This window comes from Mauremys mutica, unplaced genomic scaffold, assembly GCF_020497125.1.
Source record: "Mauremys mutica isolate MM-2020 ecotype Southern unplaced genomic scaffold, ASM2049712v1 000000F_np12_subseq_67271636:67468913_obj, whole genome shotgun sequence".
Classification (NCBI taxonomy): domain Eukaryota; kingdom Metazoa; phylum Chordata; order Testudines; family Geoemydidae; genus Mauremys; species Mauremys mutica.
In genome coordinates, this window is record NW_025422792.1 from 578 (window position 1) to 135,396 (window position 134,819).

At 44.2% G+C, this 134,819-nt stretch overlaps 2 protein-coding genes and 1 long non-coding RNA gene across 5 annotated transcripts; 2 read left to right on the top strand and 1 right to left on the bottom strand.

The window, feature by feature from the left end:
- Positions 1 to 462: 462 nt before the first annotated feature.
- Positions 463 to 54,470, bottom strand: LOC123356889 (tripartite motif-containing protein 67-like). Of its 3 annotated transcripts, XM_045000142.1 has the most exons (12): positions 53,592 to 54,470; positions 46,579 to 46,674; positions 40,455 to 40,577; positions 38,980 to 39,090; positions 36,076 to 36,235; positions 25,612 to 25,757; positions 23,790 to 23,928; positions 21,971 to 22,274; positions 10,386 to 10,548; positions 7,015 to 7,050; positions 6,121 to 6,246; positions 463 to 656 (listed from the first exon to the last, which is right to left on the bottom strand). In XM_045000142.1, the coding sequence occupies exons 1-11, from the start codon at positions 54,468 to 54,470 to the stop codon at positions 6,175 to 6,177; spliced, it is 2,229 nt and encodes a 742-aa protein (XP_044856077.1). In that variant the 3' UTR covers positions 463 to 656; positions 6,121 to 6,174. The 3 variants fall into 3 exon arrangements, with proteins under 3 accessions (XP_044856077.1, XP_044856079.1, XP_044856078.1); XM_045000144.1 differs by lacking the exons at positions 463 to 656; positions 6,121 to 6,246 and having other exon boundaries at positions 6,584 to 7,050; positions 36,082 to 36,235; XM_045000143.1 differs by lacking the exons at positions 463 to 656; positions 6,121 to 6,246 and having other exon boundaries at positions 6,584 to 7,050.
- Positions 53,378 to 63,211, top strand: LOC123356891. The gene is made up of 3 exons (XR_006575447.1): positions 53,378 to 53,497; positions 60,060 to 60,207; positions 61,676 to 63,211. It is a non-coding gene; the product is annotated as an uncharacterized LOC123356891 (long non-coding RNA).
- Positions 63,212 to 100,131: 36,920 nt separating this feature from the next.
- LOC123356890 (protein FAM89A-like) lies at positions 100,132 to 109,273 on the top strand. Its single transcript, XM_045000145.1, has 2 exons — positions 100,132 to 100,416; positions 106,724 to 109,273. The coding sequence occupies exons 1-2, from the start codon at positions 100,177 to 100,179 to the stop codon at positions 106,880 to 106,882; spliced, it is 399 nt and encodes a 132-aa protein (XP_044856080.1). The 5' UTR covers positions 100,132 to 100,176; the 3' UTR covers positions 106,883 to 109,273.
- Positions 109,274 to 134,819: the final 25,546 nt, after the last annotated feature.

A 134,819-nucleotide genomic window follows, 5' to 3' on the forward strand; every position in this document is an offset into this window, starting at 1 on the left:
GGCAGTCAGGTCATCTGCTTTCATAGTATTACAATTACTATTATACCCTGCCTGTTTCAGTAATTTATTTGAGAAATTCTGGAGAGTAGGAAACCATTCAAAAGTCTCTCAGCTATAGATTGAACTAAATAACATGTCAGAATACACTTCACAAATGCTCAATGCAAACCATACAAAATATACAGCTGATTGGAGGATTCATTCCCTGCCTTGGAAGTTAATAAGTGTTCTAAACCAGAAAATGAATAATTGTGTGAAGGTGATTTTCCTCAGCTTTCCCCTGCCATTAAATCAGCAGGTTATTCTGCTAACTTTACCAAATTGTTGGTTGCATTGTACGAGTGCAACTTGAACTTTATAACAGCCATTTATCAGTAATAGTAAACCAGACACCATCAATGAATTTGTTGGCAGTGTATTAAGAATTTATTTAAAATCTGTGAAACAGCATAAACTCATAGGTCAGGTTTTCCAAAAAAGATATTAATACACAGTCAGACTTGGACCAAAAGACAAAAAAAGTTTTGCTTCCAATTAAAAAAATACAAACTTTTGCTACAGGTACAAAATTATAAAAAGTTTATTTTTTTCCTCTTGATCTGGTGACGTACATATACAGAAGTGATGTATATTCCACCAGCTCCAATTGATGGAAACTATGGGAAATTATAAAAGTAAAAATGTCATGGTTAGGAAGAAATCAGGAAACAAGTTTTGTCTTTTATTTAACCAGATGTGAACACTGTTATTTTGTTCCTTTGTACTTTTTTTTGCCAACATTTAAATTAATGTCTTTCATGCTTCATATCACAATTGGAGAAAAAACAGCAGTTCTGCCTCATGCATTAATTCTAACATTTCATCACATTGTGTCTCCTCGCTGTGCTTCATTCATTAGTTAGAAAGCTTGATATTTTTATTGACAGCATTTATACAATGGTGTATTGGGTTAACATCATGATTGCTGTATTGAGAGAATGAAGTCCGGGCCCCTAAATGTTCACATACCAATCCACTATATAAACTTGGAAATTCTCCAAGTGGCATGGAATTTAGTTTTGCATCTTATTCTGCTTGGATTTGCTTGCAGTAGCATGAGCTCATTTGACCCAGAAATTCTACTGAACACCCATTTCAGTAAAAAACACATGCATTTTCTTTATTGTGCAAGGATGCAGAAGTCCCGGAACATCTATTCTCTGTGGTTTGCATAGGCTTCTGCACCTAAGAAGTCTGTATGCATTTTAAATGGATTTGTGCTTGAAATTCCCATTCTGTTTCATGTGGACAACCAGCATTACTGATCAGAGGAATCCCAAACAAATGCTGTCAATAAAAATGAGAAACAGCTCATTTCATTTAAAACAAAACAAAAAGACAGAATCTTATTTTCAGGGACCAGTGAGGTCTTTTACATGTGAACATACCATTTTGTAATGTTTGATATATTACTTTAACCTGCTAAAGGACTCACTGAACTTGTAATCTCTCTTCCATCGATGAGCTGGCCAAGATGTTTTATTATTACTCTATAGCAAGGTTAATGCTTTGCTTTGCTATTAAAAAGACCCTGCAAAGGTGGCAAAGCCTGAGATTAGGCCTAACAGTTTCGCTTTGTTAACTATCTGTTTTGGAATGCAGGATTCCAGTACTTTTCAGCATCTTACCTTCTCATGGGACCAGGTCGGCAAAGCAGAGCTGTAGTCTGGTAAACATTCCTAGATCATAATCTCAGACACAGTGCTTTGCATTTGTTGGTGGTGGATTAGCCTTGATTTTATCTCTTTACCTTGTTTATTCAATATTATCCATATTAAAGTAAGAAGGCAAAAAAACTATATATCACATTTCTTCTTGCTCTAGAACATCTAAGAAACTAGGGTATCCAGTGCTCTTTGCCATCTTTATTAATTACACTTTAAAAAAAACAAACAAACAAAACCCCATAACACCTACAGTACAACAACAGATTACCAGCCAAAAACCAACTACAGCAATACATTACAATGTTCTTATTTACAATATGATGGAATATTATGTATATAATAAATTACATTAATACTTTTCCTCTTAAACTCTGATATACGTAATCTCATGAATTTTTTTCCTTCAGTCCAATATAAGTACATTTGTCCTCTATAGCGCTCTTTAATTATATAGGCTATAATGGGAGACGACACTGGTTTCACCTGTCTTTTCTAAATTTAAGAAGCCAAATTGCACTACAAATTCTGGATAAATCACAGCTCTCTTCACTAACATTTACATTTTAAAGATATATATATATAATGTGCTTTTTATGTACCTTTTAAAATGGGCAATAACAAGGGATTGTCTGACAGGCCCAAGGGCAAACTGACCAGGTTGTAGCAGCACCTTGTGTGAGCTTCTTTTGAACTGATCTAATTAAAAGAAGCCAGTAGTGGCTGCATAGGCCTACAACAGTGTGTGGCTCTGACAATGGTGTGTGGCCCTGTAGAGCGGGAACCCACAGAGGTTCTTGGGGTAGTGGAGGGGAGAAGGAGCATGGTCCTGAGGTGAAACTCCTCTCCCGCCACTTTCTACAGCCGCACAAGTTTTCTAATCTGTTTTACTGAACATACTGAGGAAATCTGTAGAGGAAAGAACTAAGAGGAAGGCTTACAAGGGGTAATATTCTGGATCACACAGCGGTGTGATGGAAATTAAGGGACCCTCGTCACTCTCCAAACCGTAGTCTTTTTCTTTCACAGTGGTAGAGACAATCCAAGTGTGTGGATTCAGGAGTCAATGCCTGAATTTTTTAATTTAAACAGAATTTAAGCTCTCAGGGGTCAAGATTTTTTTTTTTTAATCTCTGTAAATCAATTTACCTCTGTCTTGTGGAGTCTGCACCCAGGCAGGCAAACTGTAATAGGTAAGATTTATTCCATGGCCTAAGGCCTTGCTGTCCCTCACCTGGGATAAACTGTCCCAGGGGAGTAGAAGAAACTCCATGAGAGAACTTTTATGCTTGTCCAGCTGGCCAGGAGGCAGAGTTTCACACACACAAGATGCTGGAAGCTCGATCTCCCATGATCCCCAGAGATCTACACAGATCTTAAGGAAGCAAGGGGCATCCCAAATGGATTCCCTTGTCCCTGGTCTACCATCCTGATCCTTCCTGGCCCATCAACAGCCCAACTTCTGCGAGAACCATACTCCCATGGGCTTCCTGCTAAAGAAGGCGTTGGGGGTAGTGGCAACATGAGTTAAATTGTATTCCCCACAGCTCGTGTGAGGAGAAGCTGGAGGAGCCTAGGTAGGTCCCTGAGCCCCTGAAGGCCTGCAGAGCTGCAGCCCCAAGGAGGTGCTTGGGGGAAATGGAAGGGAACGAAGTACACTCCTGAGGTGAGACTGCTCTTCCCTCCTCTTTATACAGACACAGGCTCCCCTCTGTGCACAGATATTGAGAAGAGGAACACAGAGCCTGCAGGGCTTTGTGGATGGAAGGGCCTTGTGTTAGTGATCTGCAGTGGAGTGAATTACTTCCAGCCTGAACAGAGGAGTGAATTGCTTTCATTCCTCATGCAGTGCTGGTCTTAAAGGGACAAATTTTGCCTTCACATATACACGTGAGGTTCCCACTGAAATCCATGGGAGCTCCGCATGTGTATTCAAATGCAGAACTAATCTCATAGTCTAGTTCTAATTATTTTTTCATTACCACTGTTAGACAAGCTACCAAAATGCATGCAGCTTAAGTCATTAAATTGTCTTCATAAGGGCAGCTTGGTCTAGTTTCAAATATAAGTCCTTAAAACACATACGCAACCAAAAATAGACTCACCCTCTGTAGACTTAGTCCAATTAAAATTGACAATGTTAATACAGGATATATATTTCTAATTGCTCCATTCTGCAGTTTCTCTAGGTTGGGAAGGGGACTGCAGTTTAAACTAGTCTGCATCCACTTTTACCAGTGCTGCAATGTGTAGAGAACAGCAATGGAGAGGTCCATGTGTTTCTGCACAAATTTGGAGTGTGCCCCTACCACATATCATTAGCTCTTCGAAACCTGTATCAGCCTGTATTTTTCATTAATAAAAAGAAAAATCAACTTCAACTGCACCCTGAGGAGTGACACACAAGGAATGATACAGAAACACTTATGAAAAGGGGGGAGGGATAGCTCAGTGGTTTGAGCATTGGCCTGCTAAACCCAGGGTTGTGAGTTCAATCCTTGAGGAGGCCACTTAGGAATCTGGGGCAAAAATTGGTCCTGCTAGTGAAGGCAGGGGGTTGGACTCAATGACCTTTCAAGGTCCCTTCCAGTTCTAGGAGATTGGCATATCTCCAATTATTACCTTTAAAAACAAAAACAACATAGATATCAAAAGCAATTCCAAAACCCTTTCAGAATTCACTTTAAACAGCTTGCAGTGGTTGTGGATTGGAAGGATTTAAATTCATGTGAATTTTACTTCACAGATATTCAGCGTAAAGATAAAAGTTCATTCCTTATGTCCTATACAAGCAGTGCTCTTGTTTTTAATAAGAAAAGTAAAAGTGGAGTGCTTTCTTGTATCAAAATTGTCATAGGATATTACGTAGTATAAAAATCCATATGCAACTTAAAACACACCATTCCCATGTGCTGCTCTGTAAAGCTGTACTCAGAGCCAAGGCTACTGTTACAACTTCTATGTTAGTAGAAGACAACTTTACAGTGAGCACACTCAAGAGGAAATTCAGGGTCCTGTAGCATTGTAGCTGAGGTAGGCTTAAAACAGACCCACTGAATTAAAAAATCCTGCACAGGGTCAGATGGTATTTAAAAACAACAGACAAAGAAAACACACAATTGATCTCTGCTAAACTTTTAACAAATTGAAAATTAGTACACCACAGTTATTTCCATGTCTTAAAATGCACTAATAGAACATATCGCAGTCTTGGAGGAAAGCATATCTGCTCTTCCACTTAACAGTTTGAGGATTTTTTTTCCTGTTATGCTTTCTAGTTCAGTTGTGATATAAAAGAAGCTACATTTCTGTCTGTAAGGGGAGGCTGGATAAAACGAATGGGTGGCAATAAGCATCCTGCACAGATGGGTATTGATTGCTTTTGGCTTACTACTTCATTCTGGGTTGCTCTAATATCCCATTTTTCACCCTTTCCCAATGGGTGTTCATTATGATGGCACCTTTCCTGTAACCAGAAGTGCAAGACCCTCTGTCACACTGGAATCTGCCATCACTTGGTATTACCTGTAGTGGGGAATGCACTTAAGCTGGAGATCATATGTGCGCCTGCAGCAATGTGCCTGATTTCCAGCATCCCATCCATGAAGAGCTCCTTGGATAGACCTGTGCCTAAAGTTTTACACAAGGCAGGGAGCTGGAATTTTTGTTTAAAAATTGCTTTTTGGGTATACTGACCACACAACATATTAAAATCTGTGTGCCATATATATTAAGGGCATGGGTGTACACATGTGTATGTGTACAGGGGTGTGTGTAGGAAGCGTGATTCAAAAGGAAATAGTTTAACAATAGTATACAGCAGGCTATGGTACTTCTGTTTATTAGCACTACATTTAGGCTGGATCATGTGGGCAGAGTTCTAGGTGCAGTGTCATGATGCAATCTGTTAGGGTTTGCTACTATAAATTAGCTCAGTTAACCACTCTTCCCTCAGCAAAATACACACATGCACACATTATTTTGTTGAGAGAGAGAAAGAAATTGAGAATCAAAATATTTACTGCTGGCAAAGGTGCTGTCTAGTATTGCCATGGATTGAAACCATCAGTGGCCAATCAGTTGCTTACTTTTGTGGATGCCATTTGACAAGGCTTCTCATTTTCATATGTTTCAGGTGACCACAAAATTCCTGAGTTGCAGGATAAAGTCAAAACCTACAAGATTCTTAGGCCCCAGTTCAGCAAAGCATTTGAGCACATGCTTAAGTGCTTTGCTGGATCAGGGCCTTAATTAGTTCATCCCAGCTGAGTAGAAAATTAAGACCTTTGATCCCAAGAGATGTTGCCTATCCACAGCTCCCAGGGAAGTCAACGGGCACTGCAGATGCTCAGCACCTGTCAGGATCAAGGCTATAAAGTATCACTCCTCTTCCCAACACAGTCTATTTTGTGTATACCATTTTTAAAGAAACATCTGTGATCACTTCACTGGACTCTCCTCTGCTCCCTTTTCAGAAGGTGATTGTTGCTGGTAACTGAAATGAGTTCTCCCATTTGTGAGACCAAAAGCCACTGCAGTCACACTGAAATGAGAAGCACTAAGGTTTATTGAGCAGTTTTTACCCCCACTAGGTATAGACCCTAGTGCTAACTAAAATGAGCACTAATTTTGTATAAAGTACGTAGGGCCTAATCTTGTTGCCATTGAAGTCAGTGGAAGCCTAATTAATAAATGCATTTAAGGCCAGAAGGGACCATTATGATCACATAGTCTGACCTTCTGCATAACACAGGGCAATGAACCTCCCCCAGTAATTTCTGCTTCAAGCCCACAACTTCTGTTTGAACTATAGCATAGCTATTAAAAGATAACCAGTCTTGATTTAAAGAACTCAAGTGATGGAGAATCCATCACCTCCCTAGATAAATTGTTCCAATGGTTAATTGCCTTCACTGTTAATCATCTATTCACAATAATCATGTGAAGCGCAGATCCAATTATAAAAGGGAAAATGTGCTCATTTTAGCTGTCACTGTGTCTGTAGTGTGCTGTATATATGTGCTTTTGTACTAAAATGCAGGAATGCACACCCATTGTAATAAAAAAAACATTCTATAAGCATTCTTGTTACCAATGTAAAATTAAAAATGGATGTGGATTAATATTAATTATCAGATCACACAGTGCTAGTTAGCAATGTTCTGCATAAGTGTTAGTCTAATTTAGGGATGACACTGGTTTTCTACTGACAGCGAATAATGACAAATTGTATTTAGAAAGATTACAAAATCCAGCATAGGGTTAGGCAGCAGGAGCTTAGTTAGTTACTGGGCAGCTTTGGCTGTCTTACACTCTGTGGCACCTCCAGTCCTGTGTGCAGAGTCACCTGTGCAGAAAATAAATAATTGCTTAGTTAAAATACAAATTGGGACATCCTTAGTACAAAGAGTTTGTGAAGGCCAAGAATATGTGGTTAATAGTGAAAAGCTAATGTCACCAGGGGAGGCCCAACATACAAATGATTCTTCCCCTGAGGCCAGGTCTACACTACAAACTTACACTGGTATAACTATGTTGCTCAGGGGTGTGAACAATCCACACCCCTGAGTGGTGCAGTTATACCGACCTAACCCCCAAAGTAGACAGAGCGTCTCCCACCGACATAGCAACTGCCTCTTGCAGAGGTGGATTAACTACGCTGACAGGAGAAGCTCTCCCGTTGGCATAGTAGCGTGGTATCTTCACTAAAGCGATACAGTGGCACAGCTGCACTGGTGAGGCACTGCAGCTTTTTACGTGTAGACCTACCCTGAGTCTAGCTGCCAGGTGTTTGTGACTCTTCCCAAGACTAGCAACCATTTATCAGCCACCGCTGAACCAGCTGCTTCTTGACAGCAGGAAGGGTGACCCCAGAAGGGATGGGTGCCCAAAGGGTTATGAGGCAGGTGGAAAGCAGACTGGGGAGAGGCAGAGTCTGGTAGACCTTTCCCTGCTACCCTGTCAGTGTAGGACAGAGGAGGTTTTACGGCTCTCACCGTAGCCTGACACCGCTGTGATCTACCAGGGTTCTTACAATGGCACCCATCACTGTAGGATCTGAACACCTCCCAGGAGGTCTCTCAAGCTTAAACTCACAAAAGCGTTCTCCCCTGCCCCCTTATCTGCATCTAGTTCCATGGACAGGGCAGAGTGAATGGAGGGCATGTTGTGACAGAAGTGGTGTAGCAGACTGGCTTGGGTGCCTGGGCAATGGGGGAATTGGACTGCAGCATTATAACTACCAGAAAGGCCCTAACTACCAAGCCATGTAACTTCAGTGTCATTTTCCTAGTATCGTGTGTCTGTCTGATCTATTTAGATTATATGATCTGTGGGGGAAGAACTATGGGTCAGATTTTTAAGGAATTTAGGTGCCTAAAGATACAGATAGGTGCCTAGTGGGTTTTTCATGTGGAAAATTGGAGTTAGGCACCTATTGGTATTTTAAAAGGTGCCTATCTGCATCTTGAGGTGCCTAAAAATCTTTGAGACTCTGACCTGTGTCTTTCTGCATGTTAGTATACCACCTAGTACACAGATTCATAGATTCCAAGGCCAGAAGGGACTATTGTGATCATTTAGCCTGCTCTCCTGTAAAACACAGGCCATAGAAGTTCCCCACAATAATTCCTGCTTGAAATAGATCATATCTTTAAAAAAAAATCCAGTGGAACCCCAATCTTGACTGGCGTATTTGGGCACCATTAATAACAAATTATTAAGATGTTAATAATATAATAAGAAGCACACGCAGGGTCATTGTTTTAGTTTGGAATATTTTGAATTATTAATAAAGTCTGGGTGTCTAATCTCTTTGTTAACTTGGTGTGACCAGCTGTAAATGCCTAACTACTTTGCAACATGCCATGCGGAGTGCCCTGCAGAGTTACGTCTGAAAAGCTGTATAATTCTTAGAATTTTGTATTAACTGTATTACAGTCGTGCCTAGAGCCCCTAATCAGGGCTCCACTATACAGGGTGCTCTACTACTCCACTCCACTCACAGAACACCTGCTGGGTGACTGAGTCTATATTTAGGCACTTAGAAAGTGACCCAATTTTCAAAAAAGCTGAGCACCTGCAGCTCCCAATGGGAATTCAACCCATGCCCAGAGTGTAAAGCTGCTGCACAAACCCCAGAAGTTACTACTACCCCTGCCTATGGGCTGGACTAGCAGCCACAGCAGCTCCATGCCAGTTGCGCAGCATCCTGGGGCCAATGGATTCATGTAACCTGGATCTGGAGCCTAACCCCTGCCCCACCCCACTGTAATCTTCCAAGCCTACATATAGCCTGTTCAGAGATCTTTCTTGTGGCACACAGGGCATGCATAAGAACTTCTGTACAGCCAGTGGACTCACAGAATAGCTCCTCTGCAAGGAATAGGTGATGTGCACTAGCTCTTCCCACCACAGGTGAATTTCACCCTGTCTGAACAATCTGCAGTGCTGCCCAGGGCCCACCAGCTCACCACCAGTGGGAGGTCCAGCACATGGAGATCCTGGTGCACCCCACAGGAGGTGTCCATTGGGAAGAAGAAAAGGCTATTGCTCCCCTGTACAAGAAACAGGGCCATTGTGGAAGCAGGATACACAAGGACTGCAGAGGGAACAGCCAACAGAGGCTACCAGTTTCAAGGAACAACGATGAACTGAGAAACTGCTAATAAACAGATGATAAGAATACAGCAGCCAGTCCTTGCCGTTTTTAACTTCAGTTCCCAGACCACTATTAGTGCAACTTCTAAGTCCTTCCTTCCTTCAGTGAACAGTATCTAATATAAATGTAGCTGTAATTGGGCCTGGACTGTTTAGTGGAAATTTATTGCTGTCACGCGACATCCTTGGAATGAAGGACTCTCTACCCTTGGAGAAAAAGAGGAACCAGCTGGGGTTATACCAACATGCAGGCAACCCAAGTCAGAGGAAAGAGACTAATGAGGTGCGGCAGTCTCTCTACCCACACAGGTAGCACAGTTGGTCATTGTGGATTCAGGTTGGGGTAACGTGAACCCTCCAGCCTGTCAGGTGCTGGGGCACATTTAGGATCTGATTCTCAGTTACATTAAAGCCCCATTCTAGCAGTACAAAGGAGCGTTAACCTGGGTTAGCATAAATTACATTTATACCATCAACCTCAGAGAATATATTAGTGTTTCCAAATGTCATGAATTAAAGAGTGCGAATGAACTGCTTGCTGGGTCTTCTCTTTCAAACTAGACATTCTTTGACCTACATTTTCTTAGCTTTATTTAGCACCAGGCTGCTGAAATTGTACTTACTTGCAGCAGTCAATTATATCCAAACATAAGAAGTCTAAGAGTATTTAGATATCAATGCTTTTACTCGAGGCTGGCCTTAGAACATTGCTGCTTCCTGGATGATGGAGCAGCAGAAAAGCACGTGTGTGTGTGTGTGTTTATTTCTAAAGCATCATTTCTCTATATCTGAGATGTGATACAAAAAAGTTAAATCCAACTATTTTCTTTTAAAAAGTGGCACTAGCCCAGATACAATCAGCAAACAAAACTAGGCAAAGTGAAAAATAAATCCATATTTACACCTAACAGTTGCATCTTGATCTCTTCTCTCTGGCAGTCATGCAATAATTTTTGACAGACAGTAGGATTTCTCCTTTGGTTGACATGCTGAATGAGTTAGACTGAACTGAAAAGGATTTACCTGTACATTTCGGTTGAGGCTTAATGCAGGCATGAAGACACCCTCCACATTTTCAAATGCTGAAGGTCCTTGCTGCTGCCCATTTATGTAAAAGGTCAGGCTGTGCTTGTTTAGGTCCAGGAGAACGCCCACAGTGGCACCTTTAGAAACACCCCCTTCTGTCCTAAGAAACAAAGTGACCATATTGTCCATCTTAGAGGAGGCAGATTGTTACATTCCAGCCTCTCTCTATTTCAGACAGTCTTACTGAAGTGAAAGGAAAGTGGAGCAGCATGGTAAAATTAGTATTAGTTGGAGGACATCTGCTAAAGGCCTTTTCTCCGTGTGTAGTTCCCATTTCCCCCTAAAGACAGGCAGCCCTGAGAAATGAGGCTCTATAAGGTCATATCCACCCAGTGGGTACATTTTGGCAGAGCTGAAAAAGCTCAAAGGGCTTGACAGAGAAAGGGGGAGTTAAACTAACAGGATAGAGCAGAGACATTGAGGACAGAAAAGTTATTGTTTGAAACCAGTACTCTTCAGACCTCACATTCTGGAGGGAATATGTTAATATCAATAAAGAACTGATCCTAAGGGCTTTCATTGAAATCCACAGGAATGTTCACATAAGTAAAGGCTGCAGGAACTGACCTAAATGTTAATGTGCATTCGAGGTCTCAGATAGGGCAGCACATTGAACTCTTTATAAGACAGATTATAAGAACAGACAGTAGCTTATAACTGGTGAAATCCCTTTTTGTCTGAACTAAATAGACAACATTAATTCTATTTTAATTTGGTTATCACAGCTAGCAATTGGGATCTACTCTGCTCTAGTCAGAGGCACTGACTTTCTGCTTTCCCCAGGGGTGCTTTACCCCCACTCTGCTCCAGGCCCCACCCCCACTCCATTCCTTCCCCCCAAAGGCTCACCTGCACCCCACCTGTTCCTGCCCCCGCTCTGCCTCCTCCCCGAGTGTGCCCCACCCTCGCTCCTCCACCTACCCTCCCAGGGACTCCTGCACACCACTGAACAGCTGATCACTGGTGGGCGGGAGGCACTGTGGGGAAGGGGAAGGAGTGGATCAGCAGTACCACTGGTGGGTGCTGAGCACCCACTATTTTTTCCCCATAGGTGCTCTAGCCATGGAGCACCCATGGAGTTGGTGCCTGTGGCTCTAGTTGCAGGCCAGGACCTAAAAATTATGTCCAAAAATAACAGACAACTTAGGCTGCCCTCAGCTCGGGGGGGAATGAGCTCAGTTTACTATGAAGTGCATAGATCAGGGGACCTGAGAGTTTGGCACCCAGAAATGGCTTTGTGACATTGTGTGTGATGTGGTACAGAGATGAAAAAGCAAAGTTTGTTTTTATTGATTAACAGCTCTAGGATAAGGTTTTAAAAAATGATTAGTGATTTTGGAGTGTCTCCATTTTTGGGTGTCCCACTGACTTAAAGAGACCTGATTTGCCAGAGGGCATGGTGCCAATGCAGGGGTAGCAGGAGCTGGTTCAAGGTGGAAGTAGACGCTGATTAGGGGTATGCTCCCTCACTGCACTAAGCTGGTGGCTAGAAGTGGGAGCCAGTTCAGGGACTGAGAGTGTTGAGTTATTGGGATAGTAGCTGTTTCAAGTGTTGGGGTTTTGGTGGTGGTGGTGGTGGTGATAATCAGTTGTGTCAGGAGCAGCTGTTGAGAGCTACTGTAGCACCAGAGTCCTACCATGATGAAAGATTCAGCCAACTCTTATATGCAAGAATAATCTGACATTAATGTACTTCTCCTTTAAGGACTAGGCTAGCCCAATATCATACTACATTAAAGAGCATGGAGCTAGAAAACCACTAGATATGTGGATTGGCCCTAGGCGCTGATGCTTTTAATGTCACTGGAATTCTGCAAGGGAATTATAGCCTGACGTGCACAGATTCAGTGTTCATAATATTTTAAAAAATTTACAGCAGAAGAGAAAAAAAACACAATTCACAGAATAAACACAATTTTAATGTAATATTTATCAGAATGTCTAGTGATCAACAATAACGCATGCCAACCTGAAAAATATGATTAGGGCCAAATATGTGGAGCAGGAAATTTTATATTGGTAATAGCTGTTTTAGTTTTGTCCACCAGGTGGCACAACATAGTTTTCTTGAGATTAAACCAGTGGTTTAAAACCTTTTTTCATTTGCAGAACCCTACAAAATTTCAACTGGAGGTGCTGAACCCTTTGGGAATTTTAGATATAGTCTGTGGACCACCAGCAGTCCACGGACCACAGGTTGAAAACCACGGTTCTATGGCAATGGCAACCTTTCTGGACCCCCTAGACATAGCGTGTGGACCTCCAGGAGTTCTGAGACCACAGATTGAAAACCACATGATTAGACCATTGCGTGGCTCAGTCCAGCTCCCCATGAACTCAAAGGGAGTTTTCCTACTGATTTCAGTGGAAATAGGATTGGGCTGATAATGAGAACATGGCACATTCTTTCCCTAATGAAATCTCTTCAGACAATACCAGTATTCCATTCAAAACTCAAGAATTAGTCCCCCCACCTAATCATGAGATCAGTTTTTAAAAAAAAAACACAAAATAATAACTATGGGATTCTTTTTTTTTTTTTTGCCTCCCAATATAATAGTCACTCGGGATTATGTTTTCAAGATTTGCTTTATAACCAGAAGGGCTAGAAACCTACATTTTCTTAAAATGCAAGATGAGATTTTCATAACCTAATTACATGAATCCAGGGTCTTTTAATAAAACCAAACACACACCAAATATTGCAAGACTCATGATAAAAATTGCAAAAACTGGCAACACTGAGATAACAGAGATATTTTTCTGATGGATCATATTTTTCCCCTCTTAGTACTTGATTTGATTATAAATTTTGTCCAGCTTTACATCCTGCAGCATACGGCTGAGTTTTTAAATATACTTTATGTCATCTTTTAAAATGTCACTTAGCAGAAACATTGATCCTCTCCAAGAGCAGAAATGTAAGCTTCACCCTTTTTGATGTTATGATGTTCCTACCAATATAAGAAGTTAATTGATTCTCTGAGTCTAATGAATTGTGTGGTAAACCACTGGTTCTCAAACAGGGGTCAGGGGGGCTGCCAACAAGGGTTGGTGTGGGGCCCTGGGCAGTTGCTACCCACTAACGCTGGTCCTGGCTTTTATATGCAGAAAAACAGTTGTTGGGACACTGGTGGGCTGTGGCGTTTTTATAGCATGCTGTGGCAGTCTCAGAAAGAAAAAGGCGGAGAACCCTTGTGCTAAACAATGACACAGAGCCATAGGTCCCTGCACCGCCACAGACTGAGGGTATGAAAGCCCTGCTTGCAGGCTGGAAATGAGGAGTGTTCCCCCAGTCCATAACTGAACAGAAACCCCTCCCTGAGATCATGATCTATCAAATGGAAAGGGGCAGAGTTGGAGGTATTCCCACTTTCCAGCATTGTCCTCCTCCCACCAAACCCACAGGTCTTGGGCAGGTAAGTTACTAATACTCTGTCAGCATTAATCACTTCCCCGCTGCAATTTGGAACAATTTCTGCAATTTGTTAGCGGGGCAAAGGCAGAGAGGGGATTCTCTAACATCATGGCTGAGGGCTGCAGGGGAGAGGGAGCCACTGTAAAGGCAAAGGGTCTCAGTGCAGATCACCCTGTGTTTCTGGTGGTTCCCACAAAAGCTACACACCACTTGGTGGTCCATTGCTTTTGAGACTAATCTCCCAGTCACTCTAATGATGGAGAATGGTGGGAAAGTGAAAGTTGCATGGACAAACTTTACCAAGGCATTTCCTGACTTCTGAGTGTTTTATTTTGCAGCTTTAACATTTAGGTTTTTTCTGACTGAATGCTTTGGATATAACTTAGAAACCAATTGGCTGAACAGACTCTGAACTCATGTAATTACGGCCTTAAATAATACACACCACAGAACTACCATGCCTTTTCATTAATTAGATCACCATGCCACATCCAAAATGTATCTTGTTAAGCAGCATCCACATACAAAACACAGTTACATAGGTTCTCCCATTGGCATAGTTAATCCACCTCCTCAAGAGGTGGTAGCTAGTTCAGCTAAACCGGGGGTTAGGTCGTCTTAAGTACATCGCTCAGTGGTGTGGCTTTTTCACATCCATGAGTGACATAGATGGGTTGATCTAATTTTTTAGATTAGCTGACAGTTCTAGTGTAATTCCTTTTTATAATTCCATACTTGTTTTAAATATTATATATGAGATAATGCATGTTACATTTTACGTGAAGCCACTTAGTGTCTTAACAATCTGCATGACCACTTAACGGAAACAGCAGCAACTTGTTACAATACTTTAGGCAGCTAAATAAATATTTACTGGATGAGAATCTTTCTTTGTAGAGATAGCCACGAATTTTTCAGCATTTCCATTTAGGTCCCAAATTCTGCCACCCTTACTCACATTGACTCTGGTCCTGTTGGATTATTTAGTCACATGTGTAAAGTTAAGTATGTGTATGAGTGTTTGCAGACTTAGGACCACTGAGTAGTACCTTAATCCATTAGAAATTCCAGAAGGCACTACTGTTTGTGAGTAAAGATGGAGGAATCTGGCCCTCCATGAATAATGCTGTTGTCTCTCAGTGGAGCCTGCCACTTTAGAATATTTCTCAGCAGGGGAATGGCCAAATTGATGATGCAAAATAGGTCTGAAACAATTGGCTGTATCATTAGAAAATGGCAGAAAGTTTCAAAGTTCTTGTAACACAGGTCCTAACATTTTAAAAACACCTTTTAGTTAATGTAAAAATTGGTTTAACAATTAAGTTGGTATTTGTCTTCTAAACCTACCCTACAATAATTTGAATGCTTTCTGATTTCTAATGGCAAGGCTGATTCTTTTCACTCCTACTTTGCTTCTTCAACAGCCTGATAAAAGCCCATTGAAATCAATTAAGAGATGCCTACTGATTTCTGACCCAAGTTCTCAAGATGGGGCTTTTCCCATCTGATGGTTAATTATTCATTTTGAGGATGCTCCAGACACAAACTCTTCTTAGTGATTTTTTTTCTTTGTGATTTGTTGCAGTTGTTGGAATTTTATATACATTGTAATGTATACACTCCTTTATTTGGGAACCATGCCAGGGAACAGCTCCATTGCAATGAACTCCAGTGGCTCTAGCCAATGGACACATGGCATATCTGGTGTGTCTGTGCACCTATTTCCAGTAGTTAACAAATGTGAATTGATATTTGCCAGCCTAAGTTTATTGTACCTCTTTTTCTGTGCTTCTTTTGCTTCATGAAAGACTGATTCCCTGCTCTGCTGCGGCTACTAAAATTAATCAGTCATCTTCTGTTGGTTTTTAAAAAAAATGTTTTAGGGCCCAGTTATGCAAGATGCTGAATCAATGAGAGCTGAGGGTGCTGGCACCTTGCAAAAGGAATTTAGCAATTTCCATGATTAGGACTTTTGACCATGTTTATTTTCAGACTCACTCATTTATCTAACAGCCTAATATATTCCTATAAAATTTGTGAAAGCTGAAACAATTGGTCTCTAGCGATCTATAATTATAATGGCCCCCATTACCATAGTATCTGTAACCCTCACAGTCTTTAATGGCTTTATTAAATATATGATAACTCAGTGGTATATTTCTATTTCCACTGGGGAGTGACAGTTAAGCAGATTCTACTGTTTTTAGAAGACTACTGAAACTAGTGGGTTAACAAAATGACCTACTTGGCTGCAGTGGTTAAAATATAATGCCTAGCACTAATACCATTAAAGTGCATGTATGTTAAAAAATGTGCACTGCACAGTTATGCTCCACTCTAGTGAACACTCCATGAGTCTGTCCCTTTTAAAGATATTCCTGTAACAGCTGGCAATTCACCATCCATGGAAGCTGTTTTTTTCTCCCGTTTAGGCAGAGTGATCAGAAAGCCAAAATGTGTCCATTGTTTGCTGTCCATGGAAAAAAAGCTTTTGCTAAGCTCTTGAGCGGCCAAGCAATACAGAGTGCTTGCCTGTAACAACACTCCAAGGATTGAATCCATGAAATAGGTTTCTAGGACAGTGTCACACAGACTATTTGCCAGCATTTGTTCAGAAAGCATCAGCTATTTCATGGGCCACTAATTTTTTTACTGCTTAAAATTACTTCTGCCCTAAATCCAATCAAGGCACTAAAGGGACAGAGACAAATATCTTTTCATATAATTTATCACATTTTGTTATTTTATTCTATGTTGGTTTAGGGCCTGAGCCAAAACCCACTGAAGTCAATGGAAAAATTTCCACTGACTTCAGTAGACTTTGGCTCAGCCCTTCAATTCTTTTGCCAATCTATGGGTACGTCTACACCACGGGATTATTCTGATTTTACATAAACCGGTTTAGTAAAACAGATTGTATAAAGTTGAGTGCACACGGCCACACTAAGCACATTAATTCGGTGGTGTGCATCCACGGTCCGAGGCTAGCATCGATTTCTGGAGCGTTGCACTGTGGGTAGCTATTCCGTAGCTATCCCATAGTTCCCGCAGTCTCCCCCACCCCTTGGAATTCTGGGTTGAGATCCCAGTGCCTGATGGGGCAAAAATCATTGTCGCGGGTGGTTCTGGGTAAATGTCGTCAGTCATTCCTTCCTCTGGGAAAGCAACGGCAGACAATCATTTCGTGCCCTTTTTCCCTGGATTGCCCTGGCAGACGCCATAGCATGGCGACCATGGAGCCTGTTTTGCCTTTTGTCACTGTCACCGTATGTGTACTAGATGCCGCTGACAGAGGCGATACAGCAGCGCTACACAGCAGCATTCATTTGCTTTTGCATGATAGCAGAGATGGTTATCAGTCGTTCTGTACCGTCTGCTGCCATTGTAAATTGGCAATGAGATGACGGTTATCAGTCCTTCTGTACTGTACTGCTGTCATGGGTGCCCCTGGCTGAGGTCGGCCGGGGGCGCAAAAGACAAAAATGGGAATGACTCCCTGAGTCAATCCCTTCTTTATGGTATCTAAAAATAGAATCAGTCCTGCCTAGAATATGGGGCAAGTGTACTAGAGAACCAGTGTATCAGAGAACCAGAGAGCACAGCCGCTCCATGTCAGATCCCGCAAAAATGATGAGCTGCATGCCATTCACAGGGGGTGCCCCTGCAACAACCCCACCTGTTGCTTCCCTCCTCCCCCAGCCTTCCTGGGCTACCGTTGCAGTGTCCCCCCATTTGTGTGATGAAGTAATAAAGAATGCAGGAATAAGAAACAGTGACTTGTTAGTGAGATAAAATGAGGGGAAGGCAGCCTCCAGCTGCTATGATAGTCCAGACAGGACATTAAGCAGTGTGGGGGAGAGGAGCCCAGCATCCGGCTGCTATGATAGTCCAGGCAGTACAGAATCTTTTCTTTACACATGAAGGGCGGGGGCTGATGGAGCTCAGCCCCCAGTTGCTATGATGAAGACGGTTACCAGCCATTCTGTACCATCTACTGGGAATGACCGGGAGTCATTCCTATTTTTACCCAGGCGCCCCTGGCCGACCTCACCTGAGGCCAGCCAGGAGCACTCACGGGCTGATGACGAGGACGGATACCAGTCCGTCTGCCACCAGGCTGATGATGACGTGGGCTCACAGTCATATTGTACCATCTGCCACGGGGGGGGGGGGGGGGAGGGGATAGGATGCTGCAGTTCACTGCCGCAGCATCGCGTCTACCAGCAGCATTCAGTAGACATAGGGTGACATTTAAAAAAGTCAAGAGACAATTTTTTTCCCTTTTCCTTCGGGGGGGGGGCGGGTAAATTGACGAGCTATGCCCTGAACCACCCCGGACACTGTGTTTGACCCTACAGGCATTGGGAGCTCAGCCAAGAATGCAAATGCTTTTTGGAGACTGCAGGAACTGTGGGATAGCTTGAGTCTTCAGTCTCCTCTCCCTCCCTCCATGAGCGTCCATTTGATGCTTTGGCTTTCCGTTACGCTTGTCACGCAGCACTGTGCTGAGTCCCTGCTGTGGCCTCTGTCTGGAGATTTTTTTTCAAATGCTTTGGCATTTCATCTTCTGTAATGGAGCTCTGATAGAACAGATTTTCTGCCCATACAGCGATCACATCCATACGGTCCATGCTGGAGCTCTTTTTGGATTTGGGACTGCATCGCCACCCGTGCTGATCGGATTTCCACGCTGGGCAAACAGGAAATGATATTCAAAAGTTCGCGGGGCTTTTCCTGTCTACCAGGCCACTGCATCCAAGTTCAGATTGCTGTCCAGAGCGGTCACAGTCGTGCACTGTGGGGTACCGCCCGGAGGCCAATACCGTCGATTTGCAGCCACACTAACCCTAATCCGATATGGTAATACCGATATTAGCGCTACTCCTCTCGTTGGGGAGGAGTACAGAAACTGGTTTAAAGAGCCCTTTATATCGATATAAAGGGCCTCTTAGTGTGGACGGGTGCGGCGTTAAATCGGTTTAACGCTCCTAAAATCGGTTTAAACGCGTAGTGTAGACCAGGCCTATAGTGGCCCAGAAGCCAAGATGGCTTTTTAAAAAATACTTCTTTGTTGTCATGCATGTCATTTGTGATGCTTCCTATAACATGGTGATGGCTGCATTATAAATTAGAACAGAGACAAATATATAGATGATATTCACAGTAGAAATGGTCAAGAGTTTTTTGACAAATCATTTTGTTGGAAAATGATGATTCATCAAAACTGAAACTTTTTGCAGGAAGGTATCTGTTTCAACAAAACTTTCTCATGTCCAAGTTGGAATTAAACCACAGGGAGAATGAATAGTCTAGTGGATAGAACACCTGTGATGTGAGAGACCCAGGCTCAAGTCCCTGCTTCACCTGATTTGTCTCAGGAATTGAATCTACATCTTCCAACATCCCGAGTGAGGGCCCTGGCTACTGGCTATTCTTGGAGGAGGAGGGGGTCCTCTCACCCCCAATTTTTTTTTAAATGTCTAGTATCCATTCCAATGGGTAACAAAATTAAATGTTGAAAATTCAAAATTTTTCACAACAAAATAAAAATTGAGCTCTTGTTTTCTGGCCATCCACAGTTCTGAGAACAGGGTTTGCTGGATAACTTTGCAGCAGTTTTGCTAGGTCATGTTCTGGCAGTGGCCTTTGCTTTAAACATTTTTCAGCAACTGTGGTATATTTTAAAACACAAATACATATTAGAATATAGAGTACGTGCTACAGAAGATATGGAAACCCACTTTAAGGTATTGTGACTATGAGGTAAGTATCCCTTTAATATCTGAAAAAAAGATAATATTATAAACAAGCCTCTTCAAGATCACTGAAAGACTCTCTTAATTATTGGTTTTAAGGAACAAATATTCAAGATAGTGGGGTGAGGAGGGGGAGCGTGGTCCAGTAAATAGGACACTGAACCAGGTTCTATTCCTGGTTCTGCTATAGACCTGATATGTGACCTTGGGCAAGTTACAATCTGTGTGTGTGTCAATTTCCCATACCTGTAAAATAGGGTTAATAATACTTAAGCTTTTCAAAAGCACCAAAGTGCCTTAGGCGCTGCCTACATCCCATTGACACATTTTGGCACCCCTGATTGACTTTCATGACCCCCATATGGGTCATGACCCACTTGCTGAGTAACACTGGTATAGATAGAATGGCCCAAATTCACTCTGCTACATGCTGTTGTAATTTTGTGGGAATAATATGTCAGTTCAGAGAAGGTGGTCCCGGCTGTGTAGCTAGAATATACAGTTAGAAATCAAAGATGTGGACAACCAAATAAAAATAATTAGAAGACTCAAAATAACGTATGATGATGATGATGATGTAAATTACTTTTCTTGGTCTTACAAATGTTGTAACTAAATAAAATTCTAGATAATACTTAGTCCTGCCTTGAATGCAGGGGACTGGACTAGAAGACCTCTCAAGGTCCTTCCAGTTCTTGGATTCTATGGTTCTATGAAAACCAGCATTATCCAGTGATTCAATCAAGTCAAACATCATGACATGAATAGCGAACCCTAATCATGCCACTTGGTTAGAAATATTTCTTGTGATTTCACTGAGCAGTTGTATCTGCAATTTACCCTAACAAAACTTAAATGAAACTATCATAGCACTCCTGAGAGTCACCTGATACTCCTAGACCCAAATTCAATCCTCATGTCACTTTACTGACTTAAATTGTAAATCTTTATAATTGTTATTGTTTGGTTGCTGTAGCGGGGTGGACCCCGCTCCGGCCCAGAGGGGTTTAAAAAGTGGCCTGGCAGGGCTTGAGAAGACAGCCTTTAGCCTGGGCTGATTGGGGAAGTGGCTGCAGGTGAGGCCACGCCCCAAACTGAGCCAAGGGCCTTATAAGAAGGCCAGGGAAGCCAGGAGCCAAAAAGTCTTCCTCTGCATGTAGAGGGAGATGGGCCTAGCTTCTGTGAACTAGAGACCAGATACCTGAGTGAAGCAGGGCTGGGGAAGGCTAAGGAGCTGGGGAGCTCCAGCCTAGAAAGCCCCAGGCTGCGACCTAGCGAAGGGCCAACAGGTACTGGGGGTTGCAGAGGGCAGCCCAGGGGTAGGCCAAGGCAGCAGGTCCAAACCCTCCTTGCCTGTGATGAGTAGGCTGATACTGCAGTCTGCCCCAGGATGTGGGGCTAGACAATGACTGACAGTAGCCATATACTGAGGCAAGGTGGAGATAGAGGGTGGGGGTTCCCTAAGGAGGTGAGACCCTAAGAGAAAGGGGTTACTGCCAGGGGGCAGCACCCCATGTGAAAGGGCACCGGGTCCAGGGAGGGACACGGGGGCCAGAAGACAGGTGGATCACCAGCCTGCAGAGGGCGCTCCGAACGCTGGAACAGAGCTAATTCCCGGAGTCACCAGCAGGAGGCGCCGCGGGGGTGAGTCCAACCTGTTACAGTTGCCCACACTTTTGATTACTAACTCTACACAGCATTCCTCCAAGCCATGCCTCCATTTCTGAAGGCCATATTATTTCCAGGAATTACAGTATTGTGATATTGGCTGTTACACGCTGGCTGATGCTGGGAAAATCTTCCTGACAAAACCAGGGTGCAGAATACATACATGCCGATCTCCACAGTGATAGGAAGGGGAGTTAAGTATTTCAGCCTTGGACTATCTCCAGCCCCCAATTCCCAGATAAGGACCCCCAAATTTTCTCCAGTTTGTGCCTTCAGTCCTAGCAACTTTCCAGTACAACTTCTAGCTGAAGAAGACTGACAGGTTTTGCAAAGAATCCCATTCAATACCTCTATTTAATAAGGCAGATTGGTCACCGTTCATCAGTAAGGCAATCCCTCTTCTGTCCTTGTCCTCAAATCACCCCAGGGAATAGCTTATCACTGGGTTTAATCAGCTTTCAGTACTGTCAGGAAACATCTTCATTTTGAACAAATCACAACTGGTGCTAGCGTTTGCCTAATTGCTATACTGCCTTGTGACCACAAAGAATCCTGAGGAATGTAATGAAATCACCTTTCCCACTGCTTCAATGAAAAAGAATGCAGAATCTTTAAAATATGTTGTACTTAAGAGGGAAAAAAAAATCAAGCCATGAGAAAAGTCCATGATCAGAGCTTACCGACTTGTATGAGAATTGCAATGCATGAACCAGCTGCGGTTGTTGTCAACATACATGGCCCACGCCTTGTCGTCCTTTCCTAGCATCATGTCCTTGACCACATTAATTCTGGCAATTCCAAAAGCCGGATCTGGATGGTTATCATAACGATCCACATGCAGTTCCCAGTAATGTACTCCCTTGGAGAAGGCCGCTGTGCCCAGAACAACACGATCATCATAACTACTACAAGTGGCAGTCTGGTTGTCATTCGATAGGACTATGTCCCGATGGGCCGAAGAGGGGTCGAAGGTGAACCAGGCCACTGTGCAGGAAGAATAAAGGCAGCTCAATAGCAGGAAAGGATGCAATAAAATTTAATTTTGCTTTATTTTAAGTAAATTTCTGCCCTCCTAAATTCCCACCATACTTTCAAGTGGGGAAGATATTCTTTCCTTGTTGTTCTAAACTAGTCTGTTTCACCTCAGAGATGACTGCATTTCAGTCAGAGGAGAAAAGTAAGAATGCTTTATGTTATTTACATAATCAGTAAAATTTGCAATGCATTTTTCAATCTATTTTGGATTAAAGGTGCTGTATAACTGTAAACCAGCCAACGTGTTTTGTCCTATCTGGGCCTGCCTTTTGGGATGTAAGCTCCCTGAAGAAGTGTCTCTGTTTGGGTCTGGTACATTGTTGAGCAAATTACTGCTGCACAAATAAGAGAGAAAAATAATTTGGCTCTGGACTTCCCCAAAGTCTGGGGCAGTTCAGATATGGGATTTGGTTCAGGCCTGTCTCTACTGAATTACTGTTTCATTGTGTGTCCAAGCTCATCATAACTGGGTTTCACTCTATTTTAAAAAAATTCTTTACAGCTAAATATTTTATACTGACATATTTTGACAACACTATATAAATACAGAGCATGATTATGGTATTTGCTTCAGGATTAATTTACAGTATTATTAATCAAGATGAACTTCTTGTGGTGCCCATATGGATGTCAAGTGTAATTAGATGGGAACACAGCATGAATTACCACCCAAGTCTTATCAAACACTCTTGTGAAATTAGTATCAGTAGTGAAGAAAACACTGAAACACCAAAGACAGAGAGAGAGGTGGAGACGAGGAGTGGCATATAGATATTCACAATGTACTCTAGAGCAAACACTATTTTAATTAAACCCAAAGCCTCAACAGGCAAATGCACTTGTATCATTTGAATCCTGGAGAGCTGCCAATAACTAAAACATGCCAAAAGTCTAAAGAGCTGGATTTTATTTTTCTTTTATCATTTTTGAGTATTTGCGGCAGGGGAAAGGGCTGGATTGAGAACCTCAGAGACTGCAGGCTTGATTTTCAATGAGGGCACAACACAGCCGCCGGCTGCATGCAGCTACAGTTGCACAAGTTCTTTCCCAGCACTAAATCCTGTGCATGTACCCAACTGATCCTAACACTGTGTGCAAGTGTTAGACTCCACAAATCTGCACACGCATACTACTGCTGGAAAGTGTGCACATGGAAATCACATGTACGCTCACCAAGGCCAAGGTCTGCTAATGGGGATCTGATATCTTCTATTTATCCACAGAAGGAGCAGCAGGAGTATGGGCATCCCCATCCTGCCCCACTAACGTACATCAGTCCTGTCCTGGAGTCTGCACAGGGCTGAGAGGGAAGCTCAGTCTCTAGGCACATTCAGTCCTGGGGCCCCTTCATGAAGGTTATTAAAACTCATAATGCCAAGTATAGTGGTGGCTGTGATGGAACGTGAATACCTGGCTGCTAGAAACTGGTGCTCTTTATTTTTTAATGATCTAAAACAAACTCACCGTCAGATGTCTGTAAAACAACTGTCTTGCTATAAGGACCAACTCCTGATGAATTAAAAGCTTTGACTCTTGCATTATAGGTACTGTTGAAATGAAGGCCATCAATTGTGCATAGGGTCTCCTTGCCAACATACACTTCCTGAGCATTCAAAAAGACAGGAACAAAGCTCATCACCTTCTTCCCAACAGAAGGTTTCACAGTCAGACTTTTAAACATAAGCTAAAAGTAAATATTGTTCAATGTTTAGGTGAATTTAGAATTTACATTATTATAGTAGGGATACTTACATCCAGTGAGGCTCAACATGGAGAAGAGAAGTCAGGAAAGAAAGGTGGAGGCAGCAAGAGTGAGACAAAGATTAAAAAGGGAAGTCTAAAATGTATAGTTTTGTTATTTCAAGAGGGCAGTCTCAATCCTCCTATGGGTATTGTTAATATACAGCAATGTAGTTTTGGAGCCTAAATCCAAACCACGAATACAGGGGCCGAAGCGGCTTATTTCTGAAGATAAAAAGAGCTTTGTATGTATCATTTGGCTATCCAACAATTAAGGGGGTAGAGGGAATGTGACAAATGGCTGCAAAGATCTGACTGGTACAAACACCAAGCAGGATGAGTCGTCATTTGGGGCACAAAGGGGATTGCCAGGAGTAATGGGATGAAATTATGAAAGAGAAAAATCTAAGCAAAATATAAGTGAGATCTGTCAGGCAATGTAAGAGTCTATAGGAATGAAGAAGAAACCACATTTTTAATTGGAGACTGGATAAAGCATTAGACAATCTCCAATAAGTGAAATTCTTTAATTTTTTGTTTTATTTTTTGGAAATTTTGGGATGTACTGGCCGCCGCTTCCAGCAGCTCCCATTGGCCCAGAGCAGTGAACCACGGCCAGTGGGAGCCGCGATCGGCCGGACCTGCGGACACGGCAGGTAAACAAACCGGCCCAGCCCGACAGGGGCTTTCCCTAAACAAGCGGCGTCCCAAGTTTGAGAAACACTGGACTAGATAATGGTGACAAGGTCCACATCTGAGAGGAAACACTGCAGCCTCCAAGCCAGATGCAGATGATAAAAAGCTGGTTGGGTCACTTCTATAATAGGACTGTTAAGCAGAAGTGGGGCTTGTAGATCACCTCTACATTGCAAAAATTAGTAACTAATGGCACACATATTCTTTCAAAGCGACTCATATAACCTCTGCCATCTACTGCTGCTTCCTCCAGCCCACCATCACCACTTCAGTCTTGTCTGAGTTGAGCTTCAGCCACTCACCCTCTTCTGTGACCATAGAAAGGATTTTGAGAACCTCAGATAAAAGCCAAATTTACCCAGAAAACCGTGAATAATAGAATTGTTCCATGATTACATTTCTTGACCTGAGTCATTGTTTGCTGGGTGAAGCCAACAGTGAAATCTGCAAAGGAACCTCTCCAATTCCTGGGCCATTTATACAATGGGTTCAACCCCAGCATACATTAGAGCAACCTTGGGGCTTCTCTATCCAACTCCAGTTTACTATATCCTGCAAGGGGCTATCAGCCAGCTGAGTACCACAGTAGTACACTGAACTTCCACCTTCCACCCTCACAAGCCCTCTGTCCCAGAGTCTGCAGGAGGGCAGCACAGAAACTGACTACACTAGTTAGAGACACCTCCATGCAAGGGGAATCCTTATCTGGAACGATCCAGCAGCTTTTTGGCCCCATTGCACTGCAGAAGCAGGAATGAATTAGAGAAACTGCCCTTCTACATCCATGTCCTTATGGAAGTTTAACAATAACACAGAGAGAACCCAAATAAATGCTGAATGAAGTCCTCACTCGGAATTGGCCGCCATCTCCATCATCAAGTTCCAAGATATACCCTTCCACTGGATTGTGGGTAAAGGGTGGCATCCTCCAGGCCAGTGTCACACTGTTGTTTCGGGTACAACACTTCTCCAGCTGCAGTAATGGGACTGGTGGCACTGTAATGGGAACTGAGTACAGATTAGTGTAATTCTGTCCTTACCCATCAGACTCTGTTGTCAGCAATATGATGATCCATCACTTCCCTCACCTCCCTTTTAATCCCCCCATTCTGCAAAGTAGCTGAAGTTACTTGGGGATAGAGCTGGTCAGAAAATGTGTTTTCCCCATAGAAAACTTCAATTTTTCAAATTCTATACCAAAAATTGTATCTGAAAACTGAAAAAAATTCAGCTGATACCAAATTATTTAGGACAAAAAAATAAAATTTTGATTTAGAAAATGCTGCCACAGTGCCTCATAGAAATTGTAGTTCAGGCACCACAGACATCCATTCTCCTCAATAGGCCAGACTCCCTGCCAGAATACATCACCCATGATGCACTACAGTCTCCCCTCTTACAGAGGGGAAGTGGTGCATGGGGTGAAGCGGGAGGGTGTCTCATGCTATCGTGCCTCATGGAACTTGTAGTGTGGCCTGGGAGCTCAGTCCATAGAGAAGACTGGAGATATGAAACAATCCAACTTCAACATCCATGAGGCACTGTGGAAGCCTATCCAAATTGAAATATTTCTGTATGGGGTTATTTAGTTTTTCAATGAAAAATTTAAATTTCTCACAGAAAGCAAATTTAACAAAATTTTTTGTGTCGTCAAAACCCCAATTTTTTGTTTAAAAAATGTTTCAGGAGAAACGTAGGGATACTATTAAAGAAAAATTGTTTCATTTGAATCTATTATCTGAATCACTGTGTTCAGGTAGAAAAAGGTGATTTTTACATTACAGGAGTCTGATGTTGGCTTCATCCATTTGGAAACTACAAAAGTAAGGGTGACGTTGTGGATGAGGGTATTGTCGGTACTGGCTGGGCCAGGAAAATGTTACTGTACCATTGACCGGGCTGATATTTTAAAAATAAAAATAAGCAAAGTGGAACATTCAGCCATGTTTCCATGAGGAGGGATCATGTATGTTATCTGTCTATGCCACTAAACTCAATTTACCTCTCTTCTCTAGCATCACAGCATCTTTCTGTTCTCCTTTCACTGGAATTAGTCAGCAAGAATCCTAATTTGGGGTGAATTTCACCCTTGTACAGAAGACTAGTGCAAGGCTTATGCACCACTTAAATCCCAGGGCTTTATTGGAGTATAGTGGCATGGAGGCCTTGGACTGGCCTTCTGCATGGGGCTGAATTTTACTATTAGGGCTAAGTTCTGCAAAGTGCTGGGTGCTTCCTGCAAGATGCTGAGCACTTTCAGCAAAGGGTGGATGTAGCCTCCCGATTCAACAGGTGCACTATACTAAACTGCTGAAGGGGTAGCAACGGCTAGCAGTAGCCCTCTCCGCCCTAGCACCGCTACCCTAATCCTGGCCTGGGAAGGAGGAGAGGCCCAGGGAGGGGTGGGGGATGAAGAACAAGCCTGCCCCTCACTCATATCACAGTGGCAGCTCCGGTCCCGTGGGTCTGGGTCCAGCTCCATACTCTGGGTGTTGTGACCTGGAGCTGGTACTACAGAGCGCAGAAGAATGAGTGTGGCTGACAGCTTTTAAAACAAACTATTAAAGGTGACCCCTCCCCCAAGTTGTGACATTTTTTGCCTCTATGATATTTAAAGAATACTTGGAAGTGTATAATAAATAAAAATCTGCTCGGTTTTTTTTACATTAGAGCTTGGGTCTTGTCTTCCCTGGAAGATGATATGGTAACTGGAGTACTAGTGAAATTGTGATATCACAACAGTCAAGAAACTCAATGCTTTGTAATTAGGAGGTGAAAGGAGTTTTAGTTGGACTGTTTAAAACTTCACAGTTTTTTTTGTTTGTTCTTGTTAACACAGATGTAATGTCAGTGACTAATGAACGAGTTGGAGAAAAGATGTCGTTGTTAAAGAGTCACACTCCTGCCACTTTAGTTAAAATGTGAAGTTCACAATAGATATCCAATGAGACCCCCCTCCCAGATCCCTTCACAAAACAAGAGGAAGATCAGATTCCTGACATTTCTAAGGTTTAAATCTAAGCAAAAAAATCCCAAAAATTTAAAAGAAAGTTTTCAAGTTTTATCCACCATAAAGAAGTGAAAAAAGCCACAAGCCCAATTAAAAAAAAAATCCTTTGACGGTCACCTTTAACCCTTAAAGAAGTAGTAATGCCATCTAGTTTTGCTATGTACTGTTAAATAGGTGAGACACAATTCTCACTCCTCCCTCCCCCTGACCCTTCTGGCCCAGGACACCTAGACTTCAATGTATATAACCCATATATTTTGAGGCAAAGACTTGGGGATCTGCTGTGTTATATGCCAGAAGTGGATGCACTTCAGAATTTGTGAAGTGATCCTTGTGCACCTCCAACCTACCACACATGGACGTTGTGAAACTTAGGGCCATACTATTCTGGAGGACTGCATGGCCACACAGTGGAGCAAGGGAGCGTAAGACCCACAACTTACCTCTCTACCCCTAACTAGGCCCCTGCATGGCCTCCCTGGATTTTGGGTCCAAGCATATAGGAGTAAGCAGTTGCTGCATGCCTGCTGCTAATCTCCTCCTCCCACCCCATGTAGGTAGGTGGGGAGTAAGTAGGAATGGGCAGAGTTTTGGCTCCACTTCCAGCCCTAGATGGCCTGGGTGGAGGGGGCAATGTGCTATGGATAAGAGCCAGTAGCAGATTGCCAGTCTACTGGAGAAAAGGAAGAAGGGGAAGGAATTGTGCCTCTCTGTCTACAAATACATGAAAGGGAGGCGAATTATTTAGGGCAGTACATTGGGCTGTACCTAAGAGCAATAACACACACTTTAAGAAAGGTAAATGTAGGCTAAGTATTTGGGGTGGGGTGGGGGGAGGAAGAGAACACTTAGCTGTTAAATTACAGAACTGTCGCATCGCTTGTGCCGTTTAAAACTATACTGTAGAAAGCACTAAAAAAATGCTGTACAGAACAATGCTGCCTTGGCAAGGAGATGGAGCAGATAACCAAACACGTTTTTTCCATCTCTAAATGCTGGGCTTCTATAAATGATGTAGGCAGGACATCCTTTGGGTACTAGATCAAGACTGTCACTGATGTTTCATGGCAAGTCAGAAGCTTAGCACACACAATTCAACTCATTCCATAGCCCCTCTTGAGCTGGATGTTCAAACAGGCGTGAAAGTAACTTACAGGACTTATCGGTACTGCCGGAGTCCTGAGGGGGGCGTGGTCTCATCCGGAAAAGGCGGGGCCTCAACTGGAAGAGGTGGGGTCTCTCAAGATTTAAAGGCCCTGGGGTACCGGCTGTTGCTGGGAGCCCCAGGGCCTTTAAATCAACCCAGGGCTCCCAGGCAAATTAAAGGGCCCGGGCTTCCAGCCACCGCAGAGCTCTGGGCCCTTTAAATCCCCACTGCAGCTCCAGCGGCGGAAAGCTCCAAGCCCTTTAAATCCTGGCCCCAGCCTGGCTGCCGAAGCTGCGGTGGGATTTAAAGGGCTCTGGGCTCTCCGCAGTGGCAGGGAGCTCCAAGCCCTTTAAATTCCGGCCCCAGCCCAGCCGCCGAAGCTGCGGGTGGGATTTAAAGGTCTCGGAGCTCCCTGGCGCTGCGGGGAGCCCAGAGCCCTTTTAATCCTGGCCGCGGAAGCTGGTGCGGTCTGGCACAGCGTACTGGCTCTTGCCAGCACGCCGTACTGGACCCTACTGGCTTATTTTCACCTGTGTTCAAAGGTTCTATTCTGCTGTTTGTCAACCTGACCAGCGAGCTGTACAATGACCTTTCCCCTAGGCTAGTCAGTAGAGGGATTATATTCAGCAAGACAACAGTCCAGTGAGAGATTCTGTAAACTTTAGGTCCCCCTAAATTAAATAAACAGAGATAAAACTAGGAATGAAGCCACTCCCTTGGATTTTCCAAATACCAAATTATTTCTTTGTGATGAGTCTGAGTTGAGAGAGACTTGTCAAGTTTGGGGTGGAGGGGGAAAGGAGAGACTCCCCATAGGAAGATGTGAGTGGGATGATCATGAGGGCTGGGTAGGGATGACAGGAGGGAGGTATACTCCTGTGGGAGGAGAACCAGACAGGTTGATATTTGGAGCCATCAGGGTGGAAAGAGGTGGTTGGTTTTTAAAGCTGTGTCAGGCTGGCAGAGAAGACCGCAGTGGGTGTGAGTCTTTCTAAAGCAGGGTTAGATATTGGACAGGAGCTACAGCAGAGGCAGTGTGAGTATGGGGGTTATCTCTGGATCACACCACATAGCAAGAAGCGGGTGGAGTTGGTGAAAGGGAATGGGGAAAAGATGGGCCACCACATGCCAAAAGTGATTTTAAGCATTTGTATCTATTCTTCCTTTTGCAACAAACAAACACTAATCCCATCAATATTCCAGCATTCAAGAACAAATCAAACCTGGATTAGATCTCTGTCCATGTCTTTAGTGAAAACAGAGAGAATGTGATGTACAAACACAGCTAGTCATGGAGAAGGGTAAGGATTTCAGACCATGGCAATCAGAAAATATAATGGAAGGAAGAGGATGGAGGTGAAGGAAAGAAATGTGGGCTAAATCAAAATGCCACCAAATATTAGAAACTGTGCATATCTTTCAGTGGATCAACATATCCCCTAGAGTGTTGAGGTATTGCTAACAGGCTAGCAAAGAGTCACTCCTGTCACTCATCGTTACAGTACAGTAACTCCTCACTTAAAGTCGTCCCGCTTTACGTTCTTTCGTTGTTACGTTGCTGCTCAATTAGGGAGCATACTCATTTAAAGTTGTGCAATGCTCCACTCTTATGTTGTTTGGCTGCCTGCTTTCTCCACAGCTGGCAGCCTCCCTACGGCCCCCTCCCCCCAGCGCCTCCCGCCTGCCGGCAGACTCTGCAGATCAGCGCCTTCCCTCTCCTCCCCCCGCCTCCTGCCTGCGGCAATCAGCTGACTTGAGGCGTTTTGGAGGCAGAAGGGAGGGTGGAGGAGCGAGGACTCGGCACACAGGCTCCCCCACCTTCCTGCCGGCAGCCATCAGTTGGTTTGTGGCATTCGGGAGGCAGGGGAGGCGCGCCGAGTCCTTGCTCCTCCCCCCCTCCCTCCTGCCTCCAAAACGCCGCAAGCCAGCTGACTGCCGCCAGCAGGAGGCAGGGGAGGGAGTGGAGGTGCGCCGAGTCCTTGCTTCTCCCACCTCCCTCCTGCCTGGGGCAATCAGCTGGCTTGCTGCGTTCGGGAGGCAGGGGACGGAGGGGGAGCGAGGGGAGGGAGCCTGTGTGCCGAGTCCTCGCTCCTTCCCCCTCCCTCCTGCTTCCAAAACGCCACAAGCCAGCTGATTGCCCCGGCAGAAGGGAGGGGGGAGGAGCGAGGACTTGGCGCGCCTCTCCCCTCCCTCTCCTGCGTGGCAATCAGCTGGCTTGGCATTTAGAAGGGAGGGGAGGGAGAGGGGAGGAGCCAGGACGCAGCGAGCGAAGTAAAGGGGGAGGAGTTGGGGGGGAGAAGAGATGGGTCAAGGGTGAGGGCTTGGGGGAAGGCATGGAGTGGGCAGGCTGAAGGTTGAACCCCCTGCCTCTGGTGCTTGCAGAGTAGGGGAAGCTGCCCTGGAACCTAACCCCCCCTATTTACATTAATTCTTATGGGGAAATTGGATTCACTTAACATCGTCTCACTTAAAGTTGCATTTTTCAGGAACATAACTACAACATTAAGTGAGGAGTTACTGTACCACACTTGTGCTTTCTGTGCAGTAAATCTGCAACTGATTACATTTCTCAATGTTAAAGAAACTCTGCCTGATCATTATTTACTGAGATTAGTTTTGGATCTGAGGCTTATCCTTAGACCACCAGTAAGATATATGCACAAGTCAACACCAGGGCTAATTTAATACAATCTGATCTCATTTTCATTCTGCTTTGTCTAACACAGTGAATCGATGTTTGTTTATGAGCAGGCATTCACCTCCCACTGACCTGTGCAAGCTCAGTGATGTTGAATGAGGCGAGGCCAGAGGTTTGAAAAAAGATTTCAGAAATTCAGACATCAACAAGTGCTGATGACAATATTCCATTCCTCTCGGGTGAAGTTACCCCTCGCAGTTCTCCCCTTCCTCCCTGTCCCACCTCTCAGCTTCCTTATTTCAACATGGACAACTTCCTCCAGTTTCCAATCTTCAGATACCAGGGTGAAAATAAATATATAGGAAAAAACAACTTGCAGTTAAAAGGGTCAGTCTGGAACTTTTTCCCTTGGGACTGTACCCGATCTCCCATTGTGGTTTAGCTCTGAAAGTCATTAAAATGCATTCAGAATCTGCTGTTGCCAGACCAAACAACACAGAGAGTTGGTAGAATTTCCATATGACACCAAAACGGTTGGCAAAGATTTATTGCTATCTGGGGCAATGTGGTGAATGGGACTGGAAAAAGAGGAGCTGGTTTCAGGAGGGGCATATATTTTTGTGAGACTACTGGTTCAGGAATGCAAGCCTAGGGGTTGCTCTGTATTTAACTTATGGATAAATAGCAAAGCCTCAACATGTTATGCTGGCTTCCCAGTTATTTATAAAGCTCTGTTTCTTACCACTTTGGTTTTTGGCTAGTGAAACATGGCCATTTATTTTGAAATAATCCCTTCCATTTCTACATGCAGGACCATCTGGATAGGGGGCACTTCAGATTCTCAATATGTGAATGAGATGATAGTGTAAAGTTGGTTTTAAATGTTTTAGGCACTAAGGAATCAGTGGGGAAGGGAGAGACTTTACAGAAGGAATGAGCGTCCACGTTAGCACCGGCTTGCTGACACAGAAAAGTTTTTTGGGGCAAGCCATCACATACTGGGGCAGGCTGGACATGGACAGATGTCAGGAATACAAAGGTACCTTTCCATCTGGTATGGAATGGAAATGAACTGGGGGAGAAAAGGGTTGAGATCACAAAAATAAAGTCCAGTAAATACCAACATGTCTATACATCAATCACAGGGTGTGGCTGCAACTCAAGTGCACATACCTGAACTAGCTTTAATCTAGCTACCTTGGGACCTGGAGAGCCTGCAGCAGGGTGCATTTCAGTGCTGGCTACCACTGTGAATAATTATCCAGGGTGCAGTGTGGGCTTGTTCAGCCCATGTTGAAGTGCACACTGCACAGATTCACTGCTCAGAACCCGAGGTAGCTAGATTATAGCTAGCTTGGGTATGTCTACTTGAGCTGAGTCACACCCCATGATTGCAGTATAAACATACCCTATACGGTTAAATAGAAATAGGCACACAGCCAAAAATTTCATTCATATATATATATATACACACATACATATACACACACACACACACATATATATATATATATATATGTTTGTGTGTGTGTATATATATATATATATATATATGAATGAAATTTTTGGGGTGTGACTCAGCTCAAGTAGACATAAAATATGTCTCTCTATATGTCAAACAATTCCTATCTTCCTGTGATTGTACATTTATTTAGAACTAGAATACGGCTTGTACTACTTGATCACACAGCATAAGGGGAAGTAAGAGCCTTCCCTATGCCCCTGAAAGGGCTAGCTGGTCCTTGGGTACAGGTCCCAAGGAGAAAGCAGGTGCTACATGCCCACTATTCCCCACCAATGCAGGTGGGCAGAGAGTGGGCACAGCCTTGATTCTACCCTCCAAATGCACAAGCGAGTGGAGGTGACATGGCGTAGAGCAGGAAGGGAGGGAGAGTGATTTTCTGCAGGTTGTAAATTAAAAAATGATGAATGTCTGGAAGCCAAAAATCTAAGGTGTTCCCATCTCAGGTACTCTCTGGGTTGCTTAGCTGTTTGGAATGCATGAGTGGCTTAGTTAAATTCATTATTAGTTGTTCAGGGGGGACTATAAACCACTATTAAATTTAGATTGATTAAAACACCAGTCTAAGTTGACAACTGACTCCTCTGCATATAACACTCAGGCCTGGTCTACACTAAGAAGGGGGTTCGAATTAGGGTACGCAAATTCAGCTACGTGAATAGCGTAGCTGAATTCGAAGTACCCTAATTCGAACAACTCACCCGTCCAGACGCGGCGGGGTCGAACTCCGTGGCTCCCCTGTCGACTCCGCCAACTCCTTCTGCCGAGGTGGAGTACCGGAGTCGACCGCGGTGCTTCCGGAGTTCGAACTATCGCGTCTAGATCAGACGCGATAGTTCGAACTCCAAAAAGTCGAACTCTCCGCGTCGAACCGGCAGGTAAGTGTAGACGTACCCTCAGAAAGACTTTCTCAGTTACATTTTAAATCTCATGCCTTGTGCTCTCGCTTCTATTTTTCTTGCTGTTAAATTTTTAAAGGGGCAATTTACTGATGTTTTTAGAGTGGCTTCATTAATATAACCCATTTATGCTGAGATGCAATCCCCTCTCAAAGAGCTTATTTTGGCCTTTAACTATTTATCTGAATTCAACAATTTCCATTGTTTCTCCAAGGATTTATCTGTCAAATTAGCCACTCTGTTCGCATTTGCTTGCGCATGTTTCAGTTCAGAACTAAGCCTACAAAGAACAGATAAATTATTAGATGAACATGAATCCTCATGTTTATGGATTGCTCTTGTGGAATCAGAGAAAAACAAAATTATTTTCAACCCATCCAATACTTTCTGGTAGACTCTTCCGTGTCTTCCACATGTATCCTTAGGCCTGGATTCAAAGCCTATTGAAGTCCATGGAAACATTCCCACTGATCTTGATGGGCTTTAGATCAGGCCCCTACAAAATGTCTGTCTATCTGTCCATATATCCAGTTTGGATGTGCCTGTGTCCCTGGTATCCAAGCTCCAAGCACAACGTTTAAAATTGCATTACAGTGTTTTTTGCAAATGGCACCTATTCTCTACCAGCTCCTATTTTCAGCCATTTTTAGCTTAACTTCCCGCCCCGGCCTTCCTTTTGTTCTCCCTTCCCTGACCACAGGAAACAAACATCACCAGGCTGCTTTTCTGTCATTGTTATTGAGGGAGGCCTTGTACAAATGATGGGTTTTGCAATTTGTCCTATAGACAGTCAGGCTTGAGCTTATCCTGATCTTTGGTGTTAAGGAATTCCATAGCCAATGACCTTCCATGGTAATTTCTTGCCCATACCTCCAAAAGCTTTTTCTTGGGCTCTGGCAACTTCAGTATCCCCACTGAGCATAACTATCATGGTGGTTCTGCCTTACTGAGGCCTTGTCTTCATTACCACATTAAATCGGCGCCGGTAGCACGTCTGATGAAGATACATTATGCTGATGGGAGAGCGCTCTCTCATTGATGCCACCTAATTACACCACCTCAACAAGAGGCAGAAGCTATGTCGAGTTAAGTTACATTACTCAGGGTAGTGTTTTTTTCATGCCCCTGAGCAACATAACTTACATCGACTTAAGCGGTAGTGTAGACAAGTCCTGAGAGTAAGAAGTGACTCATTTGCCACTGATGATACTCTTGCTGACATGTTGGTAATTAGAGTTGGTTGAAAATTTTTCAGTGAAACTGTTTTCTGTCCAAAAAATGCTGTTTTGTCAAAACCTAAAACGTTTTGTGGAAACTAATCAGTTTTGACAAAAGTTTGAGGGTGGGAGGAAGAGAGAGAGAGCAAGTTCACTCAGAGTAGCCAATAGTGTGGTGGTTAGGGCACACATCTAGGATATAGAAGACTGGGGTTCAAGTCAATGTCCTAATCACTGGGCTATATAGTCAGTCTTGTGCTTTCTCTCCTGTTGAAACTGTTGCACCTTGTATAAGTCATTCAATATCAATTGCTCCAGAGTGATACTGACTATATAGGCCAGTGGGTAGGGCACTGACCCAGTTGTGATTCAGACAGAGCAAGGATTTGAACCTGAGTCTCCCACATCCCAGCCTTTTGGCTCTTCAGGGCTGGCCTCTTGCCCATGTTTTCACAATAAAATTTTGAAACCTCAACATTGTCCATAAAAGGCAACTGTGGTTTTCTACCCAGCCCTATCGGCAACTCATTTTTAATTAACTGTATTAAACTTGTTAATGCTACACAAAGGAGCTAAGTTGTTTTCAAGTTCATATTGACACCAGTGTCTTCACCACCTTCAAAACAGACAGATGGTCTTTGTCTGAAACTTTTATCTTTTCAAATCTTTAACTTCACCTAATTTCACTGTCTGAGCTTGTCTGGGTCACTTGAGGTGAGGTGAAAGCACTCCTTGGTAAATTCATGTTTGATTAAGAGAAGACAAAAATAACTATCCATAAATTGCAACTAGTTTCTCTTTCTCCCCACCTTCCTTCACCTCTCCCTCTACAGTTTCAAAGCAGACATGAAAAAAATAAAAATCAAATCACAAAAGCTCACCCCTACATTTCATCTGAATAAAATCCAGCTGGTGAATTGACTGTAGTAAAGGTTCACTATCCAGAGTCAGGTCAAATTCAGCTGATACTTTTGGTTCCAAGGCTCCTTTGACCCACTGTTCCTGAGACACCTGAACACGTTTGATTAAAGCATCTGAAATCTTAAAAAGAACATTAGGCTTTTAGTGAAACTGCAAATGCAAAAATAGACCAGAATAAGTTAGAAGTGACAGATCTGAATGACTATGCTACATCATACAAAGTGACTGTGAGCCTCATGGCCTAATTGAAGCAGGGCACGTGGTAATTTTGCTGTGAGTTCCATGTGTGTTGCATCTTCCCATGTTGTCTTTTCAAAGCAAATCCCCTGCGAGAGTTGGAAAAGCTAGTTTTCTTTGAAAAGAAGCTTTGTGGAACAGGGCTGGGGATGTATCTTAACTGCTTGAGAGCCACACAGAAAGCGGTGTTTCCTCTCTGATCTGCATGGCAGCTGTCTTGATGTCTCGTTTCATCTCCGTGAATAGAAGGGAAATTTCTGACACTAGAAAGCTTTTTAATTTAGCAAAGTCTAGCAGACAGAAATTGAAGCTAGAACAATTCAAACTGGAAATAAGGTGCCCATTTTTAACAGTGAGGAGAATTAACCATTGGAACAGCTCTCCAAAGGGTGAGGTTGATTCTCCATTAAATTAAGATTGGATGCCACTCTTAAAGCTCTGCTCTAGTTCAACCACAAGCTATTAGGGCTTGATGAATACTGTCAAGGTAAGTATTGACCCCCTTCTGTTGGGTTTGTAATGGTAACCATGAAAAGACCTTATAATTTCCAGAAACAACTTAATAAATCCACATTGAATGGCAAACTAGAGAAAGTCAGAAGAAAGCATGTCAGTATGGAGATTTCATTATAATAGCTGAGCCTAAATGATCAGATAGTAACTCTTTACACTTGGCAAAGGGAGGAAGGATAGCTCAGTGGTTTGAGCATTGGCCTGCTAAACCCAGGGTTATGAGTTCAATCCTTGAGGGGGCCACTTAGGGATCTGGGGCAAAAATTGGTCCTGCTAGTGAAGGCAGGGGCTGGACTCGATGACCTTTTGAGGTCCCTTCCAGTTGTAGGAGATTGGTATATCTCCAATTATTACCTTTATTACCTTAGGAAGAAGACACCTGCTGGTCACCGTGTTTTCTTTTGTAATTGACCCAGGATCATCCCCAAAATCCTTATTCAGCTATTATTTAGTTCTTGCGGAGGCAAAACTCCAATAGGCCAAATCCTGAGACAAGGAAACTGCAGATGTTCAGAACCTCTCAGAGTTTGGCACATAGCTTCAGTGAAGACTGAGTAATATTTAGCTCTATTAAAATACCATGGTAAATGGTAGTTTGGATCAAAGAAACTATTTAGACTTTTCCATGTGTTAATTTGGGGTTAGACTGTGCTATGGACTAATTGCCCATGTGGGGGTACCTGTAACCCCCATCCTTTATATCCCTACATGGGTTATCTGGGAGCAGAAGAGAGAATAAAACTAAGGTTTCTGATACGTGCTTTGGTTTTCCTGTCTCCAGACATTACATCATGTTTCTTTCCCAGAGTCAGGAATAGAACCAAGCATCCTCATCTCCAATATTAACTGCTATCTAGCGAAGAGTTATATAACCCACTGTCAAGGCCACCTTTACAGGCTGGTCCACAGAGAGAACAGTAATTACATCTGTAGTTCAAGCGGTAAAGGTCTGTGCCGAGGATCTAGAACACCAGGGTTCTATCCTGATGATGCCTCAGATTAGGGGACTTTATGGCTGCATGTGACAAGGATTTGATTTCCCAGTTTTCATTTTAAACGGTGGTTTAATTAATTCACACAGTGAGAAAATAATCCTTTAAACCAACTGTTCTTAAACTTTAGCAACCCAAGGACCCCCATTTTGATTTAACAGTTTTCACAAACACCCCCCTCCCGGCCCCCCGAGTCCTCTGCTCAACCCCAGGCCCTGCCCCCACTCCACCCCTTCCCGCAAGGCCCCACTCTCTTCCCAGCCCCGCTCCACCCCTGCCCCTCCTCTTCTCCACCTCTTTCCACCCCCTCCCCTGAGCATTCCCTGTCTCCGCTCCTCCTCCTCCCTTCCAGCACCTCCTGCATGCCGCTGGCTGTTCCCCTGCGTGCAGGAGGCACAGGGAGGGGGGGAGGAGTTGAACAGCGGGGCTGGTGGACCCCCTGGAGTACCTTTGCAGACCATTTGAGAAATGCTGCTTTAAATGAAGTCTCATAATCTAGAAAACATCATCATCTGTAAATTAGGTTTGACATGCAATAAGATAGGTGTTCCATATCTGCATCAAAATTGGCACCCATTTTGCACTCACACACTTGGCAGGTTTGACGCTTGAGAGGTATGGTGCCAGGAAGGGGACATATCAGGAGCAAGCTGGAGGCTTGGAATATCAATGGTATAAGGTCTCTAGGCTGCTCTAACTAACTGACACTAGGACTGGGTTGGTGCAAAAATCAGGAAGCCATAACCAGTTCCCTGATGGTCCCCTACCCCATTCCACTGCAAAGACAGCAGGCTGGGCAAAGGGGAAAATGGATCTTCCATATCCATTCAAATCTTGGCCTCTACTTAAACTACCAACAAGAGTACCAACTATGTTGGAGTTTTTTTGGGTGATGCAGACCCTTGTCTATGGGGAAATGCATAGATGCCACAAAATCATTTCCTATTAGCCACCAAATTGTAATAATTTCTAGGTATTATATTGACAAGGACAGAATGTGAACCTGCAGCTGACAGACTCCATAGCCCATTTCCAAGCCATTAAGCCAAACACTCCACCATAGCAAGTTTTACATTCCTGTATAATCTTTTTGTTTCTTCACAAGAGTAAAAAAGAAAATACCTGTAAAAAACCAGAGGGATCATTTTCTTTGATTACTTCCAGACAGTATTCCATAAGCCCTGTTGACTGACGTAGCTTCAGAGTACAGTGATTTATTTGGTCCCAAACAACCTGCAAATGAAAAGCTCAGAACATTTATGATAATCGTCTCAGCCTTCACTGAATCAAGTAAATTATTTCAGAAGCAGCAGCCGTGAATGGAAGAGAGTGTTAAAGCAATGTTTGTTTTAGCTGTCATATGGGTATTACCCCATCTGCATCAGCTACACTTCTTTGCCCTGTATTGTAAATACTGATAATTAGTTTGGCAAAATGTCATGTACAGGGAATCTCAATTATCAGAGCAGATTAAGTGTTGAATACCCAGGTCTGCTCATGGCTGAAGGAGTTAGGATCAAATGGGTGTAGAATTTGTTCACTGAACATGCAACCATACTTCCATTAAAATTTGAGCTTTTAATAACAAAATAACTTAAACCCAATATATTAAACAGGATAACTATGAGGACTACTGGGCCATCTATATTCTATCATTCCCTTCACAATTTACAGTAGACCCTTGTTCATCCAGAGGAAAAGAATAAGAAAGGCACATCTCTCATTTTTCTGCAATTTTGGACTTGTTTCTGCTCTCATCAGGAGTAAGTCCACTGCAGCCTATGGAGTTATTCAAGGTAAAAATGGTGTAAGTGAGAGGAGAATGAGGCCTTTTAGTGGGACATCACTAATTTAGGAAGTTGTGAGAGCGGGGTTCCCGGAACACCGAGCTGAAGCAGTCTGTCCATTCCCTCTACATTGTGTTAATCAGACAATAGAAAAAAAATCTAAAATATTTGTAATGACCCAGAACTTGTAATATCTTCAAATACAGAGCTATGAGCTGCATGAAATTTCACCACAAAGAACCCTACTGACCACCACTCCAATCAGCCAGTTACATTTTCTCTTTCCTTCCCCTTTCTCTTAAGAAGAGAGTGAAAAAGGATCTCAGGATGTCTCTCATGGACACTTGAGATTCTGAAGGTTTAAAAAAATGGACTAAATCCTGAAATTTTTATTCAGTCCTTTCCCGAACAAGATTGCTTCCACTTGGTCAAAACCAGAGAGGTAATGAGTGCTTGAACTGCCCGTTGATTTCAGTGGGATCAGTTGAGATTACTTAGCACCTGTCAGGATTTGACCCATAAACTTCAATAAGAGTATTGCCTAAAGTTTGAAGCACCAATTCAGCAAGTTACTTAAGCACATGCCTAACTTTAAACACATGAATAATTCCATTGAAGTCATGCTTACGTATCTTGTTAAACTTGGGCCTGAATAAGGACTTCAAGATCTGGTCAATGGGAATTTTAACTGAATAAGGACTTCAGGACTTAGCCTAATGTGCATTAACTCTAGGCTAAAGAGTCACTTCAATAGAAATATTTGTAGCCACACTCTCTGGAATGCTTGCAACTCATAATAGTTGTACTCACCTTTAATTTGTGCTCACGCTCTTTGGTAACTTTTGTGAGCAGTTTTGCCTTTTGACGAGTTAATGCATCAACCAGGGCATCACACTGAGCAACCAGACAAGCTTCATAATCCAACCCATTCTCCTAGAAGAAGGTGACAATCATATTCATCTATGAAAATGATTTTTTTGCAGTAAAAGCTGTTATTTACCCAACCCAATATACATGTTTTACATTTAGAAAATGTTTCCTTTCAAGAGTTTGGCATGTCATGTTTCCTTTGTGATTCCATTACATATTGCACTGTTAACAACTGCTGGCTACAAAATGCCTTAAGGGACACTGTCAAGATGATCATGCTACAAAATTGATTTATTGTAACCCCTTAATATACTAGCATTTTCCAGACAAATGAATGCTTGGGAGTCTCTATGTATTATTAAAATATCGTTCCAAATTCTGCTCTCAGTTACCTCACTGAAACTCCTTTGAAATCAGGGGGGTTGCACCATAGTAACTTGAGCAGAATGGAGTCCACAGACTGATCCCAAGGGGAATAAACCAAGACTAAGTAGAATTCTTGAGATTGTGGTATATTGCCTCAAGATGAAGGCTGAGAGCAATATGCACAATGAAAGGAACAATTTTAACCTGAGCACTTTTTTTTGAGCTTCTTGTAGTTAGTACATGCTTATATCTTCCCTGGAAACATGAATTTGGTTAGCCTTTTAAAAATAATACACTGTAGTTTTAGTCACATGGACCAGCAGAAGGCCTATGCAGCACTTTTGTCAGAGCTTAAGTGGGATTTAAATAGCACTGGGCTTTGGGCTGGTCCTCTGCACACAGCTGAATTTCACTCCCATGGAATTCACAACATAAGACTGGTTTAAATGGAAGTCATCATACAAGCTAAGCAGCTGCTTGAGGAGGGGAAGGAAGCCTTCATGCTCCTGTTTCCAGGAGACACTGGGCTGTCTAACTAGCTTCTCCCCAAACCCCAGTTCAGCACTTAAGCTTTAGTGTGCTTAACTTTAAGCATGTGCTTAAATCCTATTTAAATCAATGTCTCTCTCTGTTTCCCCCTTGGATTATATTTTACTAATCTGATTTGTCCACTTGGCCAAAATTAGATTTATCCTATTGCCTTCCTAAAGGTTGGAGGACAATTCTCTACATTTGATATAGTCACTGATATCCACTTCTAACAAGCTGGCCACTGTGGTAGTCAGTTTTCCCAGGACAAGTATAGCTGGCAAAGTTCTCCATTGTCGTCTTCTTAGAACCCCAATTCAGCAAAGCATTTAAGCATGTGCTTAACTTTAAGCTTAAATCCCACTGAATCAATAGAGAGTCTCAGGGAAGAACTCATCTGTCAACAGATATAAACACTGGTTCACCTCATGTGGGCATTTACACCTGTGTAAAGTGGGTGTGAAATACTACCTGTCTGATGAGGAGAGTTTTACATGCACTTTGCATTAGAGTAAATGACTCCAAAGTGAAAAACAGTGGAAAATTAGGCCCAGTGATGATAGAGAGATAAAGTTACCAAAGGATTTACAGTATTTTTAGACCATTAACCTATCCATTTCTCTGACAAAGTTCTCTTTGAAATCAGTTATTAAAACCACAAATGTTACTTTTCCAGGAATTAATTCCTGAATGCTTTTAGGCTTTAAATATAAATCTATGAATGTGCACAATTTGCTGCCCCAGTATGTATGGGTTATACACAATGCTTTGTTTATGTTAGGGACTACATGTATGTCTCTTTATCGCTGGAAAAAAATCAGTTTTAGAAAAAGATGGTTTGCCAATTTTAGTTCATTGTTCTGGAGCCATTGCCAAGATAAATTAGGTTTAAATAGGCATATTGTCTTAAGATGCAAGTGCCATCTCTTCTACAAAGTATCCCTACTTTGGGATATCAATAAGCATTGGTGCCAAATCCCTCTAGTCTCGATCTTTCCTGTTGACTTGATTCAAGTGACAGAAGGGACATCTAGACAGGAAAAGAAAATGAAATTTAGCTCTATAGTCAATGAGCCCAATTCTCTTCTTTCTTATACCCCTTTTGCACCAATATAACTCCATTGACTTTGACAGTTTCTCCTGATTTACACCAATATTAGAGCAGCATCAAGCCTCTGCTCTCATTTACACTGCCACAAATCAGGAATATCTCTACTGAAGTCATTGGAGTTACCTTACAGTAAAAATAGTGTAAGTGAGAGGAGAATCAGGCTCTGCATAGCTATCCCTTACACATGCACACGTTACTTATGCCCATCTTTTTCCCTTTGTTTCAGCTTTTCTCTTCCCCTCTATTTATTTCAATCTACCTCCGTTTTTAGATTAAATTTTATTACCCTCATCCTCACACCCTAAGCAAGAGGTGGGCAAACTACAGCCCACGGGCCACATCCGGCCCCTGAGCTCCTGGCCCGGGAGGCTAGCCCCTGGCCCTTCCCCTGCTGCACCTCAGCTTGCTCCGCCGCTGGCGCAATGCTCTAGGTGGCGGGGCAGTGAGCTTCTGGGGCAGTGCAGCTGCAGAACTCGGCCTGACCCAGTGCTGTGCTCCGCGGTGGCAATGGCATGACTGGCTCCAGCCAGACAGTGTGGCTGTCGCGCCACCAGCCACCAGTGCTCCAGGCAGCGCGCTAAGGGGGAAGGGAGCAGGGGGTTGGACAGAGGTCAGGGGAGTTTGGGAGGGTGGGCGAGAGCAGGGATAGGGGTCGGGGCAGTCAGACGGCGAGGAACAGGGGGGTTGAATGGGGGCAGAGGTCCCAGGGGGGCAGTCAGGAATGAGAGGAGGGGTTGGATGGGGCAGCAGGGGGCAGTCAGGGGCAAGGGTTCCGGGGGCGGTCAGGGGACAGGGAGAAGGGGTGTTTGGATGGGGCAGGGGTTCCCAGGGGGCAGTCAGGAAGGAGGGGGGATTGGATGGGGAGGCGGTGGGCAGTCAGGGGCAGGGGTCCCGGAGGCAGTCAAGGGACAGGGAGAAGGGGTGGTTGGATGGGGCAGGGGTCCCGGGGGAGGCAGTCAGGAATGAGCAGAGGGGTTGGATGGGATGGTGGGAGGCAGTCAGGGGACAGAGAGAAGGGGTGGTTGGATGGGGCAGGGGTCCCGGGTGGGCCATCAGGAATGAGAGGAGAGGATGGATGGGGCGGCGGGGGGCAGTCAGGAGCAGGGGTTCTGGGGGCGGTCAGGGAGCGGATGGGAGTGGATGGGGCAGGGGTCCCAGGGGGGCATCAGGGAATGGGAGGGTTGGATGGGGAAGGAGTTCTGGGGTGGGTGGATGGAGGGGGGGGCAGGCCACAACCCCCTCCCCTAACTGGCCCTCCATACAATTTCCAAAACCCGATGCAGCCCTCAGGCAAAAAAGTTTGCCCGCCCTTGCCCTAAGCCATGATTCATGCAGCCCTCTCTCTGATTAAGGAGAGAAAGAACATTCTTCCCCGGGAGCTGAATGCACCGCCTCTTTGGCTAGGTCTATACTGCAGGCACAGGCTCGGTGTAGCTCGAGCTGACATACCCAAGAGAGCTATGTCCCAGAACAGTGAAGCTGCAGTGGTGTATGCTTCAGTGCAGCCTAGTCCTGTGAGAATCACCCATGGTTCTCTGCTAGCATGTGGAGCAAGGGACCAAGCTTGGGCTGAACTTAGATGAGCTACAACTAGACCACAGGTTAGCTCCAGCCCCTTTCTGCTTGTATCTGTCCCTCCTCTACTTGGGTTATACCCCCCTGTGCCTTCACTTTGTCTTTCACAAGATGATAGGGAAACGTTGGTTTCTGCACAGAACTTGAGTCAGAATGAGTGCTCTTGTGGGTGCTCCTGTCATGGGGACTACACCCCCACTCCCACCCCCCAGTACTACTTGCAGCAGATGGGAGTGAAAATCATATAATGACAGCAACAAGGCCCCTTAGAGAGTCAGGAAAGAGGTAGTGAGGGCAATTAGGCAGGTTTTGAAGAGTGTGAGAAGAACAGCGTAAGGGACTTGAAAGTGACCTAAGAAGAGAAAAAAGAGAGAAGAAAAGCAAAAATCCACAGTCAGGGAAAAAAATAAGAGCAGAGAAAGAAAAAGGAGGCCATGAACCCAAGAGTAAGAGCACAGCTCTCTCTTGCTAAGCAAGGGAGTAAAGGGTTTGACTTGCTGTCTGGCTTGTATGGTGTTTAAATACAATGATAAAAACTACACATCTTTTACTCCATTGAGCAAATGTTTGCGTGTAAGACAGTTCTGCTGAGGAGTGAAAGTGGGAAGCTGCCAGTACTGAGCAGGGCTGGCTCCAGGGTTTTTGCCACCCTAAGCGGCAAAAAAAAAAAAAAAGCCATGATCGAGATCTGCAGGAGCTCTACCTTCACCACTTCAGTCTTCGGCGGCAGGTCCTTCGCTCCAAGAAGGACTGAGGGACCTGCCGCTGAAGATCCTTCCCCGTGGCCGCCCCAAGCACCTGCTTGCTGGGCTGGTGCCTAGAGCCGGCCCCAGTACTGAGGTATTTATTAGAGACAACCAGAATCACGTTTCTCATCTCAGGCCATGGATCTGAATTCAAACATTCCCAGTGTTCTGATTTGTTCAGATTTTGTGTTCTGGTTTAGACCCATTATAGAGATAGGCCCATGATGTGGAGTTCAGTCCAACTCCAGATTCAAATTTCCTCAAAATTCAGAGGGTGGGGATTAGCTGCAGGTTTCTACTTTGGGTTCACCTCTAGGATTTTAGTAACATGGGGTGGAGATTCAGGGGGTCATAGTCACGAATACCAGAACAGACAAATTCTGGTCATTCAACTCTAACTACGACAATACAATTATGCATAACAATTTGCCAGTGTTTCTGTTCATATGCATTAAAGAATTTTACAGCACAGTTTTAAATATTTGTAAATATTCATCTTTAGGTTTCAAAAGGGTAAAAGTAGCTACTGAGGGGAGCTAGGTGACCCAGTGGATCAGTAATGGACTATGGAGTCCTTCACCTGCAGCTCACTGCTTCAGAGCTATTCAATGTGTATAGTGAGTGGCTGAAGTTCATTACCATCTGACAGCTGTTTGGTGGCCTAAGGGACATGAGTTGGTGGTTTAGGCCAGTTCCTATCAGTCAGTTATCCATATCACTTTTAAAAAATAAATTAATCTCCCTTACTGGCGCATCTAGCAGAGCAACAAAGGAATGCAAAGGGTGGGGGATACAACATTCTGTGGCACTTTGCATATGTTGGCACCCTTTCTGCGCACAGCAGGAACTGGGGATTGCTCACTGATGACCAAAGGGTCAGAAGTAAAGCAGACAGCACACAGTGGGTAGACCACAGAAGCCATGCTAGAAAAAATCACTAGTTAGAACAATAATAATCCTCCCCTAGTGCCCTGGTGAGTCAGTATAGGGAAGCAGGCACTGCTGCTGCATGTCCCAGACATGTTCTCTGGGTAGACAGAGAGGTGAAAATTCCTAATATCCAGCAACTTTCATGAGCCTATATTCACTTGAAAAAAACAATTGAGTTTCACACTGGTTTTGTGCTCTTGTAGTGCAAATATAAATGTGTGTTTTAAAAGACATTAATTAGTCTTTTGCTCATTGTAATGAGTCGAAATCCAATGATCAGAGCTGAACAGAAACATACACAACAATAATTTCCACACAAACTCCCTCCCTCCCCACATTCATTTTGGCACTGCTTGTGCCCTTTTTGTATTTTGACTTTCCACAAATATCCTAACAATTAAAATACAAGAATGTTCTCAGAAACAGCATAATTTAAGCAAATGTTAGACTATTCACAGGTAGTAAGTTTGGAATTTGTAAAAATTCGTATTTTTACCAAAAGCCTGACTCTAAGAATTACACTCATCCAGTATGTGAACAGAAACACACCATACAACCAATAAGTCCAATCAGAAACTAAACAACACAGTTCAAATTTCCAATTCTTGCAACAAATGGCATACAATCTACAGGCCAACAAATATTTGTAGACATTAATTGATGAATAATTTTGCCTAACAAATACATTCAAGAAAAGAGTGTGTTATTCCAGGCAATCTGTGAACAGCAAGAGACTAAAGTCATCAAATAAATTATGCACTCAGCTCTAATGATTATTGTATTATCAAAACAAGTAGTATACAATTACCTGTATCTGCTGTAATATATTTTTCAGCTGAACCAAAAATTCTTTAGCTTCCTTTGCTTTATCTGAAACACCATTTAAAGCCTGAGACAACTGTGTCTGTAAGAAACAGAATTTAAAATGAAAAAATTAGAGATAAAATGCAAATGAATTGCAAAAAAATGCAAATACTAATCCTTACTTCTTACAATTAAATGTTAAAAGGCTTACTTGGCGTCACATGCATTCTTACTTGCACAGAGGATTTGTGCTAGAAAATAATAAGTTAGCATTTCAATTGTAAGAGATTTAGTAAGGGTGAATCTCTGTGTGGGTAGTCAGTTATTGTCTCCATTTTCCATTTAAATGTAATGACTAGCTAAGTCACAACACTTACAAAAGCCTGAAACTGTTCACATATGCACTGAAATGATAGTATCTTACATTTACATAGTGTCTGTCATGCTGAAAAATCCCCAAATGATATCTAAACTAGCAATTTCTTAACTCTAAACCTGAAATGTTTACAAACTTTGTAGTGTCAGCTACAGTTAAAATATATTAGAACTTTCATTACAAATCCTTGTTTGTATAGTCTTGTAACATTGTGTAAAAATTTCTTTTGGGGCTGAAAGCATCCATTCGTCAACTTAACCCAGAGGTGAAGATTTCTGGAAAAATTCTTTTACTCATTTTGAGTTACGAGAGGGTGAAAAAAAATAGGTACTTTCACCATTGTATGACAACTTTAAGATAATGTTTTGTTTATGAATAATTTAAATGGGTGAATTTTACAACATTTGTACTAGAATTCTAGCCACAAGACTAAGCAACTTTAACTCCACCCCTTTGTGCATATGTACTACAATTATCTTTACATGACCACATATTATTCCTCAAAACATGGCATTTGATAACCTTGTATTTAGCTATGATACTCTGAACACCTTTCCCAGAGCTGAGGAAGAGCTCTCTGAAAGGTCGAAAGCTTGTCTCTTTCACCAACAGAAGTTGGTCCAATAAAAGATATTATCTCACCCATCTTGTTTACTTGATAACAACCTTAGATACATGCAGTATCTTGCACAACCATATTGATGTAACACACACAAAAGTGCATTAAATTATTTCTCTGAAAAGTACACATGAAGGCCCTGCTCCTATAATTGCATCCATGGAAGCAGACCCTTGCCCCTGCATAGAGCTTCAATGACCTTTGCCCCCTCACAGATAAAATTGCATGATCAGGCTCTAGAGTATATTTAACCAACAGACTACAGATGAAGAATAGCAAAACTGTCTAACTGTCAACAGCACTATGTTTTGTGTTATGTTATGGCTGATGTAACTTCAGGAACTCTTTCAATACTATATCAACCAGCAGTGCTTCATTAAAACAGCTTGTGGAAAATATACTATGAGCCAGATGATCCTCTGCTGCTGTTAATTGACGTAGCTGCATTGAAGCAAATGGAGCTATGCCAATTTACACTAGCTGAAGATCTTGTCATTGGTCTCTTTCTACAATGTTAGCACTTAGGCCCAGATCCACAAAGGTATTTAGGTATTCTCTCTCTCTCTTTCTACCTCAGTAACTGTTTAAATATTTATCTACAGTACAATAGTAGATTACTTTGAAATCTCAGGTGCCGAGTGAGTTCAGGGACCTACAGAGTTTGGCAGGACTATTGTGGCTCGCAGTGGAGCCAGAACTGGGATTTAGATACCTAATTTTGTTGTTTAGGCACCTATGTACCTTTGCAGATATGGGTCAAAGTTACCATTTATTCTCTGCTTGATCCTGAGGGGAAGTGATTTACAGCTACCCTGACAAGGGCACAGCTCACTTCCCCCTTGTGCCAGCTCTGCTTTACCCAACCCCCTCCCATGCTCTACCCATCCTCCGCCCCTCCCTCCCTATGCACATGCTCAACTGGGAGAGGGAAGACATTGGGTGTGCTGCTCCTTCTGCTCTATTTCCTATGCGTTGACCGATGAGGTAGGAAGCTCTAACACAACCACAGGAGAGTCTTACCTTAGGGGTAGGCACAAATTGGCCTATAATGAGACATAGCGATGAAGGCTTAATGAAGAATCAACCCTAATGTTTACCCTCCTGTTCATGGAAATGTTCTATATTAAGCCCAGTTACATGCATTGTACTGGTACCAAATTTGAAAATAGAATATCCTCTACTATAATTAACTTGTAACTAATCTAATAGGAAGAGCTATAATAATTATATTATTGCTGTCAGTACTTATATATATGTTTTTTCAGCTTCCTACTCAAATTCTTGGCATTTCACAAAATTTGAAGTAACAATGTCTGGTCCAAAAGTTTACCAGGCTCATTGAGCCAAATCCTTATCCCTTGTTAAGGTCCCTGTGTGCCACCAGAGCATCACAAAGGGGCTGGTGAAGATTCCCCCAGTTTTACATTCCTTTTGGTCACGTGCCTGTACCTCACCAATAGGACATATTTTTGCAAGCACCAGGTGGAAATGTGATGGAATGGTGTAACAAAGTATGGAGAACGTGGGGCTGGAGCGTGATGTGCTCTGCCAATCAGTGGCCAGTGGAATGGTCCCAACAGGTCAGATGTGCCTCAGCCACAAAACAAAGATGACTATAGTTAGCCCATGACAAAAATTTAATTGCCACCACTCCAACATCTAATCCCATCACCAGCATCAGAGCACAATGCATCCCACAGTATGGATGGGGCCAAAAACAGGGTTTGTCCTCTAGTTATCATGGCAGCCATTAAATTCAGAGTCAATCCAGATCATTCATCAACTACATGGATATTAATGTGACTGAGAACATTCAGTCTCAGCTCCTCATATATAGCCACCATGAAGAAGACCCTGTACATAAACTTGACAAAGAAACTGATCAAATAACTTGACCAAACTTTTTCACTCATTAAATAATTGTAATTGTGCTACTGCAAGTAGAATATGAAAGCCAGTTCTCTGATCACTAAACCCATTTAGAGATAATAGCCTTGTTTATTAAAACATTTATAGGGTAGTTTCTAAAGCAAATGGATTTAGCCATGTACTTTCCATTAAAACAAAATGGATTCAGATGCCTAAAACCTCCATAAGCCACTATAAAAATCACCCTTTCAGAGCTCTCTTTCAAATGGTGGAAGGATTTGCTTGAAGCTAAACTGTAAGTTACAAGCTCCATTAACCATGACAATTAATAATTCCTGACAAATGTTGTTCTATCCACATTGATCTTAATTTTAATATCTGGGTCTAGCAATGAAATAAGGATTCTGTAGATGGGTAAAAAGCTTATACTCTTATCAAATACAGTAACAGACAGATAACAAGGAGGACAAGTAATCAAATCTAGCTAGGCATAGAAGACTGATGTCTTCTCTGATTTTAGAAAATGAGACAGATAATTCTACCATTCTTTTTCAAAAGAAGAGTTCATTGCTCATTTACCTTTCTTTTTCTCCATCTATCATCATAGCAGATTAACTACTGATTACATCCTATGATCCAGGCACTGAATTCTTAAAGAGTTTCCAAGTTTCTGGGAATGGAGGGTAGGGGTTTGGGGCAATTCTGGTCTACCTTCTAAAGATGCATCAATATGCCAATATTTCCCCTCAACTACTTGCTCATCTCCCTATGCATCAGTGTCCTAAACAGAGGCTTGTCCAATTAAAGTTCCTGATGTCGTCTCTACTACAAGATCACACATGCACAATAGTTATATTTTTGATGTACATGGCAGGACTCAGCAGAAGTTGCAGAGCTGAGACTTGTTCAGCTTGCTTCCCCATACCTGTGAGTCAAAGGGCCCACAAATTTAAATCTATCGTCAGTAATATTATTAATATTATTAATATTTTTGTATTACAGTAGAGCCTAGAGATCCCAAATGTGATCATGGCTCCATCATACTAGGTGCTGTACATACACAAAGTACAATATCCTTCCCTCCAACAATAGGAGCAAACAATTTTGATCAATCCCTTTAAAGCCTTCCCACCAGAACCTCAGCTGATATGAATCAATGAATCAATGAGCTGATTTATACCAACTGAGGATCTGGCTCTTTGTCCGTATATTACATAATTTCTAACTTCTCCAAAATAATTTACTTATGGCAGATTCCTACATATATTTCTAGGGGAAAGTATCTTTATTAAACTAACATGACTACAAAATGCTCATGGAGAATGAGCTAGACTATCTAGCAATAACATGTACAAACAATTAAATTTGCCATATAATTCTAAATACAACACTTTAATTTATGGTTGGCCAAAGTTACAGGACCCAGGAGGCAGTAGGTGTAAATTACTGCATATGAAAACTTACTTAGTTCCAACTACAAATATCCAATTCCGAAATAAACATGAAATGAGGGGTTAGACTGGCTCCTGTTGGCAGTTTCAATATTTTTATTTCCTGTCAAGTATATTGTTCTAGGATAATTAACACTTACAAGACATGAAAAGATTACTACTGTCACAAAAATTAGTTAATTTTAGGTTATTTTTCTGTTTCCTTTAGAACCTTTATCATAACATTCAAACTATATATAACAAGGGAAAATCACATTCTGTGAGAACACACCCTCCAGAGGAAAAATGCAGTGAAAATACTAAACAACAGAATGTAGTTCATTCCTCTGACAAAGTTTGTAAGAATGAGAAATGATTTACAATGTATCTTGATCAGCACCACAGTTTATCACACCATTTCAAAAGGCGTTAATCAGATGTAGCACAAGTAGACTCCAGTGGAACACAAACGGGCTTCACAATCTACAAAACACTAACCACTTCTGCATATTGAAATCAATCATTGTTCATCAGGGGTTTAGTAGACTCCTTAATGAAGACTTTCCACACAAAATCAGATTTTGCAATTAGCATAAATGACAAAAGCTGTGAATTCACGACCTGAAGCTTATGAGTCAAGTGAATTTAACTCCTGAACACAAAAAAATCAAGTTATTCAGGAGATGGTTTAGTGGTCTAAGTAAGTCCTGAGCTGGAAATACCTTGACTCTGTTGAAACACAGACTGAAGTACTATCAGGGCTGATTCACCCATTTATTCTTCTGATCAATAAACAAAGTTCTGTGCAGTTGATGCCATGTGGGATTTTTTCAAGGGTCTTTACAAATTGAAGCCGTGTGTGTTCTACATCAGAACTACTGTGTGGGGAGCCAGGGATCAGGGCACAAGAAGTGATCCATTTTCTACCCCTATGCAGTAGCCAAAAATGATCACAGACCCTCTCATTACCCCCAAAGGTGCTAGTCATACCAAAGGGAATAGGGAGGAGGTGAGCCTTTCCTCTGCAGTAGCCAACAGAAGGAAGCAAGCTGCCCCACCTGAAGGGATGTAGCAACTGGGTGCTCTTCCTTCATGAGGGAGGGACCCTGTTCAGTGCTGCTGTATGGATAGCTGTAATGTGCTGAGGATAACAAGCACTCTATACATGTAAAATATTAATCATTAATTCTTAATCGAGTCAGTATCCAGGCTTCCTGGCAAGACTGACAAGCTTCAAATCAATGTTAAAACAATCGTCTCTTGGTCTCTACCCAAAAAGTATATGAAACAACCCCAGCTTTTTATATAAAAAGGTTGCATGATCAAACTACCCAGCAGCTCCATCTTGCACACAAATATCAGCAAACCCCCTCTTATGTGAAAGTACAAAGTCTCCAAACAAGTTCCCTGAATGGTTCAAATTATAATGAATATCAATACTAGGGATGAGTGAACCAGACTGTAGCAATCTCTGAACTGGCCAAGCCTTCATCTGTCCCTTAACCAAACACTACCATCACTAGTTTTTTGATCAATGTGGATAAGACCCTCACCTTCTCCATCTTTAACTACCATCATTACTGTGGATCACAGCCACCACACAGCCCTCTCAAAGGCCCTAACATGACTTGCAAATAAACCTCTACACACCTTCCCTCTCTGCAGCCCTCCAGTGGGTCCCATGCAACCTTCCATCACTGACACATTTATAGCAAAGTGACAGATAAAGATGCTATCAAAGGCGCAACAACTGTCTGCCTCTCTAATTTCATTTGGATTGGGAAGAAGCCGGATTTGGTTTGAGATTTGGAAGTTGAGAAGTTACAGCATAATGCAAGATCACAGAGAGGGAGCGTTTAACTTATTAGAAGGTCATGGGAAGCGAATATGCTGCCCAGGGTCTAATGGAGGGTCAGCAAGAAGGGAAGAAGGACCAGGGGCCTATTGGAGATTTGCGTGAAGGGAAGGGAGAGCTGAAGGCTATCAGAGAATTATGGAAATGAAGTAGCTTCAATGTTCAGATAAACATCAAGACACTAGGGCGAGTCACCCAGCATCGCCCTCTTATCTCACCGCCTTCAACAAGAACTATCACTGACACAGAATACTTCTTCCTCATTGTGGGGCTAGATCCTTGGTCCCATTAAAGATACACTGTGTTACTCTGGTGGCATGAAGTGACTGTACGGCTGCCCTGAAGGGGTAACAGGATTCCTCCAATACAGGAGACTCTTGGGTGGGGTATATCTGGTGTAGCCAGCTTTATATCACCCCCCCACCCCACCCCTTGCACAGAAGGTGTGTTGGGGCTGGCTGGAGTTGGGAGGAGACATTCTGGGAATGTCTCAGAGGTGTTCTGGGGCCTTTCCAGGACCAACCTTGTCTAGGGGGCTCTTCTAGACAGCATAAATTACAGCAGTCCTGGAGCTACTCTAATTTGAGCAAAGGGCCAGTTCAACCCCCGTGTCCGCTCCAGGAATGGGGGAGGAGTAAAGGTAGCTGAGAGCCACCTTTGTCTCCTCCCACCTCAGCATGATCTTGGCGCAGAGGAGGGTTGCAAAAGCCAAAACAGAGCCCCAGTCTGTGGAAAGTGCTTGAGGGTCCCAAGCTGTAGGGCACTGGAGAAGAGGTGAGTGGAGCTAACAATCAGAGACCTTCCCCCGGCCATGAAGGCAGGGCTGAGCTGCTTGGGTTAGGGGGCTCCCGTAGCCCCCTGGGCTTACCTTGTGCTGTTTCCACATAGCCCCCAGGGCCTTCACCTCGTGCTGGCCGTGCTTGCCCTCCTCCAGGCACTGGTAGCAGACGGGGGTGGCGCAGCTCACGCAGTACATGCTGTAGTTCTCCAGCTCGTGATCGGCGCAGGTGGGCAACTTGCGGGCACCCCCCGCCGCCTTGCCGGGCCCGCCCGGGAGGCTGGGCGGGGGCAGCAGGCGGTGCTTGGCGAAGGGCCCCCGGGTCGGGTGGCACTTGAGCTGGCAGGCGGCGCAGTACAGCACCTCGCACTGCTCGCACGCCACGGCGGCGGCCTCGGGCGGGCTGCGGTCGCAGAGCTGGCACTTGGCGGCGGCCCGGCCCTGCTGGTAGCGCTGCACGATGGCCTCCAGCAGCCGGTTGCGCGGGAAGCCGCGGAGGCCGCGCGGGTCCAGGGAGGCGCTGCGGTGGCATTGCGGGCAGGTGAGGGACGAGCTGGGGCCCGCCCCGCGGGGCAGAGCCGCCGAGGAGGAGCCGGCCGGGGCCGGCCCCAGCGGCAGCACCCGCACCCCGTTGGGGGACTTGAGGCTGGGGGTGTAGGAGCCGTAGCCGCTGTCGCTCTCGCTGTGCAGGCTCAGCTTGTCCGCGTGCTCCCCGCCGCCGCCGCCGCCGCCGCTCCCGCCCCCCGCGGCGCACTCAGCCTCCGAGCCCGCCGCCGGCCCGGGCCCGGGCCCCGCCGCCGCCGCCCCTGGGGCCCGGGGCTGCAGCAAGGCGGGCAGGTGCTGCTCGCGCTCGGGCGTCTGCACGGCGATGGTGCGGGCGCAGGGCAGGCAGACGTTGTGGGAGCAGGGCAGGATGATGGGCTCCCGGAACAGCGAGCCGCACACCGGGCACTTCAGCTCCTCTTCCATGGCCGGGCCGGCCGGCTCAGCAGACAGGCCCGCCGAGGCGGGGCGCGGGGCGAGGACGGGGCTCGCTGCCGCCTTCCCTGCCCATGCCCCAGGGTGGCCCCCGGCTCAGCACCCCGGGGGCGGGACAGCGCCTGGCTGGGCGGAGGCGGCGGAGCTCCGCAAGCCGGGCTGCACACAGAGAGCCGCCCCTCTGGCTGCCGCTGCGGAGTGGCTGGACAGCGCCTGAGGGGCTGACCTCGGCAGGAGGCGCTGGCGGTGCGGCGGCAGGAGGCTATTGTTTATTGCAAGGCAATTTCCTCGCCCTTGCTGTGTGTGCAGCGCGCGGAGCGGGGCTGGCTTGGTTCCCACTGCATCGAGTAGTACGCGGGGGCGGGGGAGGGAGAGGAGGGACAAAGGGCGGGAGCAGTCTGTGCAGCAAATAGGGGATGGCTCGCTGGCTGGCCGAGACTGGAGACAGCGATTCTTTCAAAGGGGCTGTGCTGTGATGGCTTTATAGGTTTAAAAAATCCATTATTAATAGAGAGGATTAAACATGGGGGGAGGGAGGAGCTTTCTATCCCGAATAGCTTCCCCGCCCCCAAACGGCAGAGACAGAGAAAAGGAGGAAGCTTGAAAGCGAATAACAAAACCAATAATATGTTTCCTTGATACATTTCTTATCATGCTCCAACCCAAATGTGAACCACAACACGTTCAGGCATTGTTAGAGAGAATAATGCAAAGGGGGAGAGGGGGCTATTATAGGTACGAATGGCTGCTCCATGCACAGGCAGTGGGAGTGGGAATCATGAGTAAAGAAACGCACCAGAGCTAGTAGCAATGTAACCCAAACCGAAATTTGCTGAGAAAATAAATCAGAGATGACAGCTCAGAGTTTTATGCGTTGAAAATAACCATCATTATAAGAAAGAAACCAGTGGTGGGAAATCCCCCATCTGTTTTGTTTACGCTCCATATGTTTAGAGTGGTTTATTAACAGAATGAAGAGATTATAAATAGAAAGGATTTCACTACTTTGAGTAGATAATACAGTTTTGAGTCCCATCATTATTTAATGGATAGTTTTTTTAAAAGCCACATTCTTATTAAATTCCATCCTACCAGCAGACTTCTTGTTTTTGTATTTAAATGTTTGTGGGTTGATTTAAAAGGGAAGGTTACTCATCCTGTGCAGTAACTGAGGTTTATTCAATATATGTGTCCCTGTGGGTGCTCCACTTCAGGTGTCAGTGCATTCCAGTGCCGTTGATTGGAGATCTTTGGTAGCAGTGCCTGGTCGGGTGTCTCACAGCGCCATTGGAGTCTTTGGTGCATGTGCGTTCCAACCCCCTCAGTTTCTTCTCCACTGTAGAGTCCTTTAAGTCAAACTCCAAAGTAGAGGGGAAGAGGGTGGGTAGTGGAGCACCCACAGGGACACACATCTCGAAGAACCTCAGTTACTGCACAGGGTGAGTAACCTTCTCTACTTCTTCAAGTGGTGTCCCTGTGGGTGCACCATTTCAGGTGAATGTAGAGCAGTACCCGCTATGGTTGGGGGGACTTTGGAGTTGCGAGTTTGGCAGTGGCAGACAGTACTGTATGACCTACTATAATGTCCGCTCTGGCATCTTGTGTGATGGCATAGTGTTTGGCAAACATATGGTCTGATGGACATGTAGCGGCTTTGCATATGTCAATAATGGGTACGTTGTGTAGGAATGCTACCGATGTTGACAAAGCTCGAGTGGAATGAGTTCTGATGCTGTCAGGAGGTTCAACATTGTGGATCTGGTAGCAGGACCTAATGCAGTCGGAGATCGACTTGGAGAGCGTTCTTGTGAAATAGCAGCTCCTTTGGAGTGTTTTGCAGTAGATACGAAGAGTCTAGGGGTGATTTACTAAATGATTTTGTTCTGTCCAAGTAGAAGGCAATCACCCTTCTAACGTCAAGGGTATGAAGTGCCGCTTTCTGTGGGTTTTTGTAGGGTTTGGGGTAAAAAGTAGGGAAATGTATCAGCTGGTTAAGATGGAAAGAGGACACCACCTTTGGCAGAAATTTAGGGTGGGGTTGCATCATGATCTTGTCCTTAAAGAAATTAGTGTACAGGAGGTTGGCCATCAGTGCACTTATTTCCCTTCCCCACCTGGCTGACATGATGGCCACGAGGAATGCAACCTTCATGGACATGTGGAGTAAGGAGGAGGTGGCTATCGGTTCAAAGGAGCATAGGCGCCGACTTATATGGGGCTCTGGGGCTTTAGCCCCATGAATAAATCCCAAGCAGGGGCTCTGCCCCACCAATGTTTTTTCTTCCCTGCTTGGAGCGCCCCCCCGCCGCTGCCGCCGCCGCCGCCAGGGCTGCCCAGAGCCCTTTAAATCCCAGCCGCCGCCGGGAATCAGAGGGCTCTGGGCTGCCTGCTGCAGCGGGAAGCCCAGAGCCCTCTGATTCCCGGCGGCGGCTGGGATTTAAAAGGCTCTGGGCTCCCCGCGGTTGCAGGCAGCCCAGAGCCCTTTAAATCCCAGCAGCGGCTGAGATTTAAAAGGCTTTGGGCTCCCCGCGGTTGCAGGCAGCCCAGAGCCCTCTGATTCCCGGCGGCGGCTGGGATTTAAAAGGCTCTGGGCTCCCTGCGGTTGCAGGCAGCCCAGAGTCCTCTGATTCCCGGCCGCGGCTGGTATTTAAAGGGCTCTGGGCTGCCTGCAACCGCGGGGAGCCCAAAGCCTTTTAAATCCCAGCCGCCGCCGGGAATCAGAGGGCTCTGGGCTGCCTGCAACCGCGGGGAGCCCAAAGCCTTTTAAATCTCAGCCGCTGCTGGGATTTAAAGGGCTCTGGGCTGCCTGCAACCGCCTTTTAAATCCCAGCCGCAGCCGGGAATCAGAGGGCTCTGGGCTTCCCGCTGCGGCGGGGAGCCCAGAGCCCTTTAAATCCCAGCCGCGGCCGGGAATCAGAGGGCTCTGGGCTGTCTGCTGCGGCGGGCAGCCCAGAGCCTTTTAAATCCCAGCCGCGGCCGGGAATCAGAGGGCTCTGGGCTCCCCGCCGCAGCAGGCAGCCCAGAGTCCTCTGACTCCCAGCCGGGGCTGGGATTCAAAGGGGTCTGGGCTGCCTGCAACCACGGGGAGCCCAGAGCCTTTTAAATCCGAGCCGCGGCCGGGAATCAGAGGGCTCTGGGCTCCCCGCCGCGGCGGGCAGCCCAGAGCCTTTTAAATCCCAGCCGCGGCCGGGAATCAGAGGGCTCTGGGCTGCCTGCTGCGGCGGGGAGCCCAGAGCCCGCTGAATCCCCGCCGCGGCTGGGATTTTAAAAGCTCTGTGCTCCCCGCGGGTGCAGGCAGCCCAGAGCTCTTTAAATCCCAGCCGCGGCTGAGATTTAAAGGGCTCTGGGCTCCCGCCGCAGCGGGCAGCGCAGAGCCCTCTGATTCCCGGCTGCGGCTGGGATTTAAAAGGGTCTCAGCTCCCCCGGTTGCAGGCAGCCCAGAGCCCTTTAAATCCCTGCCGCGGCTGAGTTTTTAAGGGCTGCGGGCTCCCCGCGGTTGCAGGCAGCCCAGAGCCCTTTAAATCCCAGCAGCGGCTGAGATTTAAAGGGTTCTGGGCTCCCCGCCGCAGCGGGCAGCCCAGAGCCCTCTGATTCCCGGCCCCGGCTGGGATTTAAAAGGCTCTGGGCTCCCTGCGGTTGCAGGCAGCCCAGAGTCCTCTGACTCCCACCCGGGGCTGGGATTCAAAGGGCTCTGGGATCCCCGCGGCTGCCAGCAGCCCAGAGCCCTTTGAATCCCAGCCTCTGTCCGCTGATTGCCCCCTCCCCAGACCCCTGCCCCAACTGCCCCCCAGAACCTCCACCCCCTATCTAAGCCCCACTGGTCCTTGTTCCCCAATTACCCCCTCCCGAGACCCCTGCCCCTAACTGCCCCTTGGGACCTCAGCCCCTATCTAAGCCTCCCTTCTCCTTGTCCCCAACTGCCCCCTCCTGAGACCCCACCCAACTTCCCCCCCCAGGACCGCACCCCCTACCTGTCCCCTGATAAACCTCTTAGACTCCCATGCCTATCCAATTGCTGCCTGTCCCCTGACTGCCCCTTCGAACCTCTGCCCCATCCAACTCCCCCTGCTCCTTGTCCCTTGACTGCCCCCCGGAACTCCCTACCTCTTCTCCAACCCCCAAACTGCTTACTGTGCCACTCAGACCAGCGTATCTGGCTCCATGCAGCTCCAGACAGTTGCTGCCATGCTTCCCCATGGAGCCCACAGCCCTCTCCCACCCCCAGCACCTGCCTTCCAGATTTGAACACCTCAAAATTCAGGAGTGCTCAAGCTCGGTTTGGGCAGCTTTTACTTCATTTCTCCCAAATCAGTTTCCCCTGCAAGGTGCCAACTGAAGGTGTTGGAGAACAGAGAGATCAGGTGGCCTCCTAATGCCTGGAAAAGAGACAAAGGCCGGAGGAGGGAGTGTCAGTGCCTGTGCGGACTTCTGGGAAGTGCACGGTGTGGAAGGGGATGCTGTGATGCTTTGGAACATCTCCATACAAAGCCAGTCAGGACTCTGGGGGAGCCTCCTCTCTCGGAGCATACTGTCTCCAGGGCAAGAAGCTTACACCTTCCTGGGTCTGACCTCGGAGCATTCAGCATGCCCTTCCACGTCATGCACTTTCCAAAGTGAGTCTGCCCAGGCTGGTCCTGGGGCAACCAGAGGTCGCTGCACCCCAACTCTGCAGTCAGATGTGACTCTCAGCCAGACAGTAAAACAGAAGGTTTATTAGATGACGGGAACACAGTTTAAACAGAGCTTGTTGGTACAGAAAACAGAACCCCTCTGTCAGGTCCATCTTGGGGGGTGGGGAGCCCAGAACCAAGTTCTGGGTCTCTCCCAATTTCCCCAGCCAGCTCCAAACTGACACTCCCTCCTCTGGCCTCTGTGTCTCTTCTGGACAAGGAGGCCACCTGATCTCTTTGTCCCCAACACCTTCAGTTGGCATCTTGCAGGGGAAACTGAGGCACCCACACAGTATTCAGAGAAAATATTAAGAACATTCCCACTTCATCACAACAGATGCAACAAAATATAATACCGTATATTGAAGTAGGCAAGTGCTGCTTCTGACTTTCCACTTTTAATTGACCCTTGTAATCTTGTGGCGCTGACGCGTTGTAGCTTCATTTTATATCGGCTTACAGGGTGGGAGCGGGGGGGGGGCACCACCATTTTGGGCCCCACCAAAAATTATACAAACCTGCCGCCTATGCAAAGGAGGGGGGGTCTCATGAGGCCTCGGAGGATGAGGTTCAAATTCCAGGTTGGTGTGGGTGTGGGGGTGGACTTCAGGGTAGAGGTTTTGGCGTCTGGTAAGGAAGCGTTTTGTAGTAGGGTTTGTGAAGACAGAGGACCCATCCAGTTTCTCGTGAAAGGCGTTGATTGCCACAAGATGAACTCTGATGGAGCTGAGCGATAGACTTTTGTTTTTGAGTTCTAAAATGTAGTCTAGGATATCGGGAAGGGGTGTGGTGCATGGTGAGGGTTTTCTGTAAGCACCACATCGAGACTCATTTCCACTTTTGGAGGTAAGTATTGCGGGTGAAGTCGTATCTACTGTGTAATAACATGTGTCTGACTTGCTCCGAACAGGCTAGTTCATGCAATTGGAAACAAGGAGGAGCCAGGCCGTCAGGTGAAGTTTCTCCAGTTGTGGATGGAGGATGCAACTGTCGCGCTAGGAGAGGAGGTCTGGTCTCATCAGGAGAATTCTCGGAAGGCGGATTGACATGTGAAGCAGGTAAGGATACCAGGTCTGTCTGGCCCGTGCTGGGGCGATAAGCCTTGTCGTCCCTGATCTTGAGGAGAGCTCTGTGTATTAGAGGAATCGGAGGGAATGCATACATGAGTGTCCAGTTCCATGAGAGTAGGAATATGTCTCCCAAGGAGCCAGTCCCGAGTCCCATTCTGGAGCAAAATAATTGGCATCTGTGGTTCTTTGCTGTGGCAAATAGGTTTATCGAAAGATAGCCCCAAAGGGAGAATAGGTGGGATGCGATCATAGGATTTAGTTCCCATTTGTGTTCTTGTGAAAAGTGTCTGCTGAGGGTGTTGGCGGTGGTGTTCTGACACCCCGGCAGGTCTGAGGCTGTGATGTCTATGTGATGTCGTATGCATCAGTTCCAAAAGTTGATGGCGTCTATGCACAGGAAGTGTGATCTTGCTTCCCCTTGTCTGTGATGTAGAACATGCATGCAATGTTCTCCATAAGTACTCAAATAGATTTGTTTCGAATGAGTGGGAGGAAGTGAAGGCAGGCATACCTGACTGCTCTGAGTTCTAGGAGGTTTATATGCAGATGGGCCTCTGGTGCAGACCACCTGCCTTGTGTCATGTGGTGTTGCAGGTGTGCACCCCAGCCTATCAAGGAGGTATCTGTGGTGAGCATGATCGCAGGGGGATTGGTCTTGACTGGTGCTGGTGGTCCCACAGCGGCACTGTCAGCTGGTGACAGATGATATGTCGGCGCCAGTGGAATCCCCAGTGCCAACAGCGTTGTTGGTGCTGTGGCTATGTGCGCAGTGGCACCAACTCCAGTGCAGATGCCGGCACCTTCGGTGCTGAGGAGGAGACCTGACCGTGATGCATTCTTGACTCCTTACTTTTCTGCCCATATGCCCGGTGCCAGAGGTGCCGGGAACATCACAGGTTCTGACCTTTGAGGCAGTCAGCACCGCTGGCAAGGACCTCGCTGGGAACCATTTCTTTTTGCCCAGTTCCCTGTGTGGGGAGGTCGAGGATCTCTTCCTCTTCTCGTGAGAGGGTGGAGCCCTGCTCTTGGTTGGTTCCGACCTGGTTGAACAGCACCTAGGAGAGGATTTTGTTCTGCCCATCTCCAAATCAGGTTGGAGGGATTTCCCCATAAGACTAATCTTTAATACCCAGTCTCGGTTGTGGCAAGCTCTGGCTTTTAGATTATTGCAGTGGATGCACTTAGTTGGGATGTGCATCTCACTGAGGCATTTGACACATCAGGAATGTCCGTCCGAACATGATCTGGGGTCCTTGCAAGAGTCACATTTTTTAAAACCAGGCCCACTCAAGAAGGTCTAAGAAAAAGACCTTAGCAGGGTTCGCTCCCGAAGGGGGAAAAAGGGGTTAAGAAAAAACTAGGTTTTGTTTTTAAATGAACTATATTCAACTATCTAAAGGTAGGGTAGTAACTGGGGAGCTTTTATCTAAATAAAACTAATTTTCTCTCAAAATAGGGGAAGAGGTTCAGCACTGCCCCGAGTTCTATCTTCAGCCGAGGATGGCTCAGAGGGAACTCAGGGGGGGTCGGAAGGCATGTGCGCGAAACAGAGTCCAATGATGACGCGAGACACCAATTGCGCACACGTGTCCCTACCGGGCACTGCTACTGAAGATCTCCAATCAACGGCACCGGGATGCACCGACACCTGAAGTGGAGTACCCACATGGACACCACTCAAAGAAGAAGATTTGTTTTCAAACAAAAGGCTAGCATTAACTTTTGGTAGCTGAAGAGCATAGTGAGTAGAAAAGCTTAATCCTCTTTCATGATTCATTACAAGGATTTTAGCATTGTATTTGTGTCATTGGAAAGGAGGGCATACATTGGTTTTGGCCTTTGCCTTTGTCCTACTGGTAACATTATAGCTGTACATTAAGTGGGAAGTTTTAGTACCAGTTGTGCAGAATTTGACTAAATTGATAATGAGATAGCATTTGACAGAGCTAGACCTGAGTAGTCGTCTGTTAGTCTATAAGGTGCCACAGGACTCCTTGCTGCTTTTACAGACCTGAGTAGGCTGACCACCTATGTGACATTGTGAAGATATTAAAGACTCCCCCTATTTTCACTGTATTCACTTGCCCCAGTTCTCAGGTCTGGCCAATGCAGGCCCTGAGAGGAAGGGACAAAGTGGCTTTATACCTTTGTAACTTCCCAATCCTGAGCTGAACAGGGCTGTTTTTGGCTCCTGTTACAATTTAGGAAAGCCTCAGCCACATGTGGCTGCCTTGGCCCAAAGGGGCCATTCCAGCAGGCAGGATTGCCAGAAAGTGGCAGCTGTACTTTGACCAGGCACCTTTTTTCTTCAACATGCTTTCTCTGGTGGGGACCAGGATATGGATGTTGTAGACCTGCTGTGCCCAATCAGAGATACCATTAATACAAGGGGATTTCCCAGGTAACATGTCCAACTAATTTTTCCAGCTGTTTTAGACCATCAAATCATAGGGGAGAACTGTGACCAGTATCTGTTATATGGGGGTTAAAATATTTTTATCATCTACATAGTCTAAAGTGGACCTCCCCAACTATGAGACTAAATGTACAATGAATATTTCTGGTATGGGTATATGTCACACGTCATGATATATATATTTTTTATTTCCTAGAAGCAACAGTTCTTATGGAGATCTTTTGGGTTCTTTTTGGCCTTTTGCTAGATCTCTCTCACTTTTAGTGATCATATTGGGTGTAATGGCATATCTTCTCTGAGAGATTATTGGTACAGTGGGAGCAGAAGCAAAGAGATAGGTCAAAGTGTGCACAAAGTTTGACTACTACAGTGTCATGCTGGTTGCCAGATTTGGCAGGAGCTGATGGTACTTGAAAAGTAGGCCCTGGGCTTTGCAATATTTCCTTGAAGCAGGAGCACTGGTCAAATACATCTGGTGAAGAGATACATCATTCTGTTTTAGACTGAGCTTTACTCGTGTCCTGCACAAATCTGGTTTTGCCGCACTATTTATTTCTGTAATGTATTAACCTTGAAACGGAGATTGTAGAACAAGTAATAGATGTTTAAAAATCAATCCACATAGTTTCAAGATTCTTTTTCTACTATTTTGTGTCATGTCTTTTATTCTAGGTCTTTGCCATCCAGTTCAAAAAGTCATTGTCATACATTTAGGTCTTGGGAGGGTAACAGTTAAGCCTCAGAGAAGGAGTAATTTAATATGATGCACTTGTTCACATATGCTAGTCACCTCAAAAAGGGTCTTGTTTCAAAATAATTCTAGAGGCGGAATGTATGCTCAGTTAACAAAGTGACATTATGGGCTGGTGATGGAAGAGTCAATGCTGTGATGGAGAGCAGAACAAGTAATTTTTCCCTTATGCCAAATGTACACATAATTGTAATTGCATTAGAGATGTGGATGTGAAGGATTACAATGATACTGTCATTTTTGCTGTTCTGAGGGCAGAAGAGAAACTAATATAGACAATGAAAAATTATACTTAGATTACATAAGAAAATACAGCTTGTAATCCCTATGGATCAGATTCTGATACCCTTACTCATATTAAGTAACAATTTACTCTGAAGAGTCCCCTTGATTTCAGTGGGATTACTCATGTAGTAAGGTGCTACTCAGTGTGAGCAAGGGCGTCAGAATCTGGCTCTAACGTGTTTTGTATCTGCATTATTCTTATAAAAGCTAAAGCTTCTTACATTTCCTCCTCTTTTCTGCCTTCAGAAGAATCTGAGAGAAATGGGACTGCACATGGATAACCTAGAGACCCCTATTCTAGCAGTTATGACTTTGATTCTGAATGTCTTTGCCTTGTTATGTAAATACCTCAGTTCTATTACGATTATCCCCTTAAATCATTTACCTTCTATCAGTACTCACTCATTCATATCTTATAATTGAGTATTTACGTACTGGAGCAAAATGAAGAGGTTTTATTTTGATATTTAAAAGGTAAGTCAGATAGCAATTCAAACAGTGCAAAGAGAGAGAGAGAGAACAACAACCAGGAGCTCATTTATTTTGTTGGATGGATTTGTGTGTGAGTATATTCTTTCTGTGCTCCTGCTTTCTCCATGTGTCTGGTGGTTTCCTCTTTTGTTCTCTTCCTTTCCCTAACTCTTTCATGTCTTACACTATTTTCCTCACACACTTTACCCTCTTTTCTATTAATTTCCCCTCACTTTTTCCTCAACCCCTTTTCTTCAAAAGGCTGCTGCTGAGATCACTGCACTTAGTTTTCTTCTTTTTCACATTTCCCTGATCCAGTTGCCTTCTCCTAGCCCTTATGGAAAGCTCAGGTTCCAATAGTCCATCCCTTTTCCTGTTAAAGGGACATCACTCAAAACATACTGCTTGCTGTTAGAATGGCAGCAGAGAAGAAAAGGATATCACTCCACAGGTGATCACTCCATTGCAGAAGCAGCTACAAAGAAAGGGTCCATAAGTTTAAAAAAACAAAGTGCACCTGGACCAATTCTAAAGGCCTACATTGGAATGTGAATTTTTTTTGGGTGGGGTGGGGTGTTTGCACCATTGAAAATGTGTAGCCGGATTATCAGAGCTGCTGAGAACTCACAGCTGCCTGTTACTGAAGTCAATGGGATCTGCAAATGCTCAGCACTTCAACATCAGGTTACTAGTCTAAACTAGTGTATGTGTGTTTGTGATACAACACACACACACACACATTACTACCACAGCTACCATATACAACAGACTGCATTCACACTGCAACCTTAATTCTGCCCTCTCATCAGTTCCTGTACACAGCCTTTAAACCAAACTCTCCCTCCAAACACTACTGTGGATGTTTGGTGTGTTTGAACGGGATGGTTTGGCAAGCAGGGTGCTAAAAATCTGGTATCCGTAGTGGGGCAGAGTTAAAGTTGTACTGTATGACCTGTGATGTATGGCAGCTGTGGTGATGGTAAGGTGTGTACCTGTGGCTGGAGAAGTAGATGACAGGTACTGTTAAGTGGCTTGACTCTTCATTTCCTTTCTTTTGTGGGTTTGTGTCATGTATATTGTACAACCAAGTTTTTGTGTGTATTAAGTTATGTGTTCAATGAGGCAATGGGGGCAGAGATGGGGAGGGTACCAGAGCTGTGCCACAGAAAAATAGTTGCTGATAGAGATTTTACCTGCCTGCTGATAGAGAAGATTGTATCTGTCAGAGAAATGCAGCTTCTCCATGAGAGGATAAAATCTGCAGGAAGAATGTAAGTGCTGACAGAAAAGCTTTCTATCCGGTAGAGAAGATTTTATTCATTGACTAGTTGTTGAACACAAGTTTTCATTATCATTAATAATGGCAAAAAATTACCCTTATCCAAACATTTATTTTCAAGAACTACCTAATCATCTCCTGATTCACCTGTGTGCCGATTCTGGTGTAGACATACAATGTTGTTTTAAAAATGCATGTCAACCAAAGAGGCTGGCAGATAAATTTCAACAAGAAGCCAACTTCAAATACTTTCTATCAAAAATTTATGCAAAGCCAAATTACACTCAAAACACAAAGCGCACAACTATGAACATTATGTGAAGTTTCACTCTGACAAACCACCTACATAAAGAGAAGAACAAGAATTTAGGCCCCATTTTAAGATTTCAGAATGCACCATCACTATGATGTCATAATCAGCACCTCCATAATATCAGGAGCTCTCTTAACATCTGCCACCCTTTCAAAGGATGCAGCATGTGTTTCCTTTGAAGCTGGCCCAGCTTTGCTAATTGGTATAGCAGGGATGGGACGATAGCTCTTCACTTACTCCTTCCCATCTCCAAAAATGGCACCTAGACTCAATCAGCCTTTGTGCTCAGTGAGCACAAGAACAGGGATTGTGATTAGTCTCTGAATAGGAGGGAGGAATGCTCCTTGCACCTCATTCTCCATGGCTGCAATTCATCCTCCCTTCCCCACAGCTGCACAGGGCTAAACATAATCTGGCCTTTATTATACCAAGTCAATATAATTTTCCTTTAAGGCAGAATCATTGAGAAGAGGCACAGAAAAAGTAAGGAAAATGTAAACAGTGTGTGGGGCGAGGGAATCTCTGAACTGAAGGAAAGACACAGGAGATAATGTGTCTGTAACGAAAAACTGGTGCCATCTAAGCAAGAGTGCCTGAAAGAACAAGACAACTAGGAACACTAGAAAAGAAACTTGGTTCACCATTGCCTTGCACCTTGTGTAGTTATTTACACTGGTACAAGGTGGGTGTAAATTGCTACCACTTTAATCTGGTTGCATTTTATACTCCCTTGGCATTCACTGTGCCTGAGTATAAATGATTAAGCCCTGGTCTACACTTAAAATTTAGGTCCACCTACCTGCGTTACTCAGAAGAACAACACATACCCCTTAGTGCCGTAGTTAAGATGACCTAACACTTACATAAGAACATAAGAATGGCCGTACTGGGTCAGACCAAAGGTCCATCTAGCCCAGTATCCTGTCTACCGACAGTGGCCAGTGCCAGGTGCCCCAGAGGGAATGAACCTAACAGGTAATGATCAAGTGATCTCTCTCCTGCCATCCATCTCCACCCTCTGACAAACAGAGGCTAGGGACACCATTCCTTACCCATCCTGGCTAATAGCCATTAATGGACTTAACCTCCATAAATTTATCCAGTTCTCTTTTAAACGCTGTTATAGTCCTAGCCTTCACAACCTCCTCAGGCAAGGAGTTCCATAAGTTGACTGTGCGTTGTGTGAAGAAGAACTTCCTTTTATTTGTTTTATACCCGCTGCCCATTAATTTCATTTGGTGGCCCCTAGTTCTTGGATTATGGGAATAAGTAAATAGCTTTTCCTTATCCACTTTCTCCACATCACTCATGATTTTATATACCTCTATCATATCCCCCCTTAGTCTCCTATTTTCCTGCTGTTGATATGGCCAAGTTGACACAGGAATTCTTCCGTCGACCTAGCTACCACCACCAGGTGGATTAACTGGAGCAACGGAAAACCCCCTTCGATTGATATAGGAAGTGTCTATACTGTGGCACTACAAAGAGAAGGTAATAGTTTATTTGGCCCCTGAAGTTTAGGACATCTGAAAGGGGAAGTAATATTCAGTGAACTGAGCCATACAACTGATCTGTCTGTGACTCCCAGAGAATAAGGGCTTGGCTACACTGGAGAGTTGCAGCGCTGGTGGTGGCTTTACAGCGCTGCAACTCACTCACCGTCCACACTTGCAAGGCACATACAGCGCTGTATCTCCCTGGCTACAGCGCTGGCTGTACCTCACCTCTGCCTGGGGAATAACGACTGCAGCGCTGGTGCTGCAGTGCTGGAGTGCCAGTGTAAACAGTGATTAATCTTACTACGCTGTAACTGACCTCCGGAATTTTCCCATAATGCTTTTAACTAAAGAAGTCTCTTTGTTTTGTTATGATGCCTCTCTTTGTTTTGTTGTGAACTCGGGGCTCCCGGAGCTGCTTATCTAAAAAACAAACACAGCTCCTGTTTGCTGTGAATGAGGCAGGCAGGGGGATGAATGTCCACAGCTAGTGTTTGCTTGAGGAGAGAAACAGCACGGCGGGGGGTGGGGAGGGGGTGGGAAGGGAGTCTGTGGCTATTTGCATTTAAGAGTGAATGAGTGGTCTGGGAAGTGGTCAGAATTTGCAAGGCAGGGAGCAGACAGTGTCGGCTCCAAAAATCCACTCACTCTCCCACTCTCTCTCTCTTTCTCCCCCACGCTCCCTGTCACAGTCTACCCCAGCCCCCTCTTTTGAAAAGCATGTTGCAGCCACTTGAACGCTGGGATAGCTGCCCATAATGCACCAGTCCCAACACCACTGCAAATGCTGCAAATGTGGCCACACTGCAGCGCTGGTAGCTGTCAGTGTGGCCACACTCCAGCACTTTCCCTACACAGCTGTACGAAGACAGCTTTAATTCCCAGCACTGCACAGCTGCAAGTGTAGCCAAGCCCTAGGTCTTACCAAGCAGGGAGCCTTAAGAAGCTTTCCTACAGCTCTATACATAAGAAAGGATGAAAGTCACTATCATTGTTCAGCAAAAGGAAGGGAATTCAACTGAACCAAAAAGGATTGCTAAATACCCTAGATGTGGGCTTTGCTTGTCTATTCCTAAGGAAGCTAGAGATTGTTTCCTGTCAGAAGGGCTCATGAAGCCATTATCGGAGACACTCTATTTGAAAGACCTGCCAGACCTATGAAGCAAGTAAGCATTTGAAGCAGACAAGCCTGACTGGGCTACAAGGACTTGGATAAAACCAGAGGGAGAACACAGTGGATTTCACTGACCACTCATCCAATCAATCACAAGCTATCTCATGGTTGGCCATGCAATGTCACCATAATGTAGAGCAGTCATAAGTTGTGCTGCAAGCTCCTGGCCAAGTCCAGAATCCAGAGGGCACAAAGGTGATTGTGTCTCTTGTAAGGTCCAGCATAGAATCTGGCTCATCAGGCCTGATTCCTTTCTTACTTACATCAGTTTTACACTATTGTAACTCTACTGATTTCAATAAAGTTATCTTCTAATTTACAATGGTATGAGTGAAGAATAAGGTATATGGAGGGGCCAGTTCCTTCTCACACTGCTGCTACTCCCTTCTAAGGATAAGCACGATGAATAATGAACAGGCTAACCTAATAAAAACTTAATAGTTGGCCTACTGTAATCAGAGTTTCCATTTCTTCGTAAAAAACCATGAGCAATTTGAGTTTCAAGTTTGGGTATTTGGTACCCACACATAAACAAAGCAGGAAGATTCTAGTGAAATAAGGAATCAAGTGTACTTGTGACTTTAAGAAGAAAAAAAAATATGATAGTATATTAGACCAGATGCTGGTCAAGCTGCACCAGTGTAAATCTTTAGTTACTTCATTGAAATCAATGGAATTAGTCCAGATTTACACTGGATTGTCTGAAATCAGAATCTTGCACTCTAATGTTTCCTTCTTAGGTTTCTTGCTGGGTCCCTGCCAAAAGTCTGTACCACTTTTAATTTTTTGCTTACCATGAATAGCAGAGAACTGAAACAGCTGAAGGAGACAGATAAGAGACTTAACCCAGATAACCACTGTCCCAGTCCAAATTGGACTGACTGGTTTGGTGCCCAGAAATCCCCCCAAATCTCTATGGATATGCAATTTAATAGAATGGAAAACATCTTTTCACAGTAAAAAATTAGAATAATAAAGCAGTCTTGTGGAATAGAACATCTTCAGTAATGTGTGTATATATGTATGTATACACATATGGTAATAATAATGTATATATGGATGTACACACATATAATAATACAAACAACATATACTATATATATTACCCTAACCTGAAAACAGCTTACATCTGTAAACCTGAAAACAGAACATCTGTGACAATTCACATCCTTTTTTAACAAATGAAATATCAGCTGTGAGAGAACAGAAAGGAAGGATAATGAAGTTTTGGGCTACAAAGTCAGAGGCATTGCTTCATGGAGTAAGGAGGTCATAGTAGTCCTCCTCTACAGAGCACTGGCAGGAAATATTGTTTCAGTGCTGGGCACCATGTTACTAGAAAGATGTTAAAGCTGAAGGGAGGTCAAGGAAGAGGAAGAAAAATGATTAGAGAGATGGAGGGACTGACTTATAAGGAAAGATTAAGAGAGTTAAATATGACACATTTCAGAGTAGCAGCCGTGTTAGTCTGTATCTGCAAAAAGAACAGGAGTACTTGTGGCACCTTAGAGACTAACAAATTTATTTGAGCATAAGCTTTCATGGGCTACAGCCCACTTCTTCGGATGCATGGAATGGAACATATATTGAGAACATATATATGCATGGAATGGAACATATACAGAGAGCATGAAAAGGTGGGAGTTGTCTTACTTAACTGGCCTCTCAGAGTTGGTAAGACAACTCCCACCTTTTCATGCTCTCTGTATGTGTATATATATCTCCTCAATATATGTTCCATTCCATGCATCCGAAGGAGTGGGCTGTAGCCCACGAAAGCTTATGCTCAAATAAATTTGTTAGTCTCTAAGAGTTAAATATGTATGTCAGCTCTTAGTCACATTGATGAACACTTATTCATTCAAGCAGTCTCACTGTGAAGACAAGGGCAGTGCTTATATGCATAAGTGCTCACCAGTGCGCATGAGGGTTCCGTAGTTTGGCTTTCTGGGCCTGATACAAGCAGTAACTATTGTAGTGACAGAGCATGGGATGCTGGTACAACAGTTAACACATTCTTTCAAAACCTGAAAATATTTCCCACAAGATTATATCAGTTCTAAAGGCAAGTCAAATGCTGGAGTCCTCAAAATATTTGTCTCTCTCTTCTTAACAACTCAATAGATTTAGAAGGTTAAGATTAAAATTCTGCTAAATTCCTTTTCCACAATTCAGGCAGATCCCTGCCCTGGATGTATGCTGCATTACTGTAACCTATCTCTCTCTCTCTCCTTCCTGTTCCTTCTCTATTTAATCTATTCCACTTTACTTCACAAGGTGTCTTCCTTTGATCCCGTAATAGGATAGCGACCCTGTGATTTAATTCTCATTTGACCCTTTGATCCCTTTTTGGTATTTCTGCCTGCAACATAACCTTTTCTCTGGCAAACTTTCATTTTCTCCTCATTTTCCTCCCCCTCTGCCATCACTTTCATCTTTCTCTACATCTTGATTTCTTGGTTTCATTATTCTTTTCTGCTTGGAAAATGCAGTTTAACCTGCTCACTGCTGATCCACCACTGCAGCTGCTGTGAGTAACAAAATCAATGGAATGTTACAATGGAGCTGGCTCGTTCAGCATCACAGTAGGTGTTTCCTGCCAAGAAAGATAGAGAGCTGGACAGAAAGCTTTTCAATGGTTTTAAAAAATGATTATGTCTCTTATTTAAATGTTGTTGTTTTTTTAAAAAAGTAGTGGTATTCAGTCACCATATTTGGCCTGTGTTAAACTGAGGACAGCAAGTGGGAGTGGAGTAATTTAGAGATTTCTGCCCTTACAATGACATAAATGGCTGGGAGCCAGGTTTGCATTAGAGACAGGAATGTGACAACAGAGGTAGCAGGAGTATAGTGGGGATAAGAGGAGTTAAGATTTAAGAGGGCAACTATCTTTTGGCCAAGGAAGAGCAACACAGTTGACAATTTCATACTCCGGTTACCAGAGAATCAGGGTACTTCTGGCATCGCTTGCAGTCGTTTTTGTATTTAGGATGATAATGCCTCGTAATGCCATCTCTGAGGTTCGGCATAAATCAACCCACATCCCACAAGTACACATGGTAAACAAAAGAAAATACACTACAAATACATTAAATGGGACATACTACCTTGTGTGGAGGGTCTTCATCTCTCAATAGGTCATCTTGACCCATCATTACCATCCTCCTCTAATTCTAGGTTTCTAATGCATATCCCTCTTGCTCTTTGGTCTATTCATCCTTATCAGAAATTGTTTGTAACTGTGACATACCAGGGTACAATCCAGACTAATGAGCAGCTGTGTCACCCCTGCGATGCAACCTTGGGTGCCTTACAAAGCCTTGCTGAAGTAGCTCCCACCTGAGCCACTCACAAACAGCCTTCCACCGTGCAAGCCACACTCTTGAGTGTAACTGCAGCCTGCCAGGCACCCTTGGGTTATTCAGCCAAGCTTGGTTATACTGCAGGATGACCCCAACACACCCCCAGTCCCAGATTTTAACCCAGAAATTTATCTCCTGTACCACCCAGTCTGCGTGTTACCTGGTTTCAAGGTTTGGTAGTCAACAGGGTCGAACACTGCTGCCTTTTTTCTTGACAAAGATGACTGGACCACCAGCCAGCAAGACTGACTTGTGGATGAACCCTCTGGCTGGTTTTCCTGGAAGTATTCATGCAGCACAGGCAGACTGGGTTCTGACATGGCATAAATCCACCTGAACTGTATTTTTGCTCCCGGCTGCAGCTATATGTGGCAGTCCCAGTGCAGAGGGAGGTTTTCAGACCCTTCAGCATAGTCATGATATTTAAGGGAGATTCTAATGTAGGCTCAGAGGATGTCCCTGCCTGGGTGATCACCTCCCTGAGCCCTCCAGAACCTGGATGTTGGGACATCATCAGTTTGCTCCTGACAATACTGCTGACAGAATTCTGAAGGGAAACTGGCCTCCTGTTCTTGCCAATGAATGAGGGAATTTTGAAGGGTGAGCTAGGAGATGCTGAGAATCAGAGGGAAGTGTGGGGATTGAACTGCACTGAGTCATAGTATTTCTCAGTGTCCCTGAATAACTGTTTCCCAGGGGACTGTCTCCTTGATCACTGGACCCAAAGACAGAGGGGAGCCGTCCACAGTTTTTATTAGGTGCTGAGTGGCCTTGCTTTGCAAAGGAATTTGCCAGGCCTGGGCTGCCACTGCATCTATGAAATTATTGGCTGCTCCTGAATTGATGAAAGCCAGCTGGGTGGAAATCCATGGGGGCTTCTCAGGGATGCACAACCAGATATGCACCTGCAAGTACAAAGCTCCCAAACAGAGCAGGGTGCATGTCCCAGTCAGGACTGAGGTGTGGGGAATTCTCACAGAACCCAGGCCAGTCCCCCTTACCAAACCTGAGTCAACTCGTTTCTCAGGTTCCGTGGGGCTTGTACAGGACAAGCAGAAATGGCATGGCCAGGTTTGCCGCAATAGAAGCATTGGTGGTACGACAACATTGTTTTCTTTGGTGGTGAGCTGTCAATGAGCCAGCTCCACCTGCATCAGTTGAGTGGATGGAATGGGCACCAATGTAATGGTACTCAGACAGGGGACTGCAGGGAACTTATCTTTTCCTCCCTCTGCTCCTGTAACTGATTATCTATGTGGATGGCAAGGTTGATGAAGACATCCAGACCCATGGGTGTCTCCACACAGGCCAGTTCATCTTTGATTTCCTCCTGCAGATCCCACCGGAACTGGTACCACTCCATCACCTTGTTCCTTTCTGTGTCTGCAGGGAGATGGCAGAAAGGCACTGCCTAGGAAGCAATGGTACCCTGCCCCTGCCAGAGTTTCCTTAGAGCAGCCTCGGCCAAGGGGGCACCATGTGGGTCATCAAAGATTGTGGATATAGATTGGAGGAAGGCATTCAAATTTGAAAGCACTGGGCTGTTATTCTACAACAAGAGGGTGGCCCAGTGCAACACTTCTCCCATCAGCAGACTGATTATCAAACCCACCTTGCCTGGGTCAGAAGCCTAAATTTGGGCATGCAACATGAATAGAAGGCAGGATTGGTTCATGAAGCCCCAGAACCACTAGCAACTCCCACTGAATCGTTCTGGCAGAGATGTTGCAGGTCAGAAGTCGAGGTCAGGGACCTAGAGTCAGATTTCAGGAATCAGGCTAAGTCAGAACACCAGGGAGGCTGGGGCAGGAGACAAGAGCAGGTAGTGCTGTGTGAGCAGTCTGAAGCAGTGTGGAGCCCAGTTATATAGACAAATTCCTATTCCTCCCTCTGGCTTAAGTAGGGGGAGCAGACCAACCAAGAACTCTGGTGTTCCACCAATCAGGGCCCAGGATGGAGCCTACTATCCAAGCTGGGCTTCAAGGAGCCCTGTTTCTAGGTGATGCCAGGAAGCTGTTGGGTGGAGGATTAAAGTTTGATGCCCCCTCCTCCACTACAGGGGTGAGTCTAAAGGTCACTGTAATTGTAACCTCTCCCCCACATCCTGCTGCCTTCTCTCTGCAGCTACTGCTGGCCTCTTGTCAGCAACAGGGGGAGTCTCTGTCCACCTCTCAGGTTGCCTGATATCAGGCCTCTGGCTTGCTCCTAAACCTGGTACCCTCTGAGGTTCAGGTTGTGTTTCCTTTTCCTGTACACTGGAGGTTATGGAGTCTTGAGCTGACTGAATATTGAAGTAGGAGTTAACAGGGCCTAGTAATGAGCTAGTTGGTTCATAAAATAGTTAACTACCTCACAGGGGCCCTATGACCATTACTCAATATTTGTTTTATGCTTTGAGATCCTCAGTTGAAAGGGTACTATAAAGAGAATTGGAAAATATCTTTATTCTTGAAAATTGTCCATTCTATATCTGTATTCAAAAAGTAAAGATGCATGTATCTGGAATCTGGAATGTGCAGAACAGCATGCTGGTCACACTCAAACAATACAATTAGTGTGACATACCTTTAGACAGAAGCTGTCATGCACAACTGTCAATAAGCATATTTTATATTAAACCAGTAACACAATTAGGAAGGTTATGGATGAGTTAAATCACCTCGATTAAGAGGCAATGCATTTCCTATATCAAAAGGAATGCCTTTGATCACAAAAGAGACAGCGGTGATTAAAGCAAGCAAATGTCCTGTGGAAGTGTTTGAAGCAAACTGCAGACTCTTGATCAAAGCCTAGGTAATTTAATTATTTGTCTTCCTGACTGAAGTCCTTTGATGTGACACTGACTAAGAGTATATGGGAATGTTTTATGTTCCTGATTAGTCTAATCTGAAAACCCAATGCCTAAAAGGGTTTGTCCTATTACCAAACTAGAGCTCCTTAAGAGAAAAGTGAAAGCAGAAGCTTAAAGAAGAGCCTTGTCCACAGAGCAACAGTCTTTTGGTATAACCATGCCAGATAATCATGCTTTAACTTGGCCAAATGGGTCTATAGAGCAACACTGTTTGATATTAGCCTTTTTCAACAGTGTTGTATCTCCATCTGACAACCCAATGTGTACTGCATTATGGCAATTCTTAACAGCTATCCTAGAGTTCTTCATCCACTGATGCTCATAGTGGGGGATCCTGGCAATTTTCCAATATGGTTCCCCCCCATGATGCATTGCACTCTGGAGATTTTGCACCAGTTTGAGAATCCTCTGGGTGATGTTGCACGCTGATAGGCATTGTGAGAATTTTCTAGGTAGAGGCCTCTAGACTAGGAGTTTTTGGCTCTTCCTTCAGAAACATATAGAACAAAGTATTTGGAGGAGCAGACGTGAACACATATTGCTGATAGTTAGAAAAATGCAAATCCACAGACCCACCTAGTCTCTGGCTTTGAAGAACTTTTAGTCAGGGATTCTGGCTTTCCAGTTCTGCCTCCTGCTCTCTTGCCTATACTCTGCCATGTCTGGCTTTCTGGCTGCATCACTGCCAAATTAAAAAATAAAAATAACAAATCTGTGCCTCATACCTACACAAGGGCTCTGCTTTTCCAAGTGCTGCAAGGCAGGCAAGAGGCTCATCTGAGCTCAAACAAAGAAACAAGGAAAGCCCCATGCTTTTAGGGGTCTCTCTGCCTCCCAACTCCTCCCTATCACTGTGGAGCCGGTGTGGCAGAGCAGCAGCTGAAAAACTCTACACAGCACGGCCCCACCAGCAGCGGCCGCTCATCTCCCTGACAAGCTGTGATCTCAAAAGGGAAGGAGGCCAGGCTGTTGTGCAGAGGAGCCTGAGCCCTATGTGGTACCAGAGAGAACTGTGTTTTTATGTATTATTAAGGTGGGAGAGGACTGATTGTTTTTTGTGAGAGTGGAATCAATTTTGAAAAGGGGAATTGATTTGATGGAGGCACTGAATTTTGGGTAGGGTAAGAAACTTGAATTTATGTTCTGGGGTGTGTGATGGGCGGCGTTCACTGGCACTGCTGCTTAGTGGTCAGGGCACTAGGTCTCTCCTCGCCCTATCTCCAATGTCTGTCACTGGCCCCCGTCACATCAATGGCAGTCTGCCTTTTGGTGTGTGGGTGTCAACCCAACCTCCAGTCTGTTCACCTAGTAACTGTATCCCTCTCTGGAGTAACATAGTCTGAAGGAAGATATCAGGTCCCATGCTCTCCCGAAGGTGAGCAGGAGGAGGACCTTCCCTCTGTTTACCACCCCTGAAGGTCTTCAGCCCCAGCCATGAAGTTTGCAAAGTCTTTACCCTCTCTGGGTTTCCCCAACAGTGAGTCTGGAAGAGAGGGTTTTTGTGCCCTCCATATCAAAATAATTGGTATGAGAGTCCAGGTCCTCTCACTCCACCGGGTTCCAACCCAGAGCTCTGTAAGAAGCAACAATGTCCAGCACCTGGAAGTGCCTAAAGGATCCCTCCCTATGTCACTTCTTACCACTTGCTATCCCACCAAAGTCTTACAGTTTGACACTGTAGCAAAGTATAACAGGGTGACACTGTAGCAAAGTATAACACCCACCTCTCGTGAGTGCCCCTGGTCAAGTGTGTGTGCCTTCAGCTCTCTCAGTTTGTGATGACCCCTGTTGGTGGTTTCTCAGGAAGGTTTTCAATGACTCAACCATCCAGCTGAGTCTCACACACAATCTGTATCTGAAACAGAACAGACCCCTTCTGGGGTATATAGTCCATCAGGAGCCTATCCCAGTACTCCTCTGTTGGTATCTCTGTAGCCCTCCCCAGGATCAGTCTTTAAATAGTCCTGGTATGGGGCTGTATCCCCAGGGCTTCCTCCCTGGAGATCCTGTCTTCCTACAGCCCTCCATGGGCTCAGTCCTTAATCAGTCCTACAGCCCCTTCTGGACAAGCCTTCAAATAGTCCCTCGCCCTGGTATGGGGGCCATGCCCCCAGGGCTTCCTCCCTGGAGATTCTTCGCCCTTTTCGGCCCAGCTCTCCAGTTGGCCACTTAATAGTTTAGTTTCTCTTCCAGGGGTGTATCTCAGTTCAATATTCAGGCCACTTCTCTAGTGGCAGGGAAGGGACTGGATGCGTTCACTACTCCAGGTCCCAGCCCAAGGACCCTATGAATAGCAGCCACCTACTGCATCTCTTTAACTAAACTGTGTTTCTGTTCCCTGGGCCACTGCCCCACAGCTCCAGCACCTTCTCAAATGCTTCACCCTTACTGTAGTGCTGAAGTCTTGTACTCAGTCCCAGCAGCCAGCCAGGAGCTCCCTATTGCTCCTCCAGTCCCTGCCAGCAACTGATCTGTCCATGGTCCTGCTGCTCCTTCAGCCTGCCAGCCAGACAGGAACACAGTGCTCACTCCTCCGGCTCCAGTCAGCAACTGACTCTCTCTAGTACAGTGGTTCTCAAACTTTTGTACTGGCGACCCCTTTCGCATAGCAAGCCTCTGAGTGCGACCCCCCCCTTATAAATTAAAAACACTTTTTTATATATTTAACCCCATTATAAATGCTGGAGGCATAGCGGGGTTTGGGGTGGAGGCTGACAGCTCACAACCCCCCATATAATAACCTCCTGACCCCCTTAGGGGTCCCAACCCCCAGTTTGAGAACCCCTGCTCTAGTACAACAGCTCCTTTTATATGGCCCTGCTGGGCCCTGATTGGCTACTCCCTGCAGCTTCTTTCCAATTGGCTGCTTCCCCTGCAACCACTTTAGGCAGCCTGGAGGACTTCTCTACTGCTCCTTTCTGGGACACGCTGTAGTGGGACCCTGAGGCATCCAGCAGGGGGCCTCTGGGCCAATTTCACCCCATCACAAAAAGAAAAGGAGAATAACTGAATCTTCAGTGCCTCTGGGCTCAGCAAGCAGGCTCTTTCCCCTGGGAAAAGTTTCTATAGCATCCTTCTTCAGAAGCTCTCAGAGTAGGTTTCGCTCCCTTCCCTGTCTGGCTCCCTTTTAAACTCCATCTCCAGCTAGAGCACACTCTGCAGATGGGGATGGATGGGGCTGCCTTGGCCCAGAGCTGCTCCTTAACTGGTTCTGTTCTGGTGTGGAGTTTATTCACCCCACCACAAGATGGCATATTGATTTTTATGAGTTGGCAAAGAATTGATATGTGGGAGAAAATTTGTTTTGCTGGAGGAGGAGACCTGACTGTGTCGGGATGAGGGTGGGGGGTTGAATACTTGATGGATCGTGGGAGGGGGGATTTGCAGAGAGGAAAAGAAGGAGTTGTGTAAGGACAGTATCTTACCTGTTAGGAGCTAATCTCAATTTGTCTCTCCCTCATAGTGGCATGCCAAAGGGTTCATTTCAGCAGAGGGAGGAAGGGCACCAAGATGGAAGGAGTGAAGCAGAGGAGGAAAGAGCAAGAGCCAGAGATGTGATGGTAGAACTAATAAATGGTATGCAATATTAATGTAAATGTTTTGCAAATTTATCCTCCATCTCTAATAGGCCACTGTTGGTAGATGTGGGAGGCTCCTGTTGCAGAAATGCCTTTGGTGCTACATCTCCCAAATATCCTGTGAAGAGATGAAAATTTGCACCAGAGTCTGTTGTACTCCTAGGTGAACTGGGATTATTCTGCAAAGAAGAATCACACTGAACGGCTGACAAACTTACAGATGACCAGGGCTGCCTTTAACTTTCTCTGTCTAGCCCAACATTACATCAGCAGTCCGTCCATTTGTGAGCTGCAAGCTGTGTAGAGAAGGGAATTATTATTGCTTAATGGATTCTGCCTCTAAACTTTGAATACCACTCCCTGACAGGTTCTGAAGTCCTATCACAAAGAAATCCCTGAGGAATGTATCTTCATCTGTTTCTTTGGCAAGTGCTTTCTTCCATTTGCATAGTATTTTATGAAAATCAAGTGGAGACTCCTGTGCATGTGTCAGCTGCACTTTCCTTCTCTCTGAAGAGTTGAGCTCTCGTTACATACACTGGGGTTGTACAGTGTCACTACATGTACTTGTTTATTTTTAGAATTATAAAATGCACCCTATCCAAGTTGCCTCAGAAAGCATGTGCATAATGTAGTAAGAATACATGTACAAATGTATCTCTTATGAAAGACAAAAAGAAAGAAGAACAAGCTCTCAGACCAAATACTTCCCCCTCCCAACCAGCTTACCCAACTTCCCTGAGGCAAATGCCTGAAAAAAGAGATGGGCCTTGAGCTGTGTCCTAACTGTCAAAACCATGGCTGCTGCCTGATCAGCTAAAAGAACAAATTCCAGAGTTCCAGGCTGTCTACTAAGAATACCCTTCCTCTGTCCCTGATATTTAAATGTGGGAATGGGCTGGAAGGGTTCTCAGGAGGTCTCTAGTCCAATCCCCTGCTCAAAGCAGGACCAATCCCCAACTAAATCATCCCAGCCCAGGCTTTGTCAAGCCTGACCTGAAAAACCTCTAAGGAAGGAGATTCCACAACCTCCCTAAGTAACCCATTCCAGTGCTTCACCACCCTCCTAATGAAAAAAGTTTTTCCTAATATCCAGCCTAAACCTCCCCCACTACAACTTGAGACCATTACTCCTTGTTCTGTCATCTGCTACCACTGAGAACACTCTAGATCCATCCTCTTTGGAACCCCCCTTCAGGTAGTTGAAAGCAGCTATCAAATCCCCCCTCATTCTTCTCTTCTGCAGACTAAATAATCCCAGTTCGCTCAGCCTCTCCTCATAAGTCATGTGCTCCAGCCCCTAATCATTTTTGTTGCCCTCCGCTGGACTCTTTCCAATTTTTCCACATCCTTCTTGTAGTGTGGGGCCCAAAACTGGACACAGTACTTCAGATGAGGCCTCACCAATGCCGAATAGAAGGGAATGATCACGTCCCTCGATCTGCTGGCAATGCTTCTACTTATACAGCCCAAAATGTCATTAGCCTTCTTGGCAACAAGGGCACACTGTTGACTCATATCCAGCTTCTCATCTACTGTAACCCCTAGATCCTTTTCTGCAGAACTGCTGCCTAGCCACTTGGTCCCTAGTTTGTAGCCGTGCATGGGATTCTATCATCCTAAGTGCAGGACTCTGCACTTGTCCTTGTTGAACCTCATCAGATTTCTTTTGGCCCAATCCTCTAATTTATCTACGTCCCTCTGTATCCTATCCCTACGCTCCAGCATATCTACCACTCCTCCCAGTTTAGTGTCATCTGCAAACTTGCTGAGGGTGCAATCCATGCCATCCTCCAGATCATTAATGAAGATATTGAACAAAACCGGCCCCAGGACTGACCCTTGGGGCACTCCGCTTGATACCGGCTGCCAACTAGACATGGAGCCATTGATCACTACCCGTTGAGCTGATGATCTAGCTAGCTTTCTATCCACCTTATAGTCCATTCATTCAGTCCATACGTCTTTAACTTGCTGGCAAGAATACTGTGGGAGACCATATCAAAAGCTTTGCTAAAGTCAAGGAATAACATGTCCACTGCTTTCCCCTCATCCACAGAGCCAATTATCTCATCATAGAAGGCAATTAGATTAGTCGGGCATGACTTGCCTTTGGTGAATCCATGTTGACTGTTCCTGATCACTTTCCTCTCCTCTAAGTGCTTCAAAACTGATTCCTTGAAGACCTGTTCCATGATTTTTCCAGGGACTGAGGTGAGGCTCAGTGGTCTGTATTTCCCGGATCCCCCTTCTTCTCTTTTTTAAAGATGGACACTACATTAGCTTTTTTCCAGTCATCCAGGACCTCCCCCAATCACCATGAGTTTTCAAAGATAATGGCCAATAGCTCTGCAATAACATCCGCCAACTTCTTTAGCACCCTTGGATGCAGTGCATCCGGCCCCATGAACTTGTGCTTGTCCAGCTTTTCCAAATAGTCCTGAACCACTTCTTTCTCCACAGAGGGAGAGTTCATCTCCACTGCCAAGGTGGTTCACAAGGAGAGAGGTGATCTCTGAGTTAGCCAAAAATCGATAACTTGAAATACACCTAGAATTAATAGGAAGCTACTGCAACTGTTGAAAAGACTGGTGTAATATATGCCCATCAACTACCATAACCTAAGAGGCTGGTGTGACATAGCAGGGTACAATCCAGACTAATGAGCACCTGTGTCACCCCTGCAACCTTGGGTGCCTTACAATGCCTTGCTGAAGTAGCTCCCACCAGGCACACTCACAAACAGCCTTCCACCATGCAAGACTCAGGGTGTGACTTGCAACTGCAACCTGCCAGCCACAAATGGGTTATACTCTGTCTCTCACCAGGCTTGGTTATACTGCAGGGTGACCCCAACACCAACCCCATCCCAGATTTTCACCCGGAAATGGATCTCCTATATTGCCCAGTCCTCTCCTGGACAGTACAGATTATATTAAGTCTGTTATTCCTTTAAGAAAATAATATGCACACAACTTGTCACAGAGTTACCCAAACACTTCAATTTAAACACACTGGATTATATAAAACAATAAAACAAGTTTATTGACTACAAAGAGATAGATTTTAATTGAGTACAGGTAATGAGGCATAAAAGCCAGAAATGGTTACAAGAAAAATATAGACAAGACATTTATTATTACCTAACTTAAACTATATCAGATTCAAGCAAAGTTTCTCACCACTTGCTTTCAGCAGCCTTACTGACCAAACCCTATAGATCAGGACCCATTCTCCCAGAGTCCAACAAATGCTTCCTTTGTTGCTTCAGGTGCCACAAATGTGATGGGCAGGAAGAGGGGAGGGGTACTTTGGGGGTGTTTGTCCCTCCTTTTAATAGTTTCAGTCCCCCTCTTGAAAAACATTTCCAGCTGGGCAGCAGGAGACAGAGTCTATGTGGAAGGATGTTCCCTGCTGCTTTTTTCTGACCTGTTTAAGCTTTCTTTGTTTCCCTCTCTGCTTGATGACTGTGCTCACTGCTTAAATAATAATTAAGCAGTGCACACATTCCTTTGTTTAGGACAGAGCTGTCTGCCAAATTCTGTTTGGGGAGGGCTGTGGGGTTTGGAACGTGTTAATAACACCATACAGTGGAATCTTATAGCTTCACACACAATGTCGCCACACATATTTTACCAGGACAATACTGACCAGCAAATTATGAGTTTTCAAATGATACCTTAGAAGTCATACTGTGTACAAAAATCATTACAGTCATGTGTAGGGTGTGGATACAGGCAGGGGCGGCTCTAGGCACCAGCAAAACAAGCTGGTGCCTAGGGCGGCAAAATGTAGGGGGCGTCCCCTGCCGCCGGGGAGGGTGGGAGGCTGGGCCGCGGCTCCCCGCGGCTCCGGTTGAGCTCCCGCAGGCATGCCTGCGGCAGGTCAACCGGAGCCACGGGACCACGGCACCCGCTGCAGTCATGCCTGCGGGAGCTTAACCGGAGCCGCGGGAAGAGGGGACCCGCCGCAGGACCGGGGAAGGGCGGCGCAGCGCACCGCGCTGCTTGGGGCAGTCTGATTTCTAGAGCCGCCCCTGGATACAGGGGTGTATTCTGTCACAGTAATATGTGCCCATCAACTACCACAACCTAAGAGGCTGGACAGCCATATTCTGCATTGGCAGTAGTTCCTGACTGGTCTTAAGGTGTAGCCTAAAGTAGAGTGCAAAGCAGTAACCTGGTCTAGAAGTCACATATTTATGGGTCACTGTGGAGAGGCCAAAACCAAAAGAAAAGGATGCAAATGACTAACCAGATGTTGATGGGTAAAAAAAGCAGCTCTTTGTCTCTGATGCTAGTTGGAATACAAGAATCAATCAGAGATCCAAGAGTACCCTTCAGTAAATTGCAAACCTCTTAGACAAAAAATGCACAAGCACGTTCAATAATAGCAGCAAAAATCACGGTCACACCTTCAAAATCATCCTTCAGTACACTAGCATCAAAGTTGAGTGGGAAACGGTTTTTCTGTCCCATGAAAATTTTCATGATTTCAAAAAATGTCCTGTTCTGCATGGGGGTGAAACCAAGACAGTTTGAAATGTTTAATGAAAAGCCAGAGAGAGAGAGAGACAGTGAGAGACAGCATCAGTCAGTCTCTGGCTTCCTTTCTCAATCTCTCCTGTTGGAGCTATCCCACATTGTATAAATAATTAAATGTTCACTGAACGGGATTAGGCAACACTGACTTGATAGCCTGGTGGTTAGGGCACTCAGCTAGAATGTAGAAGACATGGGTTCAAGTCAGTGAATAGTTAAGACAGAGGGGAACAGTTCCAATAGGAGAAATTGAAAAAACTCTGCCTCAGAACAGCCATAGCCTGGTGGTTTGGGCATTCCCCTAGGATGTGAGAGACAATTGTTCAAATCCCTGCTGTGACTTGCTGGCATACGATGGCGTATATTACATTGGTGGACATGCAGGTGAATGAACCGCTGATGGTGTGGCTGATCTGGTTAGGTCCTGTGATGGTGTTGCTGGTGTAGATATGTGGGCAGAGTTGGCATCGAGGTTTGTTGCATGGATTGGTTCCTGAGTTAGAGTTACTATGGTGCGGTGTGCAGTTACTGGTGAGAATATGCTTCAGGTTGTCTGTGGGCGAGTTCTGGCCTGCCACCCAAGGCCTGTGAAAGTGAAGGATCATTGTCCAGGATGGGTTGTAGATCCCGGATGGACATAATACCAAATGGACTAAAGGTGAAAAATCCACTGCTATCTACATACTACACAGACCAGAGTGAGAGATTATGCCATACTCTATCAAAGAAACTGAGGAACCACTTGACCAGCAAACAGGAAAACATCAAAAAAGAGCATGTCCACCAATGTAATATATGCCAGCAATGCCCCTCTGCTATGTACATCAGCCAAACTGGACAGTCCCTACGGAAAAGGATAAATGGACACAAATCAGATATTAGGAATGGCAATATACAAAAACCTGTAGGAGAACACTTCAGTCTTCCTCGACACACAATAGCAGATTTAAAGTTAGCCATCCTGGTCCTGAAGTTTTTTTGCTGCAGACTTCAAAGAGAAACTGCTGAGCTCCAGTTCATCTACAAATTTGACACCATTAGCGCAGGATTAAACAAAGACTGTGAATGGCTAGCCAACTACAAAAGCAGTTTCTCCTCCCTTGGTTTTCACACCTCAACTGCTAGGAGAGGGCCTCATGCTCCCTGATTGAACTAACCTTGTTATCTCCAGCCTGATTCTTGCTTGCATATATATATATATATATATATATATATATATACCTGCCCCTGGAAATTTCCACTACATGCATCCGACGAAGTGGGTATTCACCCACGAAAGCTCATGCTCCAATATGTCTGTTAGTCTATAAGGTGCCACAGGACTCTTTGCTGCTTGGAAAGTATAGGAGACCATTTTTATTTCAGAAGGTGGAGAAAGCTACTAGGGGAGAGTGTTGTAGGTTTGATTTTGATAAATACGGAGGAACTGGTTGAAAATTTGAAAGTGGAAGGCAGCTTGGGTGAAAGTGGTCATGGAATGATATAGAGTTATGATTCTAAGGAATGATAGGAGGGAAAACAATACAATAAAGACAGTGGATTTCAAGAAGGCAGACTTTAGCAAACTCAGGGAGTTGGTAGGTAAGATCCCATGGTAAGCAAGTCTAAGGAGAAAAACAGTTCAAAAGAGTTGGCAGTTTTTCAAGGGGACATTATTAAGAGCAAAAGAGCAAACCATTCCACTGCATAAGAAAGATAGGATGTATGGCAAGAGACCACCAAGGCTTAACCAGGAGATCTTCAATGATCTGAAACTCAAAAAAGAATCCTACAAAAAGTGGAAACTAGGTCAAATTACAAAGGATGAATATAAACAAACAGCACAAGTATGCAGGGATAAAATCAGAAAGGCCATGGCACAAAACAAGATTAAACTAGCTAGACTTAAAGGGTAACAAGAAAACATTCTACAAATACATTACAGCCAAGAGGAAGACCAAGGACAGTGTAGGCCCATTACTCAATGAGCGGGGTAAAACAATAACAGAAAAATGTGGAAATGGCAGAAGTGCTAAACGACTTCTTTGTTTCAGTTTTCACCAAAAAGTTTACTAGTGATTGGGTGTCTAGCATAGTTAATGCCAGTGAAAATGAGGTAGGATCTGAGGCTAAATTAGTGAAAGAACAAGCTAAAAATTACTTAGGCAAGTTAGATGTCTTCAAGTCACCAAGGCCTGATGAAATATGAGGAGATATCTGAGCCATTAGCGCTTATCTTCAAAAAATCATGGAATACGGGACTTCCAGAGGACTGGAAAAGGACAAAGATAGTGCCAATCTATAAAAAAGGTAAATAAAGACAACCCAGGGAATTTGAGACCAGTCAGCTTAACTTCAGTACCTGGAAAGATAGTGGAGAAAATAATCAAGCAACCAATTTGAAAAAACCTAGAAGATAATAAGGTGACAAGTAACAATCAGCATGAATTTGTCAAGAACAAATAATGTAAAACCAACCTAATAGCCTTCTTTGACAGGGTAACAAGCCTTGTGGATAGAAGGAAAGTGGTAAACGTGGTACAACTTGACTTTAGTAAAGCCTTTGATACTGTTTCTCATTACTTTCTCATAATCAAACTAAGGAAATACAACCTAGATGTGTGCGTAATTGGTTGGAAAACCATTCCCAGAGAGTAGTTATCAGTGTTACACAGGCAAGCTGGAAGGTCATATCAAGTGGGATTCTGTAGGGATTGGTCCTGGGTCCAGTTCTGTTCAATATCTTCATCATTAATTTAGATAATGGCACAGAGAGTACACTTATAAAGTTTGCAGATGATACCAAGTTGAGAGGGGTTGCAAGCACTTTGGAGGACAGAATTAAAATTCAAAATGGTCTGGACAAACTGGAGAAATGGTCTGAAGTAAATAGGATGAAATTCAATAAGGACAAATGCAAAGTACTCCACTTAGAAAGGAACAATCAGTTGCACACATACAAAATGGGAAATGACTGCCTAGGAAGGAGTACTGCAGAAAGAGATCTGGGGGTTACAATGGATCACAAGCTAAATATGAGTCAAAAATGTAACGCTATTGCAAAAAAAGCAAACATCATTCTGGGATGTATTAACAGCAGTGTTGTAAGCAAGACATGAGAAGTAATTCTGCTCTACTCCATGCTGATTAGGCCACAACTGGAATATTGTGTCCAGTTCTGGGTGCCACATTTCAGGAAAGGTATGGACAAATTGGAGAAAGTCCAGAGGAGAGCAAAAAAAAAATGATTAAATGTCTAGAAAACATGACTTATGAGGGAAGATTGAAAAATTTGTTTAGTCTGGAGAAGAGAAGAGTGAGGAGGGATATGATACCAGTTTTCAAGTACATAAAAGGTTGTTACAAAGAGGAGAGAGAAAAGAAGCAATGGGCTTAAATTGCAGCAAGGAAGGTTTACGTTAGACATTAGGAAAAACTTCCTAACTGTCAGGGTACTTATACACTGGAATAAATTGCCTAGGAAGGCTGTGGAATCTCTGTACTTGGAAGTTTTAAGAGCAGGTTAGACAAACACTTGTCAGGGATGGTCTAGATAATATTTAGTCCTGCCTTGAGTGCAGGGGACTAGACTAGAAGACCTCTCAATGTCCCTTCCACTCCTATGATTCTATATATCTTGGTGCCAATTTTAATACTTCTTTTCAAAGACCACATTCTTTCATCTCAGTGAGGTCTTCAAGAAACATTTATTTCTTCTTCTGCACCCCTCTTCATTTTCCCCTTCATTCTTGTCTCTGTCACTCTGTAACAGGGTGGCTTGTCCCAAGAGCTAAAGGCCTGGGGCTAGCCAACCCTAGTTACTCGGGAGACACACATGAGCAAGGATCAGCTGATAACCTAATATAGAGCACGAGGAAGCTACTGGAGGATGCTCTGGGACAGCCAGCCAGAATGAAGCTGGAGGGAGAGACAGATTTCAGCAGAGCCTGCCAAGGGAGGGAATTGCTGCTGGGAGCAAGTAGATGCCAGCAGAGAACACTAAGGTATCAGGGGGTGAAATTTAATATGCTAGGAAATTCTAAGTTTACACTTAAAAAAACCAAAATGAAAACCCCACACTGGAAAGTATGGGCATTTACAGTGAAGATAGCCAACTCTGTCCTTATAGCTTCCTGCTCTTCCCCCTTGTATCAGGAAGTAGGACTGCAAGTCTCCCCTCTTGCAGCCTACCAACTTCCTCTCTTTATAGACCCCACCCAGCTCCTCCCCCAGCTGGACTTCATCAGCAAGTAGGCCCTAGCATGCTCTAGGTTTCCTCCAGGTGCAGCCTAAGGTTAATTAGCCAAATTTACCCCTTCAGGCCTTGAGTGGGGTGGACACCCCATCACAGGTACCATTGACAACTATAGTCACAACGCAAAGTGAAAGTTAAGATTCGGGAAAGTGCCCTACCCCGGAGGAAGAAATAAGGGTTCCATCCCTGGAAACCTTCGGGAATGGATTGCAGAGTACTTCCACAAACGTTTCATTGAGATCTCCCAGGAGGATTCAAGGGACTTCCCTATGTACATAAACAAACTGCTCTGCATGGCCACTCTGCCTAACTCTTCAGGGGAATGAAAAGCAGATAAGGACACTACCTCTCTTTGTTGTACCATTTCCTCTTCTAGTATGGATAAATTAATAAAAAGTTGATAGCTGTGTCCTGTTAAGTTGGGGTTGCCCCTTAGTACATCATTGTAATGGAAATACAATAAGACAGGGTTCCTTCCCCTGCAGAGGGCTCGCACTGCGACTGGACTGTGGTGGAATCTCAAACAGGTTCTGGTTCACGGCATAGCTAGATTTCCCCAGTCTCATGTCCCCCATCCTCCTCTTCCTTTCTACTCCACCTCCTTCTTGTCCTCACTGTTCACACTAAGGGCCTGTGACTCAGGTTTCTTGGTCATATTCAGTATGGCCTGCAGGGTGAGGGTAGGGTCTCCGATAAGTATGGCATACAGCTCTTTGTAAAAGCGGCAAGTCTGCAGATCAGCACCAGATTGACTGCTTGCCTCTCTGGCCTTATGGTGTGCCTGACACAGTCCCCTTGCTTTCATGTGGCACATACCTGTTCTCCTGCATTCCCATGTGCAATCTGGTCATAAATGTCCACATTTCTATGCCTGGTTCGTAGCTGTGCTTGCATAGCCCTTCTCCCCACAAGCCCAGGAGATGCAATATCTCTTGTCTACTCCAAGACAGAGTGTGTCTGGAATGTGTAGCCAGCATGGTCAGCTGGGCACTTGTGCACAACAATGGAGAGCTGCTAGGTGTGCTTGCCAAGCTAGACAATCAGGAAAAGGCATTTCAAAAATGTGCAGGGCATTAAAGGGGAGGGGGGCACTTCTGGTCTCTGTGGCCCCCGGGCACTGGAGTTCACAATTGTGACCAGAGCGGTCATTGTTGGGCATTGTGGGAGAGTTGCTGGAGAACAGTTGACATAGGTAATACAGATTTCAGAGTGGTAGCCGTGTTAGGTAACACAGTGTCTGTACTCACACTGCATTGACCTCAGTACATTGACCATAGCTCAATGCTGCTTGGAGAGGTGGTGTTATTGTTTCGTGAGGCACTCACATCAGTGGGAGACAAATTTAAGTGTAGACACCTTTATGTCGACGAAAGGCGGCTTCCATTGGCCTAACTTTGTAGCGTAGATTAGGCTTAAGAAGGATCTTGTCATGTCTTCCTGACAGAGGAAGAAGACAAAGGAATTTGCATTTTCTTCTCTGACTGAGAGACTATAATTTAAACGGCCTTGGTTACATTTCTGTCTTAGGTTCATTTCAGGTAAGAATTTGATGTTATATGCGCTCATGCCAACACAATATTTTCAACAATTATGCTTGCTGTATGACACATGTTGAAACATTAAATATTTGTAATACTACTATTTTAAAGCTTTGCCAGGTATGTAGACTTGCTTTTGTAAAATAAAAAAAATATGCATAACTTATTTTGAGGGTTGGAGGAGGAAGAGAGAAAAAGTATCCATTTTAATAAATTGAATATAATGCTCTGTAGAAGCTGCTGTATATGCTTAAAATGTGCTTTATACACATTTCAGATAAAATAAATAGATAATTAATTTTGTTTCAATAAAATCATTTGCTCCCCCTCTGAAATAAATCAAGGCAGAGATCAGATGACTGGAGAATCTGAAATATTGCACATGTTGTGAGCACCAATCATCCTCTCTTCTCCTGTCTGTTAAATTTCGGTAGCACTTCATTTCTGCCATTTAATTTATCTGCGCAGTAAGAACTTTCATACATTTCACCTCAAATGACCTCAGCACAACCAGGAGAGCACCCCAGTAAGAGCTGACCCCAGCACAGATCTCTCTGAAGAGAAAGGTCTGTTCAGTGTCACAGGGATAATAAGACAAATACCTTCAAAGCCTACAGCTCTGATTTCCCTGGTTATCTGCTTTCAGTAATCAGATTCTGCAAGGCTGCTACTGTAAGTTGAGCCTGCACTGCTAAGAGTCAGAAGCTGGTTGTTGCAAGACAAAATTGAATTGCAGAGCAGTAGTGCTAACTGCCCCCTTCAACTGCCATTTTGAAGAGGCAAATGGTTTTCACCCAAGGTTTTATCAGAAACTTATTAGGTGTAAAAAAATTCAATTAGCACTTTGAAGTGCTATTTTCTTTATTTGTGAGGCAGCGAAAGAAGACTCAGGGCTTGGCTACACTTGCAAGTTGCAGCGCTGGTAGAGGCTTTCCAGCGCTGCAATTAGTAACCGTCCACACCTGCAAGGCACATCCAGCGCTGCAACTCCCTGGCTGCAGCGCTGGCTGTACACCTGGCCAGGTTGGGGTGTAGCGATTGCAGCGCTGGTGATCCAGCGCTGCTCATCAAGTGTGGACACACACCAGCGCTTTTATTGGCCTCCAGGGAATAAGGAGATATCCCAGAATGCTTTTAACTAAATTACTCTCTTTGTTTTGTTATGCAGCCTCTCTTTGTTTTGTTGTGAACTCCGATCAGAGCTCCGTTGAACTGCTTATCTAAAAAACAAACACTGATCACAGCAAACAGGAGCTATCTGTACCTGGCTGTGAACGATCAAATGAGAGGCAAGCAGTTTGCTTGACAGAGAAACAGCGTTGGATGCAGGCTGTTTGCAATTAAGACTAAGGGTTTGCGAACATTTTGTGATTTTTCAATCCAGGGAAGCTAACACACAGTGTTGGCTCCAAAAATCCACTCTCTCTATCTTCTCCGCTCCCTGTCACAGTACACCACAGGGAGTGAGTGAAACAGCGGGGAGTCCGTGTTGGAGGCAGGCTGTTTGCAATTAAGAGTTAAGACTAAGGGCTCGCGAACATTTTTTGATTTTTAAATCCAGGAAGCTAACACACAGTGTTGGCTCCAAAAATCCACTCTCTCTATCTTCCCCGCTCCCTGTCACAGTACACCACCCTCCACCCCCCTCTTTTGAAAAGCATGTTGTTGCCACTTGAATGCTGGGATAGCTGCCCATAATGCAGCACTCCCAACAGTGTTGTAAATGCTGCAAATGTGGCCACACACCAGCGCTGGTAGCTGTGAGTGTGACCACACACCAGCGCTGGCCCTGCATGACCAGCGCTGTAACTCCCAGCGCTGCAACTTTCAAGTGTAGCCAAGCCCTAAGAGAAAACTGACAAAGCTACTAAGAACTGGGGGTGTGTGATGATACTTTATTTTAAATCCTGTCACAAAATTATATCTATTTCTTTCAGGCCCGTTAATTTTTGTGTATTACTGAAATTATTCATTCCTACACTGCACACTTTCTCTTAATTGTGTGGATTTATTTTTACCAGCTGGCATGAAAGACTGACACAGCTGGGCCTGGTTCATCACTGGCGTAACTGACTACAGTACTGCACCAGTTATGAATGTGGTCTGTTCTGCATGACAGACTCTTTCCCAGAGCTCATGAAATGAGGGAGAATCTGTGGGAATGGGAAGGTGGGGAAACGGGAGGGGCATTATTATATCTTTTTAAATAAGATAAAAAGACAGAGTAGGTGAATTTCAACCTAGTACTGCATTGTGCAGTGAGATGCACTACAGGGGAGGTTTATGCTTTTCTCTGAGGTGAACTGCATCTGTCTTTGGTTAATCCAGACATGGGCAAACTAGAGTTTGGCACCAATAACAAAATAAGCAATTGGTCATTGTGATGGGGTGTGGTCTTCAGGGGCTGAGCAAGAATTTTCCTGGATCTGCTTCTACAGGCTGCTGTGGCACCAGGTTCTGGAAGTGAAAGGACCTTAATCTCTCTGTGTCCTAGGCCATGTCTACACTACAGTGGCACAGCTATGATGCTGCAACTGTGCAGCTGTAGTGTAGATGCTTGCTGCATCAGAGGAAGGGTTTTTTCCATCGATGTAGGTAATCCATCTCTCCGACAGGCAGCAGCTAGGTCAACAGAAGAATTCTAGTTGTACCTACAGCGGGGCTTAGGTTGAGCTAACATAGCTCAGAGCTCTAAGTGATGGAGCTAGGTCAACTTAAGTTTTAGGTATACACCAGGCCCTAGTTCCACTCTGTAAAATAGGGATAATAATGCCATCTTACATCACAGGGGTGTTATAAAAAGAAATTCTAAAATGTTGTGAACCAGTCAGATACTACAGTGTAGAACATCATAGAAAAGCCTGTTGGGAAATAATACATTAATTCAGTGAAGGGTTCAAATGATATGTAGTAATTAAGGCATAGTGTTACATACTGACTGATGACAATAAAAAGAAATATTGAATGACTACCTGCCAGTGACCACTGTCCATCCTGTGCACTGAACAGGGCAGTGTCCTGTGGAAAAAAACAGTATGTGATCATGTAATTAAAGACTGTATCAGAATGCATATGCACAAGGAAGCCAAATTATGGTTATATAGGCAGCCCCAATTCTGTCATTTCCCAGCTTTTGAAAACATAATATTTTAATGTATTTTTTTCTGTGTATTTTCTATCTAGTATCATTAATTAAAGAAAAGTTAGCAGCAGTAACACCTTTCTCTAAAAACCAACAAAGGCTGAGGGCTAGAGCCACAAAGGGACGTAACGTAAGCGTGGCATACACTACACATGCTTTGCCAGTCTAGCTCTCCTAGTATAGCTGTACTGACAGAGCCCTCTAGTGTAGATGCAGTGTATGCTGTCAAGTTTTTCTGCAGGCACAGTAGCACCTTCTATTACAGCATTACAGCTATGCTGACAGAAGCACTCTTCTGTTAGCATAGCTGCAGCTACACTGGGTGTTTTGCTGGCACAGCTATGTTAGCTGGGGGCATCCCTGACTACCACAGCTATGCAGACAAACCTTTTTTAGTGGAGAACCAGCCTTTGGTGTTGCAATGTCAAGGGTGCAAAACCTACCTCCTAGCCACCTAGTGGAATCTACAGCCCTGAGTTAGGTCCCCTAAACAATGTATGGGGAGATCTAGGCACCTAAGAATGTGATCCACAGAAGCCAACAGGCTGAGTGGGGAATTGCCCAAACTAGCCAATAGGAAATGCCAATGGGAGGGGTGTGGCCTAAGCCCTGCACTTCTCAGGCAGTTAGGCACCCAAAATCGGGGCCAGAGGAAGATACCTATATTTGCTTGGGATTCTCAGCTGTGAACCCTCTCCTAGAGTTGGACGCCTAACCTGTTTTTTGCAAGAAATGTGGGAGGGAAAAAAGGTTTCCATTATAACCTTTAGTCCAGTGGTTAGAGCACTCACCCAAGATGTGAGAATCAGTTGTCCCCCCCATGCCTGATGTGGAGCTGAACATGGCTTCCCTGCCTTTCAGATGTGTGTCCTAACCACTGGACTATAGACCCATTCACATGTTCTGTCTGGCCCAATGCATATTTAATCACTTATACACAGTAGAGCAGCATTAACATGAGAGACAGAGAGAGCCTCACACCAGACTACATTATAATCCAGTAGCTAGGGCACCTCTCCTGAGAGGTGCGTATCCAGGTCCTGCTCCACATCAGACAAAGAGGGGAATGGAACCTGGCTCAGTGTTAAGGTTAAAACCCCAACTGTTTTGTGTGGGTTTAGGCATGCTCTGAGAATGCCCAACGGATCGGGTCCCACTGGCAAGGTACATGGGGAAAACGCCTCGTCTGAGGATCCCACTGGGGCTTGGGCATGAAATGTGCCCAGATGCCTAGACTCAGAGGCGCCAATTTATGGTTTTCCCCAGGGGTGCTCAACCCCCACTCTGCCTCCACCCCACCTCTTCCCACCCCCTTCCCAAGCGTGCCCCACCCTCCCTCTGCCTCTTCCTGCCACCACTCCGCCTCCACCCCTCCAGGGTCTCCTGCATGCCGCTGAACAGCTGATTGCCAGCGGACAGGAGATGCTGGTGGGGAGGGGGAGGAGCTGATCAGCTATTTTTTTCCCATGGGTGCTCCAGTCCCGGAGCACCCACGGAGTCAGTGACTATGCCTAGACTGAAGCAGCAGTGTACATGCTGATTGGCAGAAATGTAGATGCTTAGGCTAACTTTAACAGTGGAAACTTAGGTGCACAGGCATTTTAGGCACCTTCAGGATTAGGTGGCAGGTGAGTGGAAATTTGAGGACCTCAGTGGCACCTAAATGTTGGACTTAAGTGCCTTAAATGGCAGTTGGGCACTAAGTCCTTTTGTGGATCTAGCCCTGAGTGTGTTATATAATTAAAGGAAGTACATCCATAACAGAGAGGCATAATTGCAGAAGACTCCAGCTTCCATTATCACCATGTTACAACTGGGTCAGAGTAAATAAACAGCTAATTTAGACTTAAAATAATAGGTTAGAGAAAGTAACTTTGCATGAGCAGAGCCATTTAGAGCCTGAAAAGCCAACAGACAAACTTCACAATTGATATGAACCTGTACTGTAAGCCAGTGTAAATATTTTTTGTTAACTAGAAGTAATGATATAAGTGCAGGATGTTGAAGAAGAAGTTGAGCCTCTACATCTCAATAAATTGCAATTGAGATATGATGTATGATCAGACATTGAAAAAAATAATTATGCTAAGCTAACTTTAATAAAATAAGAATATTCAGAAGAGGTTCCAAATGGCTTTCATTTAGCAAAAATGATCTTTGGTAACAGAGTAAAGAAATAAGTCCATTAATAAACTGAAGGATAACACAATGCCTAGATCCTAATCCTTGAAGAGTCAACAGTACTGTCATCAAACATACTTGGCATAGAGGGAACATTAAGAATGGTTTTAGTTGGATTTAATTTCATAAAATAACATGATAGCCACTATGTGACTCACCAGTGGTGCCAACAAGCAAAAGGTTCATTGTTCTTTACAAGCAACTCCTGTCTCAGACCTGACAAACTCACTGCACCTAGTACACCACTTTCACAGTATTTATCCAGGAAGGGTAGCATGTAAGGTTTCTACTGAAAGCTTGTAACTTATCAATACTTGTAATCATTGTAAGATGTATGTATGGGTAATATTTAAGGAATAATGTAACTATATTGAAAACTATGCCTTATGGTCATAGAGTAAAAGTTAGTCACACAAGAATCATATATCTCAGTAATGGCTCATTAAAGTGGGAGGGAGTTGTTATCCCTCCCTGGTCAGATGGTGATGCAATGCAAGGTTCAGTTGTCCCTTCCTCCATTCCAGAGCAGTCAATGTAAAACCATCAAAGGCAATTGCAAATAATCTAAACCACTTAGAGATATAAAGGAACATTATAACAGACAGAGGATTGCCCTGTCTGTGAATAAAGACAAAAGACTGATTCAGTAGATCCAAGGTGGAGAAAGATACTCTACATCTATTCATTGAGGAGACATCTTGTTGAGGGGAGGTGTTTTATGAAAGATTGGATCTTGGCTTTTGCGAAGCCTGCCAACTCTGCCACAGACTGAATTGGGGGAAGAGGGGAACCTACTTTATTAGATAGGAATGGTAACTATTAAGTGTAGGCCATCCTTTGTGTTTTATGATTTTGTTTTATATTGTTGTTGCCCTGGAATGGAGGGGTGTGTTACCCCAGAATTTGAGCAAGCTAATTGCAACACCATTTTGTGTGCACTTAGCCACCATGAATTAATAAAATAGAATACCACATAGTTTAGGGTTAATTTGAACAAGCAGGGTTTCTGGAGGCCAGGTCAAATGCTAGCTGCATGCTTGCAGTTTCTGCTAATCAGAATGAGAGGAGGGGAAAAAAGAGTCAACAAATTGAGACTGAAATAAAATAAGTGGATGGAGATCTTGAGTTTGGGTGTCTTTGATTTAGAAGCTCAGATTGTTAGGAATGTTATGTTGATAAGTAGTTGATTGAAGTTAGGAGAAGTGATGACCCAAGTTGGGGTCACTATGAGTTATGTGTTTTGTAAAAATTAGTTCTAAAAGACTAGATAATAGAGTGTACTTTGGAGCAGTTCTCTAATGCTATCCTGAGAGACTGTTTCCTGACACCATAGTCCCTGGCGGGGAAGCGATCAGCCATGGTTGACCTGCTGCTAATTATTCAATACCATCTCAGATTCTAGGTAATTGTTTGGGATGTTTTAAACCTATAGCTTATGCCTGTCTGTGCTCAAATCTAATAAACTGTAGTTTTAGATAAAAGCATGCTTACTTGCATCAATCTGTCATCAGCCGTAAGTACTGTTTTCCCATTGGTTTATACCTGACACCACCTGGAGTGAAACAGTTAAGTTATGACTGCTTTGGGTTCTGAAAATCATGGGTAACATTGTAATCATTGTTTCTATCAATGATTCTCTCTTGCTTCTAGTGGACCCACTATTCTTTCTTAAACATTCTTTTGTTTTATTATAAGTGCTCATAAGTGCTGTGGAGTGGGGTCTTAAAGTAAAAACTGGTAAACTGGGGTACACACAGCTCCTTTGGGTGCAGAGGATCTGAAGTTTCTGTGCGTTGCCAGTGTGAGGGGCAGGATATCACGGGAACACTTCAAGGGACTTAGGGAATTGGGTGTACCTTCTGTTAACCTCCAAGGCAAAGACAGGGCTGGCATAGCCCAAAGGAGAGTGTTTGAGTGGCTGAAAGGCTGGTGGTGTTAGGGAGCTAACACTCAGCTACCACAGGCAAGACATTCTCTCATTAGAGGTAGGGAGTAACAAGGTGACTCTTAGTCCTGGTTACCCCAAGACTCATCACACACTATTTTATCTTTCACAATTAGTTAGGACTGAAGTTGCATCATGGCAGATGGAAAGGATAACTCTTCTTCTTCTTCACTATGATCTGCATTATAATCCCCTTATAACTGATCTCCGAAGAAGCACATAGATACAAAACAGAGGTTGGTAAAAAATTCCATATTAAACTGGTTTAATGAAACTATTGTCAAAGACAGCAATGATATTTAAACCATGTAAAAGCCATATGAGTCAGAAAGAAAGCTGGGTGAAGTTCATGCCACCTTTCATCAGAGGAAAATGGGAAATCACTTAGAGGCTTAACTTACACACTAAGAAGGATATGATCTGGTCAGTTCTTGAACAGGAAACACTGAAAGACAATCCACGGATGCTGCTGTGAGTGATGTTGGTGATTCAGCAGATGGCAACCTTCCTGCTGAACCAATGTCATAGCATGGGACGGGGGGCTACTGTAATACTGAAAGTTTGCAAATGAGACATAGGAGCAAGGTCCTGACCATTTGTGTCATTCTAGATCATACAGTAACTTTTGCAGGTGTAGTAATAATAGCACTGATGTCCTGGACAAATGCCAATTTTGTAAAGTACATTCTGTCTCCTTAAATTTCTCTGCATGGTTACAATGAGCTACTGTGTTATAGAGCAGGGGTCCCCAACCCCTGGTCCGCGGCCTGGTACCGGTCCGCGGCCTCTTAGAAACCAGGCTGCGAACCGACCCAGTGGAGCTTCCGCAGGCATGCCTGCGGGAGGTCCAGCTGAGCCGCGGGACGAGCGCTCCCTCCGCAGTCGTGCCTGCGGGAGGTCCGCTGCTCCTGGGGCTCAGCTGGAGCTTCCGCAGGCATGCCTGCGGAGGGTCCGGCAAACGAAACCGGTCCCTGGACCCAAAAAGGTTGGGGACCCCTGTTATAGAGAATCCACCATACCAGAATCTGAAGTAGGTCCGTCAAGTCCAGTATCCTGTCTCTGGCTATAACCTGCCAGACTTGATGCTATAGAAGGTGCAGAGCCCCTTAGTAAAGTACCTAGCCAACTACACAATGCCTATTCGGGGAGGAAAGAAATTCCTTCTTGACTCCCTAGCTAATTAGCTTGCACCCTGATGCATAAGATATGAAGTCCCCTTAGGATGCAGAACTCAAATGCTACTGGTAACATATTACCCTGCCTGTTCTACACTGTTGTGCAGTGGTATTGTGTGCTCTTAAACAGCTGCAGAGTTCTATAGTATAGGTGGCTGCATTTCAACAAATGGTGAAGTGGTTCATCCATATGTTTTTTATGTGTCCATCTACATATGTAGTGATTTCATTCCTCTCAATTGGTGGAAAGACATTGAGAGCTGGTGGTGCAATAATCTATTATATAACCTTGCATCAAATGAACAGGTACAAATTGGTGTACATGCAGTTCCAATGGTAATTGCCTTCTAAGTGGTTCCGAGGATTGTACTGCTAAACTGTACACTCCTAAGAGTCTGGATCTGCAGTGGCAATATGTTCTGACAACTCCAGTTTTGTACCCTTCCTTGATTTTTATTTTCAGTCTCTCAGCTCTGTTGCTTAGCTGAATGACTATCAAAAGAAGAACTTCAAAGTTCTGGCTTTTCTATGGAGTGACAGTGACCATGGAGATCCAAGATATCTAGTGAGTGAGTGAATGTGTTTGTGTGTGCATGCATGCGTGTACAGACTTAACAAATGAGGAAAATTTATAGTTGGTTCATGTTTTTATTTTGTTGCTGTTTGGAGAAAATAAGAGCCTGTGGTCCTGGTAATAAAGCTGATGGATGTCATTAACTTGTCACAATTTGCTACCATCACTAGTTCATTCCTGGCATAGCAACAGGCAGCAAATTCTGATGAGTAACTCTCACTCTTAAAATTTTGCTACCCAGGATAGAAGTTTGCTGTACAGGTTTAACAGGCTTTTTGTGGTAGCACTTTTTTATGGAGTAGTCTAAATGATGGATTAAAATCAGTGATGTCTGTGAGAGAGGAATCCACACAAAAACCTCCAAGCTGAAGACTGAGGTAAATAGTGGTCACAATATATGCAACAAATGGGCAAGGATATCCCAGGAAGATTTACAGAACAGAGCAGATATACATTCTTTGGCTAGGAAGGTATTAAGTGTTTTGCGATTTCTCTAGTTTCAATCCCTACAAATAAAACATTGGATAAGAATATCAAATTTTACCATTGGATATTTTGATATATTTTGTGACATTCCAACTAGAAATGGGAATTTTCTTTTAAGTGAGATGCATGGCAGCTATACAGACTTACAGATCAGATAAACAAGATAATGCTACACATTTTCAAAGAGGCAGAACTTGGCCATTCTCTTTCCCAGTTCTTGAGACTTGAATAGCTTTTAATAGTCGCTTGTGTTTGTTGTCACTTCACTTGACTAAGGATGTAAAATATTTGATGATACTAGCCATGCCTGTCCACAATCTATTTTGTCCTTAAGAACAACCCCCAGGCTAGAAAAAGAATCCTATTCTCAGGCTGCCAGAGACAACCAAAACCTCATCCAAACCTAAGACAGAAAATATATTGCCTCTATATAAATCCATGGTACACCTACATATTGAATACTGCATGCAGATGTGGTTGCCCCATCTCAAAAGAGATATATTGGAATTGGTAAAGGTACAGAAAAGGGCAACAAAAATGATTAAGGGTGTGGAACAACTTCTAAATGAGGAGAGAGATTAATAAGACTGGGACTTTTCAGCTTGGAAAAGAGATGACTGGGGGGTATGATAGAGGTCTATAAAATCATGACTGGTGTGGAGAAAGTAAATAAGTGTTATTTACTTTCTCTCGTAACACAAGAACTAGGGGGTCACCAAATGAAATTAATAGGAAGCAGATTTAAAACAAACAAAAGGAAGTATTTCTTCACACAACACACAGTCAATCTGTGGAACTCATTGCCAGGGGATGTTATTAAGGCCAAGACTATAACAGGGTTCAAAAAAAGAACTAGATAAATTCATGGAGGATAGGTCCATCAATGGCTATTAGCCAGGATGGGCAGGGATGGTGTCCCTAGCTTCTGTTTGCCAGAAGCTGGGAATGGGCAACAGGGGGATCACTTGATGATTACCTGTTCTGTTCATTCCCTCTGAAGCACCTGGAATTGGCCACGGCCAGAAGATAGAAGACCTCTGGTCTGACCCAATATGGCTGTTATTATACAAGCGAAACAGGCAGCTGATTTTCATTTCTAGATCCCTTTTGCTGTCTCCACTCTATGCCCCATCTCCCTTATACATACTCAGACTCCCTTCTTCTATCTCACACCTATGTCACATACTCTATTCTGCTCTCATACCCTACCCTTCTTCTCACTTACACATACCCAGATCACTTTCTCCTCATTCACATACACAAATACCCCCCACTATGTATATCTAGATCTTTACAAAGGCCCCATTGCCTTTTTAGCTGAGGTCTCACAAGGATTGAAAAAAAACCTCACAAACGCAGTCTCGCTATTCTCCCACCTATAGAGGAAACAGTTTGATTAATTTATAGACTTGTGCATGTCTTGTGTGTCAATATGGGTGTGAGTGAAGGAAGAACCTATTGTAGAAAAGCTAAGTTAAAGAGATGAGTTTTGCATTCAGTCCTAAATACGGTGAGGTGCCAGGTCATTCTTATCATTGCTGGGATGAGGCCCAGAGTAGAGTGACCAGATAACAAGTGTGAAAAATCAGGACACGTTTTTTTCCAGGGGGGATGGAGCGGGATAGTTGCATGTGTAAGACAAAGCCCCTATTGTCTTTGTCCCGGTATCATTGGGATGTCTGGTCGCTCTAGGCCCAGCTCTCCTGGGGGGTCTGTCCCTTACCGGACCACTCTGGGGCCTCCTCATCTCTGGGAAGCTGCACAGTCCCGGTGGAGTGGAGCTGTGTGGGAAGGAATCGCTGTCCAGGGAGAACTGAGCGCTCAGGTAGCCGGGGCTGGGCCCACGGAAGCCTTTCGATGGCAGTGCAGCAAACGTGGCACCCTGGGCACGAAAAGGGAGGGGTGCCCGGCGCTGCTAACTGCCCGGCTGCTGAACTTGTATCCCTAGTGACCCCCCCAACCCCCTTCTCCCTCCCTCGGTTCCCCTCGTCACCCCGCCCCCTACAACCCCGCCCCTGTCCTCTCCGCTCCGGCCCGGAGGCGGGGCCGGCCCGTAGGGGCGGGCTCCGGCGCTGGGACTGGGAACCGCTCGGACCCAAGGGGGCGGCGGCTCCTTCTCAGCGGCTGGCGCTCTGAACGGCGGCAGCAGCAGCAGCAGCAGCATGAGCGGGCCGGAGAGCGGCGGGGGGCCGGGGCTGCCGCCGCTGCCCAAGAGCCTGAGCGGGCTGCTGAACTCCTCCTCGGGCGGCGGCGGGCGCTGGCGGGACCTGGAGCGGCTCTACGCGCAGAAATCCCGCATCCAGGACGAGCTGAGCCGGGGGCGGGCGAGCAGCGGCGGCGGCCGAGGCTCCCCCCGGCCGCCCAACCTGGACGCGGCGCTGGCCCTGCTCCGCAAAGAGATGGTGAGTGAGGGCTGCGGGGGCTCGTCCCGCACCGCAGAGCCCCCGGGGGAGCTCCCGCCCGACCCCCCCACGCAGCTGCCGGCCCGCTGGGGAGGAAATCACGCCCCGCCGCCTAGAAAGCGCCGCACGCGGAACTGGGAATGAGGCCCCCACCGAGCGCCCCGCCGGTCTAGCCGCGGCCGTGCTGGGGTGGGGCTGGAGTTTGGTCGCATGAAGGAGGCAGTGGATGGGGCCCCACCGGCGGCGGAGCGGGGGGCGCCTGGTCTGAGGCTCGCACTGGGGGAAAGGTGTGGGCATGAGATTTTGTAGCTGGGCCCATGGGTGCTGGGGTTGTTGCCGCACCTCTGGCTTGAAGTGGTTTCCATCATAGCTGGGGTTTACAGTTTGGTTGGATGGCTCTCAGCAACCCCCCCCCCCCCCCCATACAAGTTCCAGCACCCCTGGCCGGAACAACTGTTAGTTGGATCAGACCCTGTGCTCGCTGACGCTGGGGGGTGGCCACGTCCAGAGTCAGCCTCGCCAACCCCCCCCCATTGTTTTTAAAAAGCCATTGCATGAAAACAGGGTCCAAGCGGCTTAAGCTTTTAAGGCTTGTGGTGGCTAAAGTATCCACATTAGTTTTGAAAATGAGGTCAGCTCCTAAATCACTGATATTTTCAGGAGACTATTACCCTGTGCGCTCTCCAAGTAGCATAAATACAATGTAAATCAAGCAACTGAAGTAGTTTCTACAGAGGCATAATAATACTAAAAAAAGTTATGAACACCCATAATAGTTACTTTGTGGGATAAATTAAGGCTGTAAATATTTAACATCTCCATCCCTACCACAGACCAAGGGATTGTGAGGAAAGTATGCTTTTTGTGGTGCATCACAATAAGGATTAATATACTTTTGTCTGAATGCAAATGACCCACCACGCCAGAGAAATTTCCAGGCTCTCTTTAGCCACAGCTAAAATACACTTTCAAAATGCACCCTTAGTTCAGTTTTTTTTTCCAGTTTAGGCCCATTTCCATGCCCCTCTCTTTCTTCCTTCTGCTCTATTGAAAATATTTGTTTTTTAAATATTTTCCCCCGTGTTTAGAGTTGATTTAGGAAACACTTTTGCTGGAATTCTTTTCTCCTCCAGTCAAGTATTTTTGAAAATGCTTGATACAGTGATCAAGGCTGCCAAACAAACACACAAACAAAAAAAGTGTCTGAGTATTCAAATGATAAGTTTCTTGTGCGGTTTCAGTGAGAGGAAATCTGTTAATGTAGCAGATAGAGGTGTACTAACTCTGCTCAAGCTGTCTTGCTAACAATAGCAGCATTGCAGGGGGTAGTATGGGTGATGGCTTAGGCTAGCTGCCTGAGTATGTTCCCTGGAGAGTCTGGGTGGATTTGTACTCAGGTGGCTAGGCTGAGCCCTATCCACGCTACCCTGGCTATGCTGCTATTTTTAGTGTGCTAGCTTGAGCAGAGTTAGCACACATCTGTCTACTGGAGCTGGGAAGCATGCTCCCAAGTGCTGAGTAGACATTCTTAATATTACTTTTTTCTCTGAGAATTGGAGTGTTTTGGGCTCTTGCTGCTTTGCAAAGGGCTGTAGATAGGGCAAAATCCATGACTGATCATTGGTTTAAACAGGGTTGCATCAGTGTTAGAATTATTAATATTTGAAATTATTAATATTGATGTGGGAAACCACCAAACATAAACTTAACCATAAAATCCTTTATTAAGGCCAAATGGTATTTATAGAATTGCTCTAAACATGCCTAAAAAGCCTAACTAATAAGCAATTTACTACATCCAAACAGTAACAAACCACTTATAAGCATTTGATCAAGATACTTACAAATGGGCTAAATCCACGGGTGCTTAGACCCATATTGGTCAGCTCTAATGTGGTCAGGCAAGAATTGGCAATGCATCCTTGAAGAGTTTATACCTTTTGACAAACAAGTGATGTCATTGCTAAATTACTGACTTCACCCTTATTTCCTGTCTTAATCCAAAACAGGTTTACAGCTTCCTTTCTTCCCAAGGCCTTATCTTCTCTCCCCCCCCCCCCCGCCGCCCCCGCCCCGCCCCCCCCACCCCCCCCCCCCCCCCCCCCCCCCCCCCCCCCCCCCCCCCCCCACCCCACCCCCCCCCCCCCCCCCCCCCCCCCCCCCACTCCTTGTTTGCCAGCAGAACAGTGGGATGATTTGAGCTTGTTTCTTTTAAGACAATTTTTCTTTTCTTTGTCTTGTTACTGCAGCTCTTTATAGTTAGTTTGGAACCATACATCCTTTCTACACTACAAGCAATGCTACTTATTCTCATGGCTTTATTTTACTTGCTGATTGGGGCCTTCTCCCTCCTAGCCACAAACTGTAAAGCAAATATGTTATTTTCTTAACCAAACTTAAGCTAACTCGAGTTCTTTAATTTTATACTTATCCACAATCAGTGATGTTTGTTTTGTCTGATAAGGTGTTGCTGCCAGCCTGTAGAATGCTCCTCCTCGATATACTAAGAAGATATTTTTAAATGCTAAAATCTTATTCTGTCACAACAAAAATGTTTGAACAACATTAGTGTCTTGAATTTCATGTTGCAGATATCAATTTGTATTGACATAGAGCAATCATTTTTAGGTGGTTGTCAGATTCATTGTATCTCCATGGCCTGCAAACACTGTTTCAGCAATGTTCTAAAGGGCAGCAGGAAAAAATTCTCAGTTTTTCATAATATGTATAATTCCTGATTTCAGAAAGTGTTAGAAATTTGGTCTTTGGATGGAAAATCAAGTGACATGCACATCACATGGCTTAAATTAGAATATCTCTTTGATGCTGTAGATAGAATATCCTTAGTGATAATCTAGTTAATTAAATCTTTTGAGGAGTAAATATTTTACCCAGTAGAACATATCTCCAGTTGAGGTGCAGTTGTTGACAGACAAATTCAGGAGTCTCTAACATTTTAGTAATAGGCCACCAATTTTCTGTTGGACAGGTAATACTATAATATAACTAATATTCTACAAACTTAATTTTTTTACATTTTACTAAATTAAAATAATATTGAGCATGTTTTTGATGTTTAAACAGTGGAAAAGGGCTTGTGGTAAGATTTTAATGTCAACATGGGGAAAAAATACTGTATGTACCAGCATTCTTCCCTCCATACTCAAATGAAGTTCTCTGAATGGATTTTGAAGGGGACAATGGTAGATATAGAAAGGAGTAAAGTTTTTGTTTTTTTTCAGGGGGGGAGGGGGGAGACCCTCTCTGAACTGTCATTTGAGTAAGGAGTAGGTACAGTGATGACTTTCACTATGCCTTTTGCCGTGTCTACTATGAACACTTTGAATGAGCGAACTTTTTCACCATACAAGATCAGCATGTGTTAGCAAAAGTCTGAAGAAATGCAGAATCAGTGGTCTCATTGCCAAGAGCCAGAGACTGTGTTTTTATCTTTCTTGATAGATCTGTTTACTTTGTTTGTCTGAGATATGGAACAAATACAGAAAAACAAGGTATTAACAATTGTTAGGTTTCAGAATAGCAGCTGTGTTAGTCTGTATCCGCAAAAATAACAGGAGTACTTGTGGCACTTAGAGACTAACAAATTTATTTGAGCATAATAAATTTGTTAGTCTCTAAGGTGCCACAGGTACTCCTGTTCTTTTAACAATTGTTAGTACTTTATTAGTAAAGATATATTAGCCCTTTGTGTTTAAGAAGTTCTCTCTGTCTATAGTGGTTCTAGAAAATATAGCACAAAATCATGGACTACATACTGGCTTTGTCTCTGTGCACAGGTTCTACTGAATATGAAAGATGCTGAGTGTCTAGGTTTGAGCCATAAATTGACAATAAAATAGTGATTATGAGAGATTGTACTACATTAAAATTAAACCTGCCTTTACCTCGTTGAACAAAACAAACAGTGAAAAACAATAATTATTAGAATGTCTATTCTAGTCCATTTCCCAGCTAGTGCAGAATTTGTCTTTACAGAATGTTCCCAAGCGTGTTTAGCTGAAACTCTCATTCCATTGGTAAGAACTCCATTACTTCCAATAAGACACAGACCTGATTTGTCTAGAATCTTTTTCTGTTCTCCAGCCTAAAGGTTTCCTTGTTCAGCTTCAACTCACCACTTCTAATTATTGTTCCCTGAACAATTCTTAACCTCAATGTTGATGCCCTTCAAATATTTGTAGATACTATTCACCTCTGATGTAAGATTGCCTAACCTTTCCTCTGTGTACGTACATGTAGTAGCCTCAGAACATCCTGCTTGCATGCTTGCTTGGGGTGAGTAATTTGTTTTGATTGCTAGTTGCCATCTTAAGGATGTAGACTTTGCCTGGGCTGCTAAATATTCATTAGCCTTGCAAGGCTGAATAAGATCTTATACTGTGATTTGAGTGGAGTAGGGGTTTAAATTGAGCCACAGGTATCCCACTCTTCTTTTCTCAGTCATGCTTATTCCCTGGAGGGCAGTTGCATTAGTGCTGCTGCTTTTGCACATCGTGCTTCTTTGCCAGGGCTGAGAGAAACAGAGGAGAGAAAATGACGTGCTCCTGATCCTGCTTCACTTTTTGATGGGAGAAAAGTTTGGTGCTGGGGTAGCAACACATGGACAACACCAGGGCGGGGGGGGGGGGGAAGAGAAGGGGGCAGCAGCTAGAGGAAATAATGAAGATGGGGAAGAAAAACAGATGTGAAGGTTATGAGGGAGATGTGGCAGTGGTCTAGTGACATCTAACTTGAGAACTGATGTCCAGCTTTCTTTAAGTAGAGGGAAGCTGTTTGTGGGACATTATTTTATCCCTTCCTTCACTTCAGAAATGGAGGACCCCAAACAAAGAGCTAATCCTGTCTTGCTTTTATCTTGTTTACCCATGTGTTGTATCTACCCATCCTCTCTTCAGGTATTTAAATCGTAAGATCTCTGGGGCAGGCACTGTCTTTTTGTTTAGTGTACAGTACCTAGCATAGTGGGGTCTTGATTTCTGATTTAGGCCTCTACGTACTACCACAATACAAATAATAAATATATTTTCCCTTTCTCCAATTATTAGTTATGGTAAATTTCTTCCCTGGGACTAAACCTCATTAGGCACTATGTGTCAACCTAATTTTTGTTTTCAGAAATTGGTAGGTATGGCAGTTCACTTAAATTTTAGCTGTGTAGCATTTTTAACATATCGCAAATAAAGGAGATGTTTGGTTTGAGCATTTCCTTTCGTCAGCTGAATACTCTTAAAGGTATATTGGCACTTCAATGCCAGAGTGAGGAAATTCTTACATATTAAATGGCTAGCTCTGTTTTTCTCCCCTCTGGTCTCTGCCTGTTTTGTACCTGACGGGCACGTGTACGCTTGCCCACACACCGATACATGGTAACTTTAATTCATGTAATTCTGGTGCCCTAGCTACATGGGGAAAGGTCAGCTCCTCCCACTGCTCAAGTCTGATCTGTCCAGGTTGTCTAGGGTAAAATTTTCAAAAGTACATAAATCACTTGTTTAAAATAGGACTTCAACTCTTAACCACTTAAATGCTTTTGAAAAATTTACCCTTAGTCCTGGACTCTTTCTGAGAAGTTGGCACGTGAGGCAGCTGACTTATGCTGTAGCCCTCTGTCAGGGCAAACAAATCAATGTAACACAGTCCAGCAGGCTACTTGAAGGCAATTAATAGCTACAATCTCCTGAGCAGTGGGATAAATGTATACACCATAGCTTCCAGTCCTGCAAACTTCTAGAATGCTTTGATGTGGGTACTCAGTAGCTTGATTTTTATACTCCCTGGGTTATACAGATTTGAGAACTTTTTGGTTACACTCTAACCTCATTGGTCCTGAATTTCTGAAACAGAATAGCATCTTGCACACAGTCTGTGTAAGGAAGATGAGTAAATGGGACGGATGTGGTCGCATCTGTAAATCTATCTTGAGCATCACAGGGCGTACAAAGTGTTTGAGTTCTCTTACATTGCAGCACACCTGTCTAGGGTTGCACAGCTTTTTGCCCAGTAAACAGGGCATGGTAACATGACTGAATCACGAGGAATGCTTTGCCACATTTTATACCATGGAACACAGCTTTCTCCACAGCTCTTTCATCTGGTTTATTCAGTGGGGTGGATATGGCCTTCCTAAGTACATTCATTAAGCTGCCATATTGCATAATTGTTCAAGATGACACACAACTCATCCTCTGAACCTGAGTAGCTGTGGGGAAAAGTGTGCAAGTGCCACCATATTGCAGTCAAATCACATTTGAAATACCAACATGTCTTTATTTTTTCCCTCCATCAGGTTGGCCTTCGGCAGCTGGATATGTCATTGCTATGTCAACTGTACTCCCTTTATGAATCAATACAAGAATACAAAGGGGCATGCCAAGCTGTATCTAGTGCAGACTGCACGTATGCTTTGGAAAATGGCTTTTTTGATGAAGAAGAAGAATATTTCTAGGAACAACACAGCAGGGACAAAAGTGCATGGATCAGTCTTTCACCCTGTGTCTCCCATTTCCAAGAAAGATTGGAGACTGGAATCTATCTAGACATCTCTTCTTGTGGGGTACACCCCCGCTACCTTACCTGTTGTTAAACTCATTTATTTTTGGCAGACTGTCAATACAAGTTACACATGCATAAGCAACTTCTGGAAAGTGACGTGCTACACGTTTTGAGGAGTCCTCCAGCATGTTTGACAGGTGGTATCATTTTTAATTTGCAGGCTGGGTGTTTCCAACCTACTGATTTTTGGCAAGTAACTTGCAGCTATAATTTTGATCAAGAGGGTGATAACATCCTGAGTATTCTAATAACTCTTTCCTAATTGTAGTGTGAATAACTATGGATGGTATGTGTTTGTCAACAGTACAGATAAATACTGTTTGAAGAAATGATTTGATATACACATTCCAAGCTGTACTAAGCTAGTCTGTTCTTATCAGCCATGTTACTTAACTCCAGTTCTGCACTGGGTGGATTGTTTACACAATTTCTCACATATGTCTTTCCCCCTCTCTACATAAAACCATATTTTGCCATGTTCTTTTCCTCCTAGCCCAAAAGCTATATGTATGCTAGTGAATGTTATCAGTACCTTTTTTTCCTGCTGATCTAATTCACTTTCTTAGTGCTACCAAGGGGCTATAACTTTTACATTGACTTTTAGAGATGTCTTGCATAAACATAGTTCTGTGACTGCTTACATATGTTTCAAAGTGGTTTACTCAGCTTTTACTGTATTGAATAGTAAAAGCATAGGTTCAGTCAGTCTGTCGGCCACTGTGTGGCTTGTAATAAGCCAAACTCTTATGCAAGTGTTTTCAGTCGCATGAAGATGAAGTATCAGGAAACCTTTAATACAAGATACTGGGACAAACTGCAATATTTTGTACTGGGTGAACTTTTTTTCTGGAAGGTAACCTTCAACTTAAAAAAAAAAACAAAAAAAAAAACCTACAAAATAAGTATATTGGGAGTATAGTTTGCATATGTTAATACTTTTGATACTACCATATTTGCTTACAACTAAGCTTGAAGTTTAATTTTTTTGTTTTGTTTTCAGTGCTTTTTAAAGCATTACACTACATTTATTACGATTTAATAGTGCAAGTGTGTGTGTGTGCATGTGTGTAATATTGAATGTGTTCAACATGTATCTGGGAGTAGCCAGCTCTTTGCACCATTTTTAAGTAAAACAGCAGTGTTCAACATAGCTAATTCCCTTTAAATTTAGAAATTTAAATTTGTAAAATTCTGACAGACTTTGATACAGTCTAATAATTTGGACTGCCTTGAGAAGAAAGGGAGAGAACAACTAATACATTTTGGACAATTTAAGTAGTTTAAATATTATAAACTTTCTGGTTTCCATCAGTGAAAGGACAAACTTCCAGGAATCAGTGGTTTATTAAGGTGTTCACTTGACTATCTCAAATTACACTTTTAGAGAAGCTGTCCTGAACTTAGGATTTGTAAAATGCTTACCTTGGAATACCACACTTCACTAGCTAGGCTGAAGGCTGGTTGTAAAGGAAAATGACACTGTACACTTGGGCAGTATACGGTGTCTTAAAGCAATTATTGTAGATGTAGTATCTGTGAGCCTTTGTAAGACAAATTCCCACATTGTAGCTACATTTTTGACCTCTGAACTAAGTCTTGTGTTGCGTCAGTATAGAGATGCCTTAACTGGCTGCAGTTTCTGTTTTAAAAACAGAGTGACCTTAAGGGCCTATTCTTCAAAGGATATTTGCCTGGTTCATGTGTCTGGCACACATTTAACTTACACCCAGGATCACAGATCCAATTCTGCAGGTAGTTCCCTATTTAACTGTCAACAAAAGCTAGCATTGTATAATGTGTTGCATTGACATAAGTGAAGATAGTTTAGGTTGCTGTTTGTGTGTATTCTCCTTTAAACTGTGATAGTAATGGAATGTAAACTCTACACAAGTAGAGCTGCTGTATAGGAAAAAGCTATTTCATGTGCAGTAATTTGTGTTTTTACCTCTTTAAATGTGTACTACATTTAAAAAAAAATAATTTCTGACCTAATTCACTCAGTAAGGCATAAGTGAAAAATGAAAGAATGGAGTTCTATAAGTTTCATATAGCAAACTTAGTAATCAAAAAGACAACTTCTGTATTTAGAAAATTCTCATGTTTGTGTATATATTCAGCACTTGTACCCTTTTCACCATGGTTAGTCTTCCAAATGTATTAAATGTAATAATTTGGATACAACTTGCTATACTCTTGGCATTAAAAAAACTTGTCCTATTCTATTTACATCCCCCTCTTCTCCTGACCCATCCCAAAAATAAAAACGTGTGTTATAAAATGTAAAGTTGCATGAATGTTTGTTCGTTGTACTGAATTTCAAAAATATTCAGTTCTAGGAACAATGTTTTCCTCCTATATACTGAAGCGTAAGCCATGTTCTGGTCATAATGGAAAGCACATTATATGGATATAGAATATGTATATTTATTTGGAATAGGAATGCTCCAGTATTCTGGTTCAGTTGTTTTCAAATTAAAACAGACATAGATTTTTTTTTTTACCTGTAATTTAAGGGTCCAATCCTGCAAACACATGTAAATCAGTTTACTGATGGATGAAGTCCTAATGACTTCACTGGGACAGTGCTCATGAACAAGATCACTCGTGCATGTTTTTGCATAACTTGCCCTAATAGAGCAACTTCCTCCACAGAAGCAATTTGGCTTATGAGCAAATGATGGCTTGATGATGTCTCTCTACCTTTCAAAGCATACAAAGTTTTCAGTAGAGCCCTGCAGCGGGACTGGGATCCTGCGGGTACTAGATGGACCCACTGCCATAATAGTGAGAGTGTTTCATGAATTTTTATCCCAATGCAGGAGCGGGTGTGAGTGGGTATTGCAGGGCGAGACAGGAGGAGGATTAAAAAAAATTGTTCCACATAGGGCTCTAGTTTTGAGCACAAATGAATTTTTGGACTGTATTCTTGTGTCTCAATGTTCACTTTAGAAAAAATTTGAAACTATTAGGTAAGTCTTGTAGCACCTTTAATTCTAAAGGATCCAAAAGTGTTTTACAAATTTGAGTATTGTGTAGCTAAACACAACTGCACCAGCTGTGACTACATTTCAGAAGTCAATAGCCAGCTAGTCCACTGCACAGTAACAATTTGGCTATACCTTTTGAAAAGTGCCATGCAATCTCTGGATACGTCTACACTACGGGACTATTCCGAATTTGCATAAACCGGTTTTGTAAAACAGATTTTATAAAATCGAGTGCACGCGGCCACACTAAACACATTAAATCGGTGGTGTGCGTCCATGGTCCGAGGCTAGCGTCGGCTTCTGGAGCGTTGCACTGTGGGTAGCTATCCCGTAGCTATCCCATAGTTCCCGCAGCCTCCCCCGCCCCTTGGCATTTCCGGGTTGAGATCCCAGTGCCTGATGGGGCAAAAATCATTTTCACGGGTGGTTCTGGGTACAGCCTCACCCCTCCCTCCCTCCCTGACAGCGGCAGACAACCGTTTCGCGCCTTTTTTGCTTGGTGAACCGTGCAGACGCCATAGCACAGCAAGCATGGACCCTGCTCAGCTCCATACCGCAATCGTGGATGTTTTTAACACCTCGCGCACTCTCGTGCAGTATATGCTGAACCAGGACCTTCGAACCGAGGCGAGTAAGAGGCGGATACGGCAGCGCGGCGATGACAGTGATGAGGACGTGGACACAGAATTATCTCAAACCGCGGGCCCCGGCGCTTTGGAGATCCTGATGGTAATGGGGCAGATTCTATCCATTGAACGCCGATTTTGGGCCCGGGAAACAAGCACTGACTGGTGGGACCGCATTGTGTTGCAGGTGTGGGACGATTCCCAGTGGCTGCGAAACTTTCGCATGCGTAAGGGCACTTTCATGGAACTTTGTGACTTGCTTGCCCCTGCCCTGAAACGCCATAATACCAAGATGAGAGCAGCCCTCACAGTAGAGAAGCGAGTGGCGATAGCCCTGTGGAAGCTTGCAACGCCAGACAGCTACCGGTCAGTCGGGAATCAATTTGGAGTTGGAAAATCTACTGTGGGGGCTGCTGTGATGCAAGTAGCCAAAGCAATCACTAAGCTGCTGCTACGAAAGGTTGTGACTCTGGGAAACGTGCAGGCCATAGTGGATGGCTTTGCTGCAATGGGATTCCCTAACTGTGGGGGGGCGATAGATGGAACCCATATCCCTATCTTGGCACCGCAGCACCAGGGCACCCAGTACGTAAACCGGAAGGGGTACTTTTCAATGGTGCTGCAAGCACTGGTGGATCACAAGGGACGTTTCACAAACATCCACGCGGGATGGCCAGGGAGGGTTCATGACGCTCGCGTATTCAGAAGCACTACTCTGTTTAAACGGCTGCAGCAAGGGACTTACTTCCCAGACCAGAAAATAACAGTTGGGGATGTCGAAATGCCTGTCGTTATCCTGGGGGACCCAGCCTACCCCTTGATGCCATGGCTCATGAAGCCATACACAGGCAGCCTGGACAGTGGTCAGGATCTGTTCAATTACAGGCTGAGCAAGTGCAGAATGGTGGTGGAATGTGCATTTGGCCGTTTAAAGGCGCGCTGACGCACATTACTGACTCGCTCAGACCTCAGCCAAACCAATGTCCCCTATGTTATTGCTGCTTGCTGTATTCTCCACAATCTCTGTGAGAGTAAGGGGGAGACCTTTATGGCGGGGTGGGAGGCTGAGGCAAATCACCTGGCCGCTGATTACGCGCAGCCAGACACCAGGGAGATTAGAAGAGCACACCAGGAAGCGGTGCGCATCAGAGAAGCTTTGAAAACGAGCTTCATCAATGGCCAGGGTACAGTGTGACTGCTGTGTTTGTTGATGAACACCCAACCCCCTTGATTGACTCAGTCCCTGTAAGCAACTCCCCCTCCCCCTTCGAGTACAGCTTACTTATGCAAATAAAGTCACTCTCATTTAAAAAGCATGAATTCTTTATTGATTCATTATAAAAAGAGGGAGAGAAGTAAGGGTGTGCTTTGGGAGGAGGAAAGGAGGGATGGAGAAGGCCATTAAAAAAAATTCAGAGTAACGGCATCCTTCTGGTTGGGCTGTCCACGGGGGTGGAGTGGGCGGGTGCACGGAGCCTCCCCCCACGCGTTCTTACACGTCTGGGTGAGGAGGCTAAGGAACATGGTGAGGGGGGAGGGTGGTTATACAGGGGCTGCAGCGGCACTCTGTGATCCTGCTGCCGTTCCTGAAGCTCCACAAGACGCCGGAGCATGTCAGTTTGATCACGCAGCAGCCCCAGAGTTGCATCCCGCCACCGCTGATCTTCCTGCCGCCACCGCTGATTTTCCTGCCGGTCTTCCTGCCGCCACCTCTCATCTCGGTTGTCCCTCCTGTCCTCACGTTCATCCCTCCTGTCCTCACGTTCACTGGCCTCTTTCCTGTAATTTGAAACCACGTCCTTCCACTCATTCAGATGAGCTCTTTCATTGTGTGTAACTTCCATAATATCCGAGAACATCTCATCTCGCATCTTCTTTTTCCTCCGCCTTATCTGTGCTAGCCTTTGGGATGGAGGAGGGACGCTTGAAAAATTTGCAGCTGCATGAGGGAGATAAATATTTAGAAAGATACATTTTACAGAACAATGGTTATACTCTTTCACAGTGAAAAGCACTATTCACCTTACATAGCACATGTGATTTCCCTACAAGGTCGCATTTTTCATCTTAATAGTGACTGCTTGCATCTCTGGGGTTACAGATCTCAGACACAGGTCCAGGCATCAGGATTCAGCTTGCATGCGGCCATGGTAAGCCACTGTCTCAGTGATTTACCCCTCCCCACCCAATGCATGGCTAATACCACGCTAGCTCCCTGCTAATCAACAACCTTCCCCCTCCCCCCCACCCACTGTTTGTCCGGTAGCTTGGGGAAGATCGCCTCGCCGGTGACCAAACAGAAAAGATCATCGGCATTTCACTCCTCCCCTCCCCCCGCTTCGCTACGTGCAGGAAAGTGTTTTTTTTAAGCTGCTGCATTCCACGAACCCAGTAGAAAAATGGCCACCCCCCTTACTTAAATTCCTGATTTTTAACCAGGTTATCCTGAACGATATCACTTTGCTGAGGATAACAGAACAAGATAAAGAGCGGATACTTCTTGAATGCCAGCAGTCACCGGGACCATACGCTGCTATGCTTTGCCACGCAATGATACTTGCTTACTTGATTACTTGCTACATGCATGGCATGGTAAAGTGTCCTACCATGGTGGGCGGAACAAGGATGCCTTGCCCAGAAACCTTCTGCAAAGGCTTCTGGAGTACCTACAGGAGCGCTTCATCGAGATGTCCCTGGAGGATTTCCTCTCAATCCCCGGACATGTTAACAAACTTTTCTAAGTAACTATACTGTCTGCGAATGCATCCCAAGTCCTCAGGGCAAATCAATCATTAAAAAAGGCTTGCTTAAAAAACACTGTTTGCTATTTGCAAAGGTACACTCACCAGAGCTCCCTTCCAGGGCGTCATTCTCTGGAATAGTTGCTTGTGAGGGCTGGGAGCAGGGTAATTCCGTCAGGGTGATAAAAAGCTCCTGGCTGCTGGGGGTCACGGAGTGCTGTGTGCTCTCTGCGAGGTCTTCCTCTTCTTCTTCCTCTTCATCTTCCCCGTCTGCATAATCCTCAGACATGGCAGAGATTACAACCCCCACCTCGGAATCCACGGTCAGGGGTGGGGTACTTGTGGCGCAGCCCCCTAAAATTGCATGCAGCTCATCATAGAAGCGGCATGTTTTTCGACCTGCCCCGGACCTTCCGTTTGCTTCTTTGGTTTTCTGGTAGGCTTGTCTGAGCTCCTTAACTTTCACTCTGCACTGCACGGAGTCCCTGCTGTGGCCTTTAGCCGTCATAGCCTTAGAAATTCTTTCAAATACTTTTTCATTTCGTCTTTTGGAACGCAGTTCTGTTAGCACTGAATCCTCTCCCCATATAGCGATCAGATCCAGTACCTCCCGAGCGGTCCATGCTGGGGCTCTTTTTCGATTCTCAGGAGACTGCATTGTTAACTGTGCTGATGAGCTGTGCGTGGTCACCTGTGATGATGAGCTCTCCACGCTGTCGAAGCAGGAAATGAATTTCAAAAGTTCGCGGGGCTTTTCCTGTCTACCTGGCCAGTGCATCCGAGTTGAGAATGCTGTCCAGAGCGGTCAGTGGTGCACTGTGGGATAGCTCCCGGAGGCCAATACCGTCGATTGCGGCCACACTAACCCTATTCCGATATGTTAATACCGATATTAGCGCTACTCCTCTCGTCGGGCAGGAGTACAGAAACCGATTTAAAGAGCCATTAAAATCGATATAAGGTGCCTCCTAGTGTGGACGGTTGTGGCGTTAAATCGGTTTTACGCTCCTAAAACCGATTTAAACGCCTAGTGTAGACCAGGCCTCTGATGTCTACCCAGAGCAGCTGAGACCTTTTGTTTTTACGGTTCCACTGGAATGGCACCACCTTATGATACCCTTTTATCTACATTGGAAGGATGTTGGACTTTTGAACTTCTATGCATGGTCATTTCTAGAGATTTCAGAACAGTTGTGGTCCCTGCTCCTAAGGCTTTCTATATCAAATGCAGAACTGTAAGCTAGACAAAGGAGGGTAGGGAGAAGCAGGTTGAGGGTTAAAACCAAATACTTGTATTTATATAGTGAGCATACAGTGTTGCAGGGATTTCTACACCTGATATATTTAGATCACTAAGCCATACCTCTCTCCCAAGTTATCTGACTAGATAAACTGAACGGGTGCAGTACCTTTGTGTGAGAGATGCTGCCAGCTCAAACCACACGACAAAGCTTTTCCCATTCATTTCCCTATTTCCATCTTTAATTATATGTTACCTTTTTGAAGGACGTTCTTGAGGAAACTCATAAATTGTCTGTAATACCCTCACATGTTTCTGTCAGGCTTTTAGCAGATGGATTTGTTGCAGCCCTCAATTCTTTCTCCCTACATACCAAAAAATAAAGCTGAAATGAACATAGCTGACTTACAGCTACTTGTAGAATGTCGTCTTATGGCAAAATACTTTAAGGTCACTAGAAGTAGGACTGAGCCCCTGACTTGCAGAGCCAGCAAAATTTAAGCTAGTGGTTAAAAAGAAAAACAGCAGCGACTAGTTGCAGTGAAACAAATATTTACTAGGTCAGTATAGAAATGATTAACTTGTAAAGTATCTTTGAGTGTAATAAGCTCTATTATTTCACAATATATTTTACTCTAAGGAAATTAAAAGTTAAGACACCTACTACATACTTTCTTCCCCTCCACAAATAATGTAAATCCCAACTAGGTGATAAAACAGGGTGTGGTAGAAAGTCAGCATCCCTCTGGAGCAAACTTAAGACTGGCATATGATATTTGGAATACTTAAGTCACAAAGGAGAATTTTTCAGAAACTCATGAATGGTGGAAAGAAAGGGATTATAGTTGAAACACTTTACAACCTTACTAACAGTGTTTCCTACCGGGTGAACACTGAAGTTATAACTATATTTGTCCTGCAAGTTCTTTTTACTAACTTATTCTGGCATATGCCTTCTGATGGTCCAAGCAGTGAGTTGGATGCTGAGTAAATGATGTATCCCCTATCACGGCAGTGTCATCCAGAGCTGTCAAGCACTTCCATTCAGCATCAGGAGGATAAAAAGGGCAGTCCATAAGCATAGCTTGAGCTCCTCTGGGGCAGGGTGGGGAGCTCAAGAAGCCTCAGCAATAGTTAACCCCACCCCGGTGACCACAATAGAGCCTGCCATACAAAGAAGGATCTTTTGGTTCATATAATTGTTCTCAGGGGGCATGTGAGAGCTGAGCCAGAGAGACGAGGGGACTCAGATCTGCCAAGAAATGCACCTCTGATCCAAAATACAATCCTGCACCACCTGTTGCTGCTGTTCTGATGTACTGTCAGAGAGGCTCAACTTTTTCAGAACAGGAGTGTCTTGACTTCACCCACGAAAGCTCATGCTCCAAAACATGTGTTAGTCTATAAGGTGCCACAGGATTCTTTGCTGTCTTGACTTTAGCTGGGATTTTGATGTGGCTTTGAGATGAAATTATGAAGTAAGCTGTCTTGATAGTTTACCACATATAATAATGTGGCCAGGGCCCTGCCTTCACACCTCGCTGCCAGGGGAGCATGGTAGTCAGGACTAGAAGGTTGAAAATGAGTTGTCCGGGTTGCACCGATGATATGAAGGGCAGTGTTGATCACTGAGCTTTCCACAATGATGTCTGGAGCCCCATGCGGCTGCACAGTATTTGGCAGGTGCAATAATTAGGACATTGGAAGATGTCTATAAGGTTGCAGCACTTCCGCACTATGAGTTGCCAACAAGAGGAGTGTGACTCTCAACTGGATTTTAGGGCGTGTCTTCTTTGAAAAGTACTTAGTCAAGATCAGGTAACAGATGGGACTCCAGTGCCTCAAGCTCCTTCTGGCTCTTGCCAGGTAGGTGCCATTAGTGTACATGAACTTAGCTGCCTAGGTGGGCGGCAGGGCAGCTATATATATATTAAAGAGCATTGGCACTAGTACAGATCTCTCGGGAAGTCTGTTGTTCATACAATATGGGCACCTTGAACCATCTCCACACTTGATGATCACTGTTCTGTTATAAATGAGCTGCATAATAAAATCTACACTTTTCTTGTCCAGGATGATAAAGTATAATTTTAGCTTATTGGCAGTTTGTTTTACTAACTGAATAAGGTAAAAGCAATTTATATTTCCAAGACTACAAGAAAGGGAAAAGTATAAATGTTTAACCTCTTACTACCCAGAGGTGGACAGTTTTTCTGCCTTAGTGAAATATCTTGAGGGTAATATTCCATTGCCGAATCTCCACCTTTAAAAGAAAAAAGATCCCCTCCACTTAGCAGTTTTACAGACTCATCAGCTATGAGTTGACACTGGTTAAAAATGAAAAGAGTAATTAAGGCTTCTGTTACTAAGGCTATGTCTACACTTACAAGCTTACAGTGGCACAGCTGTACTAATACAGCTGTTCTGTATGGGTGCTCATGTAGACTTGTTATACCAACGGGAGAGAGCTCTTCCATCTACATAAAACCAGCTCAATGAGCGGCGGTAGCTGTGTTGGCGGGAAACCGTCTCTTGCCTACATAACGCTGTGCACACAAGCGTTTATGCCAGCAAGACTTATGTCGTTCACATCCCTGTGTGACAAAAGTTTTGCTGACATAAGTGCTAATATAGACATGGCCTAAGTTACTTTTTGATTTTATGAAGCGTACAAAAGTAACAGTAGAAGCCATAAATGTCGCATTGTTAAATTACTATTTAGTTGCTTTGAAATGTTCTCCATCACCAAAAGGAGAAAAAAATCTCTCTTATGGGCATTCTGCTGCTATAGCCCCTCCCTCATGAATCAAAGTCAAAGTTCCCAGGAGCCAATGGCTCAACAGGCTGAGGTGAGTAAGGCACAAGGTGTCATACCTAATGGAACAGAAAGGGAGCAATGTGGCCAACATCACATCCAAGTGCCTTTGACTGCCTTAATCTGCTGGATCAGGTACCCAGGTTGGCCTTTCAGTGTGAGACCAAGCAAGACTCAAACCCACACCTTTCAGGATTGTGGTCAAGCACTGTAATAACCCAGCTATCTGTGGCAGCCCCTATAAAGAGATGGATGGCTGCAAGTCTTACAGCTATGGTGAATGGGTTTTTAGGACCAGATCCAGCTTCTGTTGAAGTCAGTGGAAGTTTTACCATGGTTTTTAATGGAGCTGGATCAAACCCTTAGTAAAGGAGCTCAAAACTAAAGCTAAGTCGAGTTAGATTATTTCCGGGACTATGGATGATTAACATGAAATGACATTTCAACACTACTGCATAGGAGATGCTTAGTTAAAACCTTCAAATCCTCACTGTACATACTATTTACTGTGTAACAATGAAATCTCTCTTAACCATTAAAATGACACATGAAGCATGGTTGCTTAACAGAAGTAGCTTTCTAACAAAGGTGGAGCAGAAATACTCTGTATGTTTGGGATACTTTGGGTCAGTCTCTTAAAACAAGAGGTTGCCTAATAAGGGTGGTGTCTCTTACAAGTTTCACTGTAGACATTGTAAAGTGGAAAGACCAGGTGTCCTAGGACTGTGTCCTTGGATATCTACTGGGAAACAGATGTACAAGGGATCAACACTTGAGCAACAGTGACAGGCACGTCCTTGTCAAGAGTCTAGCCATGTCTTATAGCTGCAGATTACTTTGAACTGAACTTGGTATAGATTACATGTCCTACCCCACGCTTAATTTCAAATTACTAGTCAAGATTCAGAATAATGGACACTCAAATTCTTCCACACTTTGGAGGGGAAAAGACATGTCACGTTGAACAGCAGTGCACATTTTTGTCTGTCGAGTCAAACAGAACAGATTCAGTCTTCCCTCTATGAAATAAAGAGCCATCTGTTTTCAGTTCACTAGAGCTAATATATTTGTCATTTCATACTTGACAAATCATTTACAACCCTGACCTGCTTTCAGTGAACACTATGGGAGTCTCTTCAGGGACTGTAGTGGGAATTAGATTGGGCTTTTATCAGTATAACAAATAAAAGATAATGCAACTCTGAATTGTAATAGAGAATTACTTAAGATATAATGTTAATTCTGAGGCCATAGAAAAAAGATTAATGCTGATATCTGAATTTAAAGCCATTGCGATTAAAGCTTTCTTTCCAGCCAAACTGTGAGATTTGTTGATGAGAAGAAATTCATACTGAGATTTTGACATTGCCAAAGCTTTTCAAATAGGTTAATTAGGTGACAGGAATGTTTGAGTGCAGAAGAACTGGATAATTTTGATCACGGCCCTGATCCTGCAACTTGTTCCATGCGAGTGCCCCTTGAGCCTGCACAGATCTATATTGACAGGAGTCTGTCCATATGGAAAAAGTTGCAGGATTGAGGACTAGATGGGTAAAATGATTGGTTCCTGAATAGTCTTTTAATACGTTGTGTGGCATTGCTTTTTATAAGCAACAAAATGTATCTATAAGCATTTTAGATTTTTAATTCCTATTTGCTTTATTCCTGGCTCTGTTTTTTGGGGAATGGATGTTTATTTGAATTGCTCAAGTTGTTTTTCAGGACTTATGACTTTATTTTTCAGGACTTTTGTATCATGTTTTTATTTTTATTAAGATAGCCTCCAATGAATTGAGTCTGCAAAATGATAAATAAAATGGAGACGGGGAGTGAAAGTTCCAAAATCCTTGTATAGTAATAGCTCTGCCACTTACTGCCCACTTCTTAAATGTGGTTCCCTACCCCTTTTCTTTTTCTGTGTTCTTTTTCACTGTGGTTTAAAGACTAGATAACTATACTTTACTAGCTGTTATATTAATGAGAAGGTGAGTTACATCCAGTTGTTGCAGGGATGCCAGTTTGCCTAATTGGAACATACCTGCTGTAATTATGTTGCTACATAGCAAAACCAAAACAATTTTATTTAAAAAATTAGGTAGTACTAAGGGTACGTCTACACTACGGGACTATTCCGAATTTGCATAAACCGGTTTTGTAAAACAGATTTTATAAAATCGAGTGCGCGCGGCCACACTAAGCACATTAATTCGGTGGTGTGTGTCCGCGGTCCGAGGCTAGCGTCGATTTCTGGAGCGTTGCACTGTGGGTAGCTATTCCCTAGCTATCCCACAGTTCCCGCAGCCTTATTTCCGGGTTGAGATCCCAGTGCCTGATGGGGCAATAATCATTGTCGCGGGTGGTTCTGGGTAAATGTCGTCAGTCACTCCTTCCTCTGGGAAAGCAACGGCAGACAAGCATTTCGCGGCTTTTTTCCCTGGATTGCCCTGGCAGATGCCATAGCATGGCAATCATGGAGCCTGTTTTGCCTTTTGTGACTGTCACCGTATGTGTACTAGATGCCGCTGACAGAGGCGATTCAGCAGCGCTACACAGCAGCATGCTTTTGCTTTTGCATAACAGCAGAGATGGTTATCAGCCATACTGTACCATCTACCAATCCATAAATTGGTAATAAGATGATCATGGCTACCAGTCCTTTTGCACTGTTCCATTTGCTGCTGTCATAAGTGCCCCTGGCTGCTCTTAGCCAGGGGCGCAAAAGCCAAAATTGGGAATGATTCCCTGAGTCAATCCCTCCTTTTTGGTATCTAAAAATAGAATCAGTCCTGCCTAGAATATGGGCAAGTGTACTAGAGAACCACTGTATCAGAGAACCAGAGAGCACAGCTGCTCTGTGTCAGATCCTGTAGAAATTATGAGCTGTACGCTATTCACAGGGGGTGCTCCTGCAACAACCCCACCTGTTCATTCCATTCTTCCCCCAGCCTTCCTGGGCTACCGTAGCATTGTCCCCCCACTTGTGTGATGAAGTAATAAAGAATGCAGGAATAAGATACAGTGACTTGTTAGTGAGATATGAGTGGAAGGCAGCCTCCAGCTGCTATGATAGTCCAGACAGGACAGTAAAGAGTGTGTAGGAGAGGAGCCCAGCATCCCTCTGCTAGTTCAGGGGCACTTGAATCTTTTCTTTACACATGAAGGGTGGGGGCTGATGGAGCTCAGCCCCCTGTTGCTATGACGATGATGGATATCAGCCATACTGTACCATCTACCAGGAAAAATTAGGACCAGGCACCCTTGATTGACCTCACCGATGCTAGTATGCATGGTTACCAGTCCTTTTGCACTGCCCCATATGCCAATAGGCTGATGACGAGGACAGATACCAGTCATTTTGTACCATCAGCCAGCCATAGCGGGGGGGGGGAGCAAGGATGTTGGTGTTGAGTGCTGCACCATCGCGTCTATCTGCAGCATTCAGTAAAGATAGGGTGACATGTAAAAGAGTCAAGAGAGGATTGTTTTCCCTTTCACTTCTGGGGGTCGGTGGGGGGGTGCGTAAATTGCCGAGCTATGCCCTGACCCACTGCAGACACTGTTTTTGACCCTAGAAGCATTTGGAGCTCAGCCAAGAATGCAAATGCTTTTCAGAGACTGCAGGAACTGTGGGATAGCTTGAGTCCTCCAGTCCATGAGCGTCCATTTGATTCTTTGGCTTTCCGTTACACTTGTCACGCAGCAGTGCGCTGAGTCCCTGCTATGGCATCTGTCTGGAGATATTTAAAAAATGATTTTGAATTTCGTCTTCTGTAACGGAGCGCTGATAGAACAGATTTGCCTGCCCTTACAGCGATCACGTCCGCATCGTCCATGCAGGAGCTCTTTCTTTATTTTCATTTTTAACTGCATCACCCGTGCTGATCAGAGCTCCACGCTGGGCAAACAGGAAATATTCAAAAGTTCGCGGGGCTTTTCCTGTCTACCTGGCCACTGCATCCGAGTTCAGATTGCTGTCCAGAGCGGTCAGTGGTGCACTGTGGGATACCGCCCGGAGGCCAATACCGTCGATCTGCGGCCACACTAACCCCAATCCGATATGTTAATACCGATATTAGCGCTACTCCTCTCGTTAGGGAGGAGTACAGAAACCGGTTTAAAGAGCCCTTTATACCGATATAAAGGGCCTCTTAGTGTGGACGGGTGTGGCGTTAAATCGGTTTTACGCTCCTAAAACCGGTTTAAACGCGTAGTGTAGACCAGGCTTAAGATTAATGTAGCACCTTCAGCTAACTAATTCCCTCCCCCCAGGGAATTCAGCTAATTGTAAGGTGAGAAACTTGAAACAGGTGAACTAACAGGTATGTGTTATAGCCTCAACTATTTGTCAAAACATCATAATTTGTCATTTAGCATTGTCTGCAAGCTATTACCAAATCATTTACATCTAGTTTCTTGGTGCCTGCCATTTGCAGTCACATTGAGAAAACTGTTTAAGGCTCATATTTCTTGTCATACCCTGCATGCATTTTCTTAAAGGACAATTAATTTAGTTTGAATGCTAGATAATGCAAGACTAAAGAGACTCATTTAGAAGGATTTCATTTGTCAGTTGGCTCTTACCGTAACTTACATAGAAGTAATTTATGAGCCAAACCATTGCCTTACCAGATACTTGGTTTTCTGGTGTGCTTAAATACCACAAGGCTCCACATAGGGTGGGCCCACAAGGACCATCTATTCTGGGACCAGGTCACCTGGAAAAGCAGCCATAGCCTACAGTTTGTGGAGGTGCTCAAGTGTAGATATAGTAGATTAAACTGTGTAGCTAGGCTTGATTTGTGCTCTGCTGGGGTCTATAGCTAACAGGCAAATACAATTGATCTAAGAGTACTAGGTGTTCTGTGATCTTATTGATTCACCCTGCAAAGGTACAGATTCAATAAGAGCACACTGGACTGAGGTACACAGAAAATACCCTTTGTGAATAAGCTAATAATTTTGGACCAAGTTCTCTGCTGGTGTAGCTCAGTTGACCAGCAGAGAATTTTGCTCTGTTTTTTTTTAAATGACAAAATTCAATATTTTTGGATGACACTGTCATATCCACAGCAGGAGTCCATTTCCCCTGCTTCCTTGGCTTCCTGTTGTCCCTGCTAATCAGGAAACTGCACCAGAGAATGTGGAAATAGCAAGCATTGTGCAATCTGAAACTGATCTAATTTCAGAGGAATGTGCTTTTAGCAAGAGAATTTGTATTTTATAGCTAAAGGTGGTAAGTAATTTAAAGAGATTAATCCATTTATTTCTGAAACACAGCACTATTTCAGTAGTCAGCTGAACTTCATTATTACTGTACTATTGTTGAAAATTAATGACTATTGTGTTTAGACTTAAAAAACAAACCTTTTCCTGGACCCCCTCAATTTAACATCAGCACAGGAAGTTTCCCAAAATCCTAGGTTATACACACTCTGGAAACATGGTAGCCATTGACTACAATCTGCTGTTCATTATTGTATTGTAGCATATTGTGGTTATGTTTAGCTGTCAAATTATTGTCTTAAATTCATAATGGCAAAGAGTTTTCTTCATTCTTGCAGCACTCTGTGTGCTCCCCTTTCAGAAACCAGGAACATTTCTCACATAGGTCACAAATCTCTGTTTGTGATTATCTAGGTAGACACATGAGTAATAGTTCTAGAGCCCTGTCACAAATGCTAATTATGCCTGTCTGAGTCCTATCAGTTATTGCTTAAACTGTTCTGACTGGTCAAAGAGCAAAGCCATTTGAATCATTTAAAAAAAAAAAAGCCAGTGTGTTAAGGTCATTATTTCTTTAATAAAAGTAGCAGTACAATACATGGTTATTTTTACAAGCTTCCAGGGGGAGGTTGGTATTTTGTTAATTTTCATCTAATCTTGACCCTTTATAGTGCCTTCAACTTAAATGAATCAGTGTGTCATTTTAACCAATGCCTCTATCACTAATCATTTAGATTAAAAAAGAACGTTCCGGTTTTTATTATGAGCAGTTTTGGTATTGGTATGTTTAGAGGGTAAAAATAAGAAGTGATCCATAGATTTGAATGAGAAGAAAAAGCTCAGATAAGACCCATTTTAGTAAAAGATGCCAGTTATAAGTTGTTGTTCAGCTTTTAACAACACCACTGTATGTTTGTTGTCCATGCGATGGAATGAACCCCATTTTATATACACTACATTATACTGAATATAAACCATTTATCTGAATCAAAGTGATAACATACTTGTTTGAACGAAGATGAAGTACTATTGTCTTATCAGAATCAGCTTGTTATGAAAAATTTACTTCAAATGTGGCAGACAATTATATTTTCTTTCACACAGTTTGAATTTCAAAAGCCTCTTTTGTCCTTCAGTTATAGCCATTTTGTCTTTTAACCACAGCACTTCTATATTTCCTTTAAAGGTATGATTTTAAAAGTCCTGGAGTGCTTTCTGTTTTCTGTGTGATATTCATCACGTAGTCTCAAATCTCTTCATATCATAAGGGGTCTTTACCAGTATTTGCAGACTGTCTTTGTTCTTTCCATACATTTAATCACATCTTTCAGCTTGGAACAGATTATTTCTTCCTCTTGCAAAGCCATTATAGCATATCATTTACTTGCAGAGAGAAAGAAAATATAGTATCGATTCAGCATATCATTATTATTACCATCTCTATATATTTATTAAGGAGAAGAGACATTTATGGGCAAAGGTCTAATGTATTTTGGGAACTGTAATTGGACCAATAAAGGATTAAATTTTAATGATAGACAATTTGGGGTAGAATAGGATAGAGCACAGCTGAGAGGAAAGGTCAGCTTCCCCATTTGTTTCCTATATTGCTTCTCTGATACCTTCTTTCATGTCCAATGGGGTTTTCTTTAGATCTAGGCTTATCACATATAGATCTAAGATATTAGCAAAATATTGACTCTTCACTGGCACAAATGCTATTTTATAATTATGCAATTAGACTTTTTCTCTCATGTTTTGTCACTAGCCATTCATGCAAAAAAGTCCTTTTTATTTATGCTTTAGATGCATAGCTCTTCCACAACTTTAAATATTATACATTCCTATGGCTGTACAGCCCTCCTCTGTATCATTACATTCTTATGAGTATATATACAAAACTAGTCCATCAGCCAGTCCTACAGAGGTCAAGGGTATATCACCATTCCTATAGACACACTAATTTGGTAGTGCATTACTCAAAGTAGGGTAAGTGCAACAATATAGGCTGCAAAATATTTGTTATAAGCAAAAAGAGATTATGCACAGCTGTGTTTATTATCCTAGAACAGGGATTACAACTAATGGGTCATCCCCAACCACCTTTTCTTCCATTTTAAAATCATTTTTAAAAAGTGTCACTAACTCTTAGGGTTGCAGTGATCACTTTTTTGTTTTGTTTTTTTTTGGTTTGCCATGTATATTCTAATGCAGGGGTGCCTTCCTGAATATCTAAAGACAGCCTGGAATAATAGCTCTAAGAGGTGTGAGCTGCCCTAGTCAAGTGCATATGGACTCTGAGAGTCTGCAGGCATGGAATTTGACATTTTTTCCAATATGCCACAGATTGCAGCAGTAGCTGGCAAAGGATTATGGGGCATGAATATGCTCACTAAAAGGAAGGAGCACTGACCAATTTGTAGACCACACCTCTATCTTTACACCCAACTCTTCACATTAAAGCTTATACATTTATAAACTCAGCAGACTGTTTAATTAAATGGCAATACTGTAAACATGAGACCCTCTGAGTGTCATATTAAGTGTCACTACACATAGCCAAAGCTGCCATGCCTCAGAACAGGGGAAATTCTGACTGGGAGCCCATATCTTGGATGCTGGGAGTTGTTGCTGCCAATCAAGTCAAAACAAAACAATTCCCCTCTCCAAGAGAACAGGAATCTGACAAATTTATGATCTAGATCCAGGTGTTCAGGAACAGCTGTTTAGAAGAGTTCAGGAGAGCCAGTATTTATTAATACAGTACAACTGAATGAAATTACAGCTGTGTCATCATCTGCCCACCTTTTATTATTTTCCATGCTGAGTAGGATGGCTCAATACATAAAGACTTCCTGTTTTGCTGTGCTCTGACAGGATGTATTAGAGAGAGAAAAAAAAGTCTTTGAAGCTTTCTACAAATCAGCTCCTGCAGCTGAATTGGATTGATATCACTGTGTTGGTATTTGCAATGACGGAGACCAAGCAATGAGAGGAAAGCCTGGTCTACACCCATTTTTGTACAGTTTATATTGGTACAGTCCCCCATGTGGATGCAGTTATACCAGTGTAAAGATACCTTATACCCATATAGCTTATTTGCCTTTCTGTGCAGGCCTAGCTATACCGGAATGGGCATCTTTCTATTAATGTAACTGTGTCCACACGCTGGGGAAGGGGTTATACAATTTTTGTTGTAGACAAGCCTGAAAATACAGAGGCTGCTCAACTAGGATTATACCCCAAGCAATTTGGGCACATTGTTCAATTCACCAGGAAGCTTTCGCAGAAAAGAGGACGCCAGTGGAAACGAGAGGTACTTGCCAAGTCTGTTAAAGATGTGAACTTGAATGAATAGATCCAAGCCTCTCCCCTATTTTATGTGAAGAACTGGGCACCCAACATTGGCAGCTCCTCTGCTACAATGAAGTTTGTTAGTTTTCACACAGTGAAAATTTGAAGCCAAGGGTTTTCTTTACTGTGGCTCTGCCCCTGCTGAATACTTCACTGATCAGCAATGGCTTATGTTGAATGCTTCTCTTGAGGGGCAGAAAGTGACAGAGGTTTTCAGCCTGGGGGTTGTAACTCACCTGCCCTTCCCATATTGTTAAGTGGAAGGGAGGCCCCAGCAGGGAAAAGGTTGAGACCCATTGCCCTAGAAATGATTATATTCACTTCTCACACTCTCTAGCCCAGACATTTTTCCTAATATTGGTATAGTGTTGGTACTGGGTCCTTGCTATTTTCAATCTCTTCTGTACCTCATTCAACATTAGTATAAATTTCCACTCTAGTTAGTTCTGATAATTTTATTTTAGCTTAGGATTTTATACTGCTATTTGTATTATTTGAGCACATTCCTGATTTAAAAAATTAGCAAAGGCCATAGTGGGCTTCATGGAATATATGTTTCCCCTCCCACCCCTCTTTTTTAACGAGATAGAAAGCTCTGCTTCAGATAGGATTTTTTGTTAGTTTTTTGGGAGGAGCCAGAGTTGACTTGACAGGGGAATGTCTGATATTGTGAAATGTTTTTCTGGTTATGTAGAAAAGCTTTAGCAAAGCAAGAATGTTGTGCAGTTTCCTAAAGGCTGGTCAGATTCTGGATTACTCTGCTCTGCGGCAGTTCATTCCACCTGTGATCACCTCAGTTAAGAATGTTTTGCTGTCAGTTTAAATGTGCATGGTTCTGGACTTTGTGAATGGTATTGTTCCAGCAGAGCACAGCAGACCTGGTAATTTGTAGAGAAAAATGCTCTCTCTTAGCAGGCACTTGATCCATTATTTGCTTTGAAGATTAGGACCAATGCCTTAAAGAACAGAGGCTTGATGCATTTATGACAGCCTAATCTGAGGAGGCGGCAGGCAACTAATAGGCACGAATAACACAAGTAGAAACAGCAATATGAAAGTGATAACCATAGTGGCTTATGTGAAATACTAACTCTTGGAAAAGTGCTGAAGGTGATTAGAAGCACTGCTAAGGGTTTTTTTTTTTTTTTTTAAATGCAGACTACAGTATAGATCAGATATTGGATTAATTGTTCATCAGAAGACTGTTTGTTCTCCTTACAATCTGTTAACTTTCACCCACCATTTCCCAAACTAATTTCATGCTTATTTGGTACAGGGCAATGGGAATAACATCTAGAACTTCACATTAAGGAAAACAGAAATTCTGTATGCATTGTGAAGAGTCTGCAGCTACCTCTGCTATGGAACTGTACGTTAGGAAGAGTCAAAGTCAATGCTTCACATAACAAACTAAGAAGGATTCTTTAAACATGCCATCTTGAATAATTTCATATTCTCAAGTTCTTGGCTTGTCAGTTTTCATATCAGAGTTCAGAGTACTTTGACTTCCAACCTGCAGCTAGGAGAAAAAAAAAACTTATCGTTTTCATCTGCAGACAGACATTAGCCATTTAATCTTCTCATTACTCCTGCAAGGCAGGTATTGTTACTCTCATTTTACAGACAGAGGAACAGCAGTAAATGATTTGGCCAAGGTCACAGAAGACATCAGTCTCAGATCTGGAAGAGAATTCAGAATAACTTGTTTTCGATTCCTTTGCTCAATTAACCAGGCCTCTTAGGCCTGGTCTACACTAGGCGTTTAAATCGGTTTTAGGAGCCTAAAACCGATTTAACGCCACAACCGTCCACACTAGGAGGCACCTTATATCGATTTTAATGGCTCTTTAAATCGGTTTCTGTACTCCTGCCCGACGAGAGGAGTAGCGCTAATATCGGTATTAACATATCGGAATAGGGTTAGTGTGGCCGCAATCGACGGTATTGGCCTCCGGGAGCTATCCCACAGTGCACCACTGACCGCTCTGGACAGCATTCTCAACTCGGATGCACTGGCCAGGTAGACAGGAAAAGCCCCGCGAACTTTTGAAATTCATTTCCTGCTTCCCCAGCGTGGAGAGCTCATCATCACAGGTGACCACGCACAGCTCATCAGCACAGTTAACAATGCAGTCTCCTGAGAATCGAAAAAGAGCCCCAGCATGGACCGCTCGGGAGGTAATGGATCTGATCGCTATATGGGGAGAGGATTCAGTGCTAACAGAACTGCGTTCCAAAAGACGAAATGAAAAAGTATTTGAAAGAATTTCTAAGTCTATGACGGATAAAGGCCACAGCAGGGACTCCGTGCAGTGCAGAGTGAAAGTTAAGGAGCTCAGACAAGCCTACCAGAAAACCAAAGAAGCAAACGGAAGGTCCGGGGCAGGTCGAAAAACATGCCGCTTCTATGCTGAGCTGCATGCAATTTTAGGGGGCTGCGCCACAAGTACCCCACCCCTGACCGTGGATTCCGAGGTGGGGGTTGTAATCTCTGCCATGTCAGACGGGGAAGATGAAGATGAAGAAGAGGAGGAAGACCTCGCAGAGAGCACACAGCACTCCGTGACCCCCAGCAGCCAGGAGCTTTTTATCACCCTGACGGAATTACCCTGCTCCCAGCCCTCACAAGCAACTATTCCAGAGAATGACGCCATGGAAGGGAGCTCTGGTGAGTGTACCTTTGCAAATAGCAAACAGTGTTTTTTAAGCAAGCCTTTTTTAATGATTGATTTGCCCTGAGGACTTGGGACGCATTCGCAGACAGTATAGTTACTTAGAAAAGTTTGTTAACATGTCCGGGGATTGAGAGGAAATCCTCCAGGGACATCTCGATGAAGCGCTCCTGTAGGTACTCCAGAAGCCTTTGCAGAAGGTTTCTGGGCAAAGCATCCTTGTTCCACCCACCATGGTAGGACACTTTACCATGCCATGCATGTAGCAAGTAATCAGGTATCATTGCGTGGCAAAGCATAGCGGCGTATGGTCCCGGTGACTGCTGGCATTCAAGAAGCATGCGCTCTTTATCTTGTTCTGTTATCCTCAGCAAAGTGATATCGTTCAGGATAACCTGGTTAGAAATCAGGAATTTAAGTAAGGGGGGGTGGCCATTTTTCTACTGGGTTCGTGGAATGCAGCAGCTTAAAAAAAACACTTTCCTGCACGTAGCGAAGCGGGGGGAGGGGAGGAGTGAAATGCCGATGATCTTTTCTGTTTGGTCACCGGCGAGGCGATCTTCCCCAAGCTACCGGACAAGCAGTGGGTGGGGGGGAGGGGGAAGGTTGTTGATTAGCAGGGAGCTAGCGTGGTATTAGCCATGCGTTGGGGGGGAGGGGTAAATCACTGAGACAGTGGCTTACCATGGCCGCATGCAAGCTGAATCCTGATGCCTGGACCTGTGTCTGAGATCTGTAACCCAAGAGTTGCAAGCAGGCACTATTAAGATGAAAAATGCGACCTTGTAGGGAAATCACATGTGCTATGTAAGGTGAATAGTGCTTTTCACTGTGAAAGAGTATAACCATTGTTCTGTAAAATGTATCTTTCTAAATATTTATCTCCCTCATGCAGCTGCAAATATTTCAAGCGTCCCTCCTCCATCCCAAAGGCTAGCACAGATAAGGCGGAGGAAAAAGAAGACGCGAGATGAGATGTTCTCGGATATTATGGAAGTTACACGCAATGAAAGAGCTCATCTGAATGAGTGGAAGGACGTGGTTTCAAATTACAGGAAAGAGGCCAGTGAACGTGAGGACAGGAGGGATGAACGTGAGGACAGGAGGGACAACCGAGATGAGAGGTGGCGGCAGGAAGACCGGCAGGAAAATCAGCGGTGGCGGCAGGAAGATCAGCGGTGGCGGGATGCAACTCTGGGGCTGCTGCGTGATCAAACTGACATGCTCCGGCGTCTTGTGGAGCTTCAGGAACGGCAGCAGGATCACAGAGTGCCGCTGCAGCCCCTGTATAACCACCCTCCCCCCTCACCATGTTCCTTAGCCTCCTCACCCAGACGTGTAAGAACGCGTGGGGGGAGGCTCCGTGCACCCGCCCACTCCACCCCCGTGGACAGCCCAACCAGAAGGATGTCGTTACTCTGAATTTTATTTTTTTAATGGCCTTCTCCATCCCTCCTTTCCTCCTCCCAAAGCACACCCTTACTTCTCTCCCTCTTTTTATAATGAATCAATAAAGAATTCATGCTTTTTAAATGAGTGACTTTATTTGCATAAGTAAGCTGTACTCGAAGGGGGAGGGGGAGTTGCTTACAGGGACTGAGTCAATCAAGGGGGTTGGGTGTTCATCAACAAACACAGCAGTCACACTGTACCCTGGCCATTGATGAAGCTCGTTTTCAAAGCTTCTCTGATGCGCACCGCTTCCTGGTGTGCTCTTCTAATCTCCCTGGTGTCTGGCTGCGCGTAATCAGCGGCCAGGTGATTTGCCTCAGCCTCCCACCCCGCCATAAAGGTCTCCCCCTTACTCTCACAGAGATTGTGGAGAATACAGCAAGCAGCAATAACATAGGGGACATTGGTTTGGCTGAGGTCTGAGCGAGTCAGTAATGTGCGCCAGCGCGCCTTTAAACGGCCAAATGCACATTCCACCACCATTCTGCACTTGCTCAGCCTGTAATTGAACAGATCCTGACCACTGTCCAGGCTGCCTGTGTATGGCTTCATGAGCCATGGCATCAAGGGGTAGGCTGGGTCCCCCAGGATAACGACAGGCATTTCAACATCCCCAACTGTTATTTTCTGGTCTGGGAAGTAAGTCCCTTGTTGCAGCCGTTTAAACAGAGTAGTGCTTCTGAATACGCGAGCGTCATGAACCCTCCCTGGCCATCCCGCGTGGATGTTTGTGAAACGTCCCTTGTGATCCACCAGTGCTTGCAGCACCATTGAAAAGTACCCCTTCCGGTTTACGTACTGGGTGCCCTGGTGCTGCGGTGCCAAGATAGGGATATGGGTTCCATCTATCGCCCCCCCACAGTTAGGGAATCCCATTGCAGCAAAGCCATCCACTATGGCCTGCACGTTTCCCAGAGTCACAACCTTTCGTAGCAGCAGCTTAGTGATTGCTTTGGCTACTTGCATCACAGCAGCCCCCACAGTAGATTTTCCAACTCCAAATTGATTCCCGACTGACCGGTAGCTGTCTGGCGTTGCAAGCTTCCACAGGGCTATCGCCACTCGCTTCTCTACTGTGAGGGCTGCTCTCATCTTGGTATTATGGCGTTTCAGGGCAGGGGCAAGCAAGTCACAAAGTTCCATGAAAGTGCCCTTACGCATGCGAAAGTTTCGCAGCCACTGGGAATCGTCCCACACCTGCAACACAATGCGGTCCCACCAGTCAGTGCTTGTTTCCCGGGCCCAAAATCGGCGTTCAATGGATAGAATCTGCCCCATTACCATCAGGATCTCCAAAGCGCCGGGGCCCGCGGTTTGAGATAATTCTGTGTCCACGTCCTCATCACTGTCATCGCCGCGCTGCCGTATCCGCCTCTTACTCGCCTCGGTTCGAAGGTCCTGGTTCAGCATATACTGCACGAGAGTGCGCGAGGTGTTTAAAACATCCACGATTGCGGTATGGAGCTGAGCAGGGTCCATGCTTGCTGTGCTATGGCGTCTGCACGGTTCACCAAGCAAAAAAGGCGCGAAACGGTTGTCTGCCGCTGTCAGGGAGGGAGGGAGGGGTGAGGCTGTACCCAGAACCACCCGCGAAAATGATTTTTGCCCCATCAGGCACTGGGATCTCAACCCGGAAATGCCAAGGGGCGGGGGAGGCTGCGGGAACTATGGGATAGCTACGGGATAGCTACCCACAGTGCAACGCTCCAGAAATCGACGCTAGCCTCGGACCATGGACGCACACCACCGATTTAATGTGTTTAGTGTGGCCGCGCACACTCGATTTTATAAAATCTGTTTTACAAAACCGGTTTATGCAAATTCGGAATAGTCCCGTAGTGTAGACGTACCCTTAGTCTAGTTTATGCACAGCAATCCTATTAGCTAACAATGGTTTCAGAGTTCTAGCTCTGTATGATAAGTTTCTGTGGGTCATCTAGATTTAGGAATTTCAGATAAATCTTACCCAAAAAACCAAAACAAACATCATCCTTTCATAAACAACAATGAAACCTTTATTGAGACTATCCCTATCATAGCACCTTTTCCCTAAATTTGCTGCTTTTTTATAGAGTACCCAAACATGTGCTAGGGCTTTAGGAATGTAAGCCAACAGGTCATGTTTTTGAACTTTTAAGAAAAATGCTACCCTTCTTGGCTCCTCTTCCTAGCCACCCAAAAATGCAATATCACAAGAAAAGCAGCACTTTAAAAGCATCAGAGAAAAACACAAGTCACATTAGTGACTTTCTTGCAAAATCCTCATTACCATATCTGGGGCATGATCCTATTCCCAATTAACTCAATGACAAAACTCCCATTGATCTCCCTTGCAAAGGAGCAGCCTCATACAGCTAGCATGTGTAGTCTCATTGAACATAATGGTACTACTTCTTACAATCAGTTTGCACTATCTTGTAATCTTAAACAGATGTCCACTGCAAAGTAACTTGCATTAAACAGGTTTCATTGGTGACTGTATAATATTATGTGCCTTTACTTTTCAAGTAACCACAAAACCAGTTATTTTACGTACTCTATCATGAGCATTATCATCACTTATTTTTAACACTTCTACAAAAGTAAAATAAAACTTTTAATTTAAAAAAATTGAATTTGTAAAGGTTTACATAAAAAATTTAAAGTGTTAAGCCAAAATATTGTTTTGATAGAACTGGAATGAAATTTAAAAGGAAAAAAGCATACATCAACTTCCAAATACACTTTCCTATTGGACAGTTTTGAAAGCAAAACTAAGCCCCTTTCATTTTGGACTCCAGGTGGCACTGTGGGCACTAGTATTGCCTGGTTGGGAGAGCAGAGATGAAGTACTCAAAAAAATACCGCTTTCTCAACAGACAATTGCTTTCTTTTTTGAAAAGAAGCTGGGAAATAACTTTTAAATTGAGATTAGTTATTTTATTTCCTGTTCCAGCCACAGTCTATTAAGACTAGGCTAACAAATTTTAGTATATATGTCTCTAGCTTAGCTAATGGGTTGACAGAATACCAGTCAATGAGAAAGGAAAGGAAGGCCTAGCTGACTTCCTTGTGTTTAGTCTGCTAATCAGGACATCTTCATTACAATACATTCTCAAGGGATGGGGCTTTCATATTCCCTAGGGCTATCAGTATCACATTCTCAAGGAATACTATTAGTATCATATTCCACAGTTTAGGAGACCTTGCCCTCAATGTTATGAAACATTTCTTGGCATCTCTTTATACCACGTTGGCCCACTCAAATAATACCAGTTTCTTTAATGTTTGTCCTTTTAATATTTAGAGACACACATGATATCCATATACACAATCATATAATCATTCCTCATCAGGTAACCCCTTCAGACTCCCTCATCCCCTTTAAGTTTATTGCTCCTCTCTCAGTTCCACAAAGCTTACAGCTGTCTTCCTAGCACAGAGGTGCTTGGAATTGTGCCTAGTATATAAAGTGTAATCTCACCAGTGTTGTACTGAAATTTAACTCCTCCTTCTATGACATGTCTGTAGCAATAGCTAAAGCTCACATAGATGGTAGAAGAACCCACCACACATTGCAAATTTATCTAATCTGCTGTTGAAGAGAAATCCTAATAACATTATTGCTTTCCATGTATTTTCTCCTACCAAACACCTGTGTCTTGGATATACTTGCTCTATTTTATTTATTTTTTGCCATGGGCTATACTGTGCCATCAGTTTTTAAGCAAAACTCCAAGAGCTTTAAGGGGGTGCATTTTATGGCCCAATGTTTTTAACCTTTCTAGGTCCTTTCATATAACAATCTTCCACTGGATTATTCCTAGGTATGAAGAATGACAGGTAGAGTGTCACAGTTTCTTTACCGTATAAAAGATAGCCTGAGTTACATATTGGACTATTCATCACGAAAGGTTTCATTATGAAGAGTAAAGAGAGCGGAGAAACTATTTCAAACAGGAAGCCCCTTAAACTAACCTATGTTGTCTCTGAGGTTTCTTATTCCTGACAGAATTCATATGGTCTGCATATTTCTGTGCCCCCCTGAAGAAAAATGCAAAAGAAATCTGTGGGGAGACACATGTGCTACCTGGGTTGCTGGGGAAGAGGCATCTGTCCATGCCTGGACTCTGGAGCAGCCTCAGAGATACAAATCACTGCACAGGGAGAGGGGCTGGGTGTGCGTGCCTGCCTGCAGAGGAGACATTGATCAATGTCAGGAGGCGGGACTGGCCAATAAGCAAGAGAGACTCTATCCCTCTCTCTTGCTACTTGGGCACGCCGGGCAAGGAGGGGGTAGGGCTTTTTATTACATATGAGGAAGGCTCTGGCCCTGAGGCACAAATGTAGCAGCCTGCACGCTTAGTACCATGTCTATATATCAAAAAACCACACTTAAGTATTAGTACCATATTACTGAAAATTGTTTGTTTTTAAAGAAAATAGCTTTTGAAAAAAAAAAACCAACCCACATTTTGTTAATGTTGCTGTTATGGTTAAGTGATCTCACTCCAGAAATGTAGCAGCCTGCCTCAGTCAATTCCCCCAGGAGCATAAAACGTGTAAAAGTTTTAAGGCTCCTACCTTGCCAGAGTGATGTAAAGCTATATAAATGACAGTAAGGGAATCAGCTAGGAAAATCTATGTGCTTTTTCACTTTTTTCCTGTGCCAAAGTGGCACAATGGGGTTAGATTACAGCTCAGGATTTATTTTACTTCCCCATTAAAAAACAAAATGAAA

Coding starts and splice junctions, on each gene's coding strand:
- LOC123356889 (XM_045000142.1), bottom strand. CDS start 54,470: ATGGAAGAGGAGCTGAAGTGCCCGGTGTGCGGCTCGCTGTTCCGGGAG. Junction 39,091..40,454: donor AGCGTGAGCACAAATTAAAG/GTGAGTACAACT, acceptor TTTCATTTGCAG/GTTGTTTGGGACCAAATAAA. Junction 25,758..36,075: donor TATTCAGATGAAATGTAGGG/GTGAGCTTTTGT, acceptor TTCCCATTACAG/TGCCACCAGTCCCATTACTG.
- LOC123356890 (XM_045000145.1), top strand. CDS start 100,177: ATGAGCGGGCCGGAGAGCGGCGGGGGGCCGGGGCTGCCGCCGCTGCCC. Junction 100,417..106,723: donor CCCTGCTCCGCAAAGAGATG/GTGAGTGAGGGC, acceptor TCCCTCCATCAG/GTTGGCCTTCGGCAGCTGGA.